The sequence below is a fragment of the Siphateles boraxobius genome, unplaced genomic scaffold (assembly GCF_051911475.1).
Source record: "Siphateles boraxobius isolate OS27281-9 unplaced genomic scaffold, OSU_SipBor_1 106, whole genome shotgun sequence".
Classification (NCBI taxonomy): domain Eukaryota; kingdom Metazoa; phylum Chordata; class Actinopteri; order Cypriniformes; family Leuciscidae; genus Siphateles; species Siphateles boraxobius.
In genome coordinates, this window is record NW_027508707.1 from 475970 (window position 1) to 595752 (window position 119783).

Here is a 119783-nt window from a genome sequence, read left to right on the forward strand (position 1 = left end):
ACAATGTTAGGATCTGTTAGATTTAACAGTAGGGTGATAATGGTTACATTTTAGTTTCCCCCCGCTATTTTCGTCTTCCGGGTTTTAAATCTTCATCGCAGGCTGTGACGTGGCAGAGCACAGTGTAGTGCGTTGATGACTCATCGGTCTCTGATAATTATTAATGAGACTGAGTTTTTATATCCTATGAGAAGACACTGTCTCTTAATTATTCATGACACCACGTGGATCTTTCCACAGAAATGTCAAACTGTGATATCGCGTAGTAAAGGAGAGATACAATCATGGGACGCAAGTGTATATATTTTCGTGGTGGAAAAGTCAAAGTGTGTTGAATATATTTCCCCGCGATGCTGCCAGGGCTGGACTCCGGCTCCTGGCGGTTGGTTGGCCATCAACCACGAACACATCTAATACGTGTGCCGCAAACATTTTACCCGAGAGAGCTTCGAGAACTGGAGAATGGTGGACTTCGGCCTTGTCGATGACCAATGCATTACGTCTTGCGAGTAATGCGGTACCAAGTCCTGAGGACTTTTCTATCCCTTCAGAGGTATGTGTGTGTCTAAAATGTAACCCTGGTCATTTTACTTACCTTTTGTGAAATAAGCGGTCGTTATGAACATTTTAGATATTTCGATAATATATCAATTGTATTCTTAATGCGGGAGACTTGTGAATGTGTAGTGTTGACGTAGTGTGTCTGTGTGTGTACGTGCTTGCGTGCAGGCAGGTGAGCCTGCGAAATGATTCGGGGTCAGATAGAGAAGCGGTAGGATGTGTGTTTGGACGAACGACTGAAAAATCTAAAATTATTGTTCATTATTGATCGTACATTGTACAGAGGTCAAAATTGTTGTACAAATACGATAATTATCGTACATCTGGCAACACTGCTGGCTGATGACAGTTCCCACTCTCCCCTGCCGTAACACTAGGGCTGTCGCGATAACCGCAATATTGCATTACCGCGCTACTGACAGGCCAACCGCAGAGGAATGCAAGTAACCGCAGCAACCGCGAACCGCGGTTTTTTTTTTTTCATAAGGCCACCCTTCGTGGTTCGTACCATGTGTATTGAATGTTAAATAAGTTAATAATGATAACAAGACTGTTTATCATGGTGATTTGTACAGAGGATTCGTGGATTTGGACTTAAGCCTAACAGACAGTGAATGTGATCGACTGAGCGCGTGCGATTACCTGCGTCTGTTTTTGAAGTCAAGTCATGTATATTCGTGAAAAGATTGCCGTTTCCAAGGAAAGCGAAATATTTGTCGTAGGCTATTATCCTTTTAACGTGTAAGGGTATTTACCATGAATGGTGTCAGCGCTGGTCAGCATTAGGCTACACAGCGCGAGGAAGCCGTGGGGGGAAAGCAGCGAGTCACGCATTGAATCAATGCCATTCGTCTCTATTAAGTGAAGCATTGCTTCGGCTTTGCCCAAAAGTGAAGCATTGCTGGCCAGCTGAGCCTTGAAAAGTGGAGCTCAAAGTTAAACAATAATTAACACCTTGTTTCATTACATCTATCATTTAAGGAATCAGCTTTTTTGAACGTTTTCGTTGAATGAACGGTTTAATGACTCACTCAAAGACAGTCCGTTGCGTAACAACTGCGCGCTGAGTGACAGTCTCTCAATGCGCAGAGACGCTGTTTAGTTTCGGTTACATTGGTTACATTGTTTTTTTGTGTATGCTGACCACATCACAACACGTATTTATATAGCAACAAATAAATATAAATAAATAAATGGCGGTAAAACCGCATATCGCGCTATTGAGCCACTCAAAATTACCGCAAGGGAAATTCCTTCACCGCGACAGCCCTACGTAACACACCCACTCCCTCCCTTCTTCTCACAGCCATCCACGCCCATTTAAGTTGCATTTTTCAAAAAGATTGTGAGCTAGACTTGAGCTGAAAGAGGGGGGTTTCATGACCCTTTAAACTGCATTGGAAACTTTTTACAACGTTTTTTGTTAATTTACTTTTGCTACTTAAATGTGTACATCTTATTGTTTTATTCTTGTCCCAGAGCCAGGCTTTCAATCCTAAACTATGAAAATTCATCATAAATACATGAATTATGCTTAATGAAAAGCTGATTAATTACATGATAAAAATGTTAAATCAAAATAAAGTCATGTTTCAGAGTGAAGCGTGGCACTTTTTTCATGATTGATTATTATTAATTAGTCTCAATGATTTGCCAAGCAAGACACGTTCCGGGGCCAGTATATTTTGTGATCCTGGAGCAACATTTCTGTATGAAAATTTAGTCCTAACCCTATCCCAAACCTAACCCTAAACCCACAATAAGTTGTTGCTAAAATCAGACTGAAATGAAAGGTGAATAACACTGATGCAGGAGCACCTTACCCTGGTTGTAAACATAACCTTGACAAAAACTGTTAACTTGTCCCTCAAATCTGATTGGTTGATTAGAATGTTGATCCAGGATCAACTTGGTGAAATCACGTTCATTGGGATTACAGATAACAGAAATCCATGCAATTACTGAATGTTCTTTTAGATGTTCACCAAAAAATGAAAATTAGCCCATGATTTACTCGCCCTCAAGCCATCCTAGATGTATATGACATTATTTTTTCATAAAAATACAATCAGAGTTAAATATAAACATATGTCCTGGTTCTTCAAAGCTTTATAATGGCTGGAAGCTAGTTATTTTTGTTGATAAGGTTTTAAATATGGATATTTTTCTTACACAAACGCATGGCTTTGCCTCAGAAAGCCTTTATTAACCCCCCAGAGCAGTGTGGAGCACCTTTATCATGGATAGATGCACTTTTATAATGGATAGATGCACTTTATGGACCTCAAAACAGAAACGGCCATTCACACGGACATTTTGTAATATAATTCTGATTGTATTCGTCTGAAAGAAGAATGTCATATACACCTAGGATTGCTTGAGGGCGAGTAAATCATGGGCTAATTTTCATTATTGGGTGAACTACTCCTTTAAACCTTAGGACCAATCATGGATTTTCAGTGAAAGAATCCCAACACATCCATGAATGAATGAATGAATGTCACTAACCCACGTGATCTCGGGAGACCCGGATAGACTCTGCAGTTTTCCCAGCATGCGTTCAGCTGCTGCTCGTCTGGCCAGCTTCTTAGAGCTGCCGGTCCCTGATGAGCAAAAGCACATGACATGGCATCAATCCTCCTGCGCTCAGCCTGAGGTCTCTGTGTGAAAGAGCGGACGGCACCTGACTCCTCCAGGCCCTCCAGACGACAGGTCACGGTGAACTCCTTCATGTGATCCGGACCCGTCTCCATACACACCATGTACTCCGGCAGACACCACACCCGCTGCATGGCCAGTTCCTCACAAAACACACAACAGTGTTTCAACTCACTATGAAATCAAAACTGACTTTTTTTTGTTGACAGAATATTGCAGCAGCATTTATTATAAATGATGTATCTGTTGACATCATTATTTTTTTTTTAAATACATGTGCCCTCATTATCTTTAAAGTCTGCATGAAACGGAAGTTGCGTTCGTCTTTTCTTCTCTATTGTGACGTATATCCGAGTGAAACAGCTTCTCAGACAAGAACAAATGTGGGGCGGGGCTTGATTTTGTCTGTGTGGAATTGATTGGATGGATGTGGTTTGCTATTGGTGGATCTCATGTGAGTGACAGGTTGCCCCGCCCTCATCAGAGAAGAGAAGCTGCATCTGAGATAGCATACTTCCATACTATATAGTAGGTAAAACCAATATGTGACAAAAGTAGTATGACTGAATTCACAGTACTCATAAAAAAGTAGGCAAAAAGTCCCCGGATCACCTTCTACTGTTGGTTAGGGATGAGCATTTCAAGCTAAAATAATATTCGAAGATCGCTGGGTGTTATCAGATTATTATTCGAAAATCGCACCCCTCCCCCACATGCACGCACACATGCATGTATAGGCTACACACCAGAGCATGTGAGCGGTGTGACGCTTAAATATAACTTAAAAAACGTAAAAATACGTTTCATATTTATGTTTAAATGTGTTATTTTTTAATTTAATCTATGTTGATTATATGAAAAGGAAACTGCATGGGATGAGTAAAGGCCTCATTATGCTTCTGCGTCAACTCCACGGCGTTCACTCCTACGGTGTCGTTGCCGTTTTATGGTTCTGCGTCAGGTTGAGTTGCATCGCGGTGCATCTGACCAATCACAGCCCTTGTGGTCTGCGTCGCCTCGACGCGTAGTTAAAATTTTTTGGAGGTGCACGTCGAGCTACGGCGGAGGGGTTCGCGGCGACGCAGAGGGGTCTGCGGGGGTACGCCGTCGATTCGACGCAGAAGCATAAAACAGGCTTAAGATAGGATCCTAAGATGCCCAATATATCGGGAGACATATGGAGTGGATCAGACATGATTTTGACCACTTCATTAAGTTCTGTTTTTTAGAAAGCCTTTCTTTAAATTGAATTTCGTTTTGTATAAATTGTATCTTAATTTTACTCAATGTTTCATCAACCAATTGCCTGGATTTAATAAATAAGAAGCAAATATAGCAGACAATATAATCAGGACACGGAGGCGCCGGCGCGATAACTTGCATTGCTCTCTAACCGGAGCTAGTATCATAAATTAACCAAAACTCTGAAATATATCTATATTTAGCTTGAAATGCGTACTTTTAAACAAAACATTTCAAAACGAAAAGAAATGGGCTACTCTCTGCGTATGTAGGTTAATTCGTATGAAGAGTTCATTCTGGGTTGAGCGAGCGGCGGAAATATTACCAGTGGCTCGCATGCTCTGGTGTGAGACAATGTGTATCTTTTTCTGTTGTCTGAGAGTTGATTGACAGCTTTTAGATGTGTTATTGGCATAGCACCTCTGGTTACATGAACGGATCAGCACCGCATCAGAACCAAAAACATGGGGATTTTTTTAAGACAATAATCGCACAACCTATTCAATTTTCTATAATAAAATCATTCGATTCGATTATTCGAAAATCGTGACTCATCCCTACTATCATCCCTACTATTGGTGAGATTCTGAAGTGTGCATTCGATGGACACTTTACTATCCCATGAGGCCACGGGAGAGGATTTATGAATGACAGTGAAGTGACGTAACTGACACTGGTAGATCACAAGATAATGACAAAATGGTGGATGTCGTACGTCTAGATTACAATCATACTATATAGAACTTTTTGAAGAAAATTAGGGCTGCACGATTTGGGAAAAATGTCATATTGCGATTACGATATAATAAACAAATGGTTTCATGAGTCAGCTTGCTTGGTTCTAAAGCAAAATGCACACACAGATTAGTGATAATGCTGAAATGTGTATTTTTCAACTCAAACTAGCAACAACAACTAAATGATTGATAACACCTATAATGATCAATAAGCCATTGATGTCTGGATAAAAATGGATACAATTTACCTGTGCCCTTCCTGTCCTAACAGGTACGACGTATATACAGAAATTGAATAAAGTTATCAAACATTCTGCACTGCATAAATTATAATTATATTATATTATATATAGACTAATCCTTATTAAAGCTACAGTGAGTAATTTTCTCTGTTCCCTTTGTTCTTTGATTAACTTTACTGACAGAAAGCTTCATTGGCTGCTGGCCCTTTAAGAGCAGCCGCTGCTGACAGAGACGCATTACGTCCACCATAACACTGCTCTTATGTTATAAAGATACTCGACAAAATGACATTTTGGCATAATTGTGTGTTATGGTTCATTCAAGCGCGAAAGAAAACTGTATTCTGGTGCGCGGTCTGTGCATGTGCATGATACTGGCGCGCGTCTTTCTGTGAGTCACAGTCAGGACATTCATAGGCAGCGCGCTCTGCCGCAAGAATGGTTTAAAAGCATTCGCACGAATAAGAGCAGGATCATGTAACACTAGCCAAAGGATGACAAAAAATAACAGATGCTGCGTTAATTGCGTTAACAGCCCTAATTTGTTTATTTCATATAAAATCGCAGCATTTTGCATCATATAACTGCATAGGCTTGATATCGCGATTGCGATATGATTAATCATGCAGCACTAAATACTATGCATTCGGACATACTACTAAGTTGGCATACTGTTCACATACTACCCAGACAGCAACATAGTGTCGGCCCAGATCCGGTCCACATGTGGGTCCTGTTGAATCCACGTGTACCAGAAGTCGGGTGGATCTGGGTCGACACTATCTTAGTATCCTTAGCTGGCTTCGCCGAAGTCCGCATCAGGTGCATAAAGGCGGCGGTCACGAGCACACTTCTGAGCACTGAAATGTCGAATGAGACACCCTACGGACTCGTACACTTGGCGAGCACGCGCAATTTAAGGTCACGAGACCGCAAGTCAACATGAAGTGTGCCATTTGGGATCCAGCCGTTGCTGTCTGGGTATATAGTTGGGAAGTATGCGAACGCGGATGCACCAATACTGTTTCCCATAATAATAATAATAATAATAAGATTTGTGCTTCAAGATGTGAAGAGCTTGATCAGATACCTGCAGTATTCCCACAGGATTGGATCCGTCACCGCCAGATCCGATTAGTCTTTTCGTTATCAAATTAGACCAATCTATGTGTTTAGAAAAACATTTGATGACTAACTTTTTTTTTTTCACAAAAATAAAGACTGACTTAATTTAGACCAAAAAAATTAGGCTCCTTAACCCAGGCTAACTCAGGTCTAAGACTCTGTTACCTTGGCAACCAGCAGTAACAATCAGTTACAGTACAAACAGCCAAAAGAAAAGGGAAAATGGCTCATAATTTGTGGTTTGCTGACGACATTATAGAGAGAGCTATGAAAAAGGGAAAGGGTTTTTAGGATATTTCCTCTTAAATATTTCTTTTTTGGCATCTTGTACCATGTTTTTGTATCTTTTCAGATACAACGGTCGGATTAACGCTGTTAACTATCATAGCAACCTTTTTCCAAATTAAACATTTCTTCTTGTTATTACATTCTCCGCTAAATTTCCCAAGTAAAATGTCCTTGTAACTGTTATACTCCTCCAACAAACACATGTTTTCCGCTGGGGTAAACTGCACTGAGCGGTTGAATGCACCGACTCAATCCGCCATGTTTTTTGTTTTGAAAAGTGTCTTATTTTACCCAGAATGCATTGCAGTGTAGTCCTACTTAAGATAGTCAGAGTCTTAAGAACGTTGTGCAACGGTCTGATTTAGATTTCTATCTGAAGTCTGACTATCTACTATATCTAAGCCATAGTCAAAGTCCATCTTTGTGAAACCGGCCCCAGGTCTTTTAACCTGTGTCATATACGTCATATACACCTATGAAGGCTTGAGGCCGAGTTAATCATGGGATAATTTTCATTTTTGGGTGAACTATCCCTTTAAATCGGATCACGCAGGATGGATATCACTGTAAAGCTGCTTTGAAACAATCCATATTGTTAAAAGCGCTATATAAATGAAGGTGACTTGACTAGATAACACCAGGTGTGTAAATGCTCAGTCTGCTCTTTTAACCTGTGCTTCCTCTGTGTCACAGGAAGGTTATGGACAGTAACCAGAGGGAGAGATGGGTGTCAAACAACACATACTGGGAGCTGCGCAAGGACCCTGGCTTCCTCAAACTGGAAAACCCTCAGCTGTGGTAGATCCGATGCCTTCACTGCAGATGCTCACTATGCAGGACAGGAGCAGCCTGGGACTTCCCTCGGGATTTGGGATTTTATCTCCAGAAACGGACTGAAGGTCTGAGAAACAAAAGACTCTCCGCATCACTCTGGCAGGCTCCGCCTCCATGGCAACAGAGAGAGAGCTGTTGTCACGGCAACAGTGGGATTTGGAGAGCTGTCCACATGAAGCCAGTTGTGCTTATGTTCTTGCCTTAAGAAGTCGCTTCTCAACAACAAAGTTTTACGCTTTTAGTGAAATTCCCTCAACTTCTTGGTTTAGATGGATTGAATTTGCTCTTGGTTACATTCTGCATGTGTAGACGCCGGCAGCTTTCTCCTGCAATATGTTACACAAACTCATCAAAGCTACATTTAGACCGTTTTAGTGGTATTTTTGTAAACGACCAAAAGAAGGGAATTGCTTTGGCAGTGAAAGCCGTGCCGTGATCGACGCGTTTCGTTGATGAGGTCAACATGTCACTCCTGATGTTCAAAGGCAGACATTAATCTTCGTTTTATAACCCACCCTAAAATCCTTCCAAAGAATCAAGGCTGAAAGAGTTTCTGTACGCAAAACCACAAGAGGAACCGGCCCTCATGCTCTCCTGTATCTCTGTAGCTGTAGTTGTACATTAGCACTTAAAGACGAAGCGTGACATCTAGCCAAACTCAAGAAGTGAGTTCTTTCCAGACAAGTTATCCACAGGTTTCTTCAGAAAAACTAGTCAATGCCCTGATAAACAGATTATTACAGGTTGTTTCGGCCCAAACTTGCGCCGTTGGTTGAGCCAGAAGTCAGGCGAAAGAAAATGAAATTTCTGTCATCACGTTGAACCTGTACGACTGTCATTAATGAAGGCTGAGAGGTTTCGTCCCTCCATTGAAAGCTTTTTTAACTTAAAGGCACAATATGTAAGATTTTTGGTATATCCAAAAACCACTTGAACAATGTTATTTGTTTCTTGCATTATCCCAAATGTGTCTAAGAATGTTCAAATCCAGAGACATAAGCAGTTTTAACCAGGACACTATCAGTGACACCAAAGACGCTTTAAAGGTGCAGTTTGTAGATTTTAGCGGCAACTAGTGGTTCGGTTGCGAATTGCAACCAAAGACTTAGCCCACTGCTCACCCCTCCCTTTCGGAGAAGCTACGGTGGCCAAAACAGGACAAACATGTCGTTGTGTAAGACAGCAGAGAGCAGCCAGTCAAGCAACGAGGTTTCTTTACAAAGATAGAATAAGAAATTATATAAATACTTTATTATTCAGTAAAACGATAGGTTATCGCGAATATTATTGTTACTTGTTCATCATTGTGTCAGCGTTTTATTTGCTGACTTTAGGGAGCTTTTTTGCATGCTAGTTAGTACAAGGTAAGAGTAGTGAAGCAGCTAAGTTAGGTTCATAGTTAATAACTACGCTGTTCAAACACCAAAGAAGAAGAAGAAAAACAACAGAGTGACGAAACGCGCTCTGTAGAGGAGTTTGTCCGTTTAGGGCCACTGTAGAAGCATGGCGGCACAAAATGGCGACTTACCGTATAAAGGGATTTACAGATAGAAATGTCTCAATGTAAGGTAATAAAAACATGACGGTCCATTTTGTAAGATCTTTATATACCGTATAAAACATAGTTATGTATATGATAATGTATTTCTGAAAATAGATCCTCATAAATTTTACACACTGCACCTTTAATATATTATGTGTTTTATTAGACAGGTGAGCAACTGTTTGTATACATTAATCGACAGAAAATTAATCATTGTTATATATAAGCTCAACACTTTAGTCTTTTTGTTTAAACCTTGTTTTCTTGATTTACCACGAGTACCATGTTTTACCCCACATACGCATGACCAGAGGAAGAGGAAGCGTATAGTAAAAGCTCCACTGCTCGGATGTCGCGCTCGTCTCTCATTAGCAATCGCTCTGCTACACCGGCTTTCATAACGTTAATAAATCTTTAATACATTACCGCTCATCCATGAATATGATTTCTGCTGTATTCTCCACCGGCTGTAGAGGTGAAGACAACAACTCCCATGATCCCGCCAGATCGAGACGTCATCAAGCTACGCATTTGTTTTGAATAAGTGACCTCTAGTGGTGAAAAATTACATATTGTGCCTGTAAAAGATCCAAAAAGGCGTCATAAAATGAATCTGTATGAATCGATCGCTCTATATGATGAACAGAGTCTTTTATTCACATCTAAACAATGATTGACACACACATACATGGAGCACATCATATACGGTAAACACTGAAGCTGATGCACGGGAACCATTGAGGTTTGTTCTAGCGGTAACCGAACAGTAGGAGATCCAAAAAAGCTTTGATTGGTTAATCCAAATCTTCTGACGAGATATGATCACTTTTTATGTTGAACAGATTTAATTTAGGCATATGGATTATTTTGATGACACCTTTATGACGTTTTTGGATCCCCTAATTTTTGGTTACCTGAACTTTGAATGGAGGGACCGAACTCTTTCAGGTTTCATTAAAAATGTCTTAATTTGTGTTTCGAACTCGAAGGTGAACCAAAGTCTTATGGGTTTGGAACAACATGAGGGTGAGTAAATGATGACAGAATTTACATTTCTGGTTGCACTATTGCTATAGAGCGGTGCAGATGTGACGTCACTTTGTTGGCCAACCGGCAGTTTGCATCACACTGGTTCCCTCTAGAAAAAACCAACAGGATTTTCCCAGAGGCTTTTGCATTATCGCTGAAAACAAGCTCTGTGATCAACAAAACTTTATATTTTAGACGTTTTGTGCTTTTGTCCATCAAGATAATTATCACAGATGAACACAGCTTTAATGAATTTTGTAGTCTAAATGCAGTCGCTAGAAGTAAAAAGCTAAAGGTAGAATAAAACGAACTACACAACGGTCCCACAAATGCAACGTCACCATCACTAATTCTTTCAGTTTTTATCTAAAAACATTTTCCCAGAACGTTTGAGTTAGAATAGTTTATAAGAGCACAATTATAAGCGTAACGATGCTGTAAAAGCGGCCTGAGTTTACCAGTTCAGTGTGATGAGGTTTAATCTACTCCACAGCCTCTGTACTCACATTTACACACTTGTTAGATTATATGTCGTAGAATAAAACATGAAAGTGTCTTGAGCATTATTTCAGCCATTTTACCAAAACCACATTCAAAAAACCCATTGGCTTTGGGACGAAGTGCTAAAATGCAACTCGCTTACCGTTTTGGCCTACAAAGTGATGTCCTACCTGCACAACTATATAACACTTCAATGACCTGCAGACATAAACACTGCATATCTAATCATGAACTGCACAACAGAGGCCTCTGCTGGCCTTCCAGCGCTCCTGCATATTACATACTTCAGTTACATACTTCATCGCTCCTGCATACTACAAACTTCATACTTCAGCTACATACTTCATCGCTCCTGCATACTACATCAGTGCTCCTATGTACTACAAACTTCATACTTAAGCTGTATACTTCATCGCTCCTGCATACTACATACTTCAGTGTTCCTGCATACTACATACTTAAGTGCTTCTTTATACTTCAGCTACTAACTTCATCGCTCCTGCATACTACAAACTTCATACTTCAGTTACTTCAGCACTCCTGGATACTACATACTTCAGTGCTTCTGCATACTACAAACTTCATACTTCAGTTACTTCAGCGCTCCTGGATACTACATACCTCAGTGCTCCTGCATACTACAAACTTCATACTTCAGTTACTTCAGCGCTCCTGGATACTACATACTTCAGTGCTTCTGCATACTACAAACTTCATACTTCAGTTACTTCAGCGCTCCTGGATACTACATACTTCAGTGCTCCTGCATACTACAAACTTCATACTTCAGTTACTTCAGCGCTCCTGGATACTACATACTTCCGTGCTCCTGCATACTACAAACTTCATACTTCAGCTACATCAGCGCTCCTGCATACTTCAGTGCTCCAGAATCTTAGACTGGAGCATTGTGTATCATACATACTGCACACTATTATATTATTTCAAGTAGTGTGCTACATTTGCACATAACCTCACCTCTGGTTTAGTTCAGTTAGGTCCAGTTTCATCTCGGATTAAATGTTATATTTTGCATTATAATTTTGACTTTTGTATGTCTGAGTAAATACTACATCAAGACAGAGGTCTTCAAAATCTGGGTTAACGTTTGCAATGAATCTGTCCCAGAAATGAAAAGTGAAGTCAGACGCAATGCGTTGTGGGATATGTCCCATTCTGTGCGCTTGGGTTGCATACTGCATTGCTGAATTCAGAACCGCATACTACCATACCACTCTTACCATTTCAAGCATATGGTGGACTTGGTAAAAGTAGTACACTAGTATGTAGTTCTGAACTCATACTGAAAACTAGCATGCTGTGCAAACTGCAGAAGTACGCTGCTATATAGTGTGCCACTCTGAATAACATAGTATCAAATACTGTCTCTGCTGTATAATGGACTCACTGGTTGAGTAAACTTCTCAAATTTAAGATAATCCTACACAAACTGCATTAAAAATAGAATTGTTATTGCCCAAATGAAAACTAGACACCACTTCCTGGATTAACCATACTAAGTTAAATCGTGGGCAGAATACGTGTTTTCCACAGTTTTAAAATAGTATAGTATGCAGTATGTAGTACACTAATATGAACGGCCATGTTTTTACATCTGATCTGGACCTCGTTCATCAAACACAAACATTCAAACAAATTCCATTTCAGCGTTCAGTTTGACTGAGCAGATGTGAACGTTTTAATTTCTTAGATAATTGTAAAGAAAGGTTTTAATTGAAATGTCAGTAGAGTTTTAAAGAAAGGTCTCAGAAAAAAATAAATGATCTCTGCCATCAGTAGAGCCGCACGTGACTATTCGAGGTCTTCACTGTGCCTTAACGCATATGAAACCATATCAACACACACACACACACACACACACACACAGAGCTCCATTGAAGACTGTTGGATACGAGAGTCGAGTTCTGTGACGTGAAAAGGACGAGGCATGTGTGCATACACGATTGTGTTGAGTTCATATCTTGCAGATACATTGTGATCCTTGTGTTTTCTGTTAAGATGCTTCTTGAAAGTCTTGACACTCGCCAAGAGTTCATCCGACTGAATGTTTCTGACCTGAAGCTTGCAGAGAAGATCATATTAGATGTATCAGGTGGAAATAATAGCAGGTCCTCTAAGGGAAAAACTAGTTTCCCACCGTTGCATGAAAACATGTCACCGCCTGCCAATGATCTCTGATGCCTTATTAAAATGTGCGTTTCATTTTTATCTCCTCGTAAGCTCTCCGAGACGTCCTGCACTGTGTGTGGGAGTTTCACTCATGAGTTCAGCTGTCTGAAGATGAAGAAGAAGAAGTGCATTTGGAGGATGAAGACCTCACTCTCGTGTCATTAGGACACTCTCCAGACCTGCTGTTTACATTTAAATACATGCTTAGAAATACATATTTATGTTCCAAACCGTGATGTGTGTCTCGTGTCCATTATTTATGATTAATTTGAGCTTTTTAAAGAGATTGAAGTGGTAATGCGAGGAGGACGGGCCTTTCGTCACTAAGCGTTTTAATCAACAGAATTAATGCATTATTGACTGGACAAAGTCAATGTACTATTCTGCTATTTACACTTTTTTTTAATTATTATTTTTAGAGCTGGGCAACGATTAATTGCATCCAAAATAAATGTTTGTTTACATATTATTTGTGTGTGTACTGTATAATTATTTTGTATATAAATACACATGCATGTATATATTTAAGAAATATGCATGTATGTACATACATATACATGTTATATATGAACAACACATTTTTCTTACACATGCATGTGTGTGTGTGTGTGTGTGTGTTTATATATATACAAAATAATTATACACAGTACACATATTATGTAAACAAAAACTTTTATTTTGGATGCAATTAATCGTTGCCCAGCACTCATTATTTTATCATAAATTGTGATTATAACTTGTCCTGTCTCGATCTCTAATGCATATGTTATCAAATATGTCAACAAAACATTCAGGCATCTCCAGAAGGAATGCATGTTCACACTTAAAACATGGTTTTATTACTTACTACATGATTCCATAAAACGATTTGTGAAATATTAAAGACATAGACACCCACTAACCACATATTAAATGATAGGCCTACTTATATTTAGATCAATATTAGACTGTGCTTCCTTGTTTTTGCTACATCTAAATCACACATATAACAAATACACCAGCGGTGGATCTTCCTCGGTTGTCGTAAGTTCTGGTTTATCTTGCGATGACCAATGTTACACTCACTGACACCGACCCGCGGCAACATGCAAAAATAAAGGTTTACAGAAACGGATTTGATGCAGTTTTCGTAGTGACACATGATAGATTTATTCCGTGTGTTTCCTAATGGGCAGTTTGTGTGATCATCAACATACAGTATCTCTGGTATTACACAACATACAGTGGCAAGTGCCACTCAAATACAGATGTGCCACAAAATGACTACGTTTGAAAAATATTGCCGATTTGTAAATTAGTTTAATTGATTTTTTTTTTAAACCAACTAAATTAGGCTGGTTATTTAGATTTTCGCGTCACAATTACATCAGAATAGCTGCTGTCAGTCTCTGCTGGAGGTGCACAACATTGTCAGTTAAAAAACATACCAATGCCAATAAAAACCGGATGTAACACTAAACACAGAGCCAATGGCTTCAGTGCGTAAGATAACACTATTATCGCTACTGGTTATCGGCTAATGAACCGGAAGTCTCGCGCATTCACAGAAAAAAAAGCTTACTCCTGCTTTACAAAATCAGGTAGATGCATTATTATGATCACTAGATGGCCACACCGTACACCACACTGAAGAATATGTGATTATCAAACCCAAAACTGCAAAGCTTCGTTCAGCCATTATTAGCAGGTCAACGCGTTTCTGCAGAAGCTGCTGAGCAGTGCATTTCTTAAAGGAATAGTTCACCCAAAAATGAATATCATCATTGTCATCATTTACTCACCTTCATGTCGTTCCACACCCGAAAGACTTTCATTCACCTTCAGAACACAAATGAAGATCTTTTTAATGAAATCTAATCGATTTCCGTCCCTCCATTAACACCAAGTGACACTTTGATGCTTCAAAAAGTTTATATATATCGTAAAACTAATCCATATGAATTGAGCAGTTTAGTCCAAATTTTTTGAAGACCCTTGATCGGTTTATATGATGAATAGATTTAAGCTTTTATTCACATATAAACATTCATCAACTCACACATTAGTTGTGGTAAACTGAAGCTCAAGCATGTTCGCTTGACGTGCGAGAACCAATGAGGATCATTCTCGTTACGCTTCAGCAAAAGCGATTATGACTTCAGAAAATTTGGACTAAATTGCTTAAATCATATGGATTCGTTTTACAATTTCTTTATGAACTTTTTGAAGCGTCAAAGTAGTTTATCTGTCAATGGATGGACAGAAATTGCTCAGATTTCATTAAAAATATCTTCATTTGTGATAGGAAGATGAACTAAAGTCTTTCGGGTTTGGAATAACACACTGTAAACCTATTAATATGGTGTTTACAATGGATTTATTGAGCAAAAAAAGAAAAGAAAAAAAGACCTTGGTCAGGTTTGATGCAGAGGAAAACACCTTCTATTCAGTATTCAGTACATCTGACTGAATCCAGTTTGAGGTTTAGTGTAAATAAATTACCATTTGGATGTAAATGAAGCACTTTGCCTCATCCAAAAATAAACTCAGGGTTGTGACCCATGAAAGGATTTATTTTCTGCATAGAGCCGAGTCTCTTACAGCAGAACGGCCGGGTCAGTCGCTCCACACGTCAGAGTTCAGCTTCTCCAACTCAATGTGCCTCAGTCCTGTTAGTGTTTATTAGCGACCATCTTGATGTACTGCAGGGCGTTGTGGGCGGCGGCGTTGTGGGCGTTACTGCTGGTCATGCCGGAGCCGTGGCACACCGTCACCGGCCTGGTCGACAGCTCAACCAAACACTGGTACTGCCCGTTCACTGTCAGCTCATCTGCAGAACACACACACTTACAGCACTTACAGCTCGTAAAGCAGTAGTTCACTTTAAAATTAGCCCATGATTTACTCGCGCTCAACCCATCCTAGGTGACTTTCTTCTTTCAGACGAATACAATCGGAGTTATATTAAAAAAAATATCCTGGCTCTTCCAAGCTTTATAATGGCAGTGAATTGCAACCAACAGTTTGAAGCTCATAAAAGTGCACTTGTGGACCCTGGATAGATGCACTTTTATCACGGATAGATGCACTTTTATCACGGATAGATGCACTTTTATGATGGATAGATGCACTTTTATCACGGATAGATGCACTTTTATCATGGATAGATGCACTTTTATCATGGATAGATGCACTTTTATCATGGACAGATGCACTTTTATGATGGATAGATGCACTTTTATCACGGATAGATGCACTTTTATCATGGATAGATGCACTTTTATCATGGATAGATGCACTTTTATCATGGATAGATGCACTTTTATCACGGATAGATGCACTTTAATGATGGATAGATGCACTTTTATGATGGATAGATGCACTTTTATCACGGATAGATGCACTGTTATCACGGATAGATGCACTTTTATCACGGATAGATGCACTTTTATCATGGATAGATGCACTTTTATCATGGATAGATGCACTTTTATCATGGATAGATGCACTTTTATCACGGATAGATGCACTTTTATGATGGATAGATGCACTTTTATCACGGATAGATGCACTTTTATGATGGATAGATGCACTTTTATCACGGATAGATGCACTTTTATCATGGACAGATGCACTTTTATCACGGATAGATGCACTTTTATGATGGATAGATGCACTTTTATCACAGATAGATGCACTTTTATGATGGATAGATGCACTTTTATGATGGATAGATGCACTTTTATCATGGATAGATGCACTTTTATCACGGATAGATGCACTTTTATCACGGATAGATGCACTTTTATGATGGATAGATGCACTTTTATCACGGATAGATGCACTTTTATGATGGATAGATGCACTTTTATCACGGATAGATGCACTTTTATCACGGATAGATGCACTTTTATCACGGATAGATGCACTTTTATCACGGATAGATGCACTTTTATGATGGATAGATGCACTTTTATCACGGATAGATGCACTTTTATGATGGATAGATGCACTTTTATCACGGATAGATGCACTTTTATGATGGATAGATGCACTTTTATCACGGATAGATGCACTTTTATCACGGATAGATGCACTTTTATCATGGATAGATGCACTTTTATGATGGATAGATGCACTTTTATCATGGATAGATGCACTTTTATCATGGATAGATACACTTTTATGATGGATAGATGCACTTTTATCATGGATAGATGCACTTTTATCATGGATAGATGCACTTTTATCACGGATAGATGCACTTTTATCACGGATAGATGCACTTTTATGATGGATAGATGCACTTTTATGATGGATAGATGCACTTTTATCACAGATAGATGCACTTTTATGATGGATAGATGCACTTTTATGATGGATAGATGCACTTTTATCACGGATAGATGCACTTTTATCACGGATAGATGCACTTTTATCATGGATAGATGCACTTTTATCACGGATAGATGCACTTTTATCACGGATAGATGCACTTTTATCATGGATAGATGCACTTTTATCATGGATAGATGCACTTTTATGATGGATAGATGCACTTTTATCATGGATAGATGCACTTTTATCACGGATAGATGCACTTTTATCATGGATAGATGCACTTTTATCATGGATAGATGCACTTTTATGATGGATAGATGCACTTTTATGATGGATAGATGCACTTTTATCACAGATAGATGCACTTTTATGATGGATAGATGCACTTTTATGACGGATAGATGCACTTTTATGATGGATAGATGCACTTTTATCACAGATAGATGCACTTTTATGATGGATAGATGCACTTTTATGATGGATAGATGCACTTTTATGATGGATAGATGCACTTTTATGATGGATAGATGCACTTTTATCATGGATAGATGCACTTTTATCACGGATAGATGCACTTTTATGATGGATAGATGCACTTTTATGATGGATAGATGCACTTTTATCACGAATAGATGCACTTTTATGATGGATAGATGCACTTTTATCATGGATAGATGCACTTTTATCACGGATAGATGCACTTTTATGATGGATAGATGCACTTTTATGATGGATAGATGCACTTTTATCACGAATAGATGCACTTTTATCGCGGATAGATGCACTTTTATCATGGATAGATGCACTTTTTTGAGCTTCAAATTGTTGGTTGCAATGCACTGCCATTATAAAGCTTGGAAGAGCCAGGACATTTTTAATATAACTCTGACTGTATTGGTCTGAAAGAAGAAAGTCATATACACCTAGGATTACTTGAGGGCGAGTAAATCATGGGCTAATTTTCCTTATATAGTTAACTATCCCTTTAAGACACAAAACAACACACAGGAACAAAGTGAGGAACAGGAACGCACCAATGTCTATGTATGTGACCTGAAAGCCGAGCTCCAGCGAGACCTCCAGCAGCATCTGGATGTAGTCTGTGTTGGGGATGCTGAGAGGAGTCATCTTCAGGAGCGAGATCTTCTCCCCCGTCGACTGCCGAAAGCTGTCCACATACACACGAGCAGGAGGGCTCTGGGGACGCAGGGGACATCATCACATCTGATCTGATTTAAAAACCAAATCATCTAAAGCACAATCTTGAGCTTATTGGCGAGAGTGTGCTTGATGGTTTTGTTTGAAAACGCGTATTTTTCTCTCCGTTTTGTCCTTCCGTCCACACTGAGACTGCATTAATGAAAACGAGCCTTTTTGAAAACGCTCGCCAAAGTAGATAAATTTGAAAAAGCTGTTTTTGCATTGTAGTGTGTACTGTCAAAACGGAGGTATTTAAAAACGATGACGTAAGTTTAGTCATGTGACTCATATTGTACCAATAGATATTCATGTTTATATCGGTATTGTGCCTGTTAAGTGCTATTCACTTTCACACTGTTGCTAAAATACGTTAGTTTGCACACACTTTATATCACAGTCCTGCAAAGATTATTTGCTGCATTTACTGTCCTGCGGCAAAACATAAGAGCAGTTTTAGACCATACATATAATAGTGATCACTGCGATATAATAGTGAGTCAGTGAATGCTGAGATATTTAGCTCAATAAAACTATCCTGCCAGAAGAATTGCATGATAACTTTATTATTTATTTTTCCATCGGTCTCATCTAAGTGAGCTTTTGTAAGGGTTTACGCATGCGCTGTAAGGTGAATTTAGCGTTTCCCCATGTTTCAGTGTGGATGAGAAACTTTGGGAAACGCTAGTGTGGACGGAGAGCGTTTTGAAACGAAAACTCCGCTTTCAAATCTATCCGGATTAATGTAGACGTAGCCTCCGTCAGCCGTAATTCAGTGCCAAAACGATTCCTCGTGCTGAAAGTCCCTGTAAAAAGGCAATTCTAAAAAAAATTCTAAACACATTATAAATGTTAGAAATGTATTGCTAAAACATATTACAAAGACTGTGAGGTGGATTAATTGATGGAGAGCTGAGGATCACCGCCAAAACCCGCCTCTGTAGTGATCATTTTACACGGGATAGTTTTATAAACTTTCGTCGGAGAGAACTGGGATTCGCTGATAATCCGCTGTTACTGGTGAATGGGACCGAACGACTATCTCCCGCCTCGGCCTTCATCCTCCCGTCGCGCCGACAACTGCCATCATCGGCAGTGCATGTCCACCGCGCGAGAATCCGTTCCGGCTGTAGCGGGTGACAGTTGAGTGGCGATGGCAGCTTTCCCGCGAGTGGGCGTGGTTTCAGCGTAGCCAGCGGACACGCCCCCAGCGTTTGAGAGCAGAAATTACTGCTCATTTTTTCAAGATTTTGATAGCTTATTTTATGTACTTGCCGTTTTTTTTTTATCATTCAAATTCCGCTGGGTGGCTAATAACACATTTTTCTGTGATATGACAAACTCAGAACACATACTTCATTTTGACTTTACAGGGACTTGAAATATTGATGCAACGGCTTGCAAATGCAAATCTCCTAAGAGTCAAGGTGACTTGTCAAACTCTATTTCAAAGAGTTTAAGCTTTTTTATGTTCCAGGGGCTGATTTTTCTTTGTTGCATGATCACATTTAAAGGGTCATGAAACCCTCAACCAAATTTTCTGAGATTTTAACAGAGGTATGTGTGTTGAACACCATTGAAGACAATGTTAGGATCTGTTAGATTTAACAGTAGGGTGATAATGGTTACATTTTAGTTTCCCCCCGCTATTTTCGTCTTCCGGGTTTTAAATCTTCATCGCAGGCTGTGACGTGGCAGAGCACAGTGTAGTGCGTTGATGACTCATCGGTCTCTGATAATTATTAATGAGACTGAGTTTTTATATCCTATGAGAAGACACTGTCTCTTAATTATTCATGACACCACGTGGATCTTTCCACAGAAATGTCAAACTGTGATATCGCGTAGTAAAGGAGAGATACAATCATGGGACGCAAGTGTATATATTTTCGTGGTGGAAAAGTCAAAGTGTGTTGAATATATTTCCCCGCGATGCTGCCAGGGCTGGACTCCGGCTCCTGGCGGTTGGTTGGCCATCAACCACGAACACATCTAATACGTGTGCCGCAAACATTTTACCCGAGAGAGCTTCGAGAACTGGAGAATGGTGGACTTCGGCCTTGTCGATGACCAATGCATTACGTCTTGCGAGTAATGCGGTACCAAGTCCTGAGGACTTTTCTATCCCTTCAGAGGTATGTGTGTGTCTAAAATGTAACCCTGGTCATTTTACTTACCTTTTGTGAAATAAGCGGTCGTTATGAACATTTTAGATATTTCGATAATATATCAATTGTATTCTTAATGCGGGAGACTTGTGAATGTGTAGTGTTGACGTAGTGTGTCTGTGTGTGTACGTGCTTGCGTGCAGGCAGGTGAGCCTGCGAAATGATTCGGGGTCAGATAGAGAAGCGGTAGGATGTGTGTTTGGACGAACGACTGAAAAATCTAAAATTATTGTTCATTATTGATCGTACATTGTACAGAGGTCAAAATTGTTGTACAAATACGATAATTATCGTACATCTGGCAACACTGCTGGCTGATGACAGTTCCCACTCTCCCCTGCCGTAACACTAGGGCTGTCGCGATAACCGCAATATTGCATTACCGCGCTACTGACAGGCCAACCGCAGAGGAATGCAAGTAACCGCAGCAACCGCGAACCGCGGTTTTTTTTTTTTCATAAGGCCACCCTTCGTGGTTCGTACCATGTGTATTGAATGTTAAATAAGTTAATAATGATAACAAGACTGTTTATCATGGTGATTTGTACAGAGGATTCGTGGATTTGGACTTAAGCCTAACAGACAGTGAATGTGATCGACTGAGCGCGTGCGATTACCTGCGTCTGTTTTTGAAGTCAAGTCATGTATATTCGTGAAAAGATTGCCGTTTCCAAGGAAAGCGAAATATTTGTCGTAGGCTATTATCCTTTTAACGTGTAAGGGTATTTACCATGAATGGTGTCAGCGCTGGTCAGCATTAGGCTACACAGCGCGAGGAAGCCGTGGGGGGAAAGCAGCGAGTCACGCATTGAATCAATGCCATTCGTCTCTATTAAGTGAAGCATTGCTTCGGCTTTGCCCAAAAGTGAAGCATTGCTGGCCAGCTGAGCCTTGAAAAGTGGAGCTCAAAGTTAAACAATAATTAACACCTTGTTTCATTACATCTATCATTTAAGGAATCAGCTTTTTTGAACGTTTTCGTTGAATGAACGGTTTAATGACTCACTCAAAGACAGTCCGTTGCGTAACAACTGCGCGCTGAGTGACAGTCTCTCAATGCGCAGAGACGCTGTTTAGTTTCGGTTACATTGGTTACATTGTTTTTTTGTGTATGCTGACCACATCACAACACGTATTTATATAGCAACAAATAAATATAAATAAATAAATGGCGGTAAAACCGCATATCGCGCTATTGAGCCACTCAAAATTACCGCAAGGGAAATTCCTTCACCGCGACAGCCCTACGTAACACACCCACTCCCTCCCTTCTTCTCACAGCCATCCACGCCCATTTAAGTTGCATTTTTCAAAAAGATTGTGAGCTAGACTTGAGCTGAAAGAGGGGGGTTTCATGACCCTTTAAACTGCATTGGAAACTTTTTACAACGTTTTTTGTTAATTTACTTTTGCTACTTAAATGTGTACATCTTATTGTTTTATTCTTGTCCCAGAGCCAGGCTTTCAATCCTAAACTATGAAAATTCATCATAAATACATGAATTATGCTTAATGAAAAGCTGATTAATTACATGATAAAAATGTTAAATCAAAATAAAGTCATGTTTCAGAGTGAAGCGTGGCACTTTTTTCATGATTGATTATTATTAATTAGTCTCAATGATTTGCCAAGCAAGACACGTTCCGGGGCCAGTATATTTTGTGATCCTGGAGCAACATTTCTGTATGAAAATTTAGTCCTAACCCTATCCCAAACCTAACCCTAAACCCACAATAAGTTGTTGCTAAAATCAGACTGAAATGAAAGGTGAATAACACTGATGCAGGAGCACCTTACCCTGGTTGTAAACATAACCTTGACAAAAACTGTTAACTTGTCCCTCAAATCTGATTGGTTGATTAGAATGTTGATCCAGGATCAACTTGGTGAAATCACGTTCATTGGGATTACAGATAACAGAAATCCATGCAATTACTGAATGTTCTTTTAGATGTTCACCAAAAAATGAAAATTAGCCCATGATTTACTCGCCCTCAAGCCATCCTAGATGTATATGACATTATTTTTTCATAAAAATACAATCAGAGTTAAATATAAACATATGTCCTGGTTCTTCAAAGCTTTATAATGGCTGGAAGCTAGTTATTTTTGTTGATAAGGTTTTAAATATGGATATTTTTCTTACACAAACGCATGGCTTTGCCTCAGAAAGCCTTTATTAACCCCCCAGAGCAGTGTGGAGCACCTTTATCATGGATAGATGCACTTTTATAATGGATAGATGCACTTTATGGACCTCAAAACAGAAACGGCCATTCACACGGACATTTTGTAATATAATTCTGATTGTATTCGTCTGAAAGAAGAATGTCATATACACCTAGGATTGCTTGAGGGCGAGTAAATCATGGGCTAATTTTCATTATTGGGTGAACTACTCCTTTAAACCTTAGGACCAATCATGGATTTTCAGTGAAAGAATCCCAACACATCCATGAATGAATGAATGAATGTCACTAACCCACGTGATCTCGGGAGACCCGGATAGACTCTGCAGTTTTCCCAGCATGCGTTCAGCTGCTGCTCGTCTGGCCAGCTTCTTAGAGCTGCCGGTCCCTGATGAGCAAAAGCACATGACATGGCATCAATCCTCCTGCGCTCAGCCTGAGGTCTCTGTGTGAAAGAGCGGACGGCACCTGACTCCTCCAGGCCCTCCAGACGACAGGTCACGGTGAACTCCTTCATGTGATCCGGACCCGTCTCCATACACACCATGTACTCCGGCAGACACCACACCCGCTGCATGGCCAGTTCCTCACAAAACACACAACAGTGTTTCAACTCACTATGAAATCAAAACTGACTTTTTTTTGTTGACAGAATATTGCAGCAGCATTTATTATAAATGATGTATCTGTTGACATCATTATTTTTTTTTTAAATACATGTGCCCTCATTATCTTTAAAGTCTGCATGAAACGGAAGTTGCGTTCGTCTTTTCTTCTCTATTGTGACGTATATCCGAGTGAAACAGCTTCTCAGACAAGAACAAATGTGGGGCGGGGCTTGATTTTGTCTGTGTGGAATTGATTGGATGGATGTGGTTTGCTATTGGTGGATCTCATGTGAGTGACAGGTTGCCCCGCCCTCATCAGAGAAGAGAAGCTGCATCTGAGATAGCATACTTCCATACTATATAGTAGGTAAAACCAATATGTGACAAAAGTAGTATGACTGAATTCACAGTACTCATAAAAAAGTAGGCAAAAAGTCCCCGGATCACCTTCTACTGTTGGTTAGGGATGAGCATTTCAAGCTAAAATAATATTCGAAGATCGCTGGGTGTTATCAGATTATTATTCGAAAATCGCACCCCTCCCCCACATGCACGCACACATGCATGTATAGGCTACACACCAGAGCATGTGAGCGGTGTGACGCTTAAATATAACTTAAAAAACGTAAAAATACGTTTCATATTTATGTTTAAATGTGTTATTTTTTAATTTAATCTATGTTGATTATATGAAAAGGAAACTGCATGGGATGAGTAAAGGCCTCATTATGCTTCTGCGTCAACTCCACGGCGTTCACTCCTACGGTGTCGTTGCCGTTTTATGGTTCTGCGTCAGGTTGAGTTGCATCGCGGTGCATCTGACCAATCACAGCCCTTGTGGTCTGCGTCGCCTCGACGCGTAGTTAAAATTTTTTGGAGGTGCACGTCGAGCTACGGCGGAGGGGTTCGCGGCGACGCAGAGGGGTCTGCGGGGGTACGCCGTCGATTCGACGCAGAAGCATAAAACAGGCTTAAGATAGGATCCTAAGATGCCCAATATATCGGGAGACATATGGAGTGGATCAGACATGATTTTGACCACTTCATTAAGTTCTGTTTTTTAGAAAGCCTTTCTTTAAATTGAATTTCGTTTTGTATAAATTGTATCTTAATTTTACTCAATGTTTCATCAACCAATTGCCTGGATTTAATAAATAAGAAGCAAATATAGCAGACAATATAATCAGGACACGGAGGCGCCGGCGCGATAACTTGCATTGCTCTCTAACCGGAGCTAGTATCATAAATTAACCAAAACTCTGAAATATATCTATATTTAGCTTGAAATGCGTACTTTTAAACAAAACATTTCAAAACGAAAAGAAATGGGCTACTCTCTGCGTATGTAGGTTAATTCGTATGAAGAGTTCATTCTGGGTTGAGCGAGCGGCGGAAATATTACCAGTGGCTCGCATGCTCTGGTGTGAGACAATGTGTATCTTTTTCTGTTGTCTGAGAGTTGATTGACAGCTTTTAGATGTGTTATTGGCATAGCACCTCTGGTTACATGAACGGATCAGCACCGCATCAGAACCAAAAACATGGGGATTTTTTTAAGACAATAATCGCACAACCTATTCAATTTTCTATAATAAAATCATTCGATTCGATTATTCGAAAATCGTGACTCATCCCTACTATCATCCCTACTATTGGTGAGATTCTGAAGTGTGCATTCGATGGACACTTTACTATCCCATGAGGCCACGGGAGAGGATTTATGAATGACAGTGAAGTGACGTAACTGACACTGGTAGATCACAAGATAATGACAAAATGGTGGATGTCGTACGTCTAGATTACAATCATACTATATAGAACTTTTTGAAGAAAATTAGGGCTGCACGATTTGGGAAAAATGTCATATTGCGATTACGATATAATAAACAAATGGTTTCATGAGTCAGCTTGCTTGGTTCTAAAGCAAAATGCACACACAGATTAGTGATAATGCTGAAATGTGTATTTTTCAACTCAAACTAGCAACAACAACTAAATGATTGATAACACCTATAATGATCAATAAGCCATTGATGTCTGGATAAAAATGGATACAATTTACCTGTGCCCTTCCTGTCCTAACAGGTACGACGTATATACAGAAATTGAATAAAGTTATCAAACATTCTGCACTGCATAAATTATAATTATATTATATTATATATAGACTAATCCTTATTAAAGCTACAGTGAGTAATTTTCTCTGTTCCCTTTGTTCTTTGATTAACTTTACTGACAGAAAGCTTCATTGGCTGCTGGCCCTTTAAGAGCAGCCGCTGCTGACAGAGACGCATTACGTCCACCATAACACTGCTCTTATGTTATAAAGATACTCGACAAAATGACATTTTGGCATAATTGTGTGTTATGGTTCATTCAAGCGCGAAAGAAAACTGTATTCTGGTGCGCGGTCTGTGCATGTGCATGATACTGGCGCGCGTCTTTCTGTGAGTCACAGTCAGGACATTCATAGGCAGCGCGCTCTGCCGCAAGAATGGTTTAAAAGCATTCGCACGAATAAGAGCAGGATCATGTAACACTAGCCAAAGGATGACAAAAAATAACAGATGCTGCGTTAATTGCGTTAACAGCCCTAATTTGTTTATTTCATATAAAATCGCAGCATTTTGCATCATATAACTGCATAGGCTTGATATCGCGATTGCGATATGATTAATCATGCAGCACTAAATACTATGCATTCGGACATACTACTAAGTTGGCATACTGTTCACATACTACCCAGACAGCAACATAGTGTCGGCCCAGATCCGGTCCACATGTGGGTCCTGTTGAATCCACGTGTACCAGAAGTCGGGTGGATCTGGGTCGACACTATCTTAGTATCCTTAGCTGGCTTCGCCGAAGTCCGCATCAGGTGCATAAAGGCGGCGGTCACGAGCACACTTCTGAGCACTGAAATGTCGAATGAGACACCCTACGGACTCGTACACTTGGCGAGCACGCGCAATTTAAGGTCACGAGACCGCAAGTCAACATGAAGTGTGCCATTTGGGATCCAGCCGTTGCTGTCTGGGTATATAGTTGGGAAGTATGCGAACGCGGATGCACCAATACTGTTTCCCATAATAATAATAATAATAATAAGATTTGTGCTTCAAGATGTGAAGAGCTTGATCAGATACCTGCAGTATTCCCACAGGATTGGATCCGTCACCGCCAGATCCGATTAGTCTTTTCGTTATCAAATTAGACCAATCTATGTGTTTAGAAAAACATTTGATGACTAACTTTTTTTTTTTCACAAAAATAAAGACTGACTTAATTTAGACCAAAAAAATTAGGCTCCTTAACCCAGGCTAACTCAGGTCTAAGACTCTGTTACCTTGGCAACCAGCAGTAACAATCAGTTACAGTACAAACAGCCAAAAGAAAAGGGAAAATGGCTCATAATTTGTGGTTTGCTGACGACATTATAGAGAGAGCTATGAAAAAGGGAAAGGGTTTTTAGGATATTTCCTCTTAAATATTTCTTTTTTGGCATCTTGTACCATGTTTTTGTATCTTTTCAGATACAACGGTCGGATTAACGCTGTTAACTATCATAGCAACCTTTTTCCAAATTAAACATTTCTTCTTGTTATTACATTCTCCGCTAAATTTCCCAAGTAAAATGTCCTTGTAACTGTTATACTCCTCCAACAAACACATGTTTTCCGCTGGGGTAAACTGCACTGAGCGGTTGAATGCACCGACTCAATCCGCCATGTTTTTTGTTTTGAAAAGTGTCTTATTTTACCCAGAATGCATTGCAGTGTAGTCCTACTTAAGATAGTCAGAGTCTTAAGAACGTTGTGCAACGGTCTGATTTAGATTTCTATCTGAAGTCTGACTATCTACTATATCTAAGCCATAGTCAAAGTCCATCTTTGTGAAACCGGCCCCAGGTCTTTTAACCTGTGTCATATACGTCATATACACCTATGAAGGCTTGAGGCCGAGTTAATCATGGGATAATTTTCATTTTTGGGTGAACTATCCCTTTAAATCGGATCACGCAGGATGGATATCACTGTAAAGCTGCTTTGAAACAATCCATATTGTTAAAAGCGCTATATAAATGAAGGTGACTTGACTAGATAACACCAGGTGTGTAAATGCTCAGTCTGCTCTTTTAACCTGTGCTTCCTCTGTGTCACAGGAAGGTTATGGACAGTAACCAGAGGGAGAGATGGGTGTCAAACAACACATACTGGGAGCTGCGCAAGGACCCTGGCTTCCTCAAACTGGAAAACCCTCAGCTGTGGTAGATCCGATGCCTTCACTGCAGATGCTCACTATGCAGGACAGGAGCAGCCTGGGACTTCCCTCGGGATTTGGGATTTTATCTCCAGAAACGGACTGAAGGTCTGAGAAACAAAAGACTCTCCGCATCACTCTGGCAGGCTCCGCCTCCATGGCAACAGAGAGAGAGCTGTTGTCACGGCAACAGTGGGATTTGGAGAGCTGTCCACATGAAGCCAGTTGTGCTTATGTTCTTGCCTTAAGAAGTCGCTTCTCAACAACAAAGTTTTACGCTTTTAGTGAAATTCCCTCAACTTCTTGGTTTAGATGGATTGAATTTGCTCTTGGTTACATTCTGCATGTGTAGACGCCGGCAGCTTTCTCCTGCAATATGTTACACAAACTCATCAAAGCTACATTTAGACCGTTTTAGTGGTATTTTTGTAAACGACCAAAAGAAGGGAATTGCTTTGGCAGTGAAAGCCGTGCCGTGATCGACGCGTTTCGTTGATGAGGTCAACATGTCACTCCTGATGTTCAAAGGCAGACATTAATCTTCGTTTTATAACCCACCCTAAAATCCTTCCAAAGAATCAAGGCTGAAAGAGTTTCTGTACGCAAAACCACAAGAGGAACCGGCCCTCATGCTCTCCTGTATCTCTGTAGCTGTAGTTGTACATTAGCACTTAAAGACGAAGCGTGACATCTAGCCAAACTCAAGAAGTGAGTTCTTTCCAGACAAGTTATCCACAGGTTTCTTCAGAAAAACTAGTCAATGCCCTGATAAACAGATTATTACAGGTTGTTTCGGCCCAAACTTGCGCCGTTGGTTGAGCCAGAAGTCAGGCGAAAGAAAATGAAATTTCTGTCATCACGTTGAACCTGTACGACTGTCATTAATGAAGGCTGAGAGGTTTCGTCCCTCCATTGAAAGCTTTTTTAACTTAAAGGCACAATATGTAAGATTTTTGGTATATCCAAAAACCACTTGAACAATGTTATTTGTTTCTTGCATTATCCCAAATGTGTCTAAGAATGTTCAAATCCAGAGACATAAGCAGTTTTAACCAGGACACTATCAGTGACACCAAAGACGCTTTAAAGGTGCAGTTTGTAGATTTTAGCGGCAACTAGTGGTTCGGTTGCGAATTGCAACCAAAGACTTAGCCCACTGCTCACCCCTCCCTTTCGGAGAAGCTACGGTGGCCAAAACAGGACAAACATGTCGTTGTGTAAGACAGCAGAGAGCAGCCAGTCAAGCAACGAGGTTTCTTTACAAAGATAGAATAAGAAATTATATAAATACTTTATTATTCAGTAAAACGATAGGTTATCGCGAATATTATTGTTACTTGTTCATCATTGTGTCAGCGTTTTATTTGCTGACTTTAGGGAGCTTTTTTGCATGCTAGTTAGTACAAGGTAAGAGTAGTGAAGCAGCTAAGTTAGGTTCATAGTTAATAACTACGCTGTTCAAACACCAAAGAAGAAGAAGAAAAACAACAGAGTGACGAAACGCGCTCTGTAGAGGAGTTTGTCCGTTTAGGGCCACTGTAGAAGCATGGCGGCACAAAATGGCGACTTACCGTATAAAGGGATTTACAGATAGAAATGTCTCAATGTAAGGTAATAAAAACATGACGGTCCATTTTGTAAGATCTTTATATACCGTATAAAACATAGTTATGTATATGATAATGTATTTCTGAAAATAGATCCTCATAAATTTTACACACTGCACCTTTAATATATTATGTGTTTTATTAGACAGGTGAGCAACTGTTTGTATACATTAATCGACAGAAAATTAATCATTGTTATATATAAGCTCAACACTTTAGTCTTTTTGTTTAAACCTTGTTTTCTTGATTTACCACGAGTACCATGTTTTACCCCACATACGCATGACCAGAGGAAGAGGAAGCGTATAGTAAAAGCTCCACTGCTCGGATGTCGCGCTCGTCTCTCATTAGCAATCGCTCTGCTACACCGGCTTTCATAACGTTAATAAATCTTTAATACATTACCGCTCATCCATGAATATGATTTCTGCTGTATTCTCCACCGGCTGTAGAGGTGAAGACAACAACTCCCATGATCCCGCCAGATCGAGACGTCATCAAGCTACGCATTTGTTTTGAATAAGTGACCTCTAGTGGTGAAAAATTACATATTGTGCCTGTAAAAGATCCAAAAAGGCGTCATAAAATGAATCTGTATGAATCGATCGCTCTATATGATGAACAGAGTCTTTTATTCACATCTAAACAATGATTGACACACACATACATGGAGCACATCATATACGGTAAACACTGAAGCTGATGCACGGGAACCATTGAGGTTTGTTCTAGCGGTAACCGAACAGTAGGAGATCCAAAAAAGCTTTGATTGGTTAATCCAAATCTTCTGACGAGATATGATCACTTTTTATGTTGAACAGATTTAATTTAGGCATATGGATTATTTTGATGACACCTTTATGACGTTTTTGGATCCCCTAATTTTTGGTTACCTGAACTTTGAATGGAGGGACCGAACTCTTTCAGGTTTCATTAAAAATGTCTTAATTTGTGTTTCGAACTCGAAGGTGAACCAAAGTCTTATGGGTTTGGAACAACATGAGGGTGAGTAAATGATGACAGAATTTACATTTCTGGTTGCACTATTGCTATAGAGCGGTGCAGATGTGACGTCACTTTGTTGGCCAACCGGCAGTTTGCATCACACTGGTTCCCTCTAGAAAAAACCAACAGGATTTTCCCAGAGGCTTTTGCATTATCGCTGAAAACAAGCTCTGTGATCAACAAAACTTTATATTTTAGACGTTTTGTGCTTTTGTCCATCAAGATAATTATCACAGATGAACACAGCTTTAATGAATTTTGTAGTCTAAATGCAGTCGCTAGAAGTAAAAAGCTAAAGGTAGAATAAAACGAACTACACAACGGTCCCACAAATGCAACGTCACCATCACTAATTCTTTCAGTTTTTATCTAAAAACATTTTCCCAGAACGTTTGAGTTAGAATAGTTTATAAGAGCACAATTATAAGCGTAACGATGCTGTAAAAGCGGCCTGAGTTTACCAGTTCAGTGTGATGAGGTTTAATCTACTCCACAGCCTCTGTACTCACATTTACACACTTGTTAGATTATATGTCGTAGAATAAAACATGAAAGTGTCTTGAGCATTATTTCAGCCATTTTACCAAAACCACATTCAAAAAACCCATTGGCTTTGGGACGAAGTGCTAAAATGCAACTCGCTTACCGTTTTGGCCTACAAAGTGATGTCCTACCTGCACAACTATATAACACTTCAATGACCTGCAGACATAAACACTGCATATCTAATCATGAACTGCACAACAGAGGCCTCTGCTGGCCTTCCAGCGCTCCTGCATATTACATACTTCAGTTACATACTTCATCGCTCCTGCATACTACAAACTTCATACTTCAGCTACATACTTCATCGCTCCTGCATACTACATCAGTGCTCCTATGTACTACAAACTTCATACTTAAGCTGTATACTTCATCGCTCCTGCATACTACATACTTCAGTGTTCCTGCATACTACATACTTAAGTGCTTCTTTATACTTCAGCTACTAACTTCATCGCTCCTGCATACTACAAACTTCATACTTCAGTTACTTCAGCACTCCTGGATACTACATACTTCAGTGCTTCTGCATACTACAAACTTCATACTTCAGTTACTTCAGCGCTCCTGGATACTACATACCTCAGTGCTCCTGCATACTACAAACTTCATACTTCAGTTACTTCAGCGCTCCTGGATACTACATACTTCAGTGCTTCTGCATACTACAAACTTCATACTTCAGTTACTTCAGCGCTCCTGGATACTACATACTTCAGTGCTCCTGCATACTACAAACTTCATACTTCAGTTACTTCAGCGCTCCTGGATACTACATACTTCCGTGCTCCTGCATACTACAAACTTCATACTTCAGCTACATCAGCGCTCCTGCATACTTCAGTGCTCCAGAATCTTAGACTGGAGCATTGTGTATCATACATACTGCACACTATTATATTATTTCAAGTAGTGTGCTACATTTGCACATAACCTCACCTCTGGTTTAGTTCAGTTAGGTCCAGTTTCATCTCGGATTAAATGTTATATTTTGCATTATAATTTTGACTTTTGTATGTCTGAGTAAATACTACATCAAGACAGAGGTCTTCAAAATCTGGGTTAACGTTTGCAATGAATCTGTCCCAGAAATGAAAAGTGAAGTCAGACGCAATGCGTTGTGGGATATGTCCCATTCTGTGCGCTTGGGTTGCATACTGCATTGCTGAATTCAGAACCGCATACTACCATACCACTCTTACCATTTCAAGCATATGGTGGACTTGGTAAAAGTAGTACACTAGTATGTAGTTCTGAACTCATACTGAAAACTAGCATGCTGTGCAAACTGCAGAAGTACGCTGCTATATAGTGTGCCACTCTGAATAACATAGTATCAAATACTGTCTCTGCTGTATAATGGACTCACTGGTTGAGTAAACTTCTCAAATTTAAGATAATCCTACACAAACTGCATTAAAAATAGAATTGTTATTGCCCAAATGAAAACTAGACACCACTTCCTGGATTAACCATACTAAGTTAAATCGTGGGCAGAATACGTGTTTTCCACAGTTTTAAAATAGTATAGTATGCAGTATGTAGTACACTAATATGAACGGCCATGTTTTTACATCTGATCTGGACCTCGTTCATCAAACACAAACATTCAAACAAATTCCATTTCAGCGTTCAGTTTGACTGAGCAGATGTGAACGTTTTAATTTCTTAGATAATTGTAAAGAAAGGTTTTAATTGAAATGTCAGTAGAGTTTTAAAGAAAGGTCTCAGAAAAAAATAAATGATCTCTGCCATCAGTAGAGCCGCACGTGACTATTCGAGGTCTTCACTGTGCCTTAACGCATATGAAACCATATCAACACACACACACACACACACACACACACAGAGCTCCATTGAAGACTGTTGGATACGAGAGTCGAGTTCTGTGACGTGAAAAGGACGAGGCATGTGTGCATACACGATTGTGTTGAGTTCATATCTTGCAGATACATTGTGATCCTTGTGTTTTCTGTTAAGATGCTTCTTGAAAGTCTTGACACTCGCCAAGAGTTCATCCGACTGAATGTTTCTGACCTGAAGCTTGCAGAGAAGATCATATTAGATGTATCAGGTGGAAATAATAGCAGGTCCTCTAAGGGAAAAACTAGTTTCCCACCGTTGCATGAAAACATGTCACCGCCTGCCAATGATCTCTGATGCCTTATTAAAATGTGCGTTTCATTTTTATCTCCTCGTAAGCTCTCCGAGACGTCCTGCACTGTGTGTGGGAGTTTCACTCATGAGTTCAGCTGTCTGAAGATGAAGAAGAAGAAGTGCATTTGGAGGATGAAGACCTCACTCTCGTGTCATTAGGACACTCTCCAGACCTGCTGTTTACATTTAAATACATGCTTAGAAATACATATTTATGTTCCAAACCGTGATGTGTGTCTCGTGTCCATTATTTATGATTAATTTGAGCTTTTTAAAGAGATTGAAGTGGTAATGCGAGGAGGACGGGCCATTCGTCACTCAGCGTTTTAATCAACAGAATTAATGCATTATTTACTGGACAAAGTCAATGTACTATTCTGCTATTTAGACTTTTTTTTTTAATTATTATTTTTAGAGCTGGGCAACGATTAATTGCATCCAAAATAAATGTTTGTTTACATATTATTTGTGTGTGTACTGTATAATTATTTTAAATATAAATATATAAATACACATGCATGTATATATTTAAGAAATATGCATTGTATGTACATACATATACATGTTATATATGAACAACACATTTTTCTTACACATGCATGTGTGTGTGTGTGTGTGTTTATATATACAAAATAATTATACACAGTACACATATTATGTAAACAAAAACTTTTATTTTGGATGCAATTAATCGTTGCCCAGCACTCATTATTTTATCATAAATTGTGATTATAACTTGTCCTGTCTCGATCTCTAATGCATATGTTATCAAATATGTCAACAAAACATTCAGGCATCTCCAGAAGGAATGCATGTTCACACTTAAAACATGGTTTTATTACTTACTACATGATTCCATAAAACGATTTGTGAAATATTAAAGACATAGACACCCACTAACCACATATTAAATGATAGGCCTACTTATATTTAGATCAATATTAGACTGTGCTTCCTTGTTTTTGCTACATCTAAATCACACATATAACAAATACACCAGCGGTGGATCTTCCTCGGTTGTCGTAAGTTCTGGTTTATCTTGCGATGACCAATGTTACACTCACTGACACCGACCCGCGGCAACATGCAAAAATAAAGGTTTACAGAAACGGATTTGATGCAGTTTGAGTAGTGACACATGATAGATTTATTCCGTGTGTTTCCTAATGGGCAGTTTGTGTGATCATCAACATACAGTATCTCTGGTATTACACAACATACAGTGGCAAGTGCCACTCAAATACAGATGTGCCACAAAATGACTACGTTTGAAAAATATTGCCGATTTGTAAATTAGTTTAATTGATTTTTTTTTTAAACCAACTAAATTAGGCTGGTTATTTAGATTTTCGCGTCACAATTACATCAGAATAGCTGCTGTCAGTCTCTGCTGGAGGTGCACAACATTGTCAGTTAAAAAACATACCAATGCCAATAAAAACCGGATGTAACACTAAACACAGAGCCAATGGCTTCAGTGCGTAAGATAACACTATTATCGCTACTGGTTATCGGCTAATGAACCGGAAGTCTCGCCCATTCACAGAAAAAAAAGCTTACTCCTGCTTTACAAAATCAGGTAGATGCATTATTATGATCACTAGATGGCCACACCGTACACCACACTGAAGAATATGTGATTATCAAACCCAAAACTGCAAAGCTTCGTTCAGCCATTATTAGCAGGTCAACGCGTTTCTGCAGAAGCTGCTGAGCAGTGCATTTCTTAAAGGAATAGTTCACCCAAAAATGAATATCATCATTGTCATCATTTACTCACCTTCATGTCGTTCCACACCCGAAAGACTTTCATTCACCTTCAGAACACAAATGAAGATCTTTTTAATGAAATCTAATCGATTTCCGTCCCTCCATTAACACCAAGTGACACTTTGATGCTTCAAAAAGTTTATATATATCGTAAAACTAATCCATATGAATTGAGCAGTTTAGTCCAAATTTTTTGAAGACCCTTGATCGGTTTATATGATGAATAGATTTAAGCTTTTATTCACATATAAACATTCATCAACTCACACATTAGTTGTGGTAAACTGAAGCTCAAGCATGTTCGCTTGACGTGCGAGAACCAATGAGGATCATTCTCGTTACGCTTCAGCAAAAGCGATTATGACTTCAGAAAATTTGGACTAAATTGCTTAAATCATATGGATTCGTTTTACAATTTCTTTATGAACTTTTTGAAGCGTCAAAGTAGTTTATCTGTCAATGGATGGACAGAAATTGCTCAGATTTCATTAAAAATATCTTCATTTGTGATAGGAAGATGAACTAAAGTCTTTCGGGTTTGGAATAACACACTGTAAACCTATTAATATGGTGTTTACAATGGATTTATTGAGCAAAAAAAGAAAAGAAAAAAAGACCTTGGTCAGGTTTGATGCAGAGGAAAACACCTTCTATTCAGTATTCAGTACATCTGACTGAATCCAGTTTGAGGTTTAGTGTAAATAAATTACCATTTGGATGTAAATGAAGCACTTTGCCTCATCCAAAAATAAACTCAGGGTTGTGACCCATGAAAGGATTTATTTTCTGCATAGAGCCGAGTCTCTTACAGCAGAACGGCCGGGTCAGTCGCTCCACACGTCAGAGTTCAGCTTCTCCAACTCAATGTGCCTCAGTCCTGTTAGTGTTTATTAGCGACCATCTTGATGTACTGCAGGGCGTTGTGGGCGGCGGCGTTGTGGGCGTTACTGCTGGTCATGCCGGAGCCGTGGCACACCGTCACCGGCCTGGTCGACAGCTCAACCAAACACTGGTACTGCCCGTTCACTGTCAGCTCATCTGCAGAACACACACACTTACAGCACTTACAGCTCGTAAAGCAGTAGTTCACTTTAAAATTAGCCCATGATTTACTCGCGCTCAACCCATCCTAGGTGACTTTCTTCTTTCAGACGAATACAATCGGAGTTATATTAAAAAAAATATCCTGGCTCTTCCAAGCTTTATAATGGCAGTGAATTGCAACCAACAGTTTGAAGCTCATAAAAGTGCACTTGTGGACCCTGGATAGATGCACTTTTATCACGGATAGATGCACTTTTATCACGGATAGATGCACTTTTATGATGGATAGATGCACTTTTATCATGGATAGATGCACTTTTATCATGGATAGATGCACTTTTATCATGGACAGATGCACTTTTATGATGGATAGATGCACTTTTATCACGGATAGATGCACTTTTATCATGGATAGATGCACTTTTATCATGGATAGATGCACTTTTATCATGGATAGATGCACTTTTATCACGGATAGATGCACTTTAATGATGGATAGATGCACTTTTATGATGGATAGATGCACTTTTATCACGGATAGATGCACTGTTATCACGGATAGATGCACTTTTATCACGGATAGATGCACTTTTATCATGGATAGATGCACTTTTATCATGGATAGATGCACTTTTATCATGGATAGATGCACTTTTATCACGGATAGATGCACTTTTATGATGGATAGATGCACTTTTATCACGGATAGATGCACTTTTATGATGGATAGATGCACTTTTATCACGGATAGATGCACTTTTATCATGGACAGATGCACTTTTATCACGGATAGATGCACTTTTATGATGGATAGATGCACTTTTATCACAGATAGATGCACTTTTATGATGGATAGATGCACTTTTATGATGGATAGATGCACTTTTATCATGGATAGATGCACTTTTATCACGGATAGATGCACTTTTATCACGGATAGATGCACTTTTATGATGGATAGATGCACTTTTATCACGGATAGATGCACTTTTATGATGGATAGATGCACTTTTATCACGGATAGATGCACTTTTATCACGGATAGATGCACTTTTATCACGGATAGATGCACTTTTATCACGGATAGATGCACTTTTATGATGGATAGATGCACTTTTATCACGGATAGATGCACTTTTATGATGGATAGATGCACTTTTATCACGGATAGATGCACTTTTATCACGGATAGATGCACTTTTATCACGGATAGATGCACTTTTATCACGGATAGATGCACTTTTATCATGGATAGATGCACTTTTATGATGGATAGATGCACTTTTATCATGGATAGATGCACTTTTATCATGGATAGATACACTTTTATGATGGATAGATGCACTTTTATCATGGATAGATGCACTTTTATCATGGATAGATGCACTTTTATCACGGATAGATGCACTTTTATCACGGATAGATGCACTTTTATGATGGATAGATGCACTTTTATGATGGATAGATGCACTTTTATCACAGATAGATGCACTTTTATGATGGATAGATGCACTTTTATGATGGATAGATGCACTTTTATCACGGATAGATGCACTTTTATCACGGATAGATGCACTTTTATCATGGATAGATGCACTTTTATCATGGATAGATGCACTTTTATCACGGATAGATGCACTTTTATCATGGATAGATGCACTTTTATCATGGATAGATGCACTTTTATGATGGATAGATGCACTTTTATGATGGATAGATGCACTTTTATCACAGATAGATGCACTTTTATGATGGATAGATGCACTTTTATGATGGATAGATGCACTTTTATGATGGATAGATGCACTTTTATCACAGATAGATGCACTTTTATGATGGATAGATGCACTTTTATGATGGATAGATGCACTTTTATGATGGATAGATGCACTTTTATCATGGATAGATGCACTTTTATCACGGATAGATGCACTTTTATGATGGATAGATGCACTTTTATGATGGATAGATGCACTTTTATCACGAATAGATGCACTTTTATGATGGATAGATGCACTTTTATCATGGATAGATGCACTTTTATCACGGATAGATGCACTTTTATGATGGATAGATGCACTTTTATGATGGATAGATGCACTTTTATCACGAATAGATGCACTTTTATCGCGGATAGATGCACTTTTATCATGGATAGATGCACTTTTTTGAGCTTCAAATTGTTGGTTGCAATGCACTGCCATTATAAAGCTTGGAAGAGCCAGGACATTTTTAATATAACTCTGACTGTATTGGTCTGAAAGAAGAAAGTCATATACACCTAGGATTACTTGAGGGCGAGTAAATCATGGGCTAATTTTCCTTATATAGTTAACTATCCCTTTAAGACACAAAACAACACACAGGAACAAAGTGAGGAACAGGAACGCACCAATGTCTATGTATGTGACCTGAAAGCCGAGCTCCAGCGAGACCTCCAGCAGCATCTGGATGTAGTCTGTGTTGGGGATGCTGAGAGGAGTCATCTTCAGGAGCGAGATCTTCTCCCCCGTCGACTGCCGAAAGCTGTCCACATACACACGAGCAGGAGGGCTCTGGGGACGCAGGGGACATCATCACATCTGATCTGATTTAAAAACCAAATCATCTAAAGCACAATCTTGAGCTTATTGGCGAGAGTGTGCTTGATGGTTTTGTTTGAAAACGCGTATTTTTCTCTCCGTTTTGTCCTTCCGTCCACACTGAGACTGCATTAATGAAAACGAGCCTTTTTGAAAACGCTCGCCAAAGTAGATAAATTTGAAAAAGCTGTTTTTGCATTGTAGTGTGTACTGTCAAAACGGAGGTATTTAAAAACGATGACGTAAGTTTAGTCATGTGACTCATATTGTACCAATAGATATTCATGTTTATATCGGTATTGTGCCTGTTAAGTGCTATTCACTTTCACACTGTTGCTAAAATACGTTAGTTTGCACACACTTTATATCACAGTCCTGCAAAGATTATTTGCTGCATTTACTGTCCTGCGGCAAAACATAAGAGCAGTTTTAGACCATACATATAATAGTGATCACTGCGATATAATAGTGAGTCAGTGAATGCTGAGATATTTAGCTCAATAAAACTATCCTGCCAGAAGAATTGCATGATAACTTTATTATTTATTTTTCCATCGGTCTCATCTAAGTGAGCTTTTGTAAGGGTTTACGCATGCGCTGTAAGGTGAATTTAGCGTTTCCCCATGTTTCAGTGTGGATGAGAAACTTTGGGAAACGCTAGTGTGGACGGAGAGCGTTTTGAAACGAAAACTCCGCTTTCAAATCTATCCGGATTAATGTAGACGTAGCCTCCGTCAGCCGTAATTCAGTGCCAAAACGATTCCTCGTGCTGAAAGTCCCTGTAAAAAGGCAATTCTAAAAAAAATTCTAAACACATTATAAATGTTAGAAATGTATTGCTAAAACATATTACAAAGACTGTGAGGTGGATTAATTGATGGAGAGCTGAGGATCACCGCCAAAACCCGCCTCTGTAGTGATCATTTTACACGGGATAGTTTTATAAACTTTCGTCGGAGAGAACTGGGATTCGCTGATAATCCGCTGTTACTGGTGAATGGGACCGAACGACTATCTCCCGCCTCGGCCTTCATCCTCCCGTCGCGCCGACAACTGCCATCATCGGCAGTGCATGTCCACCGCGCGAGAATCCATTCCGGCTGTAGCGGGTGACAGTTGAGTGGCGATGGCAGCTTTCCCGCGAGTGGGCGTGGTTTCAGCGTAGCCAGCGGACACGCCCCCAGCGTTTGAGAGCAGAAATTACTGCTCATTTTTTCAAGATTTTGATAGCTTATTTTATGTACTTGCCGTTTTTTTTTTATCATTCAAATTCCGCTGGGTGGCTAATAACACATTTTTCTGTGATATGACAAACTCAGAACACATACTTCATTTTGACTTTACAGGGACTTGAAATATTGATGCAACGGCTTGCAAATGCAAATCTCCTAAGAGTCAAGGTGACTTGTCAAACTCTATTTCAAAGAGTTTAAGCTTTTTTATGTTCCAGGGGCTGATTTTTCTTTGTTGCATGATCACATTTAAAGGGTCATGAAACCCTCAACCAAATTTTCTGAGATTTTAACAGAGGTATGTGTGTTGAACACCATTGAAGACAATGTTAGGATCTGTTAGATTTAACAGTAGGGTGATAATGGTTACATTTTAGTTTCCCCCCGCTATTTTCGTCTTCCGGGTTTTAAATCTTCATCGCAGGCTGTGACGTGGCAGAGCACAGTGTAGTGCGTTGATGACTCATCGGTCTCTGATAATTATTAATGAGACTGAGTTTTTATATCCTATGAGAAGACACTGTCTCTTAATTATTCATGACACCACGTGGATCTTTCCACAGAAATGTCAAACTGTGATATCGCGTAGTAAAGGAGAGATACAATCATGGGACGCAAGTGTATATATTTTCGTGGTGGAAAAGTCAAAGTGGGTTGAATATATTTCCCCGCGATGCTGCCAGGGCTGGACTCTGGCTCCGGGCGGTTGGTTGGCCATCAACCACGAACACATCTAATACGTGTGCCGCAAACATTTTACCCGAGAGAGCTTCGAGAACTGGAGAATGGTGGACTTCGGCCTTGTCGATGACCAATGCATTACGTCTTGCGAGTAATGCGGTACCAAGTCCTGAGGACTTTTCTATCCCTTCAGAGGTATGTGTGTGTCTAAAATGTAACCCTGGTCATTTTACTTACCTTTTGTGAAATAAGCGGTCGTTATGAACATTTTAGATATTTCGATAATATATCAATTGTATTCTTAATGCGGGAGACTTGTGAATGTGTAGTGTTGACGTAGTGTGTCTGTGTGTGTACGTGCTTGCGTGCAGGCAGGTGAGCCTGCGAAATGATTCGGGGTCAGATAGAGAAGCGGTAGGATGTGTGTTTGGACGAACGACTGAAAAATCTAAAATTATTGTTCATTATTGATCGTACATTGTACAGAGGTCAAAATTGTTGTACAAATACGATAATTATCGTACATCTGGCAACACTGCTGGCTGATGACAGTTCCCACTCTCCCCTGCCGTAACACTAGGGCTGTCGCGATAACCGCAATATTGCATTACCGCGCTACTGACAGGCCAACCGCAGAGGAATGCAAGTAACCGCAGTAACCGCGAACCGCGTTTTTTTTTTTCATAAGGCCACCCTTCGTGGTTCGTACCATGTGTATTGAATGTTAAATAAGTTAATAATGATAACAAGACTGTTTATCATGGTGATTTGTACAGAGGATTCGTGGATTTGGACTTAAGCCTAACAGACAGTGAATGTCATCGACTGAGCGCGTGCGATTACCTGCGTCTGTTTTTGAAGTCAAGTCATGTATATTCGTGAAAAGATTGCCGTTTCCAAGGAAAGCGAAATATTTGTCGTAGGCTATTATCCTTTTAACGTGTAAGGGTATTTACCATGAATGGTGTCAGCGCTGGTCAGCATTAGGCTACACAGCGCGAGGAAGCCGTGGGGGGAAAGCACCGAGTCACGCATTGAATCAATGCCATTCGTCTCTATTAAGTGAAGCATTGCTTCGGCTTTGCCCAAAAGTGAAGCATTGCTGGCCAGCTGATCCTTGAAAAGTGGAGCTCAAAGTTAAACAAAAATTAACACCTTGTTTCATTACATCTATCATTTAAGGAATCAGCTTTTTTCAACGTTTTCGTTGTATGAACGGTTTAATGACTCACTCAAAGACAGTCCGTCGGCATAACAACTGCGCGCTGAGTGACAGTCTCTCAATGCGCAGAGACGCTGTTTAGTTTCGGTTACATTGGTTACATTGTTTTTTTGTGTATTCTGACCACATCATAACACGTATTTATATAGCAACAAATAAATATAAATAAATAAATGGCGGTAAAACCGCATATCGCGCTATTGAGCCACTCAAAATTACCGCAAGGGAAATTCCTTCACCGCGACAGTCCTACGTAACACACCCACTCCCTCCCTTCTTCTCACAGCCATCCACGCCCATTTAAGTTGCATTTTTCAAAAAGATTGTGAGCTAGACTTGAGCTGAAAGAGGGGTTTCATGACCCTTTAAACTGCATTGGAAACTTTTTACAAAGTTTTTTGTTAATTTACTTTTGCTACTTAAATGTGTACATCTTATTGTTTTATTCTTGTCCCAGAGCCAGGCTTTCAATCCTAAACTATGAAAATTCATCATAAATACATGAATTATGCTTAATGAAAAGCTGATTAATTACATGATAAAAATGTTAAATCAAAATAAAGTCATGTTTCAGAGTGAAGCGTGGCACTTTTTTCATGATTGATTATTATTAATTAGTCTCAATGATTTGCCAAGCAAGACACGTTCCGGGGCCAGTATATTTTGTGATCCTGGAGCAACATTTCTGTATGAAAATTTAGTCCTAACCCTATCCCAAACCTAACCCTAAACCCACAATAAGTTGTTGCTAAAATCAGACTGAAATGAAAGGTGAATAACACTGATGCAGGAGCACCTTACCCTGGTTGTAAACATAACCTTGACAAAAACTGTTAACTTGTCCCTCAAATCTGATTGGTTGATTAGAATGTTGATCCAGGATCAACTTGGTGAAATCACGTTCATTGGGATTACAGATAACAGAAATCCATGCAATTACTGAATGTTCTTTTAGATGTTCACCAAAAAATGAAAATTAGCCCATGATTTACTCGCCCTCAAGCCATCCTAGATGTATATGACATTATTTTTTCATAAAAATACAATCAGAGTTAAATATAAACATATGTCCTGGTTCTTCAAAGCTTTATAATGGCTGGAAGCTAGTTATTTTTGTTGATAAGGTTTTAAATATGGATATTTTTCTTACACAAACGCATGGCTTTGCCTCAGAAAGCCTTTATTAACCCCCCAGAGCAGTGTGGAGCACCTTTATCATGGATAGATGCACTTTTATAATGGATAGATGCACTTTATGGACCTCAAAACAGAAACGGCCATTCACACGGACATTTTTTAATATAATTCTGATTGTATTCGTCTGAAAGAAGAATGTCATATACACCTAGGATTGCTTGAGGGCGAGTAAATCATGGGCTAATTTTCATTATTGGGTGAACTACTCCTTTAAACCTTAGGACCAATCATGGATTTTCAGTGAAAGAATCCCAACACATCCATGAATGAATGAATGAATGTCACTAACCCACGTGATCTCGGGAGACCCGGATAGACTCTGCAGTTTTCCCAGCATGCGTTCAGCTGCTGCTCGTCTGGCCAGCTTCTTAGAGCTGCCGGTCCCTGATGAGCAAAAGCACATGACATGGCATCAATCCTCCTGCGCTCAGCCTGAGGTCTCTGTGTGAAAGAGCGGACGGCACCTGACTCCTCCAGGCCCTCCAGACGACAGGTCACGGTGAACTCCTTCATGTGATCCGGACCCGTCTCCATACACACCATGTACTCCGGCAGACACCACACCCGCTGCATGGCCAGTTCCTCACAAAACACACAACAGTGTTTCAACTCACTATGAAATCAAAACTGACTTTTTTTTGTTGACAGAATATTGCAGCAGCATTTATTATAAATGATGTATCTGTTGACATCATTATTTTTTTTTTAAATACATGTGCCCTCATTATCTTTAAAGTCTGCATGAAACGGAAGTTGCGTTCGTCTTTTCTTCTCTATTGTGACGTATATCCGAGTGAAACAGCTTCTCAGACAAGAACAAATGTGGGGCGGGGCTTGATTTTGTCTGTGTGGAATTGATTGGATGGATGTGGTTTGCTATTGGTGGATCTCATGTGAGTGACAGGTTGCCCCGCCCTCATCAGAGAAGAGAAGCTGCATCTGAGATAGCATACTTCCATACTATATAGTAGGTAAAACCAATATGTGACAAAAGTAGTATGACTGAATTCACAGTACTCATAAAAAAGTAGGCAAAAAGTCCCCGGATCACCTTCTACTGTTGGTTAGGGATGAGCATTTCAAGCTAAAATAATATTCGAAGATCGCTGGGTGTTATCAGATTATTATTCGAAAATCGCACCCCTCCCCCACATGCACGCACACATGCATGTATAGGCTACACACCAGAGCATGTGAGCGGTGTGACGCTTAAATATAACTTAAAAAACGTAAAAATACGTTTCATATTTATGTTTAAATGTGTTATTTTTTAATTTAATCTATGTTGATTATATGAAAAGGAAACTGCATGGGATGAGTAAAGGCCTCATTATGCTTCTGCGTCAACTCCACGGCGTTCACTCCTACGGTGTCGTTGCCGTTTTATGGTTCTGCGTCAGGTTGAGTTGCATCGCGGTGCATCTGACCAATCACAGCCCTTGTGGTCTGCGTCGCCTCGACGCGTAGTTAAAATTTTTTGGAGGTGCACGTCGAGCTACGGCGGAGGGGTTCGCGGCGACGCAGAGGGGTCTGCGGGGGTACGCCGTCGATTCGACGCAGAAGCATAAAACAGGCTTAAGATAGGATCCTAAGATGCCCAATATATCGGGAGACATATGGAGTGGATCAGACATGATTTTGACCACTTCATTAAGTTCTGTTTTTTAGAAAGCCTTTCTTTAAATTGAATTTCGTTTTGTATAAATTGTATCTTAATTTTACTCAATGTTTCATCAACCAATTGCCTGGATTTAATAAATAAGAAGCAAATATAGCAGACAATATAATCAGGACACGGAGGCGCCGGCGCGATAACTTGCATTGCTCTCTAACCGGAGCTAGTATCATAAATTAACCAAAACTCTGAAATATATCTATATTTAGCTTGAAATGCGTACTTTTAAACAAAACATTTCAAAACGAAAAGAAATGGGCTACTCTCTGCGTATGTAGGTTAATTCGTATGAAGAGTTCATTCTGGGTTGAGCGAGCGGCGGAAATATTACCAGTGGCTCGCATGCTCTGGTGTGAGACAATGTGTATCTTTTTCTGTTGTCTGAGAGTTGATTGACAGCTTTTAGATGTGTTATTGGCATAGCACCTCTGGTTACATGAACGGATCAGCACCGCATCAGAACCAAAAACATGGGGATTTTTTTAAGACAATAATCGCACAACCTATTCAATATTCTATAATAAAATCATTCGATTCGATTATTCGAAAATCGTGACTCATCCCTACTATCATCCCTACTATTGGTGAGATTCTGAAGTGTGCATTCGATGGACACTTTACTATCCCATGAGGCCACGGGAGAGGATTTATGAATGACAGTGAAGTGACGTAACTGACACTGGTAGATCACAAGATAATGACAAAATGGTGGATGTCGTACGTCTAGATTACAATCATACTATATAGAACTTTTTGAAGAAAATTAGGGCTGCACGATTTGGGAAAAATGTCATATTGCGATTACGATATAATAAACAAATGGTTTCATGAGTCAGCTTGCTTGGTTCTAAAGCAAAATGCACACACAGATTAGTGATAATGCTGAAATGTGTATTTTTCAACTCAAACTAGCAACAACAACTAAATGATTGATAACACCTATAATGATCAATAAGCCATTGATGTCTGGATAAAAATGGATACAATTTACCTGTGCCCTTCCTGTCCTAACAGGTACGACGTATATACAGAAATTGAATAAAGTTATCAAACATTCTGCACTGCATAAATTATAATTATATTATATTATATATAGACTAATCCTTATTAAAGCTACAGTGAGTAATTTTCTCTGTTCCCTTTGTTCTTTGATTAACTTTACTGACAGAAAGCTTCATTGGCTGCTGGCCCTTTAAGAGCAGCCGCTGCTGACAGAGACGCATTACGTCCACCATAACACTGCTCTTATGTTATAAAGATACTCGACAAAATGACATTTTGGCATAATTGTGTGTTATGGTTCATTCAAGCGCGAAAGAAAACTGTATTCTGGTGCGCGGTCTGTGCATGTGCATGATACTGGCGCGCGTCTTTCTGTGAGTCACAGTCAGGACATTCATAGGCAGCGCGCTCTGCCGCATGAATGGTTTAAAAGCATTCGCACGAATAAGAGCAGGATCATGTAACACTAGCCAAAGGATGACAAAAAATAACAGATGCTGCGTTAATTGCGTTAACAGCCCTAATTTGTTTATTTCATATAAAATCGCAGCATTTTGCATCATATAACTGCATAGGCTTGATATCGCGATTGCGATATGATTAATCATGCAGCACTAAATACTATGCATTCGGACATACTACTAAGTTGGCATACTGTTCACATACTACCCAGACAGCAACATAGTGTCGGCCCAGATCCGGTCCACATGTGGGTCCTGTTGAATCCACGTGTACCAGAAGTCGGGTGGATCTGGGTCGACACTATCTTAGTATCCTTAGCTGGCTTCGCCGAAGTCCGCATCAGGTGCATAAAGGCGGCGGTCACGAGCACACTTCTGAGCACTGAAATGTCGAATGAGACACCCTACGGACTCGTACACTTGGCGAGCACGCGCAATTTAAGGTCACTTAAGGACCGCAAGTCAACATGAAGTGTGCCATTTGGGATCCAGCCGTTGCTGTCTGGGTATATAGTTGGGAAGTATGCGAACGCGGATGCACCAATACTGTTTCCCATAATAATAATAATAATAATAATAATAATAATAATTGTGCTTCAAGATGTGAAGAGCTTGATCAGATACCTGCAGTATTCCCACAGGATTGGATCCGTCACCGCCTTCAGGAGAAAGACCATTGTCTCTCTGACCACTGTGAAAGATTCAGAACATTTGGATCAGTGTTATAATGGTTTATAATGTCTATAATCAGTCTATAATGGTTTATATCCCTCTCTACAGTGTGTATTTTACTTTGGTTGGGGGTCTCGTTTCAATAATTTCAAGGCGGCTTCTGCAGCGTCATGTTTAGCCGCCTTTTTAGTGGATCCTTGCCCTTTAAGAAAAAAAAACGATTATCTACTAGAATACTAGTGTACACTTTATTATTACTTACTCATACTAGGTGCTATTATAATACTCATGTGAATAAAATATGACCTTTGCATGAGACATCTCCTATGATCACACTGAAGATGAAGGAAGAAGGCTGGTGCGCGTCTCCGTCAGCGTGAGCGTGTATGAGCTCGTACTGGGGCGCGCTGCCGATTTTGATGCCGTATTCGTGCAGGATCTGGATTGGCGTTTTATCCTGACAGCAGACTCGTTGATGAGCCATCGCGACACTGGGACTAGAACAATATGTGTGTTACCTCGTCAGAATAATGAGCGAACAAAACGCAAGAGTCCGAAAGGACAAACACAGCCCAAAAACATATCAAATATATAGTGTTGATATTGAGCACTGCGTAAGAGACACTAAACAATAACAGATCCTGCCCATATAAAACAGTCTAGCGCCCAACTCAGTCCAAACCCCTGCAGATATTACAATTAAACAGACAGGTAAGTGTTGAAATACAACAATTGCTATTATAGAAGAAAGAAGAAAAGGTGGTATGGGCTCCTTACTGAGAATCAGCCATTATTGCTACCCGATGCCGCTTCTACTTTGATTGGCACAAGCACTGGCCAATAGAATTCCTCTATACTGACTATAAGCCCCGCCTCCCAGGCGGGCCTCCGCCAGAGCCCCTCCTCCGCCAGAGCCCCTCCTCCAGCGGAAGCCCACAAGTTTAGCTCAAAAGCCAAGCGTAACGTTGTGGAGGAGACTAGAATGTGCCTTTCTTGAGTGAAAGTCAATGGAGAAGATGCCTCAGCCCGAGGTTAAGACTGCTTGATCAGCTTTGTCCGTTAATCTTCAACATTGTTTGCTTTGCATAAATATATGGCAAAGTTGTCTTGTGAGTCATTCATGTTAGCCGTTTTGCGCAAAGGTTGCAATCTCTCTTTCAATTAGAACCTCTGGCTCCGCCTCTCATACATACGTTTGTGTAGGTTGTAACAACGGTTCTGGTTGTAACCAACTTGGGGGGGGGGGGGGTACCAATTTAATTTTACTTTTAAATTTTAAAGAATGTTGGTGGTTATATAAAAAGTACGCTGGACAACAGTTTTATGCACGTAACTCGCTTTACTTTCAGAAAACCGGAATTAACCATTTCAGACCAAAATAGCTGCATACTAAGCATGCAGCAAGGCATTACCAAACGAACACAGATTAATTCGTCTTGAACGGACATAACAGTTGGTAACCAGACAGTTGATGGCACAGGCACCCTGTGCCTTCTTAAAAATGTTTTCTTTTTTGTTCAACAAAGAAACTCACACAGGTTTGGAACAATACAAGGGCGAATAAATGACAAAATTTTCATTTTGGGGTGAACTGTCCCTTTAAGATTTATTTTGGTACAGTAAAAGGAAACTTTGCATTGCATAAGTAACATTAATACACATGCAATCAAAAATAAAATATCTCATACATACAAACAATAACAATAAACTAGAAGTTTGTATTTAAAACAAATAGAAAAAAAGGATTTGTTACAATCATTTGTCGCCTTGTGTGGGTCCTGCTGGAAGTCCTAATTTGTATTCCTGTGAGGCTGTGTTTTCTGAGTGTACATGCTCAGGGCGTTTTTTAATGTAACCGATTTTTCCATCACATTAATATTTAGTAGGTCGCCATTATTTATAAAAGATGTCAATGGCAATAAGCAGCAGCAACAGGCTTCCCTTTTACCTCAAAATGTAATTATTTGCCCAGTGAATTGCGAGCTACAACACAGTCTCCTCTTGTGTAGAAATACATGCTTAGTCCACATTTAAAGTCTCCCTGTAGTCAATAATATTGTCCCTTAAAACTCACCTTTGACCAAAATAACATATTTAAACATTTTATTATTGAAATTAATTATTCATGCCCTAAAATATCCTGAATGTAACTCGACACAATTGCCTCATTTAGTATACACGGTCATATGAATATGCAAATGAGCCCCGCCTCCACTCACTCACTCAGCTCAGAGATCCACTCGTTGACGATCACACGTTGATCTGATTAATTACAAGGTAGATTATGACGTCAGAAACCATAGACATCATATAGATAGACGCCCTATCGACGCTACTGCCTATTGGCGCGGACGAGCCTGTCGGGCCGCCATCTTAAACCGGTCACGCTCAGTGTAATCTGTTTGGCAGGTGCAATGAGCTGTCAGCGCATTTAATTAATCATATCTCACTGAATACCGAGCTGATTTTCACGCAGTTTTTTTTTTTGCTGCAAATGTCATACACGTAGCTACGATACAGGACACATTGAATAAATCTTACTTGTGAAAAGTAATCCCCGAGTGATGGTCCGCCGATTTGAGCAGGAATATGCTGCACAGTGCTCTGGCATCTACTGCTGCTATGCAACGCAAATAGGAGTATGACCGGTTTAAGATGGCTGCCGCATTTCTTGCGCCACACCGGCCAATAGGGCATCTAGTCTCTATGTCTATGTCAGAAACACCAGCGATTTCAAAGCGTGTTTTTGAGACTGTCTTTGGTTCACTGCAGTTTTAAGGAGAAAATACTCAGCAATGCTGTTGACTTATGAATTTACACATGGTTTGTCTTAAAGCATATTAAAAACACCACATAGACATATAACAACATTAAACGATTGATTTTCACCACTTAAACCCTTATATAGACCAGTGCAGTAGCATCAGATATGAGAGAATTGTAATTTGAAGTGCTTACTGGACAAATACAAAGAAGTGCAAATAAACCTAATACAGGTTTTCTCATCATACCCCTTTCCCAGCATGAATATATATAGCATTGTTTCAGTTCTTAGGTGAATTTTGAAATGTAATGTGCCACGAACAATTCATAATTGTGCAGGTAAGAAAGTGTTAGTGAGCTTTGTACAAAAGATACTCACTAAAATATATTGCATTTATCCTTCATTTGTATGTACAGTAGCTGGACGATCTATTGAACCATGTCCTGCCTTAGGATCCATGGAAAAGTCCAGTCAAGTTGGGTTACAAGTTGCATAGATGTAATATGCACGTTGGAGGCTTAACCCAACTCCATATTTGTTAGAATACATCTGTGTCATTATACATTTCTAAAATATTTTTGTTCATGTGGGAAGCGGAAACTAACATAAACATGACAGTATTTTCCGCAATCCATTATTTAAAGTAAACAAGACGATATCATCACCCTAGCTCCACATGTAAACACTTGATGACTGGCAGGTAAACTGAGGACTGCAGCATGGCACTATTGAGGGGGTGAGTGAGTTTTAGGAACAGGGAAAACCACTCTCTTGGTGAGGGTGAACTCTGGCTGTGGCATCTGCCTCTTATAACCACTTAGGTCCGACTTTTTGCTCACGTCATTGTTCACCTTCGTCAGAATGGAGAGTAGATCTGTCCCCCTACATGCACATAAGACAGAGACACAAAATCAGAGATCAAACCGAGTCAAATTTAGACAGTTAAACTAAGTTTCTACCAACTCAATCAGTGTTTCCGCAGTGCATAAAGCCTCATCCACTAATGCATGTTAGGAATGGAATACTGCATACTGTGCAGTGCACCATACTCATGCAAAAAAAAAAAAGTAGGCCTAAATAAAATAATCAAAAATAGTATACTTTAAATATGTGACAGAAATAATAAGGTAATATTTCAAATTCAGCCAATGAATCAAAAGGGAATACAAACAAATATTCCAGTTCATCCACCAAACTGGAAGGGTTTTCCATGCATACAGAACTAATCTGCATACTGTGTAAAGCAAAGGCTGCATACTATATGCATAATATGGTGTCGCAGTATTGTTATTGACAATAAATGTGATATTAACCTGATGTGAATATTTTAAATATTGCATATACGATAATATCGGAAACAATTCAGTGCCAGGATCTGGTTTATACTCCTGTATAATATGCGGTATGTAGCTACCGCACCTGAAAAGAAGTTGTTAGAGACAGTTTGGTGACAAATCAAAGGATGGTGACATTTGTATGTATTCTAAATAAAAGATATAGATTGTACTGAATGTCAGTTTGCTTATTTGGCTCAAGATAAGGATTTATTGAGTCCACATGTCATTTAAACAAGATTGCGTCATTGAAGAAATCAACTAGCTGGACACGACACCCGAAACCGTAATGTCGCAAATTTGTCGTTCAACCATGTTGGTTATTAATCTCACGCAGGTGGAGGAGTAATAACTACTTTTAATGAATCTGTTTGAGATTGAATTAAAGCTAGATGTTATGATATAAATTCTAGACATGGCATCTTAGGACTAATTCTCATTTTTCTCAGTTATTTTTCTTCATTTCCAGATTCAATCATGGACTCGTTCTTACATACTATGGCACGTTCGCACATGCGCACTCTTCAAAAACGGTGCTTTAAATCTCTTGACAAACTAAAAGATGGAAATGACATTTGTATGTATTTTAAACAAATGATATAGATTGTACTGAATGTCAGTTTGCTTATTTGGCTCAAGATCAGAATATATTGAGTGTACGTCATGCAAACAAGAAACTCTGCTTGTTACCACAGGTCGAGATCTGTCGCTCAAACACACAACTGTGTGATGCTGTTTGCAAATGTTCGTTAGAACTTTGTTTTCGGGAAACACCGACTCGTTGAACTGCTGATGACGACAGAACGTGCGACCATAGTTGGCTAACGATGCTTTCTGGAAACGCATCCTTTTCTTTTTTTGGCACAGGAGTTACAGCAGACAATTTGTAATGCTACTGAAACCACCCAATCTGCAATGAATCATTTATTATACTGAGGACAGTAAGGCAGAAAACGTCAAAACGAGTTTTAAATAAACTTATGTGCAGAGGTGTAAAGTCCAGGTTCGGTCGTCAGTATTTTGTTCCAATCCCCTGGATTTGCTAATTAGCATTTTTTCAGCCAGGAGAACTAATTAGTGAGATCAGCCTGCTGAGTTCATGGCTGGAATAAACACATGGCAGGACTTTTGCTTCCTGACCCCTGGACTCTACAGCTCTGCTTATGTGAACAGCGCTGTGTTGTGTTGGAGGTGTGCTCACCTTGGCACCAGCAGTCGCAGGTTGTGGCAGAGGGACTGTATGAACCAGGTTCCCTTGCCTTTATCCCTGAATGAGACGTGGTGTGGTACGGTCGAGGAGGCTAACAGGTAGTCCGCCGCCTCAGGGATGGCGTCTCTGGGTACACCTGCGTCGCTGACTGGCGCGTCTTCATCTTCTGGGAAAGTTTGACAAAACACTGCTCTCTGCTCATTGGTGCCCCTGCAGGACTGGATGAAGAACAGTTTGGGTTTCTGGAAGAGCGAGTAGCACCGATGTAGAGTCTCCGTAAGCTCTCTGAAGGTGACGGTCTTTCCATCGACCCCGACAATGCCGTCCACACGTCCGTGGCTCAGCACGCAACACACCACGCAGTCCGCCAGTGTGTGGTCACGGGCAGCCAGATCCATCAACACCTGCAGCATCCGCATGCGACCGCAGTCCCGCTCGACCACGACCTCAAAGCCCAACCACTGGAACACAGCCTCCAGACTGGCTGTACACACACACACACACACACACACACACACACACACACACACACACACACACACACGCACACGCACACACACAAGTTACGCAGTGAGGAAGAGAAGTAACCACTTCAAAATAGTTTGTAAAATTGTTCAAACCATGATCCCAGCTGTCCACTAATTTGTCCGCTTTATACTGTACAAAGAAGAAATTGTGGAGTTCTCTGCATTTGTATTCTCTCTCTCTCTCTCTCTCTCTCTCTCTCTCTCTCTCTCTCATTCTCTCATTTCCTCTCTCATTTTCTCTCTCTCTCATTTTCTCTCTCTCTCTCTCTCTCTCTCTCCTCTGTCATTTTCTCTCTCTCTCTCTCTCTCTCTCTCTCTATCTCTCTCTCTCATTCTCTCATTTCCTCTTTCTCTCTCATTTTCTCTCTCTCTCTCTCTCCTCTGTCATTTTCTCTCTCTCTCTCTCTCTCTCTCTCTCATTTCCTCTTTCTCTCTCATTTTCTCTCTCTCTCTCACCTCTGTCATTTTCTCTCTCTCTCTCTCTCTCTCTCTCTCTCTCTCTCTCTCTCATTCTCTCATTTCCTCTTTCTCTCTCATTTTCTCTCTCTCTCTCTCTCTCATTTCCTCTTTCTCTCTCATTTTCTCTCTCTCTCTCTCTCTCCTCTGTCATTTTCTCTCTCTCTCTCTCTCTCTCTCTCATTTCCTCTTTCTCTCTCATTTTCTCTCTCTCTCTCACCTCTGTCATTTCTCTCTCTCTCTCTCTCTCTCTCTCTCTCTCTCTCTCTCTCTCTCTCTCTCTCTCTCTCTCTCTCTCTCTCATTCTCTCATTTCCTCTTTCTCTCTCATTTTCTCTCTCTCTCTCTCTCTCCTCTGTCATTTTCTCTCTCTCTCTCTCTCTCTCTCTCTCTCTCTCTCTCTCTCTCTCTCTCTCTCTCTCTCTCTCATTTCCTCTTTCTCTCTCATTTCCTCTTTATCTCTCATTTTCTCTCTCTCTCATTCTCTCATTTCCTCTTTCTCTCTCATTTCCTCTTTCTCTCTCATTTTCTCTCTCTCTCATTCTCTCATTTCCTCTTTCTCTCTCATTTCCTCTTTCTCTCTCATTTTCTCTCTCTCTCATTCTCTCATTTCCTCTTTCTCTCTCATTTTCTCTCTCTCTCTCTCTCTCATTTTCTCTCTCTCTCATTCTCTCATTTCCTCTTTCTCTCTCATTTCCTCTTTCTCTCTCATTTTCTCTCTCTCTCATTTTCTCTATCTCTCATTTTCTCTCTCTCTCTCTCTCTCCTCTGTCATTTTCTCTCTCTCTCTCTCTCTCTCTCTCTCTCTCATTCTCTCATTTCCTCTTTCTCTCTCATTTTCTCTCTCTCTCTCTCTCCTCTGTCATTTTCTCTCTCTCTCTCTCATTTCCTCTTTCTCTCTCATTTTCTCTCTCTCTCATTTTCTCTCTCTCTCTCTCTCTCTCTCTCTCTCTCATTTCCTCTTTCTCTCTCATTTTCTCTCTCTCTCTCTCTCCTCTGTCATTTTCTCTCTCTCTCTCTCTCTCTCTCTCTCTCTCTCTCTCTCTCTCTCTCTCTCTCTCTCTCTCTCTCTCTCTCATTCTCTCATTTCCTCTTTCTCTCTCATTTTCTCTCTCTCTCTCTCTCTCTCTCTCTCATTTCCTCTTTCTCTCTCATTTTCTCTCTCTCTCTCTCTCCTCTGTCATTTTCTCTCTCTCTCTCTCTCTCTCTCTCTCTCTCTCTCTCTCATTCTCTCATTTCCTCTTTCTCTCTCATTTTCTCTCTCTCTCTCTCTCTCTCTCTCTCTCTCCTCTGTCATTTTCTCTCTCTCTCTCGCTCTCTCATTTTCTCTCTCTCTCTCTCTCCTCTGTCAATTTCTCTCTCTCTCTCGCTCTCTCATTTTCTCTCTCTCTCTCTCATTTCCTCTTTCTCTCTCATTTTCTCTCTCATTTTCTCTCTCGCTCTCTCTTGTTTTCTCTCTCTCCCTCTGTCCCTCTCTCTCCCTCTCTTTCTTTCTCTCTCGTTTTCTCCCCCCCCCCCAGAAATTACAGAAAAAATATATTTTATAATTATTGTAAAATATTGATATATTATATATATTTACAAATATTTAAGTATTTTGACAGTATTAGTGAGACCAACTTGATTTGTCACTCGCTGTGCTTCATGGGAGTGGGCGGAGCTAAAGAGATTTGCTCCACTCCGATTGGTGGAATTTTCTCTACAGCATCATGGGTAATGTAGTTTTTTACCAGGAATTCCACTGTTGAACAATTCTTTGAAAAATAAGTTGAAATAATGTGAACTGATGGCTTTAACAAAAGCATATACCATCGATTAACAATGCTGGAGCTCACAGTCTATCTGCCTTTAATGGTTTGCATGTTATCTTTAAAATTCAATTTCCCCATGGAGAAAATTAACCGAATTTTTACTTTCAGAACCGACTGGAAAAGAGATTAGAACATCACCCGTAAAAAAACGCGATCACACTGACGCGAGCAAATATTCGTATCGGTCTAAACAGACACATTAATAGTCGTTCAATCAAATTAAAATATTAATCGCAATGAATTCTAGCACCATTTTGGTGTGAATGGGGCTTTTATATTTTTAGAAGGAGAAACCCGAGCCATATCTAGAGACCAGAATATCATAAAGGCTCTTTTGACTTGGGCTGCTGGTGACAAAAAACCCAAGAAACCACACAGCAACACACTAAAAACCACTCCGAAACTGATGCTGATAGTGTTATGATGGTTATCAGGCTATTGGCATGATCAATGGTTTTAGTTGTGTTTGTTACACTAACCTTTGTCAATGTCTGTTCCTTCTCTTTTCCCCAAATTGCATGCACTGAAGTCATAGTTGTTGATGATTAGACAGACTCCTCTCCTGTCCCCTTTCATCTCATACTGCGGGATCTAGCATTCAGAACATGCAGTGTTAAACCATGTGAATGTGAAGAAGGTCAGGTTTGATTTAAGCAGGCGTGTCCAGTATAACACAATATGTAGTATACGCTAATATAGTTAGCTACACAGATCTTGGCCAAATAGAGCAAAACTAATAAACACTTAACTTAAACAGATGTACCACAGAACAAGAGCGTTCTCTTAAAGTAAGCGTTTCCCAGAGAAACTTTGCATTCTCTCACAAAAGTATTGAGGTCCCCAGAGAAAGTTTGATTTCTCAAAAAAAAGTATTGCAATGCTATGAGAAACGTAGCAATCTCTCACAAAAAAATTAGCATTTTCTCAACAAAAGTATTGTGCTCCCTCAAGAAACTATGTTCTATGGCAAAACTTGAAACTTGAAAATGTCACCCTCATTTTCAAATGCAACAGACTTAGAAAACCGTTACAAAGAAAGACCTTAATGTAGCTTAATGTAATAAAGACAGCGGTGCCAAAAATATGTTTGTATATGTCTAAGATCTAATGTGTAAAAGGTCTTACCTCTGGATTTTCAGTCAAGGACAAGTTTGAGCTGAACTCTGACAAAGGCTGACTCTGATCTAAGACAAAGAGATGACATTTGTTTTAGTACAGGATGAAAACCGAGATCAAACTTGATGCTGTATTGGACGTTTACTACCGTACCTCGACTAATCTCAGAAGCTCCAGACAGACTAAGTCTGTCTACCTGGTCCTCCATCCTGACCACTGTCAAGAAGAACAACGGCAAACAAATATCCTTTGAGTTTGCTGCATTTATAATTTTTGTATATTTAAATTTGCATGAATTCCCATATCTTGTAAATAATTATTGTTAAGTTTTACATGGAGTCTCTACATTATGTTCTGCAAAGCATGTAAAGTAACTTCACCTGATGTCAGCGGCGAGGGCTGTGGAACGAAGAGAGAAAGAGACTAAGTTTTACAGTAATAACTGCTATTTTAACAAGGTGAAACACAAAATTAGATGCTTAGCATAATGTTTTTTATATGTTAATGTTAATTTTAAAAAAAATTCAGAAAGGATACATTAAAATGATCAAAAGTGTCATTAAGGACATTTTTAATGCTACAAAAGATTTCTATTTGAAACGAATGCTGTTCTTTTGAACTTTCTATTCATCAAATTTCAAAATTGATAATCAGAAATGTTTCTTGAGCAGCAAATCATCATATTAGAGTGATTTCTGAAGGATCATGTGACACTGAAGACTGCAGTAATGATGCTGAAAATTCAGCTTTGATCACAGAGTTATTTAAGTTATTTTAAATGGTATTAACATATCGCAATATTACTATTTTTACTGTATTTCTGATCAAATAAATGCAGCCTTGGTGAGCAGAAGAGCCTTCTAGCAATATATATATATATATAAATATTTTAAATCTTACCAACCCCAAACTTTTAAACTGAAGTGAATACAGTGTTTTTTATAGACTTATTAAAAATAGATAGACTTGTAAAAAGTGAAATTTCAGTGAAATGAAAATCAAAAAATCTTATAATTTTAGATATGCATAAAAAATGGAAATAATAAGCATTTTTTTCAAATTAAACATTTTTATAAACATAATAAAAAATCCCCTCTTGCGTTCCACAGAAGAAAGATAATATGAGGATGAGTAATATATGAACATTAATGCAAATTAGGCAAATGAAGTTATACCGGAGCTGGTGCGTACAACTCGGAAGAATTAATCCCGGTCTCTTGAGCAATAACCCTTCCACCAACTGCAATAGGACAGAAAACAATGCAATTATTCTAATACTATAGAATGCAACCATAATAATTCTATGATCCACATTGTAGAACATGCATAAAATCAAATCAACATATTTTGTGGCAAAAACTCTACAAGATCAAACAACAGCTCAGACCCCAGAGGGTTAATCTCCTTGCAGTTTTGATTTATAGTAATTTAACTTATTTTACATATAAGAGAGGCAAATTAATAAATCATAGATATCAATTTCACACATCACATCATTAAATAATAAAACAGTCACACTCACAACTCTCTGTTTTGTATTGAATAATTCTTTTTTCTAAACCGGGATGGACACTGGCTATAATTTCCTGCAGACAGTCCAAATTATCTTCACCCAAAAGGTCTTCCTTCTCCATCTCCAAAAACAACTGCAGCAGCGTCTAAAAGACATGTTTTTAAAGAGGGTTTAGTTAAACACCACAAGCAGAAATGTGACGTCAGACTAAAAGACATGTTTTTAAAGAGGGTTTAGTTAAACACCAGATGCAGAAATGTGACGTCAGACTAAAAGACATGTTTTTAAAGAGGGTTTAGTTAAACACCAGATGCAGAAATGTGACGTCAGACTAAAAGACATGTTTTTAAAGAGGGTTTAGTTAAACACCACAAGCAGAAATGTGACGTCAGACTAAAAGACATGTTTTTAAAGAGGGTTTAGTTAAACACCACATGCAGAAATGTGACGTCAGACTAAAAGACATGTTTTTAAAGAGGGTTTAGTTAAACACCAGATGCAGAAATGTGACGTCAGACTAAAAGACATGTTTTTAAAGAGGGTTTAGTTAAACACCAGATGCAGAAATGTGACGTCAGACTAAAAGACATGTTTTTAAAGAGGGTTTAGTTAAACACCACAAGCAGAAATGTGACGTCAGACTAAAAGACATGTTTTTAAAGAGGGTTTAGTTAAACACCACAAGCAGAAATGTGACGTCAGACTAAAAGACATGTTTTTAAAAAGGGTTTAGTTAAACACCACATGCAGAAATGTGACGTCAGACTAAAAGACATGTTTTTAAAGAGGGTTTAGTTAAACACCAGATGCAGAAATGTGACGTCAGACTAAAAGACATGTTTTTAAAGAGGGTTTAGTTAAACACCAGATGCAGAAATGTGACGTCAGACTAAAAGACATGTTTTTAAAGAAGGTTCAGTTAAACACCACAAGCAGAAATGTGACGTCAGACTAAAAGACATGTTTTTAAAGATGGTTTAGTTAAACACCACATGCAGAAATGTGACGTCAGACTAAAAGACATGTTTTTAAAGAGGGTTTAGTTAAACACCACATGCAGAAATGTGACGTCAGACTAAAAGACATGTTTTTAAAGAGGGTTTAGTTAAACACCACATGCAGAAATGTGACGTCAGACTAAAAGACATGTTTTTAAAGAAGGTTCAGTTAAACACCACATGCAGAAATGTGACGTCAGACTAAAAGACATGTTTTTAAAGAGGGTTTAGTTAAACACCACATGCAGAAATGTGACGTCAGACTAAAAGACATGTTTTTAAAGAAGGTTCAGTTAAACACCACAAGCAGAAATGTGACGTCAGACTAAAAGACATGTTTTTAAAGAGGGTTTAGTTAAACACCAGATGCAGAAATGTGACGTCAGACTAAAAGACATGTTTTTAAAGAGGGTTTAGTTAAACACCACATGCAGAAATGTGACGTCAGACTAAAAGACATGTTTTTAAAGAGGGTTTAGTTAAACACCAGATGCAGAAATGTGACGTCAGACTAAAAGACATGTTTTTAAAGAGGGTTTAGTTAAACACCAGATGCAGAAATGTGACGTCAGACTAAAAGACATGTTTTTAAAGAGGGTTTAGTTAAACAGCACATGCAGAAATGTGACGTCAGACTAAAAGACATGTTTTTAAAGAGGGTTTAGTTAAACACCAGATGCAGAAATGTGACGTCAGACTTAAAGACATGTTTTTAAAGAAGGTTCAGTTAAACACCACAAGCAGAAATGTGACGTCAGACTAAAAGACATGTTTTTAAAGAGGGTTTAGTTAAACACCACATGCAGAAATGTGACGTCAGACTAAAAGACATGTTTTTAAAGAGGGTTTAGTTAAACACCACATGCAGAAATGTGACGTCAGACTAAAAGACATGTTTTTAAAGAGGGTTTAGTTAAACACCACATGCAGAAATGTGACGTCAGACTAAAAGACATGTTTTTAAAGAGGGTTTAGTTAAACACCACATGCAGAAATGTGACGTCAGACTAAAAGACATGTTTTTAAAGAGGGTTTAGTTAAACACCACATGCAGAAATGTGACGTCAGACTTAAAGACATGTTTTTAAAGAGGGTTTAGTTAAACACCACATGCAGAAATGTGACGTCAGACTAAAAGACATGTTTTTAAAGAGGGTTTAGTTAAACACCAGATGCAGAAATGTGACGTCAGACTAAAAGACATGTTTTTAAAGAAGGTTCAGTTAAACACCACAAGCAGAAATGTGACGTCAGACTAAAAGACATGTTTTTAAAGAGGGTTTAGTTAAACACCACATGCAGAAATGTGACGTCAGACTAAAAGACATGTTTTTAAAGAGGGTTTAGTTAAACACCACATGCAGAAATGTGACGTCAGACTAAAAGACATGTTTTTAAAGAGGGTTTAGTTAAACACCACATGCAGAAATGTGACGTCAGACTAAAAGACATGTTTTTAAAGAGGGTTTAGTTAAACACCACATGCAGAAATGTGACGTCAGACTTAAAGACATGTTTTTAAAGAGGGTTTAGTTAAACACCACATGCAGAAATGTGACGTCAGACTTAAAGACATGTTTTTAAAGAAGGTTCAGTTAAACACCACATGCAGAAATGTGACGTCAGACTAAAAGACATGTTTTTAAAGAGGGTTTAGTTAAACACCACATGCAGAAATGTGACGTCAGACTTAAAGACATGCTTGTAAAGAGGGTTTAGTTAAACACCACATGCAGAAATGTGACGTCAGACTAAAAGACATGTTTTTAAAGAGGGTTTAGTTAAACACCACATGCAGAAATGTGACGTCAGACTTAAAGACATGTTTTTAAAGAGGGTTTAGTTAAACACCACATGCAGAAATGTGACGTCAGACTAAAAGACATGTTTTTAAAGGGGGTTTAGTTAAACACCAGATGCAGAAATGTGACGTCAGACTAAAAGACATGTTTTTAAAGAGGGTTTAGTTAAACACCAGATGCAGAAATGTGACGTCAGACTAAAAGACATGTTTTTAAAGAAGGTTCAGTTAAACACCACAAGCAGAAATGTGACGTCAGACTAAAAGACATGTTTTTAAAGAGGGTTTAGTTAAACACCACATGCAGAAATGTGACGTCAGACTTAAAGACATGTTTTTAAAGAGGGTTTAGTTAAACACCACATGCAGAAATGTGACGTCAGACTTAAAGACATGTTTTTAAAGAGGGTTTAGTTAAACACCACATGCAGAAATGTGACGTCAGACTTAAAGACATGTTTTTAAAGAGGGTTTAGTTAAACACCACATGCAGAAATGTGACGTCAGACTTAAAGACATGTTTTTAAAGAGGGTTTAGTTAAACACCACATGCAGAAATGTGACGTCAGACTTAAAGACATGTTTTTAAAGAGGGTTTAGTTAAACACCACATGCAGAAATGTGACGTCAGACTAAAAGACATGTTTTTAAAGAGGGTTTAGTTAAACACCACATGCAGAAATGTGACGTCAGACTTAAAGACATGTTTTTAAAGAAGGTTCAGTTAAACACCACATGCAGAAATGTGACGTCAGACTTAAAGACATGTTTTTAAAGAAGGTTCAGTTAAACACCACATGCAGAAATGTGACGTCAGACTAAAAGACATGTTTTTAAAGAGGGTTTAGTTAAACACCACATGCAGAAATGTGACGTCAGACTAAAAGACATGTTTTTAAAGAGGGTTTAGTTAAACACCACATGCAGAAATGTGACGTCAGACTAAAAGACATGTTTTTAAAGAGGGTTTAGTTAAACACCACATGCAGAAATGTGACGTCAGACTAAAAGACATGTTTTTAAAGAGGGTTTAGTTAAACACCACATGCAGAAATGTGACGTCAGACTTAAAGACATGTTTTTAAAGAGGGTTTAGTTAAACACCAGATGCAGAAATGTGACGTCAGACTAAAAGACATGTTTTTAAAGAAGGTTCAGTTAAACACCACAAGCAGAAATGTGACGTCAGACTAAAAGACATGTTTTTAAAGAGGGTTTAGTTAAACACCACATGCAGAAATGTGACGTCAGACTAAAAGACATGTTTTTAAAGAGGGTTTAGTTAAACACCACATGCAGAAATGTGACGTCAGACTAAAAGACATGTTTTTAAAGAGGGTTTAGTTAAACACCACATGCAGAAATGTGACGTCAGACTTAAAGACATGTTTTTAAAGAAGGTTTAGTCAAACACCACAAGCAGAAATGTGACGTCAGACTTAAAGACATGTTTTTAAAGAAGGTTCAGTTAAACACCACATGCAGAAATGTGACGTCAGACTAAAAGACATGTTTTTAAAGAGGGTTTAGTTAAACACCACATGCAGAAATGTGACGTCAGACTAAAAGACATGTTTTTAAAGAGGGTTTAGTTAAACACCACATGCAGAAATGTGACGTCAGACTTAAAGACATGTTTTTAAAGAAGGTTTAGTCAAACACCACAAGCAGAAATGTGACGTCAGACTTAAAGACATGTTTTTAAAGAAGGTTTAGTTAAACACCACATGCAGAAATGTGACGTCAGACTTAAAGACATGTTTTTAAAGAAGGTTTAGTCAGACACCACAAGCAGAAATGTGACGTCAGACTTAAAGACATGTTTTTAAAGAAGGTTTAGTCAAACACCACAAGCAGAAATGTGACGTCAGACTAAAAGACATGTTTTTAAAGAAGGTTTAGTCAAACACCACAAGCAGAAATGTGACGTCAGACTTAAAGACATGTTTTTAAAGAAGGTTTAGTTAAACACCACAAGCAGAAATGTGACGTCAGACTAAAAGACATGTTTTTAAAGAGGGTTTAGTTAAACACCACACGCAGAAATGTGACGTCAGACTAAAAGACATGTTTTTAAAGAGGGTTTAGTTAAACACCACACGCAGAAATGTGACGTCAGACTTAAAGACATGTTTTTAAAGAGGGTTTAGTTAAACACCACATGCAGAAATGTGACGTCAGTCTAAAAGACATGTTTTTAAAGAGGGTTTAGTCAAACACCACATGCAGAAATGTGACGTCAGACTAAAAGACATGTTTTTAAAGAGGGTTTAGTTAAACACCACAAGCAGAAATGTGACGTCAGTCTAAAAGACATGTTTTTAAAGAGGGTTTAGTCAAACACCACATGCAGAAATGTGACGTCAGACTAAAAGACATGTTTTTAAAGAGGGTTTAGTTAAACACCACAAGCAGAAATGTGACGTCAGACTAAAAGACATGCTTGTAAAGAAGGTTTAGTTAAACACCACATGCAGAAATGTGACGTCAGTCTAAAAGACATGTTTTTAAAGAGGGTTAAGTTAAACACCACATGCAGAAATGTGACGTCAGACTAAAAGACATGCTTGTAAAGAAGGTTTAGTTAAACACCACATGCAGAAATGTGACGTCAGACTAAAAGACATGTTTTTAAAGAGGGTTTAGTTAAACACCACAAGCAGAAATGTGACGTCAGACTAAAAGACATGTTTTTAAAGAGGGTTTAGTTAAACACCACATGCAGAAATGTGACGTCAGACTAAAAGACATGCTTGTAAAGAAGGTTTAGTTAAACACCACATGCAGAAATGTGACGTCAGTCTAAAAGACATGTTTTTAAAGAGGGTTAAGTTAAACACCACATGCAGAAATGTGACGTCAGACTAAAAGACATGTTTTTAAAGAGGGTTAAGTTAAACACCACATGCAGAAATGTGACGTCAGTCTAAAAGACATGTTTTTAAAGAGGGTTAAGTTAAACACCACATGCAGAAATGTGACGTCAGTCTAAAAGACATGTTTTTAAAGAGGGTTAAGTTAAACACCACATGCAGAAATGTGACGTCAGACTAAAAGACATGCTTGTAAAGAAGGTTTAGTTAAACACCACATGCAGAAATGTGACGTCAGACTAAAAGACATGTTTTTAAAGAGGGTTTAGTTAAACACCACATGCAGAAATGTGACGTCAGACTAAAAGACATGCTTGTAAAGAAGGTTTAGTTAAACACCTAATGCAGAAATGTGACGTCAGACTAAAATACATGTTTTTAAAGAAGGGTTTAGTCAAACACCACATGCAGAAATGTGACGTCAGACTAAAAGACATGTTTTTAAAGAGGGTTTAGTTAAACACCACATGCAGAAATGTGACGTCAGACTAAAATACATGTTTTTAAAGAGGGTTTAGTTAAACACCAGATGCAGAAATGTGACGTCAGAGAACTGATGCGGTGACAGTGTCTCACCATTTCCTTCTCCAGTTTTTTGCGCGGTAGTGTTTTGATGAGGAGGAATTTAATGTTTTTCAGGTCCTGATCACAGATGGACTCTGACACCTCGTACAACAACTGTCTGAAATGCAGAAAAATAAACACTGTTCTTTATTACAAAGTTACTTTAAAGACTTTTTATAGTTCCTTGTAAAATAGTCACTTCAAAAAGTCTACGTCAAACACAATTAGATGAGGAAAGTTTGATGTCAAACTTTGATGTTAGCTCGACAAAGCCTTGTCTTGAATGTTTAAAGAAACATTGCTAATGTGTTGTTAGTATGTTTTACATTGCTAGCATGATTTAGCACTTTAATGGCATGTTTTAACATGTTTCTAGCTTGATTTAACATGATTTAACACATTGCTAGCATGCTTTAGAAAATTGCTAACATGTTTTCACATGTTGCTATCATGATTTGGTACATAGCACATTTAGCATGACTTAGCACATTGCTAGCATGACTGCACATTGCTAAGCTATTTCTAGCATGATTTAACACATTGCTGGCATGTTGCTAGCATTATCTAATACATTTCAGCCAAACACAATCGGAGTTATATTAAAAAAATATCCTGGCTCTTCCAAGCTTTATAATTGGAGTAAATGGTAACCACGGATTTGAAGCACAAAAAAAATAGCCATCCATCATAAAAGTAATCCATACAGCTCCATGTGGTTAATAAAGGCCTTCTGAAGCGAATTAACGTGTTTGTGTAAGAAATATATCCATATTTATAACTTTATAAATCACTGGCTTCTGGCTTCAGCCATACGCGAGTCTATTACCGGTGGAAGAGTGACCTCTGACCCGACACAAGACGAAGGCGGAAGTGCAGAGAATAGAGCAAAACAAAACACCACTCACTAATTAGAAGTCTAAAAATAAAATGTTTAAAAGAGAAATGTGGGAGGAGCTTGAGTTTGTTGCCCAGCCCTATTTTTTTGAACCGCGAGATGCGTCAAAGTTTACGCTACTCCTACGTGTACGTCATGCGTCGGGTCAGAGGTCACTCTTTTGCCGGAACTAGACTCGCGTATGGTCGTCACCCGAAGCCAGTGATTATATAGTTATAAATATGGATATATATTTGCTTCAGAAGGCCTTTATTAACCCTGTGGAGCACTTTTATGATGGATGGATGCTCTTTTTTGGGCTTCAAACAACAAGGTGGCATTCATTTACTACCATTATTAGGCTTGGAAGAGCCAGGTGATTTTTTAACATAACTCTGAATGCGTTTGGCTGAAAGAAGAGAGTCACATCTAGGATGGCTTGAGGTTGAGTAAATCATGGGATAATTTTCATTTTCGGGTGAACTATCCCTTTAAATAATACCAGTGCCTTTTGGATAGTAGATATTTGCCTGGTCAACATGCCTGAATGTGAGACCTGAACGCACACCCTGTCAACAAACACGTCTCTATAGACCTAGCAGCGCCATATTTGATTTTTAATGTGAATGAAAGCAAGACTGTGAGGGACAGACATACATCTCTTCAGTGGGTTGTACTTTTATATTCGTAGAAACACTGCAAAAATATCTTTCAAAGAAATTTCAGTAGACAAAAAAACTCCACACAACATGAGCGGTGGAAAATTGTAAGTGATCTAGGAGATTTATACAGCTTTTTACAGCATTGAAAACACAGTATTTCTATCCCTCACAGTCTCGCTTATACACCTGTCATGGCGCTGCTCTGAATAAGGTCTATTACGACCAGCCGCATCCTCACCTGTACGGGGAGATATGCTGAGGTAATGTTGTGAGGTCGGTTTGATTGAAAGCCTCAAAGCGTAGATTGCGGATCAGGCTGTTCTGTTTCACGATCCTGAGCAGCTCCAGAAGCAGCGATGGGTCCTCCGACGACAGCAGGTCCTGGTTCTCCAGCAGAACGAAGAGTTGTGTGCCTGAGCTCACAGTGCTGAGGTCTTTAGCAGCGATGAGGTCTGAGCACAGGAACACCAGGTCCTGCACTTCATCGGCAGTGAGAGACTCCTGTACTCGTAACAGCACCCGCTGAAACTCCAGCTCCTGCTCAGAGAAACAACGGCTGATAAGTCAACATTTCATTTAAAGTCACCAAAGAGTGTAGAAGATTGTTGTTTAGAAACTAAAGGTGATGATACACAGGGCAACTTTTTGAGCAATGTTGCTGGGCAATCTTGCTGAGCGACTGTTGCTTGGGCACTTTCCCATTGAAAATGGTAAATACATTTCTATCTGGATAATTTTGATTGGTTGTGGGCCCTGTTTCTCATCTAGTTGTCCGTTGACAGCAACCTGTATCATCACCTTAAGTCATTTAGCTATATAAGAACACACAATTATTTCCTGTATGAGTTATTTCCTCTGTGGACTTCCTCTGTGTATGTAAAATCAATAGCCTGCTTTTGCAGAAAGACCCTTAAATGCCAATGCAGAAAATTAAATTCGTAGAAGTCAAATGGTGAAAGACCTTTACCCAAAACTATCTATAGGGTATGTTGCCTTCTTTTGAAGAAGATGCATGTATTTACCTCTGAACCAAAACATACTCGAGAGCGCCAGAGCGCCGTTCTGTGGATTTATTTATTAAAAATAAAGTCTAGTTATTTCTGGCATCAAAGATCTCTGCAAAGTTATTTTCAGAACAATTGAAACCACAACAAGAGAAACGTTACACTGCAAAAAATGCTTTTCTTACTAAGTATTTTTGTCTTGTTTCCAGTCCAAATATTTAAAAGTAAGATGCATTTACTAAATTAGTAGAATGCCATACGATATTGTGTCTTGTTTTCTGGAGGGAAATAATCTAAATTAAGTGAGATTTTGCTTAAAACAAGCAAGATTATCTGCCAATGGGGTCAAAAAAATAATATTGTTTCTGTTTGAATTAATATTATTTTTCTTACCCCATTGGCAGATAATTTAGCTTTTTTTAAAGCAACAAATCAAAAAGAAACTCCATCTCCTGCACAGACAAACAAAGCTATGCTGTGGGACACAATGCTGTTGTTGGCGTAAAGCTGATATAACAATTCATTTAAAGTCACAAAACAGAAACATTAACTTCCCCTATAATGCCACTGAATGGGCGGCGCTCAGCTGACTCTAGAAAACCACACTGTTCTCAATTTTGTGTCAACCAAATAAAAATGAAGAAAGAAAGTCAAGGTGATGTCATGAGTGTGAGTAAACAATGGAAAATGTGTCCTTTCCGACTGAAAGTAGATGTGGCTTGAAACAACCCAACAACATTCAATATCTTCATATGAACTGGCAAGCGGTCTGGCTCGATCCGAAGCCACTGGTGTACAGGCATCAAACGCCAGCTCGAAGCTGATGACCTGGGGTCTCGTTCATAAACCTGGCCACTAAGGTTGTGATCTATTAAAAACAAGCTTGACGGGAGAATGTGTGCAAACTCTGGAGAGAGCGATGGTGAGCTGAGGGACTGGCGGCAGATGAAGCAAAAAACCCTTTAATCCTCATTATGAGTCATAATCATAAAAACAAGTGCATGTTCACAATAACAGTTTAAATAAAAAAAATAATGATTTCAACTATGTTTTATATCTGATATAGGCTACACATTTAGATTAAATATGCCATTCTCATTAATGGAGTAAAGCACTTAAATTACATGAAGTCATTACTGAGGAGATTTCCTGTGGCATGCTGTGTTTTAATGTTTTAACTACAGCGAGGATTGCTTAGCGTGTGATAATAGCAGAACTCATGGTCTAAGGAAATATGTTCACGCAAATAATGATCAATAACGCACAATAAGGCATTGCTGTTTCCATTAAAAATAGAGTAATATAATTAAAAATACTATTTGGCCAGTGGAAAAGATTGAGAAAAACTTTCTCTGAAATGTATTTTATATTATTTGATTTATTTATTGAAAAACAAGGTAAGGATAGGCAACTAAATCATTTTTAGCAATGTAATGTGACGGCATATCCGTATCTCATATTTTCCTAATGTCTTGTACCGTTAAACATGGTATCAGATTCAGATTGTTTTATTTAGGCTAGTGCCATGTCAGCATCCAAGGCTATTTTCATGGCAAAAATTCAATTACAAAAATACAAATATCATGTAAATACAATAAAAACGAAACAAACAAAGACAGCAAGTCATATTGTACAAGATTTTCAAAATTAACATACGATAAAAAATCAAATCAGGCATAATCTTACTAAATAAGTCCTTAAGTGAGGTAAACATGGTATCACGTGGATGAATATGGATATGCAAATGATAAAACGAGGCGTTGTAAGCTCATATATGGTTATTTCGGGGTGTGCGCACAATCTTCTGCTAACTGGGTTTATAAAGTGAATCCTGCACAGGTTCGTATTCACGGTTTTATAAGTCGAAATATTTTTTTGCTTTCGGGCACACGTACCCTTTTAGTAAGGATCCCACACACAGTTTTATAAATGAGGCCCCTGGTTCTGCCGGGCCCCAGTGAACAGAGAACCTCATCCTGAAATACTGTAAGACCTGAACCCAACCCCAAAACTATAATCATGGCCATCCTGAGAAGATCCAGATCCCAGGGAATACAGAGCATATTCACACGAGTAACTAACCTCAAAACTCATTCATAACACTGCACTTATCTAGGCCCTAAATCACATCCACAGGCAAACATTTATAGTGAATAAAAGCTTGCAAGGCCTTCTATGCCAGAGACGCTCAAACACAGTTTTTGGCCCCTCATGCCATTTCACTAGAGAATTCTCTTAAAAGAATGTATCATGTGTCAAAGTTTTATTTGTGCATTAAAGTGTAGAGAACATAAGTGAATCAGATTTTATTTTAAAATGTACATTTTAACATAACAGTAGGATATAATGCAATATTTAGTTTTGGTTTATTATAGATTATTGGTCCTTAGTTGTAAAAAGTTGCTTGACCAATTTTACATTTTTCTAAATTTTTTGGAGTAATAACCTTAAGTTATTAGTCTTGCAATACCATCAGATTTGTCATTGACCTCGGGATGGTCTTGGTCCTTGAAACAAAAACGAATCTCTAGACATTATGCACATTTCAAGGTAAACATTTACACATTTTGTATGCAAAATTCATGCAAAACATTAGCTTTTTGACTTCTCTTAACCCTCTACCGCATGGTGTTGCCATATGGCAACATGCTCTTTGTGTTCATTTCATTGCCAATGTTTCTTTAAGAAAACATTCTAATGTTTTTTTGTTGGAATGAGAAGACCTTAGTTTAGCCAATGATGTGCTTTGGTTAAGTCACATGACATGAAATTTTTTTCTGTCGCGCGATTTTTGACAGACTGCCTTGTCGGTAGTTGCTGAAAGCAATCTAGAACGTCAGTAACAAACAAGGACCATCCCATATCACATACATAAAAAAAATCAAAACATCACCTCAGTTAAGTTATGATTACATATTCACCAAAAAAAAAAGTTTTTAAGAAATCAGTTTTTGGTAAATCGATCAAATGTCTGTGTTGCCAAGCGGCAACACTATGCAATAGTGGAATGACATTATTGCAATAGTTTAGCTAGCTAGACAGGTCAGCTGCAATCTGTTAAGCTGTAGCAATAACAACATTAATGCTAGTGATATAATGTTGATTAGTCATAGGTTAAGGACTGCCAATATGGAAAGCTGTTTGAACTTTTATTCATTTCCAGGATATGAATTCTTGATATCTATAATTGTATTTTCACTAAAATGTCACCATAGGCTGCCATTCAAAATCAATTGTTGATATCAATAATTGATTTCTTACTAGTAGAAATATAATTTTGATATCAATAATTTCTTTGTTAGTAAATATGTGAATTCCTGATATCAATAATTCAAATGTCACTAGTTGAAATGTCTATTCTTGATATCAACAATTGAATTGCTACCAGTAAAAAAATCATTTTTGATATCTGAAAATCTGATATAAATATTATTTTAGATATCTAAAATGTCTAAAATTCTTACTAGTAACAATCACATTCATAATATCAGAAATTAACATTGTCACTAGTGAAAATTAAATTATTGATATCAAAAATTGCCATTGTTATAGTAGAAATCTATTTCCTTATATCAATAACTATCATTTTACCAAGTAAAAATGTAATTGTTGATATTAAGAATTAGTATCCTGGAAATGAATAAAAGTTAAAACAGCTCACGCGGTCACGCTTCAGCTACTGTTAGGTAAAGTAGTTTGTTACTGGAAATGCTGCACTTCTTTGAAGCTGAACTAATGACATGCTACTGAAAAAAATGTAGTTAGGTTAGTGTCGTAACTTTGTTTGTTACGGTTCACCGCTGGTGTTAGTCACGCTGACTCACAGTTGTGTGTGTCGGACATCGCCTGTGTGATTATCCCTGAAGAACAACGTGCATTAACTTTTAAATTGTAACATATTTAGATATAAGTTTAGCATGTGCAGGATGAAGATGCATCAGCCAATGCGTATAGGAAATGAATAGAAACATTTGCTGATTTAGTTATAGAACAAAACGTAAAATTATTAAAAGAAGCCATCTTACCCCACAACTGAGGTAAACTTTTATAGAACTTTTAAATGATTTGATATAATTCTTATTAATATTTATATATTTTTTAATATGTCATTAATGTAAAATATTAAATCCATTATTCTATTTTAAATATAATTTAGACAATGTAGAATAATCAAATAACCCATGACAGACAAAGCAGAATCCCAGTAGAAGAGATTAATCTGAAAGGTAAAATAATTCTGTGCCTTATATATGCATATAAATATTTAATTGCCCATATTTTAACTGAAGATATGTCATAATAGCAATGATAATTTATCGATTTCACTTAACCTATAGGCGTGGGTTTTAATGAAAACAAAATGTACATCTAATTCATGGAAATACTGAATAATAACCATATTAATTACAATAATTATTCAATTTAAAAATAATAATACAAGTACCAACATGCCACTCTGGGCATTCTGTGCCAACTCTGGGTGGCTCGTCTTACCCCAAGGGTCTAATTTTGTCTTTTTACTTAAAAATTTAAGTATAGAACTTTTACTCCACAAATCCAAAAACATGAACGTATCCACAAATCCCTAATTAAAAAACAGACACAAAATACTTTGCTATTCAACATAATACAATGTCAGAGATCACTATTTTCCTCTTACGGCTGTTACGTCACAACTTTTGATGTTCAGATGAAATGACAAAATTAAAAATAGCGTAGCCATTCATCAAAAGTGCTGAGATGAGATTTTGTGTCATCTATGGAGAAAAAATGAAGGCAAGAGAGGTGGGGGGTTCAAATTTGGACTAAAGCAAGCGAGTCATCGTGAAGAGGCAAAAACAACGCAAGAAGTGCTCAAAATACAAAGTTCAGGCATTGACCAAAACAAAAAATACTAACAATAATAAAACACATAATGCTGCGCGTCTAGTCGCGGTTTATAAAAAGAGAATATCGAGAAAAAAAAAAGAAAAGAAAAAAGAATATCGATCGTGTAAGTGAGTAAAACTCATCTCGTGACTGCGAGGCTTCATGTCAGAAAAGTGATCAAGTTACTTTCCAGTCTTGTTCTTACCTTCAGTGAAGTCGACATAGTATTCACGGTGAAGATATCAAAGCTTTGTAAAGAATATTTATTTGTAACATTTCTAGAGATCGAAAGTAGTTTGTGGACACGCCTCTCCTGAACTCTTCTGAACTTCCTTCATTTTTATAAGACAGCCCAGTATGTTGGTTTAGTAATGCCGGGTTAGTTTTGTTTTCGATATTCCTCCTCACACAAACGGCGAAGGATCATCTCTCTAAAATAATATCGCTGTAAAACGTGAAAAGCTGATAATATTCCTCACGTTTTTCCCCCGCATTTATATAGCATAGGCCTACAATGTTTAAAAGCCGTCGCAATGTGAGTTAAAAGACGTGCTCCAGATGAGATAGACTAAGTGTTAAATAAGGGACCATCGAGGAAGTGTTGGTTCGTTACCGCGCTCTTTATTCCTAAACTATCAGTAAACTGCGGTCAAGCTGCCACAAAAAATACATATGCGCCTATTACTATGATTACGGTAATTTCAGGAACAGCAGCGAGTCTATCTATCTATCTATCTATCTATCTATCTATCTATCTATCTATCTATCTATCTATCTATCTTTCTTTTTATGTACTATTTCTTTCTTTCTAATATTTCTTTCTTTCATTCTTTCTATCTATCAATATATCTCTGCGAGAGACGATATAACAAGATGCCATGTTTCGAGAGTTTTTGTACTTTACTCTGTTATCCTTTTAATTTACACTCGTTGTCTTTGCAAGTTGTGTATTTCTTTGACTGATGTTTTCTTTTTCTTTATAGGTCACATCTCAATCATTTTTATGTAGAGGTTTACAGCATAATTATTTGCAAAAAGCAGTCAAATAAAAGTATACACTCTTTCTATATAGGCCTACCTCTTTTGTTTTTTTCATATTTTTTTTTTTTACAATATTAAAAGTTTCTGGAATTCAATGTCCCACACAGTAAGCACACCTCATTTGAGACCATTTTACTGCAGCATTTAGGAGATGCATCACTTTAGTCGACTTCAGAGGCCTATAAAGACCTCATTTTTTCAAGTAGAAAAAACTAATGGCCAGTATAGGGGATGTCCCATACAGAATGATCAACTCATATCGAACCATTTTATGGGACATCCCCTATAACAATCCCCTACTTTTTCTAACATTGTATTTGTTCACATTTGAAAGCATAATCAGAAGTAATGATGTATCCTTTTCTTTTCTTTTTTTCTTTAAGGTTATCAACCTTAATGAATCCATTTGAGGCAAACTGTTCAATTACTGTCTAACCTGCCAGAATTCACCAATACAAGAGCTGAGAAGTGATCTGGAGTTGTTCCCTGTGTCCTCTGTGTTTGGCTGATGCTCTTTTCGAGTTGGAAGCAGAAACTGATGCACATAATTCCCAGATAACTCGACACTTAGTGGTCCAGCGGACGTACCGGTCGCTCCTTTGCAGATGCTGCTCCGGGTATGGAAAGGTTTACCTCATTGCATCCGGCAGTGTTCCTCTCTTAGAGAGTTTAAACGTATTTTTTATTCTAGCATATATGATCATACATGAGTGTTGTGTTAGTGGTGTAACAGGTTTTTATTTAATCCTCGTTGATTTTCTGGTTTTTATCTGTGACTGTGTTGTAATGATATAGAATTTGAATGTGATTTTATGATTATTTTGCTCTGTCCCATGTACAGCACTGTGGTCAACTGTGGTTGTATTAATATGTGCTTTATAAATATATTGAACATTGAACAAGAGTATCTTTCACTCTGTCGTCTAGCCTGGCTAACGCCAGACCCAATCTCGTTGAGAATTGGGTCTGGGAACCACATGCGCAATTTCTCGTATTTGAGGCGTGGTTTCAGAATGCCCGTCGCAGTTTATTGGGTGCTAAGAGTGTCTATCAAATATGCCTGTACGTAGCTCATAGCCAATCGTTTCGATTATACCAGATGACGTATGTAGAGCGACAGAAATTTGACAAGGAAGAAGACGATGGGAAAGATCTTTTTTGTAAACAATGACGTTAAGCGATTATTGCCGTTTGTGCAAGATAAATATGAGGGTAGAAGGTATATATGGACACTCCACAGACATGTTTTCATCCAAAAAACCACCAAGTTTATCCGAGAGGTTAACAATATTAGGGGTGACAGTCGCACCGGAGTCAGGGGCATCGCGAAGATCCTGCCAGCGTTGCTCAAACAGAATTTCCAGGCTGGAAAGAGACTTGCCCACATTCAACTGACTGGCAGAAATTCCAAGCTTAACAGCCTCCTGTACCTGGTCATCCATTAAGGCGATTAATGGCGAAACAACTATGACGACTGGGGTCTCGCGAAGCCCCATTGCCTTAGCCACTAACGGGGCTAGTTGATATATCAGACTTTTTCCAAAGCCTGTTGGTAGCAGGGCAAAAACATCATTCTTGTTTAAGAAATGGTTTAACGCCGAAAGCTGTTCTTTTTTCAAAATGAACTTGCATTCTAAACTACTTAGACATTGTTCTAAGGCTGCATCAAAGAGTAGCTTCGCGTCTTCAGCCATGTTAAATCGATATAAACAAACTGTTTCCGTGTGTCGCATAGATGTCGTCATCGTCTAGCTGCTCCCTCCCCGTTCTGTGATTGGTTCCCTAAATGAGGCGAAAAATCTGGCCATGGTATCCAGACTGCCTTTCAGCGTGAATTGAATCGCGCTGCGGTAAGGCAGTATGGGGAAACCCAGGCTATCTGTCGTCAGCATTTCAGCCAAGAAAAAGGTTCAAGATAACGTGTTCCTTTAAAGCTGAGAATTTGGGCTTGGCCAAACACTCACATCCAGCGTGCAGCTGCTATAAGGACCAGATACGGCTGGACACCGCAAGGGTCAGCTAATGTCCTCCAGCACCAAATCCCAAAAGTGACTTCCACCTTGTGTTGTGGTTTCTCTCTTTTGTGAAATCACTTCTCAGAGATCTTTGATGCCAGAAATTTTAGACTTTAAGCAGCTCACACATATATACCATACATCCTTTTCCAAAGATGGTAACACACACTGTAAAAAATGATGCAGGGGGGTGTTAAATACAACCTGTGCAAATCAGTTTTTATCAAATCAATTTTACTTAAGTATGATAGTTAGCAAAATATATACACATACGAAACAAACCAAAAATAAATTGCCTTGCATTCCACAAGGGGGAGTAGCACTGAGATTTATCCTTGCAGATTTAAGAGTTTAATGAGGATTAATTCCTTTATATTAGTGCTATAGCCTGGAATAATTTACCTTGTTGTATAAAGATACAAATTGAAAGTGTTTTTAAAAAACGAAGTTAAAAAATTGTTTTATTATCACTAACTTAAAAGGGATGAAGTGTGAGATGATGAACTTGTCGATGAATTCTCTCATGATCTGTTCCTATATTTTGTAAACACAATGGAAATAAGCCATTGGCTTTTTTGTGTATTTTATCCTCGACAGTTTTTGAAATGATGTACGATCACTCTTTTTACAATTTTGCATGCATTCAATTATTGTCTAATAAATCAATCAAATATTATTATCAAATTTAAACAATAAATACCATTTTGACATTTTTAATGTTGCGTGTTGTAGCTCCTCAGTTCAAGCGGTTCTTCACTGAATACCATTTCTTCCTTTTTACTCATTTCTAAATAAACTATCATGAATAAACTAATCATGTCTCATGTAATCTTTCAAACTAAGAAATCCTGAGAGCAATGTTGCATTTACCTCATAAAAGTCATTTAATAAACTCATTAGACGATTAAAAAAATAACTCTAGAAAATAACTTTTTACACTATATTACATATTTATTTCATGTACATTTATTGTTCTGTATATCTGAATAAATCTAACATTTAGCCATTTAACAATTTAAAACAAAGTTAGCATTATAACTTAATTCTTATTAACTGTGATCGTGAAGGGTTTGCTATCCTGTGGCTCCCTCTGGTGGACAACATTAGTATTCATCCCTGAATCGAATTGACAGACAGTAAATGTCTGGGCCCGTATTCATAAAGATTCTAAGAATCCTCTCAGAAAACTCTTAATTTAGCTTTAAATCTTTTACGTAGGAGTCTTAGCTTAAGAGCTATTCAGGACCGATCTGAGAGCAACTCTGAGTAAGGAAAAGACAAAAACGTTCATCTTAGTGAGGAGGCGGGGCTGACCCCGTTGCTATGCATGACACAATCCGGCTCTGACACAATCTTTTGAAAAACTGTGATTGGTTGGTTGTCCAAGAAGGAAAAAAGAGTGATTTTAAGTATAGGGTCTAAACCCTTCACTTTAAAATTACATGCGTAATTTTTCCTATTCGGCCGTTCTCATACACACACAGACATTTTATATGTGTATATAAATCCTTTTATTTATTTACCATGTTCAATTTCCTATAAGGTTAGCGCGTCTCTAATAAGATCAGTCACAAACATGATCCCTGCACGATCTAATATTTAGCGTCTTATTAACTCACTGTCATCTAATTGTCTGCAACACATTTCTTCTCCCTCTTCGTCTTTCTGCCATTTTCTCCTCTGCTAAAGAAACTCTTAAAAGTCCTCATCCGTGCTCCTAGCAATTTTGACCTCAAGACCTCTTTTAAGGGTTAAGATGCTTTCTGAATTACTTTTTCTTTACGAGGATTTTTTCTTTAATTTTAAGAGTAAACGCCCACATTTCTAAAAAATTTCTTAGATTTTTGTCACTATGGATCTATTCTTTTCATTAAGATTCTTAATGAATACGATACTTTTTTTTGGAACGACATGGAAGCATATGGAAGCCTCCGTGGACCCGCGTGGACCTACCCGTCACATGCATAGATATTATATAGAGATATTATATCTATATGATGTCTATGGTCACATGTATAAAGATAATAAATTCTTCGTTTACGAGGATACGTCAGATAATTGGCAGAGGTATTTGTACACCATTGAGGACATATTTATGAATAAAAATATTGATTTTAGATAATAAAATACCTAAAAAAACTACACATAGTCCCTCTAATGATTATTTTATTACTTATAATATAGCCACATCAAATTCAAACTCAACGATTCATCGTACCTTATTTCACTGCTTTAACAGTTGAATTTTAAACTTCCATTTTGTAGATAAACAGTAATGATACATACATAATTTGTTATTTCACTTTTTAAATGGTTATTTAATAATTACATTCAGTCCTGCATGAACAGTTTGTTTGCAGATTCGATGTGCGCTCACGTGCTCTGCTCAAGCACGCGACTTCGGCATATGAGTGATTCGAATTTGAGTTGCTATGGCGACGCTTGTTATGAATTCTGACTGCAAATAGCCTCGGTGCACAATGGGCGGAGCGAACGTTCGATTTCATTCAGATTTGGCGTATCAATTTCCGGTTATGAGCCTGTCGATTTCACTACTAGAATTTTACCACAGAATAGCAGCCGCCGCTAGCAGTTCTTACTTTTCCTTTTCCCGGTGTCTTTCGGATTTACCGGCAGTGAGCGTCAGCGACATCCACAGGATCGTCGGTGCCCTGTCCCGCACCCCGACAAGTAAGAGGGACAAGGGATTTAAAATGTACATTTCTTCGTACATTCACAACTATGAGGGTAAGTATTTAATTGCATTGGAGGCATAAACAGAGCAGTAGTTGCCTCAGACAGTCAAGCTGCATTATTGAGCCTAAAAACAGGAAAGTCATGCAGACTATCTAGTCTGCATGACTTTCCTGTTTTTATGCTCAATAATGCAGCTTGACTGTCTGAGGCAACTACAGCTCTGTTTATGCCTCCAATGCAATTCATAAACAGCCAATTAAGAGCTAAAGCAATGGCAGTGAGTTCAAGAATACACTGCAAGATAATCAGCTTTTGATTGACGTCTGTACTTCCAAGTCAGAGAGCACCTGTCCATCATAAGCTCACTATCCAATCAGAGTAGATCACTGTTTAGCCCCACCCCCACGAGAGGTTTGTCTCAAAACAGCAAACGAAAAACTGCGAAGCGCAAGCGAAATCTGTGGCAATGCATTCAGAATCCACTACTTGCGAAAACGAATCTTTGAAAAACATTAACAAAGAATGAAGCATATTTGAAGAGCCTGTTAAATTTGTGCGACTGAGTTCATTTTTTTCATTTTCATTGTGTTTCTTCTTTTGTAATGGCATTTTGATAGTTTCTGAAAAAGTTACGTTCAGTTTTATAAAGTTACGTTCATTCTTTTTGAAACAAAAATAATTCCATACATGTGCATGGTTCCCCACTGGGCGACCCCCACGTGTGTATTTCCACTGTTAGCCTCCTTGAGCATGTGTCTTTCCCTCGGCAAGCCACCGTGCCACCTCTGGAGTTGAAAGATTCCACCCTACGGGTTGGACACTCCAGAGTTCTTCCGTATGCTCTCGGGCCATACGTGTATTCCTAAGACCTCCCTTCGGGCGGGCATGGTTTGCATATTTCCACTGAGATATGCTCCCCAGTGTACCTTGGTATTCCTGTTTTAAGTTGGAGTCCTTCGTCCGTGCCAGTCTCACGACAGGGAGCTCACACTTACGCAGGGCACTGTGAGACATTTGAGAGGTGGCGTGATTGGACTGATACCCCCATTTCGTTGTCACTTGACGTAACTCGGAGTGACTACGAAAGGGAATGTCTCGGTTACGTATGTAACCCTCGTTCCCTGAGTAGGGAACGGAGATGTTACGTCTTCCTGCCACCTCCGCTGTTACACTGGAACGCCGAGTTCAGTCTTGGCTCCCCAGCAGGAAACATATGTGACCCGTCACAGAAACCAGGGACACAAGTCGGCAGCACAACTTTCGAGCAAAATGAGAAAGAAGAGTTTTTTTTCAAAATTGGTGATTTTAAATTTTTTGGAGAATCTGTTAATTGAAATCACGAAGAAGCCTCTCCATGTTTGAGATAGCAGTATTGGTATATTTAAAAGCTTACATTTTGAGGTTGAAATCGGCTTGTTTTTGGAGATTCTAGCATGCAGTAGGGGCGTGGCGTGTCATTGTCTGTGTGTATTTCCATACTGAATAACCCGGCGCTTTTGCCCCCGCCCTCCAAGTGAACCACATGGCTACTTATTATGCTGTGCTCTGGCCGGCTCTCTCTGATATCAAAATTTAATGAAGATGGATGCCGCAAAGATTGTCGCAGACGAGCTGAACCGTCTGGCAGTTACACCGAAAATGTTTTCGCCGCACGTCGTGGGCTCGGGAAACTGAACCGGAGGTATGGGCGCGGCGCGTGCGCCCTCAGTGCTTGAATACGGCGGCTCGGCTCGCTGACAGCGGTGGCTGGCTGTTTCATATGTGACGGAGGATCGAAATAGAGGATGCAGTTAAGACCTTTGCTGCGATGAAGGCCTGCCGTGCGTGTTTCTGAAATGTAAGTTAAGCTTCATTTGCTCTTTAGTCGTTATTTAAGATGCTGAACCTGCTGATGATATAATGTGCTTGCGGACATTTCATTTGTGTGTGTATACGCACATAAGAAAGTGGTGTAAAGAGATTTGCAACAGTAATTTGAGGAGGTGAAATGTGATTATTTGGAAAATTCCTGTCATGACTGCTTAAAGAAAAATGCCAGCAGGCATTTGCCTCCTGCATAAACTTTAATATTGTTGACATTTTGGGCACACGAGCGTTGCGCACTATTTGCTTTATATGTAGGCCTATGGCTTATTGGTCTTTGTGTGTTGTTGCTGGTTTTGCGTTATATGTATATGGTATATTGGTCTTTGTGTGTTGTTGCTGGTTTTGCGTTATATGTACATGGCATATTGGTCTTTGTGTGTTGTTGCTGGTTTTGCGTTATATGCTGGCTATATGGTATATTGGTCTTTGTGTGTTGTTGCTTGTACGTTGCAAATAGAGGGGCAGCACAATTGTTTTTCGCCTAGTGCGGCAGAAGTGCACTCATTCAAAGTGCAAAAAAAGCTGTAAAGCACAGGGGGGAGCTTTACAGGGAGTATGGCTTATCTAAATGAGATGTAAATGAGCCCTATTGTCACCCCCAACAGCAGAGACAGGTGAGAACTGCACAATCTTTAGAGCTCGTTTTCTCCTCTTTGAGCTTTTTTAAGTGCCTACTTTAAAATGGCCACAACTTCTCCAAATATTATCAGATTTCCACATGTTACACATCGTTGGAAAGCTTGGAGATTACACTTTCAGAATCTATGAATACCTCAAAATGCCCCAGAACCGACTTGTGTCCCTAGTTTCCGTGACTGGTCACATATCTGCATGTTGTTGCCAGCGTCCTTCCTTATATACCCACGAGGTGGGGCGGAGCTACGCTATGCAAATTCCGCAGACCCATGACATTTCTTTGCCATTGGCTCGTTTTTTAATACTCGAAGGTGATAGGCTTCTAAGCGAAACCCCCATTTCGTCTTCACTCGACATAACGTCTCCGTTCCCTACTCAGGGAACCAGGGTTACATACGTAACCGAGACGTTTGTTAACGCGCTCTTTATTCCTAAACTATCAGTAAACTGCGGTCCAGAGCCGACCCGGGTGAACGGGCGGGGTGGGAGCCGCGGGAGGGCGCCTTCGGTGGTGGGCAGACCGAGGGATCAATTCATAATTTATTTTACTCACAATAATACAGACATTTCGGCTCTCAGGCATCTTCAGTGTGTGAATACATGTGATCTTTTCAAGCATGTTAATCACATCCGCCAAAGTTTAACATTCCAGCAATCAAAAAATTTAATGATTAAGTTTTACATACCCATAGTCATAGTCATAGTCATCTTTGGCTGGCACACTGAAAATTTTTTGAATTACGTACTTTGTATTATGGCTTTTCTTAAACTGCTTAAGGGGTGGGTAATATGACCAAAATATCAAACCCCATGCACGTTAGCAGTAATAAACATCATCAATTAGTAAATAGGCTTGTTATTACACCAAAATGTTATAAATTGTACAAAACCTTACAGCATAAATGAACTACCCCAACAACTTTAATACAATCAGTCACATTATATGTATATGAAGCAAATCTCAAATGCTTGAAATTTTATATTGTCTTCACACATAAACCGTACGCTCTAAAAAATCATTCTGCCCTAAAGTATTAAATTTGGACAAAGCATCAACATTGTAAAACTCTGTAACGCTGCTTGGAAAAACACTATTATAAACAAATCAACACAGCTTTTATGATTGCAATGCATGTAAATGACTTCAGAGTTGTTTGATGTCTTTATCCACAGCTCCAGATAAAGATGCTGCTTTTGCAGTTTTCTCCTCATTAGTTCCCAAAACTAGGAGAGACAAGAGATAAACATGTCAGAGAAATATGAGCTGACCTGTAGGATAGGATCCACAACTCACACTATGATCATTTGCTATTACTTAAAACATTTAGTATCAATGTTCAAATGAACTTGTATAAATCATTAACACTTGATGTTTATTAAACACTTGATGTTTATTACTTGTATAAAGTGTTACTGGCTCGTGTCATATTACAGTTCTCATTTTTTATTGGTGCATTCTTAGTGTTAATCTCAGTCTTAACTTACTTTCACAAAGTCTCCATGGAAAAGCCCTGGTTATTCAGAAGAATCTTCACCTTCTGGCAGCAATTCGACTGGTGATCTTTCAAGCGAGACCAAAAGTCAAGATCATAATGTGGGTATTTTTTAAACTGTTTATTGCAAATGGACCTTCATGATTAGAAAGCACAACGCACAGCATCAGTAAAGCAACAAACCTGATATTTGCTTTTAATTGAGTGTAATCATTGTTATAACAATAATTTGTGTGAGAAACAGACCAACATTTAAATTGTTATTGAATTGTTAATGAACTACTAGAAGATCAGTGTGGATGTAAAGAAAACTTATTTTATCAATATCAATTCTCAAACGTTTGATATACAAACCCGAAAAATGTCATCATACAAGTTGGTCTTGTGTTTGACGTCTGCAAGATCTCGATTGCATCCTCCTGTAATATGCCAGCATCTAACCTAGATGTGGAAACACATTATACAGATAAAATGAATAAGATTGATATTGCCATTCTTCATCAGCTTCTTGCACATTCATTTAAACAATTCAATAACAGTTTAAATGGATGAAGGCCATGAACTACAGATGGGCGGTTTCATTTGCTTTGTAAGGTTATCTGATATAGCAAGAGCATTGCAAAATTGCTAAACTGCCAAGATAAATAAATAAATAAAATATTAATAATAATTGTAAAAAGCGCTATATAAATAAAGGTGACTTGACTTGTTTACTAAACCATTTTCTGTCTCTAAGGTTTTCAATTCCTCAAAGGTGAGTGACTGTGCGATCAGTGTCATTAATTCATAGCCTTATAATGTTTTAAAGGCTAGTTCACTAAAAAAATTTAACTCTGTCATGTCATTTATAACGTGTGTCTTTCTTTCTTCTGCAGAACACAGAAGATATTTTGAATAATGCTGGTAATAAAACAGGTTCACTGTATTTCTTGTCAAAACAATGTAAGTCCATGGGATTTGAAACTGTGTGTCAAACAAGCATTCGTTAAAATAACTTATTTTGTGTTCCTCAGAGGAAAACAGGTTTGGTACAACATGAGGGCGAGTAAATGATGACAGAATTTTCCTTTTTGGATGAACTATCCCTTTGAATATTAAATACACAGTTCTCATCAACAGACAAATTCACATAGAAACAGGACAGAGGTGATTTCAGATGTTTCTCACGTGAGTTCGGTTAGAATGGGGCAGTTCTGGCTCATCTGGAGGATCCAAACAGACAACTTCTCAGTTAGACACTTCACACTCATTTCCATCTTCTTCAGGTTAGAGAAGGAATGGAGAACAGACAGTAATGCATCTAAATCCCATCTGTGAATTATCTGAAAAAGTCTGGTCCAGTCGATGTTCAATATCTCTGAGTGTGGAAAGGTGAGACTGAATGATTCCAAATCCGGATAGCGAAGCAGGACAATCTTTATGCAGATACTGTAAAAAAAAGAATTAAAAACAGTTGTTGTGTCTATTACAGGTGCTGGTTATATAATTAGAATATCATCAAAAAGTTGATTTATTTCAGTAATTCCATTCAAAAAGTGAAATTTGGATATTATATTCATTCATTACAAACAGACTGATATATTTCAAATGTTCATTCCTTTTAATTTTGATGATTATAACAGACAACTAATGAAAACCCACCAAATCAGTATCTCAGAAAATTAGAACATTGTGAAAAGGTTCAATATAGAAGACACCTGGTGCCACACACTAATCAGCTAATTAACTCAAAACACCTGCAAAGGCCTTTAAATGGTCTCTCAGTCTATTTCTGTAGGCTACACAATCATGGGGAAAACTGCTGACTTGACATCTGACCAAAAGATGACCATTTACATCTTGCACAAGGAGAGCAAGACACAAAAGCTCATTGCTAAAGAAGCTGGCTGTTCACAGAGCTCTGTGTCCAAGCACATTAATAGGGAGGCTAAGGGAAGGAAAAGATGTGGTCAGTGTTCGAACTATACCGTGTCCTTCGGGGGAGCCCAATTTTTTTCCAACGTGGGGGGGGTGGGAGTGTTGGTCGTGCAGTTGCGCGTGCCGAGGATTGAAGCGCCTTTCTGACAGGATGCGGAATGCGCGGCGCTGCGTTTTGAAACCCATTAATTTCAAGGACTTACAAAGATACATAACAGCTACAAGTGTATGCACTATACACGCACATACAGGATTCACCCTATTATACTTTATCGACACAAATTGATAAGTCAAACAGCAAACAGCCATCCCCAGATAATCTAAAGCTACATAGGCTGTCTTTGACTTGAACAAGGGTTAAATTACTCGTCAGGCTACAGAAGAATACCATAATTCATCCGTTCAATTAGGCCTAAGACATCGAGAGTCACGCAGACCTATAACAACCCAGCCACAACATATAATTGGGAATAGCATTCCTTAGCTTAACACAGAATGGATTTCAAGGACTTCGGGCGCAGATAAATGGCCTTTAACGTTTATATTTATTCTACGAATCTTTGAGTTAACGTACTAAACATGATTGTAATTTGCCCCTCAGCGCCACCACACCTTAATGCTCATGACAAGAATAGCATGTATAGTTATCTTTATTGAAGGTTTAAATCGTCGCCATGCATGAATGAATGAATGATATGTTTGCTATTTTAGACATAATACTCCACGATGATCACATTACACAAAAATGAAATTGCACGTCAAAATAAAACATTGTCAATATTTTTTGAGACCCCCCCAAAAATTTCACAAATCACGTTTTCAGGGGAGCCCATGTCTTATTAAGGGGAGCCGAGCTCCCCCCAACTCCCCCGTAGTTCGCACCCTGGATGTGTAGAAAAAAAGTGTACAAGCAATAGGGATAACCGCACCCTGGAGAGGATTGTGAAACAAAACCCATTCAAAAATGTGGGGGAGATTCACAAAGAGTGGACTGCAGCTGGAGTCAGTGCTTCAAGAACCACCACGCACAGACGTATGCAAGACATGGTTTTCAGCTGTCGCATTCCTTGTGTCAAGCCACTCTTGAACAAGACAGCGTCAGAAGCGTCTTGACTGGGCTAAAGACGAAAAGGACTGGACTGCTGCTGAGTGGTCCAAAAGTTATGTTCTCTGATGAAACTAAATTTTGCATTTCCTTTGGAAATCAAGGGCCCAGAGTCTGGAGGAAGAGAGGAGAGGCACAGAATCCCCGTTGCTTGAAGTCCAGTGTAAAGTTTCCACAGTCAGTGATGGTTTGGGGTGCCATGTCTTCTGCTGGTGTTGGTCCACTGTGTTTTCTGAGGTCCAAGGTCAACGCAGCCGTCTACCAGGAAGTTTAAGAGCACTTCATGCTTCCTGCTGCTGAACAACTTTATGGAGATGCAGATTTCATTTTCCAACAGGACTTGGTTGCTGCACACAGTGCCAAAGCTACCAGTATCTGGTTTAACCCTCTAGGGTCTGAAAACGCATCATACAGACTTGTGTCTGAAAACACAAAAAATATGAAAAAATTACCTGTTAAATGTCTACTTTTTTATGTGTCCAATTACAATTGAAATAAAATGTGCTTTTGTAAAATAAAGAAAATAAACAGGATGTGCTTTCTGTCTCTGTCACAGTGAGCTTTTTTTGTGCACGTCTCTAAACTTAAACAAAACTCAGTGACTACTATTCACCCAGGCATGAGCAATATATCTTTGTAATCGTTTAAGTTTGTACTTTTAAATGATCTAATTCATAACAAAAACAAATATTCTCTGTTATGTAATCTATATGAAAAGAGAGAGATGTCAGTCGCTCTCATTTAATCTCATTATCTTTTAATTTGACACACCCACGGAGAGCGCGCGCTATTCAAACGCAAATGATCTCAGGCAACACACATGCAAAGGTGTAAACGCCCATCACATGAGATCAGCACACCAAATTTATCCAGATTACAGTATTGTACGTTGTCTTGCAAGGCTGTGAGGAATAATCCTGGGAAATTTACCTCAGAAGTGCTGATTTAAATTCATTTCGAGGAGCAACGGATCCATCTGAGAAGTAAGTTTTTTTTTATTATTATTATTGTTCTAATCGCGATATCCTAGTGTATGTAAACCACAAAAAGACTGTTTAAATATGAATCGCGTCTGTGTGTGAATGAATGAACTGAACAGCTTTTATCAAACTATATTGCTATACTGAGATGAGTAAAAATCGACTGAAATATGTTGAAATAAAATGTCTGTATAAGCAACGTATTAAACTGCAAATTAATATTTATACGCTATCATAAAAAGAACAAACGATATGCCTACAGACGAAAAATGAAAGACATTTCGTTGACTAGTTTTGGATAGATTATTAACTTTTTATTGTAAAATAGACTACTGCCACAACAAATAAGCTTTTGTTCACCAATTTCTGCTCAAATGTTAAATGTATTAGGCTATGTTTGTTTTGTCAAAAATAAAGTCATCAACTAAGATATTATTATAGTGTTTGTTCCAATGTAGGCTTTATTCAAACTAATGAATCCTTAACTTTGAAATACATGTAAAATACTTTGATAAAATGTACACTTTAGTTTTTACAAAGAAATATTACACTTGAAATATTGTTATTTTAATTGTTGCTGTAATTGTAACCTTTTTAATAAAATAGCAAATAATATATTTACAAGGTAGATGTAAACAAAATATTAAAAGGTCAATATAAGCCTTCTCTTCAAATTATTTGTATTGTGTTTTATTAGTGACAAATTTGGGGAGAGGATACATATCCAAAACTTTCTGAAAATACAGTATGAGAATTAACTACACAATTACTAGAAATGTTCACCTTGGATATTATACAATTTGCAACCAAAAATACAAGTGGAAAAATACTATTTTTTTCTAGATGTTTCCAACTGTGAACCAATTTTGTAGTATATATATTATTATTATTTAGTTTTTTTTGTTTATCTTTTGTCCTTTTATTCTTTCTTGTGGCTCAGTGACACACCTGTGAAAGTCTCATTATGCAGGCTCATTAAGCAGGTCTTTTGTCTTCTCAGGTGTAAATCACAGCATTATACATGAGTCACGCCCCGTTCGCATATTGCCCTTCCAAACAAAAAGGGTTTTGCTAAATTTAAATCAATGTATTGTTTTATGTGAATGATTTGGCAGTAGGGATGGGACGATTACCGGTTTCACTATAAACCACGATAAAATGTACTGACGGTTAGTAATATCGTTTAAAATTCAATTATCATTAAAACCGTGTTTGATTATCACAATTTTAATATAAATGCTGTCCTGCCAGCAACAGTCTGACGCAGGCGTGCAACGCGCAATGTTGGGTTTTTCTTTTTATTCGAGAAGGAATGGCGGAAGGCGGTGACCGTGTTCGGGAGATTTTTCAGCCTTTTAAGAGGACCAAATCTGAGGTGTGGTCATATTTTGGCATTTACAAAAATCCTGAGGGAAACTTAATCGAGGATGGTCACTGTCTGCAGAACATGCACAAAAAAAGTCGCTGCGATAGGGGTAAACACTTCAAATCCGCAGAGCCGTCCTCTGTGACCATCACACACTGCTGTAGCGAACGCAAGGCAAGTTAACTTTGACCTCAATACTAAAACTACGTCTGGGAAATAATTGGGCACAAAATGTTGTTTTGAGTTGAAATATTTTATCTCACTCACTTGAAATAAACTTGAAGCTTCCGCAAAGAAAAGTTCGCAACAAGTGGCTTTGAACCAAAGACGAACGAACAAGTTAAAACAAGACTATTAAGAGTGACAATTAGCCTAAGAGATAATAATTTATATGCATTGTGCACTTATAACATCGATTTCTTTTTACAACATAATTACGGGGACATATTGAAACGAGATTAATGTCTCTATTCTTACCAGTTAAATCCATTTTGTACAGCGGACAAATCTCGTCCAGACAAGATGATCACAACAATATTATCAAATTCTGTAAACAATAAATCAACTCCGATTTCATTTTTAATACAATCAAAACAGGAGACGCAAGATGACAAGTTGTATTTTAATGAAATGAGAGCGCGCGTCCGTTTGATACATGGATGTGCGTTGTGTTATAATATGTTGCTATTGACGACGGACATTATAAGGAAGGAAATGCCACAGAATAGAATCTTGCTTTAAAAAGTGCATAGAGCTGCTTGTTTTATTTGTTGTTTTTTTGATTCTTAAATATAAAACTTGTTGAAATGTTTTCAGTGTGAGCATCAGTTCTTTTTTAACACTTTCATCTTGTTTTAAAAAAAACGTGATAATATTGATAATCACGATAATTTCGGTCACTATAATCGTGATATGAAATTTTCATACCGTCCCATCCCTATTTGGCAGGATGATTTTCAGATCATTTTGAAGCAAAAATTCTAGGCGAGAACATCCATTAGTCAAAAGTCTTGTGGACACATATTTAGTATGTGTTTTGTGGCCTTATTTCAGAAACTTTAAATTTTATTTTTTTCAATAACCATGCATAAACAATATTCTCTTAAAAATACAAACATGTACATACATGTTGCTAACATATTATGGTAGCCCTGTTTGTGCTAAATAGAGTGTAATGACAACTTCGCCATTAATGTGTTTATAAGCAACTGAAAAAAGCACAAATGTCAGAGCATGTCAGAACACCTCCAGGTCCCAGAAAACACCTTAGACCCCAGAGGGTTAAGGACCATGGTATCCCTGTTCTTAATTGGCCAGCAAACTCGCCTGACCTTAACCCTATAGAAAATCTATGGGGTATTGTGAACAGGAAGATGTGATACGCCACACCCAACAATACGGAATAGCTGACTATCTGATGGGCCACTAGGCCACTATCAGAGCAACCTGGGCTCTCATAACACCTGAGCAGTGCCACAGACTGATCGACTCCATGCCACGCCACATTGCTGCAGTAATTCAGGCAAAAGGAGCCCCAACTTAAGTATTGAGTGCTGCACATGCTCATACTTTTCATGTTCATACTTTTCAGTAGGCCAACATTTCTAAAAATCATTTTTTTTGTATTGGTCTTAAAGGAGAATCTCGGTATTTAGCACTTTGAGTCTATTCTTTATCGACTCTTTTAGAATCGCCTCTGCGCGCTTCAGAGTGACTGTCTATGGGCATGCACAAACATGTCCTTAAAACAACCCTTAACGTTCGTTTTCAAAACTGTGCAACTCACCGAGTGGTTAGTGGTGTTCGTTGATGTTCCAAATCAAGCAGCGTAGCGAAATACAGTTTATGTCGTGTTTTATATTGGCATTTTGTAAATTCGCATGATTTCTATTGGATTGCTCGTTGATATTACTACGCTACCGCCAAAGTGGTTGTCGCCATCAAGTGGTCGGGAGTGTGCTAACGCTTCAGACTCAAATATCGAGCGGAAGTTTATATGCGGTTGAGAGGTATCTGAAAAAATAGTTCCACTATAGCATATAACACGGATTGAAATCATACATAGCGCCGATATATTTGTTTTTGTAATCATCAACGAACACCACTAACCACTCGGTGAGTTGGACAGTTTTGAAAACGAACGTTAAGGGTAAGGTTAAGGACATGTTTGTGCATGCCCATAGACACCCACTCTGAAGCGGTCAGAGGCGATTCTAAAAGAGTCAAAAAGTCGAGACAGGACCCATAGTCAAAATTTCTGTGTCCACCACTCTAGTTCATCCAAAACAAACTAGAAAATACACTCAAAGTGCTTAATACTGGAATTCCCCTTTAAGTAATATTCTAATTTTAGAAGATACTGAATTTGGGATTTTCATTAGTTGTCAGTTTTAATCATCACAATTAAATGAAATAAATATTTGAAATATATCAGTCTGTGTGTAATGAATGAATATAATATCCAAGTTTAACTTTTTGAATGGAATTACTCAAATAAATCAACTTTTTAATGATATTCTAATTATATGACCAGCACCTGTAAGTCAAAAATTTCTTGCTTAGAATATCTATTTGTGATTTTTTTTATTTTTAATTATGATTAATTGGTGGTTTGTTGGGCACCAGCCAATATTTGCATCATTAGCAATAGTCAAAAAAGATAAAAGTGTGTACCTTATTTTTTTAAACTGTTTTGGGAGACCAATTTAGTTGCATTATTACTATTATAATTATAATCTACTAGATTGCAGAGACCAAGTGCCAGATAAACGGGAGAGCAAGATGATGATATAATTGGTTATCAAAATTCTATTAATCATAGAATTATTTCTTGTTATCATGAGAAAAAAATATATATGAAGAAAAGAAAAAAGAAAAAATTCACTTGTTCTTCACCTAGACGGCTCTTTGATGATTGACAGATCAAGTGAGATGAAGGTGCTTACACAAACACTGCAAACCAAAACACAGGAGAAATATACATGAACTAAAAGTTAAACAAAAGCACATTAAAGGATGATAAAACACATCAAATATATAAAATATATTTAAAACATTACCGCTGTGAGCTCAGGGTCTGTCCTCTCGTGAGAGCATAGATCAGTTCACCGAGATCAGAGTCTGATGGATCCAATATAGTCAAGCTTCAAAATCAAATACAGAAAATCACTGTAGAGACTAATTAAGCTTAACTTGCTATAGCAAATTAGAGATTAGATATAAATTACATATTAATTACATCCACTAAATATCTGTTTTAGACCAAAGCATTTACCTTGCTTCTTTAAACTTGTGAAGTTCAGGCAAAATCATAGACAGATATTCCGATGACAAATACAAAATAGAGATTCCTTCACAGCTCTGACAGCACTGAGAGCAGTACAGCAGGGCACAGAAGTCTGTTCTTCTGAGGAAATGACCATGTAGATCAATCCTTTTCCAGGATCCCATTGCTTCTTTCACAAAGTCTTCTTCATGAAGTTCACAGAGACAGTGAAGAACAATAAATACTGCTTCCGAACACAAGGAAAAACCTTTAACCTTTTCCAAAATCCATTCTTTCAGATGAGCCTGTGTTTTTGGACGAATTAACAGACCATGTTCTTCAAGTGTGAGTCTCACATCCTTATTCAACAAACCAAATGCAAATTGCACCATAGCTGCAAAACGTGGTTTTGAGGAACTATCCATTAAAAGTTTCCTCAGGGACTCTTCTTCATCCAGAAGGACATAGTACAGAGCACAGAAGAACTCCTGAAAGCTGAGATGCATGAAACTGAACATCGTCTCCTGGTAGATTCGTCTCTTAAACAGGAACTTGCACAAGAATGGATTTCCATCCGGGTCTGAAATGGTTTCATTCACACTTTTCTCATCCAGCAGGACTTGCTGTTCCTGCATCCCTCTCTCTGCCAGCTGACCCAGACTCCTCAGCAGGGTCGGGATCATAGACTGACTCAAACTCTGGCAGTGGTGCTCCAGAAGAGTGCACACAAAGTCCACGTAGATGGAGGTAGTGGTTTCCAGTCCGCTTGTCTTATTTGCACCATATTTGAATCGCTCCTGGATAGTTGTGCAAATGATCCAGCAGATGACAGGGATTGAGCAGGCAGTGATGAGGGTTTCATTTGCCTTCACATATGTATAAGCCTCCCTGAAAAGTTTCTTCTTTTGAAAAAACTTCCGGAAGTACTCCTCCACCCCCTTTTCTGAAAATCCCATAATCTCAGAGAAACGCTGAGGTCCTTTGAGCAGTTTACTGAGTGTGTCCGTAGCTGTAGATCGGGAGGAGACCAGCAGGAAAGACTCTGGCAGGATTCGACCCCTAAGCAGGGCACAAAGAGTGTCCACAGGTCGGGCTTTCTGAAGCAGATCAGTGTGTGCTGACGTGTCATTAATGTCCTGTGTGAGTTTCAGCTCATCAAATCCATCAATGACCACAAGCACCTTCTCTGGTGACTGCTGTAAAATCTGTGAGATCTCATCTGATGTTAAACTACAACTGCAGCTCAAGATCTCCACCAAACTCTTCTCGCCAGGAATGCGATTTATTTCTTTACACTTTAAGTGGAACACAATATCAAACCGCCCTTTGTAGAGGTCACCAGATGCCCAGTCCATCATGATCTTCTGCACAGTGAAAGATTTCCCGTTTCCAGAATTTCCCTGCAGTATCACAGAACTGGGACTGATCCCGCTGTCATCTGGGTCGAACAGAGAGCTGAGCTGGACAGAGTCTCCACTGCTCCTGGAGCTGAGGACCTGCTGGAAGCTCTCTCCACTGGAGCGGATCTCTTCTTCTCGCTCTTTTCGATCTCTATGTTTCCGAAGGATCAGAGGTTGTATGTAGCGCTCAGACAGCAGCACATGTTCACCAGGCAGGGAGTTATACTCAATCACATACTGATACTCCCTGCGGATCTGATTCTTATATTTGTGAATTTCTGTAGAAACGGTCAATGTTCAAAGAGTTAGTTTTTTTTTCTGATTCTAATACAGTAAGAAATTCCAGAGCAGACAAATACCAACTAAATTACGAGGTCGATGGAGGGCAATATTTAAAACATAAAATTATAAAATTCATCAGTCACCTGAGGAATGTGTTTTTTCAGAGTGTGTGTGATGTCCTGTGGAGCCTGTAGAACATAAGACACACTTGATTAACACATTAATTGATTTATTAATTTATATATTGATTAAGGCATTTCACATATATTTTCAAACATTTTACATCAATCTATCTCACCATCTATCTCGCTGTCTATCTATCTATCTATCTATCTATCTATCTATCTATCTATCTATCTATCTATCTATCGCTGAACAAATTTATTAGACCACCACCCAATGTAAGGTTTGTGCCACAACTGCCCTAAACTTAGCCTGGCAAGCCAGACCTACATCAAGATGTTAGGTCTGGGAACTCACCATTGGCATGCCTCAATCCGAGGGGCGGGATAAACGGTTGTCTTTAAAAATCCCTCTGCACGCAATAGGATAGCGCTACAACCAACCAGAGCAATGAACGGCTGTGGATGAGTGAGTCCAATGCGTTTTCCCACCAGGGTCAGGTAAAACACATCTTCCTTTTTCAAGAATGACTTAAGTGACATTCTCTTAACTCCAAGTCCTCCAGAGTCGCGGCCAAAGCCGATTTGAAAAACCGCTGTTCGCCAGCAGCATCTTCTTTGTTTTCAAGTAGCAGGGAAATCACGCGGAACCGTCACAACTCTGCCGTCATTGTGTTAAGCCCACCCACCAACTGTATACACGATGTGATTGGCCTGACTAGAGTTTTTTTTTTCCAGCTCGAAAGCCAACGGAGAGTTGCTAGACTACACTGGCTGCAAAAATAATTTCGCTGCTGCTAGGGTGAGTCTAGATTTCTAGGCTACCCTAAACTAACAGTATTGGTGATACACATCTTTTGAGATGGGAACAAATACGTACAGACTGCACATCATTGAAAACACTAAAACTACTCAAAGTCTATCCATAAGTGGAAATTAGTAATTTTTGCATTTAAAAAAAAGAAGCAATTTTCTACTTCCAGTTTGAAAAGCAAAGACTTTCAGACTCCCAGCTGATCCACATCTACCTATAGGAATATGATGCCCATCACTGTATTCATATATAAGCTCCAGTATTATCAGCAGCTGTCGCGTTTCTCAGGAGCGAGTTACCCTCCTCCCTCCCCAGGAGGGTACTTTACATTTTCTGTCGGTCTTAGTGCATGATGTAACTACAGAAGAGTCAAGTTTTAAATAGGAAAAATATCGAAACACTTTGGTCTTTTTTTTGGGAGAAATGCTAATGGTCTTGTCCACTTCAATGATGTATGCTAAGCTATGCTAAAAGTGGTACCGCCAGAACCGGAGATCGGCTGAATGGATTCAAAAACGGTCAAACTCAACAGTTTAACTCTGGGGGAGTTGTAAAATGAGCCTATTTCCAAAAAAAGTGGAGTATCCCTTTAACAAGATGGAAAGTTAAGACAAAGAGCTTCTGCAATTTGTGCAATGCCTGTAAAAGTAAATATTTTAACAGTACATATCTCAGTACATACTGTAGGTCTAGACACATGTGGTATAATAGCCAAAATTAGTGTGCTCTTACCCAAGGCTCTAAACAGAGATGGCTCATGCTTTTCCAGTCTAGAATAAAAGGCAGATTTAACCTGGTCTCCTCCAGAGTGCAAAACTTTATAAAACTCTCTCATTTTCTCCTGGTTAGTATCTGCTGCTCTGATCTTACAGTATGGCTCCCAGTGCAGCATGCCATCGCACCGCAGCTCATCCGCTATTGGCATCACCATCTGTACTCTCTGGACAAGATTCGCCCAGTGTGCGTCCACCAACCGAGCACCTGGTAGAGAGATAATACCATGATAACTGCTCACAAAAAAGAACGTGATTTCATAAGATTCAAGAACGGCATATTCTATAGTGTAGCAAGTACTTCTTTGAGCCACTTCACTTTTAATCAGTGTAATGCAGATTTTTTTTTCATATGACTATCTCTGCTTTTACTGTGGTAACTACTTACGCTCTGAGTCTTGGTCCATGGTGTCTCATAAGCGTCTATGACGTGTTGTAGAGAGCTGTCTTCAGTTGTCCTCTAGGAAATGAAACATAATGCACATAGTGTGAGATGGTTGAAGAGAGCTTTTGTGACCCATGGTCAAAGATTACACTATTGGTATGCAGTAAATTAAGTGTCATGTACAAAAATTAATCTAACATGCACAACCCAAATTTGGCCTTTACTGAACATACAGTCACAAAACAAAATGGTGGAGACATAGGAGGTTGATTAATTTTCTCTGATAAATAAATGTATCAGTCAACTTCTGCTTTTGACTCAGTATTAGGGATGCAAATTATCGATTAATTCATTAATCATTAGTTGATCAACCTTATCGATCGATTAACGATTAACTGATAAGCGGCTATTTTCCTGAGAATGTAAATTTCTCACGGTATCAATTTAACATAAAAAGCAAAATATTGCTTGTATACGGAATAAAAATGCATGTTATATTTCTCAATTGATGTTTTATTGTAACAGTTGGGATACGGTACAGATAATGGCATTTATGTAGTTTGACAAAATAAATGATGCACAGAAAATAAAAATACATTCAAAGTAATTGTGCACTGGCTCACTTGTTGCATGTGAAACATAAAATAAATTTTAAATAAAAATCTATATGGGTAGGCTTAATCTATCTGGTAAACTACTTATATGAAAAACTTGAAACATTAGCAGCAGCACTTATAATATGTGACCTGTCACGGAAACTAGGGACAAAAGTCGGTTCTGGGGCATTTTGAGTTATTCATAGATTCTGAAAGTGTAATCTCCAAGCTTTCCAACGATGTGTAACATGTGGAAATCTGGTAATATTTGGAGAAGTTGTGGCCATTTTAAAGTAGGCACTTAAAAAAGCTCAAAGATGAGAAAACGACCTCTAAAGATTGTGCAGTTCTCACCTGTCTCTATGGCTGGGGGTGACAATAGGGCTCATTTACATCTCATTTAGATAAGCCATACCCCCTGTAAAGCTCCCCCCTGTGCTTTACAGCTTTTTTTGCACTTCGAATGAGTGCACTTCTGCCGCACCAGGCGAAAAACAATTGTGCTGCCCCTCTATTTGCAACGTACAAGCAACAACACACAAAGACCAATATGCCATATAGCCTGCATATAACGCAAAACCAGCAACAAGACACAAAGACCAATATGCCATATACATATAACGCAAAACCAGCAACAACACACAAAGACCAATATGCCATATACATATAACGCAAAACCAGCAACAACACACAAAGACCAATAAGCCATAGGCCTACATATAAAGCAAATCGTGTCCCCAAAATGTCAACAATATTAAAGTTTATGCAGGAGGCAAATGCCTGCTGGCATTTTCTTTAAGCAGTCATGACAGGAATTTTCCAAATAATCACATTTCACCTCATCAAATTACTGTTGCAAATCTCTTTACACCACTTTCTTATGTGCGTATACACACACAAATGAAATGTCCGCAAGCACATTATATCATCAGCAGGTTCAGCATCTTAAATAACGACTAAAGAGCAAATGAAGCTTAACTTCTTACATTTCAGAAACACGCACGGCTGGCCTTCATCGCAGCAAAGGTCTTAACTGCATCCTCTATTTCGTTTCTCTGTGCCAGTTCATGTTCTATGGAGATTATTGCCAGTCCATTAACTTTGTTCCCTGTTCACAAAACGTTCCCCATTCAAAGCAATCGGGACGTCACATATGAAACAGCCAGCCACCGCTGTCAGCGATCCGAGCCGCCGTATTCAAGCACTGAGGGCGCGCGCGCAGCGCCCATACCTCCGGTTCAGTTTCCCGAGCCCACGAAGTGCGGCGAAAACATTTTCGGTGTAACTGCCAGACGGTTCAGCTCGTCTGCGACAATCTTTGCGGCATCCATCTTCATTGAATTTTGATATCAGATGGAGCCAGCCAGAGCACAGCATAATAAGTAGCCATGCGGTTCACTTGGAGGGCGGGGGCAAAAGCGCCGGGTTATTCAGTATGGAAATACACACAGACAATGACACGCCACGCCCCTACTGCATGCCAGAATCTCCAAAAACAAGCCGATTTCAACCTCAAAATGTAAGCTTCTAAATATACCAATACTGCTATCTCAAACATGGAGAGGCTTCTTCGTGATTTCAATTAACAGATTCTGCAAAAAATTTAAATTCACCAATTTTGAAAAAAAACTCTTTTTTCTCATTTTGCTTCGAAAGTTGTGCTGCCGACTTGTGTCCCTGGTTTCTGTGACGGGTCAAATATAGGCTGAGGGGGGAGTCAAATTTACAACTTGTAATGAGTGGAAATAAGGTGTAGCCCCTTTCAAGCCTTGTTTATACTCGACGCGTCCGCATGAGCGCGAGTCTCTGCTTACTGCGCGCGCACGTCTCCAAACGGACGAGGCGTTTATACTTGACGCGCTCGCCGTTGTGCTATTCTGTGAAACGACAGGGGGCGACTCGGAGTAATTCTCCTAAACTAAACCACAAGGAATCAGCAGTAAAGAAGTAGTCTGCCGTTTATTAGTAGTTTTTTAATTGCTGATTCATATTAAAAGAGTAATAAATGCAGTAGGTTTATTGTATTTTCACTGCATGTAAACTAGTTAAACAACTGAAGCCTTATTGAAGAGTGTTTAAACCTTAATTTCATCAGCAGGGCTTACTTCTGCTATTGAGAGTGAGGAGTCATGTGCCGATTTGGGTTGATTTCGGCGGGGTCTGAGCCGGTCGGCCATGATGGTAGGAGACGCTATCGGTTGCCAGAGCCAACGCCTTCAGAACTTCACAGAGGCGCGACTAAACATTCCAGAGCTCTTTAATTTTCGCGCATTTAGGTTTTTGTGTAGGGGGCTGCAAAGTGGACAAACCAGTTCTGGTTTGGCTAGGGTAGTTAAATGTGTGATTGCAAGATGTGAATGTCTTGGTTAGATTAAAGCCATAAACAGTGTGAATGCAAGGTGTATGAGAATTCAGACGAGGCTGCAGACAGATGGTAATCTAAAGTGTAGACTGTAACTTGAAATAAAAATGGGCACTTTCAGTCTTAAATGCTTTTTACTGTTTCCCTAATTTATTTACCTTTATTTATTTAACAGGCGTCTCCTCGTCAGGTCAGAGACTTGCTCTCCCTGATGCTATGTCCATTTCGGTAACCTAAAAAACTGTATTCCATTGTTCCTAAGTTTTCCATATGTATTGTGTGAGGTACTGGAGCAGTTTTTAACGCAGCAGTGACTTACAGGCATGGTGCAGAACTTACAGTGCAGAATTGCGAGAACCTCCTCTACTACCGAGTTAACAACACACGTAAACAATCATGGTTTGCCGCCGGAATCCTGCAAACAAGGCGAAGAGAGTGGAGATCCCGCGAGATCCCGTGATATCGAGGCGAGGGGCTCTGTACCATGATGACAACTCCTCACTCTCAATTGTAGGCTTATTTTGTAAATGTAGGCAGTTATTTTAGACAAGTGCAAACTGGGTGCTTAATGCAAATGTGTTCCTATTCACAAAATGAGAGGCTTTTATGGTCGCCCATCAATGCAAATGTCTCTGTGTATAAAAGGATCATAAACATGCTGGTAGAGACGTACCAGTTCGGCCAGATTCAGCTCAAAGTCGTTCATCTTTGGATGCGGTGCTGCGCGCGATGTTACAAAAAGTGCCGTGCACACCGCCAGGCGAAATGCCTGCGAACCCAACTAAGGTGGCAATACGTCCGGATTTTAAGCCCCCTGTCCGGCGTCCGGCACAGCTTCAAGCTGGACACTCATTTGTCCTCCTTTTTGGAGTTGCGCTGAATTGTTTAAAAAAAAATTAACCTATAAAAATCCTGCATATTGATAGCGGCTCCCTGATGCCCGTAAATTAGTTCAAATCTCCTGGAATCTAGAGCCAAGCATGCGAGACAGAACACAGGCTACTGTATGTGCTCCAAACCGTGCAGCGCGTGGCAGTAAGCGAGAGAGCGAGAGACCTTGCGTGCCCTCAGCATAAACTTGTAGTTAGGCACTGGTTTGGTATAAAAAAAGTCATTTTCATGCTGTGCAGGGCCCCATCACCCCTCTTGAATCAATGTAAATGGTACGACCCGCAGGTCAGGTGCTTCTGCTGCGGACCTGCGGTGAATTGATGAGACAGGAGCTGGAGTGAGCCGTGATAGGAACTAGGAAGACAGGGGAAGACAGGGGAAGAGTCATGTCTTTCCTTAAGAAAGGAAAATCAGGGGCTCAAAAACGAAAAGAAAAGAAGATTAAAGAGAGAACTTAGGCAAATGAGGGCAAGCAGTTGCTCGCTCAGTTTTTGAAAAGAAAGGTGAGCTCCAAATGCATCATCGAGCATTGACATTGTTTTAACATAAACATCTACTCTCTAGGTAGAATAGCATACATTTATGTTCGTACTCTATTTGAATAATATACCAATACTTTATAGTATCACACCCTACATAGCGAGCAAACAATGTTTCTGGGTAAATAACAGGTAGTGAGAAGCAGACGGAGGCGGAGCTGGGAGCTCAACACACTGCCACTCCAGGCAGATGCGCAGCTTGTCTCCTCTTCTGCTGCAGTTCTCCCCATAGTCAGAAGTTTACATGAAAACACTATATTTCCCTCCATTGTCAAAATCTAACACCTGCGAAAACACATATCGTTAGCGCCTATTTTACCGCATTGTTATGCAAATTAACCCGCAAACGCTCTTACAATAATTACAGGATTGTTCTCAGTTTAATGCACAACTTAATGATTGAAAATGACTTATTTTTAAACGTAATTCAAAGACTGAATGTCTAGTTTGGCGGTTAGTGTACCCTGTGATTCTATGGTCTGCATTTATTTTAAACAGACAAATAATCATCAATTAACTTGTACTTAGCCTACACTTTAAAAAAAGGTATTGTGACAATAAAGAATATTTTAGCAACCATTTGTTTACATTTTAAGTGTTCCAGTTCCAGTCCCCGACCAGAGTCCAGTGCAAGCTCCAGTCCCCGACCAGAGCCAGTGCAGGTTCCATTCCCCGACCAGAGTCCAGTGCAGGCTCCAGTCCCAGACCACAGTCCAGTGCATGTTCCAGTCCCCGACCAGAGTCCAGTGCAAGCTCCAGTCCCCGACCAGAGTCCAGTGCAGGTTCCAGTCCCCGACCAGAGTCCAGTGCAAGCTCCAGACCCCGACCAGAGTCCATGCATGTTCCAGTCCCCGACCAGAGTCCAGTAAAAGCTCCAGTCCCCGACCAGAGTCCAGTGCAAGCTCCAGTCCCCAACCAGAGTCCAGTGCAGGTTCCAGTCCCCGAACAGAGTCCAGTGCAAGCTCCAGACCCCGACCAGAGTCCAGTGCATGTTCCAGTCCCCGACCAGAGTCCAGTGCAAGCTCCAGTGCCCGACCAGAGCCCAGTGCAGGTTCCAGCCCCCGACCAGAGTCCAGTGCAGGCTCCAGTCCCAGACCAGAGTCCAGTGCATGTTCCAGTCCCCGACCAGAGTCCAGTGCAGGTTCCAGTCCCCGACCAGAGTTCAGTGCAAGCTCCAGACCCCGACCAGAGTCCAGTGCAAGCTCCAGACCCCGACCAGAGTCCAGTGCAAGCTCCAGACCCCGACCAGAGTCCAGTGCAAGCTCCAGACCCCGACCAGAATCCAGTGCAAGCTCCAGTCCCCGACCAGAGTCCAGTGCAAGCTCCAGACCCCGACCAGAGTCCAGTGCAGGTTCCAATCCCCGACCAGAGTCCAGTGCAGGCTCCAGACCCCGACCAGAGTCCAGTGCAGGCTCCAGACCCCGACCAGAGTCCAGTGCATGTTCCAGTCCCCGACCAGAGCCCAGTGACAGCTCCAGCCCCTGACCAGAGTCCAGTGCAGGTTCAAACCCCTGACCAGAGCCCATATTAAATACATATTTAATTGCCCATGTTTTAACTGAATATATGTCATAATAACAAAACCATGAATACAAATTTAATGATGTCCCTTAGCCTATAGGATAGGTTTTAATGAAAACAAAGATGTCAGAAATGTACATCTAATTCATGGAAATAGCCTATTGAATAATAACCATATTAATTACAATAATGATTAATTTATCAAATAATAATACAAGTACAAACATGCCGCTCTGGGCATTCTGTGCTGAACGTAATAGTAATAATAATCATGGAAAGAATTACCTCAAAATGACTGAATATAAGATGCAGTTAAGACCGCAGTTTGAGCCAGCGGCTCAAATTGATATGGCTCTGGCCCTGTGTCAACACAGACAATTCAACATCCTCTACTTAAGGTGAAGCTGGTGGAGAAAAGTCCTCGACTTCAAATGACCGCTCTGTTACAAAGCTACTTGCGTCACTCCAGTCGCTCTCCATTTTAGAGTCTGACAGCAGCTGTCAATTAATCGGTCTGTGCGGGTCTCAGGTGCACGCCCCCCCCGCTCAGCCCCGCCCTCGGTTCGTCCCCTCTATCTCCGCTGGGGTCTGCCCACTTTTCCAGCATTTTTCAAATATTACCAGTGGGTGGAGTCAGGCAGGCAATCAGGGTAATCAGGGAGTCAGGCAGGTAATCATCACCCTTTAAAGGAAATGCATTTAAAAAGAAATAAATTATGAGGTTAAGTGCTCACAGAAGAGATGAGTTTTCAGCTGTCTTTTGAATGTTGTCAGGGATTCTGCATTCCAGATAAAGTTGGGGATAAAATAAATATAAAATAAATATAGTTCAATGTAATATGCTATTACTAAACCAGTCAGTTAAGAATCACTCATAACTCGGGATGGGGAATGAGAGCGGATGTTGTTCTCACCGTCCCGTATAGGGGACGCCTAACTTTACTTCGCGATATAACTATTAAATCCTAATCTAATTCTAACAAACTATCTATCGTTGGAAAGGTCTAAGACTCCTAAATAGATATTTGACTGCTGTTTTTTTGCTACAAATTATGTAGGAAGAGTAACCGATGAATTTTTGACAAGAGTGCACCTCAAAAAAATCTGCATCATAACAGGAGTTCTGACCTTTGTCACAAAAAAAACGATGGATCGACTTTTAATCATTGCAACTTCTGTTTTTATGCAAAAAATTCATAATAAAACATATATTCTAGTATTTAAAAATTTACAAAATTGTATTATAAAAATAGAGAATATCCATCTATATTCATAGGTCATGTATATTGTCTTAAATGAGACTAATATTTGTATACATATATTTATAATAATTAGTATAATTATAATGTTCATTTTGTAATAAAAGATTTGTTTGTGTGTGGATTTGCTATAATATACTAATTGCTATATTGGTAGAGTCTTCGGACCAGCAACAGCCCACCTTCACACTGTTATGTCCAATAACAGCAAGGCAAGACAGTCTCAGTAGCCAAACAGAGCTGTCATAGCTGTTACTAAGGCTCATTTGATTTGAAAGCAACCAATAGAAACTTAGTTTAGGTCTAATTGCAAACACGTGCCAATCACAATCAACCTCCTGTTTGTAAATGCTGCTGAACGTTTATAAACGTGCAGAGCAGAAAGCATGAGCACACAAACTGCACTCTCATTCTCCACTGCCACACTCACAAAATGGATCCACAGAGGCCTAAAAAGTGTTTTACACTGCTAGAAGTAGTTGAAGAGCTTTGTAAGTCGAGTGATGACGAGCAAAATCATCCTTCCAACAATGATGAGCCTAATCTTCATTCGAGTGATGATGAACTAGACGTGCTTTTGCCAGAGGAAATGTCCAATTCAACCCTAGAACGGTGAGTGATATTTTTTTCTCTATATTCTATTACACAATCTTTACTAATTTTACTGGGTTATGTATAACTGTGATGTAAACATATAATTGTATAAGTAAACATTTATTTATATATATATATATATATATATATATATATATATTTTTTTTTTTTTTTTTTAATTGAATTATGCATACATGTACCATGTTAGTTTTATGCTTTATTCGGTTTGCACAATAGTTGCATGTACCATATTAGTTGAATGCTTTATTCAATTAGTACTATATTGTTGCATGGACCACATTGGTTTTTTTTACTATATTCAGTTTGTACCATATTTTTGCAAATTCTTTGTAAGTTTTATACAATATTCAGTTTGTATGTTGTTGCAATAGGTATTCAGATGATGATGGTGAGGACTCATCTGCATCAGCTACTACATCCACTTTCAGTGAGTTTAGTGAAGAAGGCAGAAGGCGAAGCAGAGGAAGAGGGCAAAGCAGAGGAAGAGGAAACAGAGGAAGAGGGCAACACAGAGGAAGAGGGGCTGTTTCTTAGGGTACCACAGAGGCAAGATGGCACAGCTCAGATGAACCCGACATCCCACGACCTGAAGTTGTGTTTCGACCAGCTCGAAACTCCTGGCCCTCAGCTTCTGACTACAGAGTCGTATAGCGCTCTGGAACTGTTTCGGCAGTTCTTTTCTTCAACAGTGTATCAAACGATCATTCGCAACTCAAATGCTTACGCAGCTGAGCACCAAGACACAACCAGGAAGCCATGGCAAGACATGGCCCTGAAGGATCTATACTCATACCTGTCAGTGGTCATCTACATGGGTCTGGTAAAAGTACTCTGGAAAACAAGTTGCCCAGAAATGCTCCTCGTGGGAGTATGCGGTGGATTCGTGACGACCGACTCCACTTTCTCAAATGGAAGGACACCAGGGAGGTGCTCATGTGCTCCTCCTTCGATTTAGCAGGAGGAGATCACACAATACAGAGGAGGGTGAAGACGAGAGCTGGAGGATGGACAGAACTCACTGTACCTATACCTACTGCAGTGCATGACTATAACAAGTGAGTCGAATTTATTCAGTGGTGGTGTGTACAAAAATTGTACAAATGAGTTCATTTTATTTACTTTGTTACATTTGTATTTAGATTCGAAATATATTCTATTATTTCCACACAGGTACATTGGAGGAGTAGATCTCTCTGATGCCCTTGTTGGGTATTACAAAATACTCAGAAAGACCAGGAAGTGGTACCGCTAAATTTTTTACCACTTCATCGACATTGCAGTGGTAAATGCCTTCCTCCTGCACCAGCACTTGGCTGTTGTTCATAATCAAAGAGCAAGAACACAGCGGTAATTCCGTGAGGATTTGGTAATGGAGCTTGCAGACTGGATGCCTCCATGTGAGCCTGCTCCTCCAGCTCCTCCTGCTCCTCCAGCATCTCACTTGACAGGAGAACCCTCAGGCCATGTCTGGCACAGGCCAATGTACATCACTAATAAAAGTGATGACTCCAGGAGGAGATGGCAAGTGTGCCATCGCAAAACGCTTGTGTTCTGTCAGGGATGTGGATCATACTTGTGTTTCCAAGCAACACGGGATTGCTTCAATTACTGGCATGATGTAAATAGTTAGTAGTTTTCAGAAGTTGTGAAAATTTGAATAAAGTTGTAAATAGTTTGTAAATAGTTAAAAATTTGGAAATAGTTTGATATTTATTTTTCCAGTATTTTTATTTCATTATTCTTTTATTTTATTATTTACTAAGTCTTATTCAATTTTCAGTTGCAATTTGTATAGTAAAGTGAAAATATTTGTGAAAAGTTTGGATAAAAGTTTTAAAAAAATCTCTCTCTCTCTCTCTCTCTCTCTCTCTATAGCCATGTTTCCATCCTCTTGTCAACTGAATTATCTGAAGTTCGGTAAAAAAAACTCATGCGAATAAAGCTGGTGAAAGTGTGTTTCCATCCAACGGCTTTAAAGCGAATAAAAACCTGTATGTAATGACGTCACATGCTGTTTTGCGATCAAATTGGTATATCGAATTGATTTGAGACATTTTAAGGTGTTAGCATTCATTTTCGCACTGAATCGAACAACATTCAAGCAAACTTTTGCGAACAAAGTTTTGCTAGACAAAACGGAGCCTAATAGTGCTTATGTGCCAGCTGATAGCGACATATGTAAGGGAAAATGTATATGCCAGGCGGTTGTTAGCCTGAAGGGGTTGTATTCGCTATAACAACCGCCTCGCTATACATTATCCTGCTTATTACATGGCTACCTACCAAATAAATCAATAATCTGACACAAAATATTAACTTAAAAAGGAGTTTATTGATTTAAAACGAGTAGTGCTTCTGCTAAAGAAAATAGTCTGTTCCGTCTCTGAACTGCGTCCATGGCAACGGTGTGTTATACTTAGCAGCTCCGCAGTCTGTTAACAAGAAATAACACACCGCATTCTACATTAGAATTCAACCAAGCCACGTAATAACAAGCAAACCTAACATAAGAAAACAACGACTCTATAAACACATTGCTATGATGATGCAGATGCACGTAAATGCCCGACGACAACGGAGGCAGCCTGTGGTGTGGGAACGACAGCGCTCCATCAGTTCTGGGAGATCGTGGTTCAGAGACACTTCACGGAAACCCTTTGGTTGAAGCATTTTTTTGCTTTGTCCACTTACATCTGTCTTTGTTGACATCCGCCATGTGTGCGCAAACAGAGCGGGAATACTGGCCGGAAATGAACTCTTCTTCTTCTATGTTTTGTGGCGTGTTGCAACCATAAAAGGGCCTAAAACTTAATCGCAATTCATTATTTATCCGGCAAATAACGTTTCCATCAGCTTTTATCGCATTTGCCGTATATCGATCAAGATAAAATCCGATGAGACCGAACGCATTTCATTTGAGTCGATATTCATGAAATTTAATCGTATTTTACTGTTTCCATAAGGCATTTTTCATTCGAGATCACTTAATTTGGATAAAAAGGTGTGGATGGAAACATGACTTATGTTTGTGCTGTGGTGTCAGATGTAAGTTCAAGCAACTAAGTGACCTTTGGTAATCACCAATGAACAGGGGTGTCACCTAGTGGCCATTTGTGGTGTGCCAACTAAAAGTCTTGCAGAAACCTCATTTTTTAAAATATCAAGCTGAAAATTTAAACACAACTCATTTAGACTTGCAGCTTTTACTTTTTAGCATTTTTAGGCTAAAACTATATTTATTAATATATATATATAATATAATAAAAGTAATATTACAGCACATTTTCATAACAATAAACTCAAACTTTAATAACTTTTAGAAACATTAATATTTTTTAATTATTCAACTTCAACAATAATCTTCCATGTGTCTTCTTTCAAAAAAGACCAACCTTATGTCTGTACTTATGTCTGACTGTACAAAGCATTCATGAATTACAGCTGTTTAAGTAGTGTGTTTTCATGTCTATGCCCCAATATGGGGTTGACAGTTAAGGGGTTACCAAGAAATTATTAAAGTTGGCATGAAATGGAAGTTGTTATTGTGATGTTTGTGGATGTGAAACGGCTTCTCAGGTGAGAAAAAATTGGGTAGCAGGACTTGATTTTGTTGATTTTAGGTATGGTCGACTGGTCGTAACTGTTCGATCGGGGAGGTGAAACATGTTTCAGAGACATTCTCATTCAATACTTTGTACTGCTTAATACAGCGTCTGTTTGTACAAGAATAAAGTGATAAACATAACATAAGCCTACACTATTTAAATACCAATGTAGGGGTCTATGTTTTTAATCAGTTTCATTTTGATAAACATGACACAATATAACATTGTGCTTCGTGAGTACGTGGAATGAGGTTTTACTATTATAAAAATATAGATTTGTTAGATTCGTAGAGCTGCATGAAGTCGAACAACATTAGGCATGTTCGACTTCATGCAGCTCTGCGCAGACCGATCGGTGGCTGACTTGAAGCAGTGCATGCCGGTTAGAAATTTTGTCCGACTTGATGCAGCGCAGACGCTACATGACTGTGACGTATGCCATTAAAGTAGCGCGAGAGCGATTCGAGAGCAGCCGCAGGACTCAAGACCTCATTATGCTTCTGCGTCAACTCCACGGCGTAGCTACGCCGTCACTCCTACGGCGTCGATGCCGTTTTATGGTTCTGCGTCAGGTTGAGTTGTATCGCGGTGCATCTGACCAATCACAGCCCTTGTGGTCTGTGTCGCCTCGATGCGTAGTTACAATTTTTTGGAGGTGCACGTCGAGCTACGGCGGAGGGGTTCGAGGCGACGCAGAGGGGTCTGCGGGGGTACGCCGTCGATTCGACGCAGAAGCATAAAACAGGCTTCAGCCAGCGCAGATTCTCAAGCGCAGCTGCATGAGCTCTGATGACGACACAACTGTTCCACGATTTGCCGGATTTACCGCATGACAACGATCACATGTGTTTCGTGTTTATTCTCACAGCTTTAGTTCAACTAAAGCTCACAAATCATTTTTTAGAACTATTTTCATGCAGTCACGATGTTATATTGTGTCTTGTTTATCAAAATAAAACTGATTAAAAAATGTTGATTCCACTTCATTGGTAGTAGTAACTTTATTCTTGTTCAAACAGACGCTGTATAAAGCAGTAGGCCTACATAAAGTATTGAATGGAAATGTCTCTGAAACATCTGCGTATTTTGCAAATATTGCATTTATTTCACTTCAGCTTTGGCAAAGTATGCAAACACCACGTGAGCGGTTACACTACGGGAACTGAGATTTCATGGTGACTTTAAGTAAAATAAATCAATCACTCATAGTCATAACACACACACAAAATGTCGTTTCTACCCATTAGTCAATCTATAACAATAATAGCAATAATAAAACACATTATGCTGCGCGTCTAGTCTCGGTTTAGAAAAACAATAATAACATCGATCGTGTAAGAGAGCAAAACTCATCTCGTGACTGCGAGGATTTATGTCAGAAAAGTAATCAATAAGTCACGGTCCAGTCTTGTTCTTACCTTCAGTGAAGTCGACTAGTTTGTGGACACGCCTCTTCTGAACATCCTTCATGTTTTTAAGACAGCCCAGAATACTAGTTCCCTTTCGAGGGAACTCGCGATGCGTCGATGACGCTTTGGGAACGCTCTGCGTGATTGAGCCTATGTCAACTAGTCCAGTAAGCTTACTCCTATGGCGCGTACTCCGTGCCAAAATCAAACATCCTACCTACCGACCGACCGACCGACCGATCGAACGTCTACCTGAACGTCTTGCACTTTTGAGCGTCTTACAGAGCGGTGACCCACGTGACGATCTGACGTGACGTCAGCGTCTAGAAATTAGCAGTTTTTTAACCCATGCAAGCATTCAGGCTGATGTGTAAAGACTATAAACGGACATGAAAGGCAATACATATTGTACCCGTGAAACAACACTAAAACATTTTTCCTGAATCTTGGGCATGTATGGCTATGTGTTTTACTTTCATAGAGCAGAAATACTGTAGGCCAGCTATATACAGACATTCAATAGTCTTAATTTGACCAATATAATCATTTTAACTAGTTTTTATTGTTCATTTTATTGGCCAATGCACAATGTTCTTACAGTGCATAAAAAAAACACTCCAAATTAATAAATGTAGCCTATTATGTTATTTTTGACTTTTTGCAATAATCTTTAAAAACAAACAGATCCAGGAGGTTTTCATAAATAAAAATATTAGATTTATATCTTTGGAAATACACACACACACACACACACTCACACACACACACACACACACACACACACACACACACACACACACACACACACACACACACACACACACACACACACACACACACACATTTATATTGTTATATATATTAACTGTTGTGACCTGAATCTACAGTTTAAAATATTTGCAGAACTTAAAAAAAGCTAATACAATTTATTGTAATATTAAATATTGTTACTGAAAGTTTTATGTAGCATAATTAAAATAATTAATTTACTTTTTCAACAAATGTTACAAGTCCAAAAAAGTCCATACTGTCATGGTGCTCTTCCGTCACTTTTGACCAAACAATTTTCTGTTTCACAATTCACAATAATACACAAATGAACTGGTAGGGCTATTATACAGCATAATTGAGTCAGAGAAGACTGAAATAAAAGGTTGAAACGATATCAGATCCAGATGGATTAAGCTGTGATAAGAGATTTGCTGTTTATTTTTGTAAATGTTTTATTGAATTTTAATGTTACGTGTAACAAAATGCTTTCTCTGTATTCAGGTTTGACTGTAGTAATAATAATGCAAAAACGTGGACACACAATTTTTTTTTTTTTTATAAACCTTGCCAAAAAGTATTATTTGAGAATAAAAAAAAAAACATTCAAATCAACTACTAGAGAATTCACAAGCCTCTCCAGAGAGCTATACAGGCATCTAGTGGTAGCACCATGAAATTACAAGTTTTATTTTATTTTCTCTCAACAGATGGCGCTAATCTGATTCAAAAAATGGATTTAAGAGGCCTAGTCTCTAAATTAATCTGTAATACTGCATTAAGTGAAAAAATATTTAAAAAAATCGAAAACATTTTTTTTGTATGGAATATTGTAAACTACAGCAATTTAAAAAAAAAAAAAGTTGGCTGCCAAAAATATCAATATTGAGAGTTGTCATTACAGGTATGGTTTAAAGACACTTCAAGAAAATATTTACTTATTAGTTTGTTCAATATTAAAATAGTTCATCATAAACCTATACTGTGATGTTTAACATTACAATTCAGTCTTTACAGTGGACCTTACATTTAAGATAAAGACTTTCAATAGGCCTATGTTCTCAACCTCTAGAATCTGAGTTTTCATAGTCACCTCTGGATGTGTTAATTGAGGTTATAAAATATAAACACATGTTCAGTTTTCATAGAAGTCAAGCTGGTTTTGGTGTAAGGTCTTGAAAGAAATAAAGAACAATTTTGTTTGCATTTACAGAGAAATCTACGTGATCAAAGATATCCTCCTGAGATTCGGACATATCTGACCTCTATAGAGTAGGAATAAAAGATGTCATATTTATCTGAGACCACCATTGTTACATTTGTAAAAAATCGATTTTGTTATGTCTTCATGACAAGAAGCACAAGCAAGTATATTCCTTTTAGGAATCTTTTAATAACTTTTTGCAGGATAACATGCAAGCACACGCTCAGTCTCTCTCACTTCTCCTCTTACTTCACATGTAAGTCTCACTCAAGAAATCTCATATAAATTAATTCATAGAGTTTATCCTACAAAGGTATTTCTACAAAAAAAATTAATTTATATTGATTTAAAATGTTCTTTCTGTGAATGCTCCACTGAAACAATTTCTCATTTGTTTTGGTCTTGCCAATATTCCCAGTATTTTTGGAATAATGTGGAGATTTTCATTGCTGATAATATTTTAAAAACATTTAATTTATCTTACAAACATGTGATTTTGGGTTATTATATCAAGGATCGCTCTTTAAAGGATGTTGGTTTTATTATAAATTTTATTTTATTTCTATGTAAATTTCACATTCATAAATGCAAGTTTACAAAAGGCAAACCTCTTTTTATGGTGCTTGAAAAAGAGATTAAAATGTATGTAGATGTGATGTCAAAATCTAAAAATAGTAAAGCAGTTAAAGTGATTAATATATGCTCCTTTAACATTTTCACATAATATAAAAAATATAAAATATGATGAATGGTGCTGACCTGTAAAGTATATTTTCTGTATTTAAATTGCATTTTAATAACCTATGGAGTTGTTAAATGTATAATGTATATCTATTTGTAAATTGATGCTTATGTACCCTCTCGTCTTTTTTTAATTATCTTTTTTTAAATTATTATTATTTTCCTTCTTGTTGAGGCATGTGAATTATTTTTTGTTATATGAGATATGGCACTGTACATGCTACCTGTTGTCGACAATAAAGCATTTTTAAAAGAAAAGTCTAACTCAAGAAGCTTGAGAGCCATCTAGTGGTGCATTAATGTAAGAACATCACATATTCCCCTCTTAGTTAAATTAATTCTTTCTGTAGCCAACAATTGACAAGCAATAGAAATAAAGAACATCAAATCAGTAATGTATCAACAATTTCACATGTGTATGAAGAATACACTAAGACATTACATGAATGCAAAGGAGCATTGAAAATAAACAATATGAACAAAACTACTCAACTACTATTCAGTACTTGAATGTGAGTGTGAGTGTGTGTTGCAAAAGTCCATGTCAGTTTCTGTGACTAATAGACATAGTCCTTTAGCCAACCTGGCTCACGTCTTTGACGTGTCTCACGTGGACAAGCATCAGAAGACACTGAATTTCCAGACGGTGGAGCGTGAGAGGGAATCAGGTTTTCAGCATTGGTGGTCACAGTGCATTAGTCGGCACAGGTGTCGAGACACGGGGTGCTTCTCAATATCCCTCCTCATCTCCTCGCTCCTCTGTCCTCCATCCTATGACCCGGAAACCAATCAAGCACAGCCATCTTGAAGGACATCTCAATTCTCTAATTGCACCGTGAGGAGAAGAGGATCGAGGAGTGAGGAGGCTTTTAGAGGAGTCATGAGCAAGGATACACAGCTGTATCCTATGCGGAAGTGTTTTATTGACTAAACGTGACGCACGTATACAATCTCCTCCCCCTTCACATCGGTGACAATAATTTGAATTTGTACTTGTACCCTTGCTGTTTTTATAAACCACACATCTCACATATTTCAGCAGGGTATCTTGCTTTATTATTATTCATTATGAATTTCTTAAATAAACAAACTTCAAAAACATAAGGGCAGATCCTTTGAGCGCTGCTGATGACGCTATGAAGTGACGTTCAAGTGATCAAGTATACCAATGTATAAAAAGCATTCATTTGATTCCTCCGTCCTCATTTTCTTTCCTTGCGTCCTTCCCTCACAACCTACAGGGGGAGGTGCTGAGGCGCTAGGAAAGGAAGCGAGGAAAGGAAACGAGGATGCACAAATAAGAAATGAGAAGCACCCACGATCATGCCACTTCTTTCCTTCGTCTTAAGGCCTCATTATGCGTCTGCGTCAACTCCACGGCGTAGCTACGCCGTCGGTCCTATGGCGTCGTGGCCATTTTATGGTTCTGCGTCAGGTTGCGTTGCATCGCGGTGCATCTAACCAATCACAGCCCTTGGGGTTTGCGTCGCCTCAACACGTAGTTATACATTTTTGGAGGTGCACGTCGAGCTACGGCGGAGGGGTCGGAGAGGGGTTCGCAGCGACGCAGAGGGGTCTGCAGGGGTACGCCGTCGATTCGACGCAGAAGCATAAAACAGGCTTTAGGCTCTGTTCTCGGTCATTTATCCCCTGGCAGTACTTCCCACATTTCCCATGAACACTGTGCCGTAATGCTACGTGATGACGTTTCGTACGCCCATTGGCTGCGCGCAGTTTGCAGTAAAACCAGCACGAGAAATGATCATGGAAACGAACGGAGCGTCCACCAGAAAACACAAGGAAGATGAAGAACGAACGGAGCCAGAGCAGGGAGTTTAGACTGAAAGAGGAGGCAGTAAAGTAAAGTAAAGTAAAAAGTTAAGATTAAACTAAATGCGGCGGTGGTTGGGACAGACTTCTGGGTTTAAATTTAAATGTCGTTTAACGAGAGATACGATATTTTTTAAGTTTAAGGTTTTTGTCATTATTTCTGAACAAGCTTATACATTAGGCAATATACACAACAAGCTTACTATATATCTTAAGGTTTTCTTTTAGTTGAAATGAAAACATTAAAGGGATAGTTCACTTTGAAATAAATTTTTGATATGTTTTAGCTTACCTGAAGGGCATCCAAGATGTAGGTGTCTTTGTTTCCGCAGTATTTTCAATTTTGATATTTTTAGGTCAAACCGTTCTTGTCTGTCAGTCATATAATGCAGGTATATGGGGTCCACCTCAAAGAGCATGCACAAAGAAGTCCAAATTAAACATGATTTAATGACTCGTAAATGTAAGTACACATTGATGGCCTAAGACACGAAACGAGCGGTTTGTGTGAGAAAACGAACAGTATTTATACGGTTTTAACCTCTTGTAAACACAGCCACGTCCAAGTGATGTGAGGTCGCGGGCGCTTCGGTCTTTTCCGGAAAGCACGTGAAGTGATTTCTCGCGCGAGTACGTCACTCATTGTTTACACAGAACAGAGATTGTAGGTTATTGTTTCACGTTCATGTTGAGAAAAACAATAATATCCACATGCTCGAGTGAGAAAACGCGCTACGCTGACACAGACGTTGCAGAGACACGTGTGTGAGTGCAAAGTGAAGTAACAGCACTTTGCGTTCACTTTCGAACGGTCACTTCATATTGCGTAGCTGTACGCAGTGGGAAACTCCCTTTCCTCGATTTACTGAAGCTTTTGTGTAAAACGCATTTGCAGCTGCACAGCTAGCACATTGAGCGTCTGGCTGGCTCATAGGCTGTGCTGCGGCAACTGCACATCCAATGGCGACCAATGAGCTAGCCCTGTGTCATTACACGTCAGAGCCCGCCAAGGGGGGCGTGGCCATAGCCTATTATATTCCCCCGAATTCGCCATTATAGCAGATTTTACTCCTTCAGCGACAACTTCATGTCTCTGACTGCTTTACTAAGCCTTTCGCCATTGAATAAGCCCTTCAGCCTGAGCGAGCATCATCTCAGCAGACTACGCCTTCTCAGCCGTTTTCTACTGACGGCGTCTCACCTGTGGCTATCGGGCGACGACGCTATATCTTTTCTATTGTATATACTGTGTTTAAGTGTACGAGGCGTTGTTTCAAATGCCTCGCTCATCTTGTGCCACGTGCGGATGCACGGGGACACAAAGTGCGTCACAGGCCTGGGAACCTCCCATGCTGAACCGCACTCCATGATGGAGGCTGCTCTCTCTGTGAGAGTACGCCTGTTCGGTCATAATTACATCATGCGCTCGCGGCTAGCTCTCCTTGTGGATGGACTCCTGTTTCTTCCCTCGTCGCCTCGACGGAAGAAGTGCGCGGGTAGATGCTCACGTGGCTAGCTCTCTTTACAACACAAGAGAGCTACCCCCCCCTAAAAGTACATCATGTGCTCGCGGCTAGCTCTCCTTTGGGACGGCAAACCGCCTCTCGTGCTCCAAGCCCCCCACCCCCGCGCCCCGTTTCTTCCCTCGTCGCCTCGATGGAAGAAGCGCGCGGGTAGATACTCACGCGGCTAGCTCTCTTTACAACACGAGAGCTACCCCGCCATAAAGTACATCATGCGCTCGCGGCTAGCTCTCCTTTGGGACGGCAAACCGCCTCTCGCGCTCCCCCCCTTTCTTCCCTCGTCGCCTCGACGTAAGAAGTGTGCGGGTAGATGCTCACGTGGCTAGCTCTCTTTACAACACAAGAGAGCTACCCCGCCCTAAAAGTACATCATGCGCTCGTGGCTAGCTCTCCTTTGGGACGGCAAACCACCTCTCGCGCCCCCCCCCCCTTTCTTCCCTCGTCGCCTCGACGGAAGAAGTGCGTAGGTAGATGATCGCGTGGCTAGCTCTCTTTACAACACAAGAGAGCAACCCCACCCTAAAGATACACCATGCGTTCGCGGCTAGCTCTCCTTTTGGACGGCAAACCGCCTCTCGCGCTCCCACATGTTCTTCCCTCGTCGAGCCTTGACGGAAGAAGCGTGGAGGTGGATGTTCGCGCGGCTAGCTCTCTTTACATTACGAGAGCTAGCCCGCCCTCTGTTTTGCACATCACACAGAAAAGCATTTCGAACTGAAATGTTATTTTCTTTTGCGTGCCCGCTTCCTTCCCTCATTGTGCAGCGACGGAAGAAGCGCGCGGTCAGATGTGCATGCGGCTATCTCTCTTTATGACACGAGAGCTACCGCTCACTTATATTCTGTTCATCATGCAGAACCTTCTCCGTGATTCAGACACAACAGCGCAGTTTTCATGCCTGGAATCAACCACGCTGAAACTGTTATCTCTCATTGAAAAAGCTATAAGAGCTCTTCTCTGTCAATCCCCCCTGTGGTCAGTGGGGGATTCTGAGATTCTCGCTACAGAGACCCGAGTTCGGATCTCGGCTTCGCTGAATTTATTTATTTATTTATTTTTTCACGAGGCACTTCTCACTTCTTCCCTGTCCTACTCAGGCGGCTGGAGATTTTATTATTGTCAACAGGCCCGCTGCACTGCGCGCGCCTCTACAAACAAACGCTGTTGTCACGGCGACCCACATAAAGCACAGAAAGAGTATGTACACAATCACAACATACGCGTTCACGGCCCCCCTTCACTAGGCGGCCCTCTCCCAGTGGTTACACTGACTTTCCCAGGGAAAAAGCCTGTGCAGGCAGTCCAAACACTCAGTATGTGCGCAAAGTTTCACAATCACAACACACGGGTTTGCGGTCCCCCTCCACTAGGTGGACCCTTCCCTGTTGTAACACTGACTTTCCCCCAGGCAAAAGCTTGTTCAGTCAGTCCAACACTCAGTATGTGCACAAATCACAATGTAAGGGTATCAGGTCCCCCCATAGTAGGCGACCTGTCCCAATCAGTGTGTCAATACCTAGCCACACGGGTGCCGGCCTGGCAAGCCACCCCCGGTGTGTCGAGTCGGTCATAAACACTATAAAGCGAGGCTACTCGCTCCAATTCACTCGCAGACCCCCAAAGTTTCAGGCGGTCAATGAGATTTCGATGAGGGGCAGCGTGGGTCACAAATTCAGGTTTCTACAGCCGCTATTTTCTAATCCCGAAAAAAGTCAGCGGTCTCAGACCCATACTAGATTTGAGACATTTGAACAAGGCTCTCAAAATGTTAACTATCAAACACAGCCTCTCGCAAGTTTGCCAGGAGGATTGGTTTGTTACAGTGGATCTGAAAGATGTATACTTTCACATTCAGATAAACCCTCGTCACAGGCCATTCTTGAGATTTGCCTTCCAGGGTCAGGCTTATCAATACACCTTTCTGCCGTTCGGTCTGTCATTAGCACCCCGTACATTCACGAAGTGTATGGATGCAGCGCTCTCTCCCCTGAGACTTCAGGGAGTGCGCGTGCTAAACTATCTCGATGACTGGCTGGTGCTGGAACAGTCGAGAGGCGAGCTACTGGCTCACAGGGATTTGATTCTCGGCCATTTAGAATGCCTGGGTCTCACAATCAATGTTACAAAGAGCAAACTGAACCCCAGCCAGAGCGTGGTCTTTCTGGGCACAGTTATAGACTCTGTGACGATGACAGCGCGGCTCACACGAGAGCGCGTGCTCTCGGTGCAAACGCTTGCAGTCTCGTTCAGAGCGCACGAGCGCGCGCACCTAAAGAAACTTCAGAAACTTCTCGGTCTCATGGCAGCAGCATCGTCAGTACTCTGGACGGGATTACTGCGCATGCGCCTGCTGCAGCACTGTCAGAGCGCTGAGAACCTATCTGGAGAGTTCTGTGTCTTTCAGACAATCAGAACAGCTTTTTGTCTGCTTTGCTGGCCGATCTAAGGGTGATCCAGTCACTAAGCAAAGACTGTCTAGATGGATAGTGGATGCCATTTCTATGGCTTATACCTCAGTGGGTCAGGTTTGCCCTCTCGGTATCAAGGCCCATTCAACCAGGGACATGGCCTCGTCATGGGCCTGGTCATCTGGCTTTTCCATTCAGGACATTTGTGATGCGGCCGGCTGGTCCTCGCCTTCCACATTCATGAAGTTCTAAAATATGGAGGTGCCTTCCCTGCAAGTGAAGGTGCTTTCGGTATGATTAAGGCCCAACAGTGTCTGGTCTTGTCTAAAAGTGTGTGCACAATCACATACATATATATATATATATATATATATATATATATATATATATATATATATATATATATATATATACGAAACCTGCTTTGGCCGGTTGTTTTTGCTATGCTAATAATCCCGATAGTGTCTGGTTTTATTGGTGTATTATGTTGGTTTGTACTGACACATATATTATTCTAGACCCGACGGTGTCTGGTCTGTTATATATTCTTGGTTTTCTGGCTTGTTCGGTGAGCTCAGCGGTCCTGAGTTTCAGCGGCAACCAGTTACTTATAGTGCGGCGTTTTGCATGTATTGCGTAGCCGGCCGCACTATAGTAGCCTGGAGAGTTGTCGCTTCAGTCGTTAAACCTGCTATAATGGCGAATTGACTCCCTCAACGAAATTTAAAGGAAACATGTCTAAAAATCATTTTGCTACCAGAAGATATCATCTCGGATCATGATTCCCTCGGGGTACAGCTGCTGACCTGCAGTCGTTAATGCAGTGATGGACAGCTGCTTCCTCAGTCGACTGGCGTTTCTTTGGATTTCATGTGATTTCTCATTTCTCATATATATTGTGGTGGTGATATTATGATAACTCAGTTTAATTAATAATTGATTAAAAGTAATTCCATTTTGTAATAGGCTATCATTTTCATCTAAGTAATTTCAAACTTCGCGAGGCAGACAACGACATTATGTGATCAAATATAATCCACTTGTTAAACACGCTCCACCCAGTGCATTTAATTATAACTGCGGAAAAAAAAAATAAAAGAAAAAAAATAAAATTCGAATAGTATTTTATTTTTTGAATAATAATTACAGATCGAAAATTCGAATATTCATGCACATCCCTAATAGATAGATAGATAGATAGATCCCAAACTTGAAATGAAATGTTTGCACTTTCTGTGTTGTATTGTACTTTATGTGTGTTTTTCATGCCAACAATGTTAATAAAAGGATCAAATGCATTCAGTGGCACTCATAATTTCTCTTATTTTCTCTTATTTTTAAAATTTGGCTAGTGGAAATTCTGATTGGCTGGTAACTTTAGAAAGTTAACTTTAGAAAGTTACTAAGTTAACTTTAGAAAGTTACCAGCCACATTGGCTGGTGATCAAAAAAGTTAATTTAGAACCCTGCTTTATGTCTCTCTCTTTCAAGAACGCAGTGAACTCTGGTGAATTAAACTGAGGCCCATTATCACCAGAGCCATGTCTACTGAAGACAGAGGTAAGAAAAGCAGTCACCTGTTTTATTGCAACAGATGCAGTAAAGGGTACCTCGGGACATTTACTATAATAGTCAGTGAGTGTCAGAGCGTATCGACAGTCCCAGACAGCAGTCTCGAAAGGGCCCACAATGTCTATCGGTCTATCGCCAGTTTTTCCCAAGGTGCAGAGGGTGAAGGAACAGGCTGGAGCGGCACAGCAGAGGTTTTCACAGTTTTATACATAACTGACAGGCGGTCATTTTTTCTTCCACAAGTGTGTCCGTTCTGGGCCACCAATACATTTCATGCAGGCGTTGCTTTGTTCTTACAGTCCCCTGATGGCCCTCATGTGCAATGCAGACTAGCAACTCACGCATTTCCCCAGGTACCACCAGTCGAGGCGCTCTAAACACAAAATCAGCTTGCACACTGAACTCATGTCTTAGTTTGTAGTACGGGCGTAGAACAGGATCCAGAACAGCAGGAGATAAAGGCCAGCCACGCGTAGTTTGTGTGCGCAGTGCAGAGAGTTCAGGACAACGAGGAGAGGCAGCAGCAAACTCATCCTGAGATATGGCAGTCGGACCAGTGGACAGTTAAGCAACAAATCCGGGCTCTGTATCTGACTCAGCATTGGAAGTAAGAGGCAGGGGCAGGCGAGACAAACGGTCTGCAGTGTAGTTTTCAGATCCAGCACGATACTCAACTGCGTAATTTAAACAGAGGAACCGAGCTATGCACATACTAGCTCTATCAGTCGCTTCTGTGGTCAGCGGCGTCGTCAAGGCTTGATGGTCAGTCACAGAGTAAATCTGCGATCACACAAGTATGTCCTCCACCTTTCCTCTGCCCAAACGCATGCCAGAGCCTCCTTTTCAACAGTGGAGTATTTCTGTCAGCTGGGGTGAGTGTTCTGGATGCGAAAGCGACAGTCCGTTCTTGACCGTCAGTGGTTATTTGTGCCAAGACAGCATCCAGTCCGTAAGCAGCCGCGTCAGTAGAAATAACCACTGGCAGCCCTGGTTCAAATAGTGCAAGAGCAGGACTGTGTACAAGTAGCTTTTTTACATCAGCTAAGCTTTGTTGAGCTTCTTCTTCTTACATTTAGCAGATGCAGCAGGTGTAACGGGCCGAACAAGACGAGAGACGTGCGGATCCATTATGCAAGGCTTTATTCCAAAACATGGTCATAATATGGTCATAAACATGGTCACTGTGAGAACAGCAGTTGAGAGCTCGAAAGCTCGCGATCACCACTGCACTCGCGCTGTAAACACCAACACCGGGAGAGACTTCCAGAAAAAGCACCGACACACTCACTCGTTGTATAACAACACTCTTCAGAAGACCTGAACATGAAGCTCGGCTCCGAAGCGAAAGGCAAGTGTTGCGTGCATCTACTTCCGTATTTATACCCGCCCCGCCGCAGCGCGTGGCGGAGTGTGAGATCCAGATGTGCATTGGCATGTAAAAGATACTTGAAGACGATTGGCGTGATCCCCATTCAGTCGACGTCGACTACGCCCGACGTTCAGAAGATTGTGCTCATGAGTTCTCTCTCATAGATCCGTAACAAGCACACACACCGGGTCTGGCTCATCAATCATCTTCTTCGTCCTCGTTTGAGGAACTTGAATCAAAATCCAATGTTTGTAAATATCAATTTAGTTTATAAGCCCAATCTTAATAATATTTGGTTGCCCTCTAAAATTAGTTTTCCTTATCTTGATATTTCAGCATATCCTTTTTTTAACTGTGGTTTTGACAACTAGTGATCTTAATATGGGCAGTACACAACAGAATAATAACCCCCTTTCAATATTGCAACTCCAAAAAACATTCCTAATTTAGCAAACCATGCTCATAATTCTCCAAACTATAAATCAAGTTTTCCTTAACTTCTGCTCGTAAGCTTTTTTGACTCAATGGTATTCGCTAAATGTCCCTCCTGCGCAGTATTATTTGGTAAAAGTGCAACACTGATCTCCACACATGCTGATTATAGTACATATAATTGATCCATTCTGCGTTTTTGTTTTGCGTGATCCATATGAATATTGATTCAAAATAGGGCTGGGTAAAAATAACTAATTCTCATTTTTATCCGCTTCATATTTTTATGAAGGAATGTCAATTCTTAAATTCAAAGAATCAATCTTTTAGTCAGTCATTTTTAGTTGATGAACGAACAGAAGATTGTAGTGCATCTTTTATCCAATAAATCACAATTTGCTTTTGTGCTTTGTTATAAAGTTTCAGATTTCAAATTATGTCAATATTATTATCAAATTTAAACAAAAAATACTATTTTTACATTTTTAATGTCGTGTGTTGTAGATACTTCATTGTAGCTCCTCAGTTCCAGCGGTTCTTCACTGAATACAATTTCTTCCTTTTTACTCATTTCTAAATAAACTCATGAATAAACTAATCATGTCTCATTTAATCACTCAAACTAAGAAAGCTTGAGAGCAATGTTACATGTACCTCATAAAAGTTATTCAATAAATTCATTAGACAATTAGAAAAAATAACTCTAGAAAAAAATTTTTGCACTATATTACATATTCATTATATGTACATTTATTTTTCAGTATATCAGAACAAATATAACAATCTAAAAGTTTTTATACCAACCATTTAAAACAAAGTTAGCATTATACCTTAATTGTTATCAACTGTGATCTTAAAGGGTTTGCTATCCTGTGGCTCCCTCTGGTGAACAACATTAATATTCATCTCTGAATCGAATTGACAGAAATCTCTGATACTTTTTTTTTTCAACGATTACATTTTTTTAATGATTATTTTATTACGGATAATATAGCCACATCAAACTCAAATTCACTGATTCATGGTCCCTTACTTCATGCTTTAACAGTTGAACTTTACACTTCCATTTTGTAGCTAAGCAGTAATGATACATTATAGTGGCGGATGGTGAAAAATATCTTGGGTGGGGCTGTGCCATATTCAGTCAGTGTCAATAGTCTGGTAACAGGAGCCATCAAGTCTTTTAGCGTTGTGGCTCTTCCTCAAGACATCCGTAAAGCCTCCACCCTTCTCTCATTTAAAAACCTTTTTCTTCTGAATATTACTCTTCAGCTCACAGTCTGTAAATTCTACCTTATTATATGTTGTTTATTTGAATCCCTCTTTGTTTGTATCTATAACCTAACTTTGTAAGTGACCTCTGTATATTACTTTCTCTGCCCTTGGTGTGTGTAGGCTATTGTTGATTTTGTCCTCGAGTGTTGTTCCCCATGAGGCTTTTACCCCTGTCACGGTTGAGAAAATTCATGGACGCTTCCTCGCGCTGTGTGTGTGTATTTTTGTGAATGAATGTGTGTGTGTGGGCGTGGTCGCTGATTATCCTTCGGGATTATCAGCGACAGGTGTTGTGCATTACCACTGCTATTTATACTCATCTAGTGCGTCTTGTGTTTGTCAGATCGTTGTTTTGTGGATGTTGCCTGTTGTGTTCCTGTCTCTTCGGCTCCCCGTGTTTCCTGCGCTGTCTTCGTCTGGAGGTTCGCCGTTGCAGTCCTTGTCTTCACTTCTCACCATCACTGGGTTCATCACTTCACGTCTGACCACCAGATCGAGTTGGCCACGCAAACCTGCGCTGCCTTGCCATCACCACCACTATCGGATTACACCGCATTGTGAATCATCTTGTGAACTGCAGCTGCGACTCTCTTATACCTCTGAGACCTTGTCTGTTTCTCATTTCTCTGAGACTGGTGATACTTACTCTAATAAAAGATCTGTTTACTTGCTATTGTCCCCTCTATCCATTCGTTACAACCCCCCTCTCTGCAGTCACACCTCTTTCAGTAAGGGACAATATTTGCCCCCTTAAATCGATATTTCCAGTGCATTTTTCATCTTTATAAA

At 39.4% G+C, this 119783-nt stretch overlaps 5 protein-coding genes across 8 annotated transcripts in view; all 5 read right to left on the bottom strand.

The window, feature by feature from the left end:
* The window catches only part of LOC143755942 (interferon-inducible double-stranded RNA-dependent protein kinase activator A homolog), an 11322-nt gene extending 4762 nt beyond the window's left edge, over positions 1–6560 (bottom strand). Inside the window, exons 1-3 of the mRNA XM_077247150.1 lie at positions 6531–6560; positions 3245–3362; positions 3070–3164 (exon numbers count right to left, since the gene is read on the bottom strand). Coding sequence (XP_077103265.1) covers positions 3070–3164; positions 3245–3353 — 204 coding nt within the window. The 5' untranslated portion in view covers positions 3354–3362; positions 6531–6560. The remainder of the gene's footprint in view (positions 1–3069; positions 3165–3244; positions 3363–6530) is intronic.
* Positions 6561–14074: 7514 nt separating this feature from the next.
* LOC143755926 (interferon-inducible double-stranded RNA-dependent protein kinase activator A homolog) lies at positions 14075–26609 on the bottom strand. Its single transcript, XM_077247149.1, has 5 exons — positions 26580–26609; positions 23294–23411; positions 23119–23213; positions 18305–18467; positions 14075–15759 (listed from the first exon to the last, which is right to left on the bottom strand). Exons 2-5 carry the CDS (start codon positions 23400–23402, stop codon positions 15602–15604), a joined length of 525 nt encoding a protein of 174 aa, XP_077103264.1. The 5' UTR covers positions 23403–23411; positions 26580–26609; the 3' UTR covers positions 14075–15601.
* Positions 26610–33659: 7050 nt separating this feature from the next.
* LOC143755819 (interferon-inducible double-stranded RNA-dependent protein kinase activator A homolog) lies at positions 33660–47726 on the bottom strand. The gene is made up of 8 exons (XM_077247142.1): positions 47321–47726; positions 46850–47040; positions 46664–46745; positions 46496–46562; positions 43198–43315; positions 43023–43117; positions 38212–38374; positions 33660–35813 (listed from the first exon to the last, which is right to left on the bottom strand). Exons 1-8 carry the CDS (start codon positions 47332–47334, stop codon positions 35656–35658), a joined length of 888 nt encoding a protein of 295 aa, XP_077103257.1. The 5' UTR covers positions 47335–47726; the 3' UTR covers positions 33660–35655.
* Positions 47727–48122: 396 nt separating this feature from the next.
* On the bottom strand, positions 48123–71615 carry casp10 (caspase 10, apoptosis-related cysteine peptidase). Its single transcript, XM_077247140.1, has 11 exons — positions 71124–71615; positions 65284–65582; positions 63522–63627; positions 57283–57418; positions 56936–57000; positions 56141–56159; positions 55914–55976; positions 55770–55828; positions 55124–55235; positions 51843–52335; positions 48123–50189 (listed from the first exon to the last, which is right to left on the bottom strand). The coding sequence occupies exons 1-11, from the start codon at positions 71139–71141 to the stop codon at positions 50033–50035; spliced, it is 1527 nt and encodes a 508-aa protein (XP_077103255.1). The 5' UTR covers positions 71142–71615; the 3' UTR covers positions 48123–50032.
* An 8197-nt stretch (positions 71616–79812) lies between these two features.
* Positions 79813–106196, bottom strand: LOC143755638 (NACHT, LRR and PYD domains-containing protein 1 homolog). Of its 4 annotated transcripts, XM_077247129.1 has the most exons (12): positions 105882–106167; positions 99270–99666; positions 93079–93150; positions 92650–92898; positions 91125–91169; positions 89309–90977; positions 89094–89177; positions 88930–88986; positions 81834–82094; positions 81021–81107; positions 80659–80802; positions 79813–80397 (listed from the first exon to the last, which is right to left on the bottom strand). In XM_077247129.1, the coding sequence occupies exons 3-11, from the start codon at positions 93095–93097 to the stop codon at positions 80661–80663; spliced, it is 2613 nt and encodes an 870-aa protein (XP_077103244.1). In that variant the 5' UTR covers positions 93098–93150; positions 99270–99666; positions 105882–106167; the 3' UTR covers positions 79813–80397; positions 80659–80660. The 4 variants fall into 4 exon arrangements, with proteins under 4 accessions (XP_077103244.1, XP_077103243.1, XP_077103246.1 ...); XM_077247128.1 differs by lacking the exon at positions 99270–99666 and having other exon boundaries at positions 105882–106196; XM_077247131.1 differs by lacking the exon at positions 99270–99666 and having other exon boundaries at positions 80659–80734; positions 105882–106162.
* Between the last annotated feature and the right edge of the window lie 13587 nt (positions 106197–119783).

Coding starts and splice junctions, on each gene's coding strand:
- LOC143755819 (XM_077247142.1), bottom strand. Junction 46,746..46,849: donor AGGAGATGTCTCATGCAAAG/GTCATATTTTAT, acceptor TTTTTCTTAAAG/GGCAAGGATCCACTAAAAAG. Junction 46,563..46,663: donor AAACGAGACCCCCAACCAAA/GTAAAATACACA, acceptor AATCTTTCACAG/TGGTCAGAGAGACAATGGTC.
- casp10 (XM_077247140.1), bottom strand. Junction 63,628..65,283: donor CAGCATATCTCCCCGTACAG/GTGAGGATGCGG, acceptor TCTGCATTTCAG/ACAGTTGTTGTACGAGGTGT. Junction 50,190..51,842: donor CTGCGACTGCTGGTGCCAAG/GTGAGCACACCT, acceptor ATGTGCATGTAG/GGGGACAGATCTACTCTCCA.
- LOC143755638 (XM_077247128.1), bottom strand. Junction 91,170..92,649: donor ATCTCTGTTTAGAGCCTTGG/GTAAGAGCACAC, acceptor TATGTTCTACAG/GCTCCACAGGACATCACACA. Junction 80,803..81,020: donor TGTATGATGACATTTTTCGG/GTTTGTATATCA, acceptor CTAATCATGAAG/GTCCATTTGCAATAAACAGT.
- LOC143755926 (XM_077247149.1), bottom strand. CDS start 23,402: ATGCAGCGGGTGTGGTGTCTGCCGGAGTACATGGTGTGTATGGAGACG. Junction 23,214..23,293: donor GGAGGGCCTGGAGGAGTCAG/GTGCCGTCCGCT, acceptor TTTGCTCATCAG/GGACCGGCAGCTCTAAGAAG. Junction 15,760..18,304: donor GGTCACATACATAGACATTG/GTGCGTTCCTGT, acceptor TGTGTTCTGCAG/ATGAGCTGACAGTGAACGGG.